The sequence below is a fragment of the Anastrepha ludens genome, chromosome 4 (assembly GCF_028408465.1).
Source record: "Anastrepha ludens isolate Willacy chromosome 4, idAnaLude1.1, whole genome shotgun sequence".
Classification (NCBI taxonomy): Eukaryota; Metazoa; Arthropoda; class Insecta; order Diptera; family Tephritidae; genus Anastrepha; species Anastrepha ludens.
Window position 1 is genome coordinate 118,124,576 of NC_071500.1, and position 107,415 is coordinate 118,231,990.

Consider the following 107,415-nt stretch of genomic DNA (forward strand, 5'->3'; position numbering starts at 1 on the left):
GTTCTACGTTGGCAGAAAATTTTCTTTATCATAAGCCGTAATTAATCCACGAAGTGACCATGTTCCTCAAACTTTCATTGTTACAATCAGCAGACTTTATGTCATGAGCAGTGAAATGATCACAATGGTACTAGTGCTGAACCAGAATGGTTTCCCTGCTGGGCAATAGTGCTCTATATTAGGGTGATCCCAAAAAAGGTACCTTAACACTTTCAATAAATAAATAGTTCATTGTTTTGACTGTAAATGTTTGGTATAATATCGTCCCCTTAGTATAACAATAGCCTATGTGCTCATAGGCTATTATTTTTTTATTGAATTTTTGGGTTCTCCATCGTCGATTTTATATGTGGTCAAAATTTTGTCAAATTCTAGTTCCACAAAGTGGGTCAAAACGTCAGTCAAAAAATAATAAATATTTACAGACATAACGAGATTTGAGTGAGAGCTACTTTCGACAAAAAGTTTGAAATTCATTTTCTCAAAACATCAAAAAATGTATAGGCTATTTTAATACTAAGGGGACGATATGTCCCGAACTTTTAGGATTTTAGTATTTGCTCAAGTAGGTTCCAATTTAATGATGTGTAAGCTATTAGCCCTGCTCTTTGTGCAGTTATCGATTTTTTTTGTATGAATAAATATATTAAGCTTATAGCCATCTAAGGCCTGTATTACATTCAAATTTAAATTTTTAGATATTTCCATAGACTCAGTATTTCCCACATTACTTAGATTTCAGCCTTGAGTTTTCGAGTCGAGAAAAAAAAGCTGCTAAAACGAAGTCGTTTTAATACTTTGGCGATTCTTTCACTGTTTTTTCATCACTATGAAGCTGATACTAATTCCAATATCAATTCCAATTATTTTTGATGTGAAACTTCTTTACGCGCGTCAGAGTATAATTTCAAGGCTTCGACACACGAGCTAGCGTTATGAAAAACCGTCACGAAATGTATAAGCCTACGGCATACAAGCTATTCTCTTTCTCCGCTTTGCGCGGTGCTTCGTAGTCGTTAGTAAAACAGCAGATAGCTAGGATCAGCTACAATACCATTAAATGTTAATAAAAGTATAAATGCAAAACGTACACATTTTCACACACTTATGATGGTCCTCAACGCGACGATCTGAAACCTCTCATATTAACTGGAGATTTCAATGTAAATTTTGCATCGGACACTTCCATGAAATTAATAGAATTTTTAGAACATTAACTGAATTTACAACTGAGTAATTACCGCTATATTTCAACAACAAAATCAGGAACAACGATAGATGCCGTATTTTCTCGCTATATCGTCACCATCGAGTCAAGAACATATCGTCCCCTTAGTATAATAATAGCCTATGTGCTCATAGGCTATTATTTTTTTATTGAATTTTTGGATTCTCCATCGTCGATTTTATATGTGGTCAAAATTTTATCAAATTCTAGTTCCACAAAGTGGGTCAAAACGTCAGTCAAAAAATAATAAATGTTTACAGACATAACGAGATTTGAGTGAGAGCTACTTTCGACAAAAAGTTTGAAATTCATTTTCTCAAAACATCAAAAAATTTATAGGCTATTTTAATACTAAGGGGACGATATGTATATATCCTATTTCAGTTACCACAAACCGATTGTATCCACTGCTGCTATTGCACTATCAATACGAAATGTACAGGCTATTGAATCACCGACTAATGTACAAATTTCAGAAATAAATGAATAATAATATTATCCACTTTTATTGTATATAATTTTATAAAAAATCATTTCAATCCTCATTAAAATATTTAAATTGAATCCAGAAATTAAGAACTTTCACTTCAAATATGCGCACATAGTGCGGCTGGCTTTTTTTTATTTCTCTAATGCTTTGTGATTAAAAAAGTCACTTTTTAGTTTCTTTTTCTGAGCAATTCAAATTTCTGATAAGTTTTTTTACAGAAATAAGTTTTTTATTTTTGTTTGTATTGTTTATTTTAAATGAAATATGTATATTTTTATTTTTGGGTATAAAATACACCTCTATATCAATAAAACTTGATTGCTCTTAATAACTGAAGTATCTTAAACTTTTCACTATTTACAACCTCCCTTGGGACAGCTTGGCTGCGTTGAGTTCGATTTGAGTATTTTTACCCGGTACAAATTAATCTCTGGTAGATAGGTGGAATGGTTGAAGTACCACTCTGGCACTCCCCAAGTAGCACTAAAGCGTCGTTTTGATACTATTATGAGACCTCCAACAGGCAGATATCTACAGCCAACCAGAGCTGTTCATGTAATGGAAAATATTGATGGGATTTAGGTTGGCGAATGCGCCAGGCTGTCGCTGAAAGGAGCACTCAGTGACCTTAATCGTCGAGCTGCCAAACCCGGACATTTACAGAGAAAGTGCTCAACGGTCTCTTCTCTAAGAGGTCCCCACAGCTTCTGAAATGGGGGTTAAATGGTCTACCTACAGGTATCGGCACTCGAAGTGTAACCAACTTCAGATCGCTCGCGCCGCTGATGCACGGGCATCGTGTATGTTAGTTGACTAAATGACAGTCCAGAGTATTGTTACAAGCGCGCGGAAGCATTTTGCCGAGAGTAAACGCTGGAAAATCACAACCAGCGATTGTTCGTGAGCTCAAGCACCATAAAGTAAATAAATTTTTTGTTCATCGCACCATTACTCGTTACAATGGTACTGGTAGCATCGCGATACGTCATGGAGGTGGTCATCAAAATACTACAACGTCACGAGACATGGTTCAAAAAGTGAAGAAACGACTTGAGCGAAATCCCCGAAGAAGTGCCAATCAAATGGCAAAAGAACTGAAAATATCTGACCGTAGCATGCGTGAAAAATGGTCTCCAAGTCAAGCCTTACAAGATCCGCTTGTGTATCGATCATCCAATGACCGGTAAACACATCTAGGGCCAAAGAGTTTTCGAAATAGCGCACGAAGAAATGGAGTTGCAGCTTTCCTGAGAATCATCTCTGGTAACACGTCCACATTTTTTTCGAAATTCGAGTAAAATAGTTTGAGATTGTTACTGAACCTCATAAATGACCGGACCAGTGTCAGAAAGCCTGTTATTATAATTCAAGCATAGCTAAGGAAGGCCTTAGTATATACCTGTTCCGAACCAAAAGCTAGTTTTCGAAAGACATAAAATTACTGGAAAAAACACTACTCACGCCAATTTCGCTATATTGGTGATTTGTTATTTGTTAGTTTGGCAAATGTATTTTGCTGACTTTTGGCCTTTTTAACTAATTTCTGTTAGTTCGGTAATGCTCTTTCACACCAGCTGACTCACTTGCAAACTAACTTCATTTAATTAAGAGGAAATTTGTACTTTTTTAGTCTTCATTTTATGATATTTTGAACTTAAACTTCGCGCCTGTCTATCAAATGCCAATTGTCGACTGATTGCTATTTTGCCAACAACTGAACAAACTGCCGAGCTTTCATAGGATTTACGAAAACAAAACAATGAAAGAATATCCGTATTTTATAATATTTCGAAATGTTACACGAAACGCGAGCCGCTTTGAACTACAACATGCGTAGGTTCTGTTTTTCGTGAAGATACTTCGATTTTTTAAATTTAGAGCCATCCTTATACGAGTACAGTTACTTTTAGCCACAATCGAACCTGTGGAATAATAAAACGAACTACTCAAAGCGAATAATATGAACAAAAAAGCTTTACTTTGCGTTTATTTGCGTTTGAATATGTTGCAATATGACGCTCGGAATAGCAATATTGGTATACACATACATACAAACCTATTCGAAGTAACGGGAAGGGTTCACACTGTTTGAGCCAATATACGAGTGCATATACAATGTGCAAGCGGAACAAAAAGAGAAAGGAAGAAAGAAATGCGCTGTTTATGTACATAGTGGAGCAATGGATACCTTTACAAAAAAAAGGCAGACAAAAAATGACAACCTCCGACGGCGTAATCATTAAAAGCAGCGATGCGCATTTAAGTGAAATCTGATTGAGGTAGCAAATAAGAGACGAAACACATACACATGCAAATATACCTTTATATATCGACGCACACATTGACGTTACATGAATGGACCAATAGAAAAGTGTTTATAAGGCGAAACCAAAAGAGCCCCGATTTGCGGGTAATTTATTATTAAAATGAAGTTGTTCGACCCTTCTACGTTCGCTGTTTTATAAAAAGCCTATTATTACGTTAATTATCTTTCATACCTAAATCAACGCACGATTATTTCTAAAAAGATTCAAAATTATTGCATTCATCCAGATCTTCTCAGTTAATATCTATTGTGAATGAAAAATAATCAAACTTAAAAAAAGAAGAACAAAAAAAAACTGAAAACAATCATTGTTAATATCTTGGAACAAAACGAGGCGAAAGTGCGGTCCTTCATGAATATAAAATATGAATTACAACCCAATAAATTGATTAATATCCCGCTAACAATTTTCCAGATTTCCCGTTCGCTTTCCTGAGATAGTATGAATGTAAAGCCAGTTTACACTAACACGCTCGAAATTGCAATAATTGTTCTGAAATTTAGGTGCAATTTGAAAAATAGCAATTCAATATTTTTTATTATCAGGGCAGCTAATATCCGTATTTGTTGCCTAGGGTCCATCTTTTACTGACAAAATTATCCAATAAACAAATTATAGGCCCGTCACAATGGGTCCGTTCCGAGCATTGCGGAATCGAATTTGACTGACAGCAAAATATAATATATGTATTTGAATCAATGGCGCCACATGCGTGCCGTACGCCATGCCTGAATGCACAAAAGCTGGACACTTTCTCCTTTTGACGTACGGAAAGTGCGACAAAATTGACAACTGCTGAAAGCAGAGCAATTTTATGTGTATCGAGCAAATTATTATTATTATAATTATAATTAATTATAATTTTCACAATTAAAATAGAATTTAAATTAATAGAGCCTGTTCAGAGCACCCTTTATTTTTCGACAAAAGCTCGAAAGGTATAGGAACAGGCTCGCGAAGGAGAAATCATGGAAAAATGTAGCGGCCGCCACAGGTGCGTCCAGTAAGTGGTTATTTTGAAAATTAAACATTATTTATAATTCCCTGATAATTTTAGTTAGATAGTGAAGGTGAAGGTGATAGGTCGTTGAAGGTCACTTCGCGGCCGATATGTCAAAGAAAGCAGCAAGGCACCTTCGGGAAGTGCAACGAAGGTGTTTGGTGGATGGCAGTATATGGAGTTTATGGCGTTTTCACGACGACATGTGGCGCCAGTGCGTTTAATAATTATTATAATAATAAAAATACATTATATTTGGTGTTATATCTACTATGTCTTTATATCAGGACATTTTGCAACACAAGCTTCGAAAGCAACACCCATTCGCGGGCGATCATTGAAGTTTACTCTGATGAAGGGTATGAGCATCGGCCATCCCTGGTTGAGTACTCGCCATCCATCCCGGAACACTTGCTATCGGAAATAATTCATCCGGAACAAGAAACAGCCTCCAGCACAACTACGAGCAGAAACAAAAGGAAAAGGGATGAGGAGCGTCTGGATACCTATATGATAAAGCATTCGGAATTCAAAATTCAAATTTTAAATTTAGTTTCGAGTGGTGGGCAAAATGTGTGAATTTGATTTGCCTTTTTATTTGTTTAACAATGGAATGTGAATGTACATATACATATGTACACTTCGTTCAATAATGTGTGCGACTAATTAATTAAAACACATTTTTTTTGCCAAAATTCGTTTTTATTCATCAACATAGTCCCCTTCTAGGGAGATACAATCATTACAACGCTTTTCCAATCTTTCGATACCGTCTTTGTAAAACGATTTTTCTTTGCCTTCAAAATAGGCCTCAGTTTCGGCGATTACTTCATCATTTGAGCCAAATCTCTTACCACGGAGCATCTTTTTGAGGTCTGCGAAGAGGCAGTAGTCGCTGGGGGCAAATCTGGAGAATACGGTGGATGGGGAAGCAATTCGAAGCCCAATTCGTTCAATTTTGCCGTTTTCATTGATTTGTGACACGGTGCATTGTCTTGGTGGAACAACACTTTTTTCTTCGCCATATGCGGCCGTTTCTTTGCGATTTCGTCTTTCAAGCGCTCCAATAACGCTATATAATAGTCGCTGTTGATGGTCTGCCCTTTCTGGAGATAGTCGATGAATATTATTCCATGCGCATCCCAAAATACAGACGCCATAATCTTGCCAGCCGACTGCTGCGTCTTTGGTCGCTTTGGGCGGCTTTCACCGGCTGCATGCCACTCAGCAGACTGCCGATTTGACTCTGGAGTGAAATGGTGGATCCATGTTTCATCCATTGTGATGTACCGACGCAAAAACTCCGACTTATTGCGCGTAAACATGTCCAAACAGCTCTTTGAATCATCGATTCCGGTATGATAGTGAAGTTTTTATTTTACTTTTTTCTTTAACATGTTTATATGAAATGTATAAATTAATGAATTGCTATTTTATGTTTTTGATCTCGTTATTTTTAAACAGCTTTTGAATTAAATTTATAATTAAAATATCGCATTGAAATGATAGTAGTCTTAAGTAAATAAATGAAAAAAATCAAATTTCAATTGAATATGAATAAGTTCGTTACGGTTTTACAACAGATGGCGTAACTTGATTATTATTCCATCGATCCACATTTCCAAACATTCATTGGAGAGCTACTGTCGTAAGGCACAAACGTCAGTATAAGTTTTTTATTTGAAGCGTAAACAACAATATTTTTACCACACTTGAAAATGTCGAATTTCGTGCCAAATAATGTGTTTTTGCGGGGAATTCTTCTTCATTATTTTAATATGAAGAAAAAAGCAGCCGAAAGTCATCGTATCTTGGTGGAAGTTTATGGTGAGCATGCTCTATCTGAGCGAACGTGCCAGAAGTGGTTTGCACGCTTTAAAAGTGGTGATTTTGGCTTGGAAGACGAAGAACGCGAGGGTGCGCCGCCAAAGTTCATGGATACCGAATTGGAGGAATTGCTCGATCAAGATCCGGCTCAAACGCAAGAAGAGGTTGCAAAAACTTTGGGAGTTGATCAATCAACCATTTCCAAACGTTTAAAAGCCATGGGAATGATCCGAAAGGTAGGCCATTGGGTGCCGTATGAATTGAAGCCAAGAGACGTTGAACGCCGTTTTATGGCATGCGAACAACTGCTTCAACGGCACAAAAGAAAGGGTTTTTTGCATCGAATTGTGACTGGCGATGAAAAGTGGGTCCATTACGACAATCCAAAACGTCGGGCAACGTATGGATACCCTGGCCATGCTTCAACATCGACGTCGGCGCAGAATATTCATGGCCTGAAGGTTATGCTGTGTATCTGGTGGGACCAGCTGGGTGTTGTGTATTATGAGCTACTGAAACCGAATGAAACGATTACGGGGGATGTCTACCGACGACAATTGATGCGTTTGAGCCGAGCACTGCGAGAAAAACGGCCGCAATACGCCGATAGACACGACAAAGTTATTTTGCAACATGACAATGCTCGGCCACATGTTGCACAAGTGGTCAAAACATACTTAGAAACGCTCAAATGGGATGTCCTACCCCACCCGCCGTATAGTCCAGACCTTGCGCCATCCGATTACTATCTCTTCCGATCGATGCAACATGGCCTGGCTGACCAGCACTTCCGTAATTACGATGAAGTCAAAAAATGGATCGATTCGTAGATTGCGGCAAAACCGACCGAATTTTTCACAAAGGGAATCCGTGAATTGCCAGAAAGATGGGAAAAAGTAGTAGTAAGCGATGGACAATATTTTGAATATTAAATTTGTAACCATTTTACGTCAATAAAGTTTGAAATTTCGAAAAAAAACCGCACGAACTTATTCATAGTCCTATTAAGTATTTAGTATTTTAAGATACAAATATGCTGTATGCATATGTTAAAAAAAATCCAGTCTTATGTTTCTAATTTTTTAGTCCAGTTTCAGTTTATTAATTGATATTGTATTGTTGTAATATCTTGTTCTAAAAGTTCAGCTTACTTCTAATTTATTTTGTGCCCCTACGAACTGGGTGGGATACAACGTATGCCGCCAATTCATCTCTAAAGAGTTTCGGGACGCAGTATTTGATGTTGTTCGTCTTGCATTTTGTAAAGGGGTCGACATTTCGCTTGGCCACAGCCCATTCGTCACAATGACGTCATCTTGGTCTGCGTATTCTAGTGGAAAATAACTTCCATCATGCATCTTCAGAAAATTATGAAGAAGCACGATAATGAGTCCTGGTAATCCGGGTTAATGCCGCCGTCTGTCAATGCTATAATATGCATACATGGTGGCGCAAAATTAATCATCCAATTTTATTTTTGAATAACTTTTTTACCAAATGAAAAAAAATTATATTGAGTGATGGAAATCTTTATTTTGACGTTTACGGGTTTTATATCTTAGCTGTTTGTATACTGGTTGTCTAGTTCACAAATATCAAATATAATTGATGTATGACGCCATTTTGTAAAAATTACAAATTTTCTGATTGAGTGGTTAATTTTCCGCCACCTTGTACAATAATTACTCTTGTATCCAATATCACATTTCTTTAGTGTAAGAGATACAGCCGTTGAAAAATACTTAATAACGATGCGTTAGCAACTTTCACGTTTTTATATACAAGTATTTGCTTGGTTCACATTTATTGAAATTTATCTATTTCTCTTGAACGGTTCGCATTGATTTTTGGCGTTTTAAAAGGAGCACTGATATTTTTGTGAGAAATATATTTAAGAACGATTCGGTCTTCGGTTTTCTGTTTTATATTCAAACTGATGGCAAGTAAAAAGTTAAGTATTTGAAGTATTCCTACAGCACTTTAGTTCAGTAATACGATAATGTAAACGATTCAATAATGTCGAAAGGAAAAAATTGTACCCCAGCTCTTCGAAAAGCAATCATAGAGTTGCAAAAGACCGGATTACCCTACAGTGATATTTCAATAGAATTAAACGATTAAAAAACGATGGGTTTTAATGCTTTCAAATATTTTTCTGAGTATAGAACAGCAGAAAACGTTCCCAGAAAAATAAAATAGCGAAAGACAACTAGATTGATAGGATGATCGTTAGATTGTTTTCATTCATTCAAACATTCTTCAAGAAATTTGTGTTCACCTGGAAAGCCCAATAACGAAAAGAACAGTTGCGCTTCGATTGGCAGAATCAGGGCTGCACGGTCGACTGGCACGGAAGAAGCCATTGGTAACAGCATTGCAACGACAACACTGAATTGAGTTTGCTCGAAAGCACATATCCTGGACTCAAAATCTGTGGTATTATATTTTATTCAGCAATGAAACGAAAATAAATAGATTTGGTCCAAAAGGTAGGAAGTAAGTGCGGCGGCCAAAACGTGCAGCATTCGACCACAAATTCGTCTCGCCAATCATAAAGCACAGAGGAGGCTCCGTAATGGTGCGGTCAAGTACGTTCAGATACTTCAAAATGTAATGCTACCTTGTGCGGAGGAGAATTTGCCGATGATTTGGAAAGTTCAACAAGACAATGCTCCCCAGCACACTTCTCGTGTGGCAATTTGATAACTGTTCTGTATCGGGCATCTGCGAGTGCCGATTTAAATCCAATAGAAAATCTTTGGAACGACGTAAAAAATCCACTAAGTATGCAGAGGATCACACATTTGGAACAGTTATTTGAAAAGGTCCAGGCAGCATGGGAATCCATTCCTGGTGAACTTTTCAGAAGTTTAATAATGTCAATGCAAAGGGGCTGTGCAGCAGTAACAAAGCAAAAAGTATTCAACAAAATATTAATGTATATTTTTCTTTTCGCCTGAATATTTTATGACTTGACTGTTTTCTTACTGCGTTCTTAAGTATTTCTTTCGAGAGAATTTCACATGTAGCTGAAGTAAAAAAATTATGTTTTTCTTAGACTGATAAAGATTGAAAACATTTTAAATTTATAAAATAAAACCTAATATGCAAAACATTTAAGTCATTTTATTGGGTATCGTTCTTAAGCCTTTTTCAATGGTTGTATATATATTTGCTCAATAAAGAACTCGGGCATATATAACATGCAGATTCAAATTCAAATTTATTTTTATATTATAAGCATGGGTAGACGCGTTGTCAATTAAAATGTCTGATGCAAAAAAAAATTCGTATGGAAGATAGCACAGATCCTGCTGTTGGACGAAATTGTTAGATGAGCTTTCTAGTGAAGAGGTTCAATAGGTGAAGCAGATGAAGATGAACTAGAGGAAGGAAAGTAGCGATCATCAAACAGACTCTGAACCAGAACTTTCTTCGGCTGAAGAAGAAGCTATTATAGAGCCAGAAGCCTTCGCAGAGAGAAAATCAGGTGACAATGAAGATGAAAAAAAGTTTTAAGACCGGACTTTATTCAAATGATTGATTGGAAGCTAATAACACCTCAAACTGAAGAACGGTCAACCATTCCAAACGTGTCAAATAAGTGCGGCGCCGAACCCGGCACTTACTTGGTTTAGAAGACCCCTTACCGTCTCCACAACCCGAGGTAAATTGTATTCGGCGATGCTATATTTGCTCAGGGATTCATAATAAATCCACCAGAAGAATTTGCCAAAAATGTAGTAAATATGCATGCAAAGAACATATGAGAGATGTGTGCCCCGCCTGTTTGGCAGAATAAAATATGCTCAATATTTCAACTATGTTTACTCTTTTGTATACCCTTATATTTTTTTACTTGTCAGTTTGTATTAGATATAAGTTTAGTTTATTATTATAAGAATGAATTTGATTGTTTTTTTTTTTATTAAACACTTTAATTTTGCAAACATATTAAAAACTTACCATTAAACAGCTCAAAAGAACATGAATTAACTGTTTTCATTTTCTTATAACGAAAGCTACAATAAGTAAAAAAAAGTAAGTGAAATATATTTTAAGCGTTTGAAATAATATAAATAAACATTTATCAGCAAAAAAAAAAAATTTTTTTTTATAAAATATTACAACAGAAATATAAGTTGGACTACGAACGTAGTCCACGCGCCTAACCGAGTGAGTAAAGTCCACGCGCCTAATGGTAGCCCTCCATGCGAAATGCGCGTGAGTTACATATACAAACACACATATGTACATACATTAAGAATGATCCAATTGACGAATTCATAGCAAAAATAGAGAAAAGATAATATTTTGAATGCTATTTATTTCAAGAATTGCAACCGTTTCAAAAATTAACGTTAAGAGGAAAAAAGAAAATAATAAATTTTAATAAATATTGTCAAATTCGCATTTATTGCATTTCCGTTCGAACGAACGAAACGCAATATTTTGGCAGGGTATTTATCGGCCACAATTCCAAGAATTGCAACCGTTTCAAAAATTAACTTGAAAAGAAAAGAAGAAATTGTAAAATTCGCATTTATTGCATTTCCGTTCCCATTACGAAAATGCAATGTTGAATTACCCTATAAAAGCACAAAATGTAAATAGTTTTAAGCAGTCTTGTTTCTCCGGTCAAATCGAATTTTAAAAGAAAAACCTTGAATGTTGTTTTTTTTATTGCAAAATAAGGAAACGACAACTTAAGTGGCGCAGTCGGTAGGATCCTTTTAAAAATTAAAAGATCCTGTAGTCGAAAATACGTTTTCAAGTTAATCTATGTATCCTGCACATTAAGTGAACAGGGCCAGAAAAAAACGCATAAAAGTGTATTCTAAAAGGCAGCAGCTATTCGATAAAAGACGACCAATGGAAGAACAAGCTCAAGCACCCACAGTAAATATGGCAGACGAACTAGCCAGAGAAGATGGCCAACTGGAACGCTTAAGAGTGGCTGGAACTACAACAGCAACTACAATTCCAACAACAACAACAACTCGAACCTCATCAGCTCGATGGAATCTACAAAAATGTGGCATATCTACCGGTATTTACGGGAAGTAGAGATATAACAATAAATTCGTTCCTGAGCAGCGTAGAATATTATTGTCCAATCTACAAGAGGAAAAACTAAAGAAGGAAGCTCCAAAGGCTATCTTTTACCGCAACATACAACGAGAAGCCAAAAATGTGATCATCAATATACAGCAACCTGTCAATTGGAAACTAATGGAAAGGACCTTGAAGCTGAAATACAGGCCGAACATGAAACCCCACCAGATTTACAGAAGAATTAATGAGCTCCGAGTTAATACGGTTAGTGAATTAGCTGTAGAGCTGCAGAATCTTAAGTATAAAAGTGATGAAATAAGTATCTATTATCGAGAGGATCAGTGCATAGACTTGTCTAATGTGGACTGTTTTTTTACCAATATAGCTAAGAAAATGACGCAGGGAACACTACTGGATAAAATATACTCGGAAAGGGAGTTAGGTACCATAATAGACATAATGATGAAAAGAAGATATGAAGATAGTTGTATTTATTAGGCAAGAGTTTAAAAAATTTCGGGGAAACAATTCCAGCACTTTTAAACAGGCAAATAAATACAATACAATAATCCGAACCCTAATTACAATACAAATCAGAATTATCAGAAGAAAGGCCAGGGCAATTTAAATTTTAGACTCAATAACAACTAGAATCACAACAATAAACCTATGAACAATTCAGGACAACATAGACAGAACAATAACTTCAATGGAAGGGTCAACAATTTCAACCGATTTTCTAATTCGTGTAACTTCCAAAGGTTCACAGAGGCAGGACACCCTGGACCAAATTCCAATCAAAATCGTTGGAATCATGCCAGGAAAAGCTTAGCTGAGCCCATGGAAGTACATAATATCCAAATGAACAGGCAAATGAAGTAAATTATAATGAAATTAATAAAATAAATAATAATAACCAAAAGACCGCCAAGTTAGGAAACCCTAGAACCAAAGGCAGCCAATATCGCTTGCCGCAACCTAGGCAAGAACAAAACGGATTTTTTGAACATAATCGTGAAGAAATAAACTATGATCAATTAGCAGGACACTCGGAACCAGACCTGTGTCACAGTAACACAGCTCTATCCCGACAAAGCCAGGATCAGTTTTTTTCAGAACGACGTCAGATTACCTACCCATCATAAAAATAACAATTAAAAATAAGAAGTACAACGCACTAATAGATACAGGTGCAAATATAAGTATAATTGATGAAGATAAAAAGGATTTGAGAAAACGCAATGAAAAGAGCCATTGGAATTTAGTACGATAAACATTACATTAAACAAGACATTATTAAATTCGTCATATGAATTCAAAAAAGCCCTAAGTTACAAAAAATTCAAAATCGACTTTTTAGTTGATTATCATGTACCGTATCATAATACATGTTCCTTTAAAATTTTATAATCCAACAACCAATAATGACGTTGGTATAAACAAAATTCGAAAAGCCCTAAGTGCAAGCGTAACAAATTGCCAACCACAACTGTAACTTACGCTTTTAGAGAAATAATAAACAACAAACACAAGAAGGCATAGCATGCCATGCCATTGTGTGTGTTCTTATTTATCAGTTACTGACGAAAAGTATTGACGATAAGGTTTTTTGCATCTCTGTATTAACAGTTAGTTTTTCTTTTGTATGTTTCTAAGAGGCTTTACTGAGTTGGAGTTAATGTAATTAAAACTAAAAATCTCTAAAAATGATTAACGAATGAAAAAAAACGGTGAATAAAACATATTTAAACTACAATAACCGAATGACCGGCAAAATTTATAAAGGTCTTAATAAGGGAATTTTGTGTGAAAAGAATCCTCGAAAAATGGGCTTAATTGTGAAAAAGCACATTGCGTCATTGCTGCCTATATGATGAAAATATAGGTCAAGAAATATTTGATGGATTTTGGAACATGGCATGGAAAGAAAAAAAGATTTATGTAATAAGTCAAGTAGAATTAGAAGAAAAAGCACGAAACCGTAACACATTTTCGAGGCGATCGCTATCTAATTGGATATTGGATATGCAATTGGATATTGCTCCGCCAAAAGGAACGTCGAAAAATGCTAAAAAATACGAAAAGCGCCTTAACTTTTTAAGGAAATGGTTAAACAGTATTCCAAAACTTGAACCCCATTACCGAAGACAATACAGTACAAAAAATTATTTACAAACAGATATTAAATCATACAACCAACTTTATAAACTTTATTGTGAAGAATGCGATGGGAATAATGACGATGAAATTTTACCAGTATCGTATCCAAAATTTATGCTTACCATAAAACAACAAAATATTTCATTCTTTAAACCAAGGAACGATATGTGTGATATGGTTTGTTATCAAAATAAAAAATATATAATAATAAATTGGATAATATCCATTATAATATATTATTATATTATAATCAATTTAATGCAAGAAATAAGCAAAATATTTTGAGAAAATTACCAAAAAGCAAACTTTCTATTTGAGTTACGCCCTTTTCGATTTCAGAAAAAACTAATTGTAGAAGGCGTAAGTTTCATATATCTGTAAGTAATATTTTTCCTTCAAATACTGATTCTTTTATGAAAAATAATCTTAACTTGAGAAAATATTAAAAAATTTTGCCTTATTTTTCATTTTAAAAGGTTTTTTGCTTCTCCTGTAAAATTTTTAAAATGTAACTTGATTTCATTTGACGATTTGAAGTATTGACAAACGCACCTTTAGAATTCAGTGTAGAGAAAAACGCGAAAATTAGTTGCAAAATGACCCAACTGAAAGGAAGAAGATATGATTTCATAATTGGGATTGATTTAATGAATTGTTTCAATACAATAATAGATTTAGTGGAAGGACAAATATCGTTTAATAATAAAAAAACTAGTTTTATAACAAATCCGTATAAAAACGTAAAAGTGCGTGCATTAGGAGCAGCTAACTTTGATTGGAACAGAATACAATTAGACCATTTAAATAAAGAAGAACATGACGAAATAGTGAAAGTGTTGAATAAATTCAAAGGACTATTCTTTAAAGAAGGTGATCAATTAACTAGTACAGTGGAAATACAACACGAAATTAAAACAGTGACAGATGAACAAATAAACTCCAAACTATATCGATACCCCCGCAACAGGAAATGGAAGGGAGGAGACAAATACAGGAAATGGAAGAGCAGGGAAATAAGAAAAAGTTGTTCAAGATATTCAAGCCCATTAATAATAGTACCCAAAAAAACTGACAATTCAGGAGAGAAAAAATATCGGTTAGTAATTGACTACAGAAAACTTAACGAAGTGACAATTGGCGACAAGTTCCCGTTACCAAATATAGATTCACTCTTAGATAAATTGGGAAGGGCGAAATACTTTACAACATTGGACCTCGCGAAAGGATACCATCAAATTTTGATAAGGGAACAAGATAGAAAAAACAGCTTTCGTGACACCTCATGGACTATATGAATTTATAACGATGCCGCTTGGGTTGAAAAATGCCCCGATTAGGTTTTCAAAGACTGATGAACGAAATACTACGTGATTTCATTAACAAAATGTTTGTAGTTTACCTAGATGACATTTTCATTTTCAGTACATCTCGGAATGAACATATAAAATTCATAACAGACATTTTCAGAGTTCTGAACCAGGCCAACTTAAAAGTACAGATTGACAAGTGCAATTTTTTGAAACGAGAGACAGAATTCTTAGGACACATATGAAGGACTAAAATCAAACCCTAATAAAATCAAAACGATTCAGGACTAAACTCTCCCGAAAACCGAAAAACAAATAAAATGTTTTCTGGGACTCACAGGGTATTATCGAAAATTCGTAACGAAAGTTGCTCAACCAATAACAAAGTATTTGAAGAAAGAAGTAAAAGTAAATATTAAAGACCCCACATATATAAAAGCTTTAGAAAAACTTAAACTACAATAATCTCACTTCCGATCTTGAAATATCCAAATTTTGAGAAACAATTCACGCTAACAACAGAAGCATCAAATTATGCGCTGGGCGCTGTTTTGTCCCAAGAAAGACACCCCATTTGTTTCGCAACAAGAACGCTAAACAATCATGAAAGGAATTATTCCGCCACCGACAAGGAATTTCTTGCCATATTGTGGAGTGTGCAGTATCTGCGACCTTATCTTTATGGAAGAAAATTCAAAATCCGCACCGATCACCAACCAATAAAATTCTTACATTCAAAATATAGAAGAAAAGACATGTTTCCAAGACGTCAAAGATGGTTACTCAAGCTAGGAGAATACGACTTTGAAATTGGGTATATAAAAGGGAAAGAAAATAGAGCGGCAGACTTCCTAAGTATACTTGAAAATGAGACGAAAGAAAAAAATTTGAAGAATACCGAACTCAACCTAAATCTAATACACAACGTTGAAGAAGATAGTGAGTCAATGGCAATCATTCATTTTGCGGATGAAAATCTTTTAGATCATTTTTACATAAAAGAAGAAATCGAAACAAATACCAAGCTCAAATAATACTAACCAATAATAAAACAGAGGAAGTAAAGATATTGATAGGGAAATATTTTTTTTTTTGGTATGGGAATAAGTTCCAGTCCTTTCTTAGCCAAAGTTACAAATTATTTCAACAATTAAATAATATACTTATGATATTATGTGAAGTGTGTATGTGCCATTGGACGCTACAACTTTACCCCATCTTTCAGGCAGCATACGGATTCCTCTGACGAAAAATTCGAGTTCTTTTGACTTGATCCATTCATTGAGCCAGTTTGCGATGCTCTCATAAGAAGTGAACCGCTCTCCAATAAGGGCTGACTGCATTTATCGGAACAGATGGTAATCCGAAGATGCAATGACTGGGGAATACGGCGGGTGTAACAAGATTTCCCAATTCAGTCCTTCTACATATTTCTGGACCGATTTAGCACTGTGTGGCCTGGCGTTGTCATGCAGAAAAAATCAGTATGTCATGTCTACCATCTTATTCCGGCCGCTTTTCTTTGAGAGCTCGATTCAAACGCATTACCGCATTAGCTGCAATCGGTAACGATCGCCAGTGATGGTTTCAGATGGTTTAAGGAGTTCATAATAGATAACACCCTTCTGATCACATCAGATGCATAACATAACCTTTGAAGTATGAATATTTTTTTCGCTGTCGTTTTTCGGGCCTGGTTCACCTGGCAGGCTCCAACTTTGCAGAAAACCTTTTCTTTCCTGCCGTTCAAGAAGAATCTCACACGTCACGGCTCTCGAGTTACCTGCTTTCTGGACCATTCCCATCGCGTGCAAACATTTATCAACGGTTAATCTGTCAACATCCAACTCTTTAGACATATCAGTTCGACATGCGTCTGCATCCCATAATTGTTGTAGGTGAGTATTTTCGAATTTTTTCGGTGCCCTTTCGCGATCTTTATCACTCACATCGAAATTGCCACTTTGGAAGCGTCGAAACCACTCTTTACAAGTTGTATTTGAAGGACCGTGATTACCGTAAATATTGATTAATCAATATACGACACATTTCAGATGCTCTTTTCTTTAAAAGGTAATAATGAAGCATGACTTCCCGAAAATAATGCTTTTTCGGGACGAACGTAGACATTTTTAACGTCAATTAAAAAAAGGATCTTTATGCTTTAAACGAATGTCAACTACTGCGATCGAGACCTCACCTTCAAATCACCAATATATTATTAGAGCGGACACAAAAATAGTATCAGCAGCGACACCTCTTTTACGAGGAAGAAACTTACTACCATACACAATAATTAAGGATGCATAGGAGTGTGAGATACCGAATTGGTTCTGCCTTTATTTTGAAGCTACATTCATACCATTTTATATGGAATAGCACAGCATTGTAATGACCACCTCAGCTTTGCTTCGGCTTCAACCAGTTGATGTATTTTTTCTACGACTGTAGTCTCTCGAATGTCCTTGAGTTTCTTAAGTTGGCGTGCTAGTGTAGACTAATTATTTAACGTAACCGCGTAGAAAATAATCGAGAAGTGTAAGTAGCATCATAGTGGCGATTGTCATTTAATGAAACTCTCTCGAGAGGACTCGAAGTTTAGAGTACTCCAAATTAATGATAATGAAGTGTTTAGTAGAGGTTATGTACTTAGAGGCTGTTTTATTAGGAGAGATTCCGACAGCCTGGAAGCTGATGTATGCAGGTGCTATTATTCGACTTTCCCAGCCACTGTCTAATATTATTAGCAGGTTTGGCTAAAATATCTTGAAAAAATCCACTTAACGGATTAGTGGCTTAAGAAATTTCAAAAACTATTTTTTCCCCACTTAATATGAAATAATAAACATGATATATCCAAAGGAATAAAGTGGGAAGAATTACTAAGTACACTGAATTTCTAAATGTGATTGATCTATAAATATATATGTATATAAGTATTTTGCTTTTATAGCTATTTACATGTACATACGTTTAAAGGGAAATATCACCCTTAAGGGGTTATACGCAGTTATGACTTTCAAAAAAATCGATTTTTTTATTGCATTTTTGTAATGTACATATATTCAAAAGTATACGCACGAAATTTTAAGTAGATCTAAGCAATACTTTCGGAGTTATACCTAAATATGTAGAGATGCCTCGGCACGTTTTAAGGTAAGTATTGAAACTTTAAACCTGTTTTTTTCAAAACGGCATTTTTCAAGTCGGTGTACACGATATCTCGAAAACGGCTTGTTTGATCGGTCAACCGTTTTAACTCAATCTTTAAAGATACATTTTCTAGTAATTAATCGTTCCTTTTGTAAATCTGATACTTATTTTCCATTTTATAATCAATTTACGGCCAAATTTTAACGTAAAAATCGAAATCATTTCTTTTAAGAGCTGCCATTTTGTGAAAATTCACTATTTTGATTAGCCGAACGATTATTTACTAGATAATCGAATATATTAACAAAATTTGTTTGGTTTTTTGATTTCAGATAATCCAATCCTGAGTTACGATGTACACCGTAAATCGTCTTTTTTTAAAGGAGGTTCCAGAAATCGCCTGCAGCGCGCTCTATAATCAACATTTTCATAAATAAAAAATTTTGTTACGTTCTTGAAGGATGCTTTTATATCCGCCAAAATTTTCAAATTAAAATATTCTGAAGTTTCTTCAGGATAAATCCTTGACAACCCGTTTTTTATTTGCTTCATAACTGCGTATAACCCCTTAACTCAAATTGCACGTGCAGTTTAATCAACTGGGCGTATTTAAAAACGTTTTCGATGAAGATAAACTATAGATCCACCCTTTTTTACATTACTAAGACATGAATAATAAATTATCTTTTTCAGAATTTTGATTTATTTAGTTGTCCCGCTGAAAAAATCTTGGCAAACTAGTTACGCTCTAACCCCTAACTACGTGACCTTACCCCTTAATGACTTTAGAGCAGAGCCCCAAATTAACAGTTAAGACAATTTCCAAAAATAAAAGTCGAGGCCAAATACTATTGTAGACAAAAAATGGCGATGTCCTCGAGGTCCCCACAACCTCCTCTATAAGATTCAATCTCGCTTTTTATTTTTGTTAATTTTTGGAAGAAAGCCCAATATACGAGGTGCATTCAAAAAATATGGTGAATTTTCAAATTTCGCGGGCTACGTACATTCGACTTTCGATTATTATTTTTTTTTGGGGACACGCATCTCGAAGATATGTTCACGGTTTTAGCAATAAAGTGTGCTTAGTTTGTTTGTGAGAGGAATAAACAAGTGTTTTGCGTGTTCGGCGATTTTCTGCTACTTCACATCTACGAGGTAAACGTTCTTTAACTTTTGGCATCTATCCAACTGCTTGGGATCTTTATAATGCTTGAATAACCATTTTAGTGGTATGGACTCATAGGAATATGACTCCATCGCGTTTTTGAGAAAGATAAGATAAACTTATCCATATTGCCATTTATTCTCACCATTAGGTCAACACCATTCCTAGAAAATAATTCCCAAACTTTCAAGTTACCCCCACAGTAGTTTACGGTCTTTGTTGTGTACTAGGGATTGAACTCTTGATTTTTTTACGACGAACCTTCAAGACCAATCATTTTGACTTTAGTTTCGTCCATACAACGTATTCTTTTCCAGAATTCTACATCTTCGCTTCTCTGGACAGTTGCGAAAGGCAGGCAAACTTGATAGTTTCTTTCGACAGTAGCATTTTTTTCTGCTGGCACGCCTATACAATTTATTTCCATTCAGACGTCTTCGCATAAGTCTTCTGGATATATTCCAGCTGTATTTCTCAATTATTTCTAGCGGTATCGTTGCGGAGGACTTAAAAGGGTCCCGCTTAATTTTCTCAACGAAGGCCTTGTGCTGCTGAATTGTAGTCATTCGCGTGGATGTCTTTCGAATTTTCTTCTTTTAAGAACTTTTTTTCTGCACTAATATATTTGATGACATTCGATACCATTTTAAGAAATCAACTCATTATTTTTGCAAGTTTTGTTTGTTCTTCTTTTCTTCTTCTTCTTTTCAAGTGAGCATTTCTCATTTTCATGCCCAATAACGCTTTTAAAGGAAATATTTATATTTGCAACTATAACAGACAAGAATTTACCAAAAAAATTAGATTTAATTGTCGTAACTAATAATTAAAATATAACTGCCTTTTTTCTCTGTCCATAGCTGTATGTATGCATGTATTCCAATTCCAAAATAGTAGCTTATCTGCAATCACAACAGATAGCCAAAAGATTCTCCACCCGACTCTCACTCTGCTCTCAGAGTACTGCTCAATAATCCGGCATGCACGAGCAATGGAGCAACATTTCTCGTTCTCTACGTACCGCCGCCGCAGATGAATCGTATTCCGGTGAGAGCGAAAAAATAATTGGTACGACGAGAAATGTCTGCTGCCGCAAAAAGCGAAGATGCTGCCTATAGATCTACGCTGCGATCGGGCGCAACGCGAGCCCGGAATCACTGCCGAGAGCTAAGGAAAAGAGAGTCGTATTATCAGACAAAAAAACAAGAGCCCGATGTACGAGAGTGCGTGGAGCTTGAGATGCTGGCCAATAGGAACAACGCCCGAAAGTTCTACTAGAAAGTTCGGTGGCTTACAGAAGGTTTTAAGACCGGGGCCTCTTCCTGTAACAACAAAGACGGCGATCTGGTGACTGGCATCCAGTGCATTCTTAAATTATGGAAGGGGACTTCTCGAACCTGTTAAATAGTGGCAGCTGCGCATATCACAGAGAATGTGAAGATCCCGATACTCCAATCGTTGACGACGGAACAGTCGGTCCGTTACCCGACCATGACGAGGTGAGAATAGCGATAAGGCGGCTAAAGAACAACAAAGCAGCGGGCACCGACGGACTGCCGGCTGAGCTATTCAAACATGGCGGCGAGGAGCTGGGAAGGTTCATGCATCAGCTTCTATGCAAAATACGGTCGGATGAAAGCATGCCTGGCAATTGGAATTTTAGTGTGCCCTGCCAAATCCATAAAAAGGGTGACCCTGCAATCTGTGCCAATTATCGCAAGATTAGGGTATATTCAGAAACGCATTATAATGCGCAACGTACTTTTGCAGTGTTGGCAATGCGTTCAGAAATGCAAATATGGCAGTACTGCAAATGCATCGCGTTCCAAAACGACATTTTTGTATCAAACGTCACGCATTATTTGCAGGAAAAATTGTAATACTGCCGCTGATTACGCTAATATGATGTCTGATGAAAAGTGAATATAAAACTAATTTTTTTAGCTTTTAATGCAAAGATATATTAAATATACGTTATTAAAACAATATTTTATTACATTTTTCTTGATTTTAGCGATTATCTAAGTACATCGGAAGTAAAGTTGCTTCTCAGAGTCCGACTGAGCATGGAAAGTGAATTTGCTTCAGGGAGGAGGAAAAAGAGTTTTGTGGAATAAGGTGGCGGAAGAAATAAAAAAAGTGAATAAAGATTTGAAAATAGACGGGCAAATCGCGCAGCGAAAATTTTCTAATTGTTTCAAAAAAGTTTTTTTTTTTTTTTTTTTTGAAAATTGGAAAAATAATGAATTACAATCACAATAAATTAAAAAGCATTAGCGACTAGGAAAAAAAGATTTATTTTTGGGATTTTTTTCGTTTTAATGAACATCTTACTATATGTGATCTTCTTTTTAGCTTTACACGTCTTTTTTTTCTTAAATTTAGCAAAAAACTATCACTTTTTACTTCAAATATATCGTCAACAACTAAACTCAATAATACTTCCATTTTAGTGTACAACGCGTTCATAAATGCAACAAATCTTTTTGCAAATCGTTAACAAATCTATCAATTGCATCAGTTGTCACATTGGCAGTATTGCCAGCGCTGCAATTACTGCGCATTTATAATGCGTTTCTCAATATACCCTTAGTCTTCAAAATATCGCCTTTAAGGTTCTAGTGAGTGTATTGAGTGAAAGGCTCAAACTCACCATTTTAGATTTCAATACTCAAATTGTTTTTGCACAGGTGGTTTTGTTGGTATATACTACCCGAAATTTAAAAAGACATTTTGAAAAAAAAGCTGTTGAAGGAGTCTCTTGCCCATGTTATTAAAAATTCATTTCGCATTTATTTGTCAAATTAAACAAAACAACAAAAAAATAAATATATGTTTGGGATACCGCACCACTTTATATGTACATACGTATATATATCCATATTTATGGGTCAAATACGCTTCCTTAATATAGAAATAAAACCAAACTTTTAAAAATGATTGCAAATTTTCAAACTAAAGCCAGTTCGAACGACTATGCCAGCGTGGCTCGCTTAGCCACAAAGTCGCGTGCTCCACCGCGTTCCTTATTCGTGAACCGCGCATAACTGCAAATGAAACAAATATTAATTATATACAGTACAGATCATTAAATAGAAGTCTACAGTTAGGCAGGTATGAAACTTACGTCTTTTGATATTTGGCTATATCCGATGCACTGAGCGATGGGCGTGTTGTGTTGAAAGCTTCGATTAGATGCTTCTGGCGCACTAAAATCCTGGACGGCAGTTTCTGTAAAAGCAAGGAAAGAGGCCAGCGTGGGCAACGTTTAGCTATTAAAACTTTGCTACTTTGCGAATTACCATTTATGTAAATCTCACACACCCACATAAACACATACTTGCATATTAGCGCTAACTTAACACTTCAACGCTATCCGACAACGACAACGAGACAATGAGGAAGTCTGAAGTCATGATGCGTAACGGTGTACAAATTATGGCAAGGTCAGGTGGACGAGGGTTCTTTCTCAATTTTACGTACAGGACATGATTATAAGGCATAAAGCAACTTGCAAGAAAAAAAAAATTCTACAACTAGTGATACTCCACCTAATCTGAAGTAGTTGGTAGTGATTAAAATTTCATCGAAAGTAAAGAATGTCGCCTTGATCCGAAAGTTCCTCGAACAACCATCAGCTAATTTGAATTCTGTTTGTTCCTTTGTTAGGTTGCCACATCTGTAATTAGTATTTCTACCAAAATGTTATCGCCATTATTTGTAAACTCCCGCCATCTTGAGTAAATCTACCCCTACCTCCGTTTTAAAAATGGATTTGAATTTGCAACAAGTTTGTAATAAATTTTGCGTTAAAAGTGGATTCAATGGTTTGAAAACTTTAGAAATGATTTTGGAAAATTGTTTTAGTAATGATAATCCAAAGAAAACAGACGTGTACGAGTGACATGAACGCTTCAGAAGAGATAATGAGTCTATCTAGGATGACGAAAGTAGTGACAGGCTGTCCACGTCGAAAACTGATAAAAGAAAAGTTGATCAATAACCACAAATTATTATGCCACGAAGATTTGCCAGAAGGTCAGACAGTTAATAAGGTCTACTATTGGGCGTTATGCAACCTTTAAGTGAAGCAATTGGCCAAAAAAAAGTATTTGTGAGAAAACAACTCGTGGATTTTGCCCCGTCGCACATTGCCATCATTATCCGTGTGCCACTATTTTTGACCGAGAATGAAACGATACCATCCAACAGTCATCGCATTGACCTGATATGGCTCACTGCAATTTTTTTTCTGTTTAATCGAGCCAAAAAAACACTATGGGAAACTACTTTCGCAATTTAACAACCGAAAGGAAGTAATGGAAAATCGAATACGGCTCTGATAGCTATACCGAAAATAGTGTTTCAAAAATGTTTCGGAAGCTGGATCAAACGCTGGAATAAGTGCGATGCAGTTTATGGGGGTGCTTTGAAGACGATAATATCACTTTAGAGGAATAGACTTGTATTTGGAATTTTCTGAATATATGCCGAGATCTTTTTGATAAGGGTGTTATATTATTTATAAGGTTTTTATTGGCCAAGCTTTTTCTTCAATATGTGGTGTTCCACTTATTGATGTGATCCTACAAATTAAGGGTCTTAAGGTTAGGTCAGAATAAACAGAAAACAAATACTTCTACTTGCATTTCCATCTCACACCATCTGCTGACTTCAGTTGAGTGGATGAGTAAAATATGGTTCTCGTATGATCGTTCCAGCAACTAACAAGGTCTTGAAGCGAAAATTTGCTCAAATCAAAAATTACCCGATCCATTGGCAAACATATACATACATATGTTCGATTTGACGCCTTTACACTTTTCCAATTTTTTATATGTCATAATTCCATGCTAATAAGCAATAGACGTTAACCTCTAGCGCTGGAAATACGTACTTGTTATCTACTCCAGACTGGCAATAACACCTGCTGAATTAACTGTGAAAAAGCATGTTGTTTATTTTGAAAAGCAAAACAAATTAATAACACGGTGTGACAAAAAAAAAAAAATTAAATATACTTTTATGGAGACCTAGCACAACTTGTAGGTATAGTAAAACTAAGAAACATGGTATAGGAGAAATTTCCAATACACCCCCAAAATCTCATTTTATGGCCATAAAACCGTTTTTCAGTAGGTTGATGTGAACAATCACTCCTAACTTCGCCAATTTCCATCCGATTTCGAATTTGTTTTTTTAGTTCGAAAGAACAAAAACAAGCCTTTTTGACAGTGTGTTGACATTTTTTCTGAAATGACAACTGACGAGACGGTAGACGGAAGTATTTGGATTTTTTTTATTTTTTCTCTATTTTTTCAACTTTGACATAATTTTTACGATATTATCCGATATTGAGGATTTTTTTTAGTACACTGCTGTTATAGTAAATTTAATTTTGCGTCAAATGAGCTATATTTGACTGTAATTGAATTAAAGTTAAAAGAGTTGTGAGAGTTATAAGATTTTATTTTTTTTTTTTACTAATTTGGTATGTAGGTATAGCTTACGCTAAATGGGAATAAGGACGTGTTTTGATGCGTTATTATAGATACGTAATATTGATTGGAGTGTATATGTATACATAAGAGTACACTGTACTGCATACAACAGAACTGGTTAGAACTTACGAAAATATCTGACATATTATAGCACATTTTTTTTCAATGGAAATATGAAAAAGCTCCCAAGTGTACCAAAGTTCACGCTGTACATTGATTAACAAAAGAAGTTTGTTATTATAATTTAACCTTATTAAAACGTCAAAGTTTTATTGTTTGTTTCATTGAAATTCAAGAGATATAAATCAAAACGTTGCCAGAAAAGTCGAATTTCTCAATATTCTCCGATGATGTGGCATCATCAGCCTTATCATAAACCAGATGATTGTTATTTTTGTAAAACGGACGTAAACGGTCATCATTATAAAACTCGAAAGCACATAAAGTATGCTGATGTTGCAACTGCTAAGAACCCCGTAGTCTTGGACGATATGATTGACTCAACTGCAAGTCATGAACTGAAAAAAGTTCAACTCATTGCTGATGATGACCAAACTGATAACAATAAACCTGATGATGAAGAGTACTTTCCGTCTGGTTCTAAGTCTTCAGAACGACACATTGTATCAAATTCCGACTTTCAGGATCTTTCTCGTGATTTACTTCTATCGGGAAGACAATCTGAAACGCTCGCTTCTCGATTTAAACAATGGAATTTAGTTGATGACGACTTAAGATGAGTGATGATGATCGAATTTCTTACAGAGAAGTATTCAAAACTGATGAAGAGAATGACAAATCTACCGTACCATACTAAACTCCAATGCATTTTTAAATTTTGGAACCAGTTCCGCACCGTACCGTACCGTACCATACCGTACAGTGATGCACTGCACAATACTCCAATAAATATTATGTGTTTATAATGACACTTGTTATCATTTTCATGCTTCGAAACGCATACCAAATCTTGTAGTAGAAAAAGAGAAAAAATCTTAAAACCCACACAACTCTATTAATTTTAATTCAATTACAGTCAAATATAGCTCATTCGACGCAAAATTAAATTTACTATAACAGCAGTGTACTAAAAAAAATCCTCAATATCGGATAATATCGTAAAAATTATGTCAAAGTTGAAAAAATAGAGAAAAAATAAAAAAATTCCAAATACTTCCGTCTACAGTCTCGTCAGTTGTCATTTCAGAAAAATTGTCAACACACTGTCAAAAAGGCTTGTTTTTGTTCTTTCGAACTAAAAAAACAAATTCGAAATCGGATGGAAATTGGCGAAGTTAGGAGTGATTGTTCACATCAACCTACTGAAAAACGGTTTTATGGCCATAAAATGAGATTTTGGGGGTGTATTGGAAATTTCTCCTATACCATGTTTCTTAGTTTTACTATACCTACAAGTTGTACTAGGTCTCTATAAAAGTATATTTTCACTGTCGCACAGTGTAATTCTAAGAAATATAGTCAAATGTTTAGCGTGAAAGCTTCTCTTTCGAATGGAGTTCCTTTCGCTTCTGTAAACAAAATAGTATAGCCGTAGTTTCCGTTCGCGGTAGAGCAGTTTATTTATTTCTTTTCGTCAGAAAAATATAAGTATAATAAAAGAAAAATACTTCATAAGAAACTTGGAAAAAAGCAGTTACTGAAATTTATAATTTATTGGAAGAAGTTTATGGTAATAATTGTTTAACGCGTTGAGTGATCGCGTTGCTTTACCACGCCAAAAATAAATACATACCCGCCTGTAAGTATGCAGTAAGTTGCGTTTTTGTTTATCATTTCATTTGTCGAGCAGATCACTGCATCTCTAAAAGGGCTTAAAAAGGGTAAATTTAATGCGTACACTGCGTTCATGCTCTGTCTCATCAAGCTCTTTTACTAAGAATGAATCCACAAGTCACCGAGCCACAAGGTTCAATAAATTTATCCAAAGGTGTTTAGCCGTACAACACGGAAGTATGCTAACAGAAACCTTTGAGCTATAAAGCTCGAATAAATAACTTCTTAATAGGCCCGCCACGAAATAATCCGTTGGGTACGTTGTGGCGGCAACGAGTTCGACTGGCGGCCGAATTGGTTGTCTGTATTTGTAGAGAGAGAGAGAGACAATCGGGCACTCACCCAGAATCTCAGGCATCACTCCCGGTATCCTCATCATTTATTCCCGCTATTCATATTTATTATTTTCAATAATAATAGCATTTATAAAATTTATATTTCCTTAAATTTAACTCGGGTTTGAAAGTTTTGGAATAATTTTACTTGTTTACATCTGATGATTGTCGACGCACACGAGAACATGAGTTACCCATCTTTACGTTTGGCTTTGGCGTTGACGTTGCAAAACTTTGGCTATATGAACGTCTTCATGTAATTGTCGAAGTGCGGCCTATACCAACTTAGCGCGAAATTTGTGTGAAGGTATTTAGCCTGAACTTCAAGAAATAATGAAGAAAAAAGACACGAATTGTGGAAAGACAGAGAAAAGACGAATTGTGCATACAACTTCTAACATCATTTCGTTATTTAATAGCCACACCTCATATTCGTGAACATGTTCTGACATTTTCTAACAACAGTCTTTCAGCAGCATCTCCCCGCACGCATAAATGGCTATAAACGGCGCAACTAGAAACTCTATTTATAAAAATGATCTTTACTTTAGAAACCTCCATGTAAAAGATCGATAAAATACAAAGTTGGGACAGGTGCAATGGCAAATCACTGAGTGCATTTCTATCATGCAAGAGCTTCTGATGATCTTTATGTTAGACCGCCTATACCTACACTCACCAAAGCCAAATAAGTGTTGGAGATACTAAATTGACGCTCTACAACCCTGCTTAGTAAGGAGCCACGCTAGCTGCGAAATGTTTCTAAAAAATATCAGTAACTACTCAGACGGGTAATCTATATTTTGGTGTCAATATTGAACAAATTTAAAAAGCTAATATACAATTCTTTCCATGTTCAAATATTATAATCTTGCCATGACCACTTTTGATGGCTCACCGCTATAGCATTTACAACTGGACGTTGAAGATCTTATACGAACTTAGTACTCAAATGGCACTTTATTATAATCTCATAATGAAACAATTAGCTTAACTAGTCGTAGAATGGCTCAAGGCTCACAATAAATACAAATCTCAAAATTAAGCATTTTGAATGAGTGAATCATGTACGTCAATATAAATCTAGTTCATTTCTAGTTTTTGGTTGCTTTGGAGTTTAGAGTATCTCGTTAGGTAAAATAAATAAAATACTTCTGAAAATATCTTTCAAAATAAAGCTTAAAAAGTACACAAACATTTATAGTCTTAATAAAGTTGCCTAATTCTTTCTTAACTGTAAAAATATGTTTTGAATAGACTTAAATTACAACTAAAACTAATTTCGTACTCTAAACACGATTTTTCTTAAAGTCTAACTGGTAATATAAATTTAGATCAAATCAGCTAACATGCGTAGGGTTAAGTCTTTTTCGCTTAAGTATAAAATTTGAATGAGGTTATTTGATTCTATTAACAAAACTAGGTTGTATTAGTATGTTTAAGCCTTACTTTGCTTTACACATTTTGTATAATTCATAAATGCTATTATCTAATTAAATTTGTATGTGTATTGATAGCGCAACGGGGACGTTTCTTGAAATGTCTCCGGTTCGGATTCATCATCACTCGATGATGGTGGTGTCTCGAGCATTGGCATAGATAGATCTAAATACTCTTCATTTGTGGCGTGGTTTGACGCCAGCTGAAGAATTTTATCTAAATTCTCAACAATCTCACCAAATGTCGGCCGTATGTTGGCGTCAAAATGCCAACACTGCCGCATTAGCATGTAAATATTAAGTGAACACCGTGCCGGCTTCTCCATCCGCTGACCAGTAATTAGGTAGCTGTAGAGCTCCTCCGCAGACATTATATTAGGATATGGCTGCTCTCCAAAGGTCATAATCTCCCACAGTAATACACCATAGGACCATACGTCCGATTGCGAGTCGTAAAACTTTTCTTGTAGCGACTCAGGCGCCATCCACTTGATGGGTAAACGACCGTTGGTGTTCTTCCTATAATAGTCTGTGTCTTGTATGTCGCGCGCCAGCCCAAAATCGGCAATCTTCATAACATAGTCATCGCTCACTAGAACATTGCGAGCCGCCAAGTCGCGATGGATGCACTATGAGAATATTAAAGAAATTAAACATAGAATTATTTTTTAGACGGTTAATATAACCAACAAATAAAATAACTTACCCTACGCGAAGCAAGGTATTCCATTCCACGAGCAATTTGAAATGCAAATGAAACCAAATTCTTCTCTGTTAGCTGTGGCATATCTTCCAGGCAGTCACTGCTGCGCTGTAAACTGGGACTACCCACAAACAATGGTCTATTCTTTTTCAGAAAGTCTTTTAAATTGCCATGAGGCGCAAATTCGACGATTACCCAAAGCGGTCCACTCTGCGTACAACAACCCAACAAATTAATGATGTTAATATGCTTTCCGATCATTTTCATTACTTCCATTTCTCTTACTAAACTCGCCATGTCCGCATCAGTATGCTCTTCTTTTACCATTTTCACCGCAACTATGCTCGAAGAATTATTGGCAGTGCGTGGCAAATTGCACGCTTCTGCCATAACTACACGTCCGAAAGCGCCTTCGCCCAAAGTCGAGCCTAGGTTTAGTTGTGTACGCGGTATCTCCCAGTTGGAGTCAAGCGGAAATTCATATTCATTAAAAGCTTGCGAAGGATCCAAGGTAGAGGCTTGAAAGGTAGTACGTTGTTTTTCAATTTTGATCACAGGCATTTGCAGATCGGAGGAGTTATTCTCGGAAGAAGACGGTTTGTAGATAATAACTTTTTTCGTCCATTGGTGAACTGTCTCGATGCGATGCTTCAGCAATTTCTCATGTTTCAGCTTACGCAATACGTAAATTATGAAGATGGAACCGAAAAGGAACAGCAACACAATCACTATTGCCGCCACAGTCATCCAGACAGGATGCGCGCGCCACAGCATATATACTTCGCGACTTGGCAATTTGTCAACCACGTGCAAGTAAGCACTCGCCATTGACTCGCCCAAGTTACTCGCTGCTACACAAGTGTACCAGCCTTCGTCCGCGTGTGTAACATTTTTCAACCGGAGAACGTTCGGTTTGTCTGGTTCGCCGGAAAGTTTTATGAAATCTTTTGCTGATGGCTGATAAGCGTTGACGTTTGAATTAGCAAACATGCGCTCCAATTTGTCTATGCTTTCATTTGCCCGATTGTAACGTACCCAGAATATATGCGGCTCCAGGTCCGATACGACGCGGCACTCAAAGTATGCGCTGCTATTGGTTAAAACAGTTTGATTTTGTGGAAATTTGTCACTGTGAATAGGACGAGAACGTAAACGGTCCATTATAGTCAGCTTTGTGGAATGATCTATGCAACCCAGCTTATTACAAACCGTGCACTTGTAGACGCCCGAGTCCTCGGCAATAACTTCGTCCATTTGCATCGACCATTTTTTGTAAGTGACTTTACCTATATGGCGCATAATCTCAGTGAAATTTTTGTCACCAGTGCTGCGCGTCCATGTTACGTTTGGCATCGGATTGCCATTGGCAGGACAAAGCAATTGTATTGTGGAACCTGCTGGTTTGTGCAGGGTTTGAATGAGTTTGTCCGCTTTTTTGAAACGTGGCGCACTCTCTTCTATTGCCTCTGATTCATCATTAGTATCAGCACCATCTTTCCCATCCACATCCACATCAATAACCGTTGCAAGCTTATCGTGATCCTTTTCCGGGGTTAATCCACTTAAGCTTTCCGATGAATGAGCAGTGCGCTTATCTAGAATTATGGTTTTACTTTTAGGTGTTGCGGTAGTACCTTTTGGTTCTACTACTTGCAAATAAGCTGTGGCCATTGTTTTGCCACCATCATTCGTCACAATACAAGTATAAAAGCCTTCATCTTCCGAACTCGCTTGCATTATATTTAAAATCTCTGGTTTTTCTGCATTCGTTGGCAATTCAATTATATTCGAATTGTTCGCAAAGTTCAAATTCGGTTCCTCTTTGTTGAGGCTGTTTTTATGCTTGATCCAACGAATTCGCACTGCGGTCGGGGACTCAACTTGGCACTCGAACCGCGAGCTACTATTCTTTATAACCGTTTGATTAGTTGGTGTATTATTCACAATGACTGGCTTTTCCGAGTGTAGCTGACCGATAATAGTCAATTTTATACTATGCTCAATAGTACCGAATTTATTACTGATTTTACATGTATAGCTGCCCGAGTCTGCTGTGGTCAGCTTCTCAATAAAAAGTGACCATTTTTTTAGCCTAAAACGCAATGGGGTTAGATCCATTCTTGTGTTATTGTGCCACCAAGTGATGATTGGTAATGGATTGCCCAACGAGGGGCAGCTCAATTGCGCAAAGCTCCCAAGTGCTTGTTCTAGGCTATCTGTAAGTTTGAATCGTTGCTGAAAATGTGGTGGACCAGGATTAGGCAGATGCACAATTTTTAAAGCCGTGTTGTTGCTACCTTTCGAGAAGTTTAGTTGGGGCTCCTCTTCGATGATTTCCTCCGTCGAATCAACATCACCTCGATCCAAGCGCAGTCGAGCTTCTGCTTCGTCTTCAATCTTACTAAAATCAGCTATGTCTTCTTCGGCATCGGTTGGGCGACTAGGTAGTTCAGGTTCAACCACTTTCAATGCGACACTAACGTACTTTGGGCCTAATGGCACTTGTTCCGCCTGGCAACTGTACACTCCCGCATCTTTCCGTTGAACTTCCTTCAACACCAGGAGACGGTTAGCGCTCAGGAACTCATCTTCCTTGTACCACTTAATGGGCCCTTTAAGCAAGCACGTCAAACGTACGTCTGTATTCGGCGCAAGCACACTTTTGGTGAGTATAACACTCGGGCTTAGGGTGATATTGACCACTTGAGGGGGTCGTAAGTTAGGTGCCTGACTGTTACCCAAACTTCTGGCCAGCGACAAATTGGGCGGGTAGATACAGAAAATCATCAAAAGCAAATTAAGCTGGCCGTAATGAAATGATTTCAGTTTGATTTTTGTCATCTTTGTAGAGCGTTTGGAATGGAAATGTTGCGATGATTAATAGAAAAGCTTATAACCTGAGCTTCAAGGTTACTTTGAATTGCGGCCGACCAATGCGAATGCTGATTTCCTTTGGTATTTGCTTTTCACTACAAATAAAAAATCGGGACCAATAATTTGCGCTTTCCACGCTACGGCTTCTCAGGTTGTACGCGCTTTTAGTTAGCTCTTAATAATTAAAATTCATATTGAACCCAAGGGGATTTGCAATCACTCGTAAGTTGATGACAGTTTTTATAGCTGCATAAATACATTGCATTGTTACTAAATATTAAAATGTCAGCGTTGGTTTTGTTCTTATTGTTTTAGTGGCGTGCGTTCAGGACCATTGTCTGCACATACTGTCTATCACTGTATTCTTGCCTCGAAGTCTAAATCCACTATTTCTTCGATGTATATGTTTTATCACCACTGCTTGATCACTGATTTATTTACATACGCGTGTATATACTAGAATATATAAGTACGCTTTAAGTAGCAGAAAGACAGAAGCCAACCGATAGGAAGTTAGCAGGCAGGCTGTAGAGAGCGCGATAAGGAAAAATTGAAAATAAAAAAACGATGTGCATTGATTTCATAATGAGTTTTCTCTAAATGTTTTTATTTTATTTTCATTTTTGCCTTTGCTTGCTTGTTTCAATCACTTTGTTGGCCAGCACTCGCGCGACGCGTCACCTAACTTGGCTTACAGCAATGCTCTCCGCGAACGTACCGAATATTGTGCGGCCGCGTGGACGGATGATCGCAACTCAGGCGATATATGTATTGTATTTGAATGCGCAAATCGAATCGCCCGTTTGAAGAAGTTGCATGTACTTAATCGTATAGGAATGTTTTGCAGCTTACGCGTCGGCTTATGTTATTTTAATTCACATAGAGAAAACAGCAACAACCGCACACACAGCAACAAAAATATGATGAATGCTACTAAAGTAATAGTTATAAATGCAAAATTTGTTCAGCTCTCCTAACGCTTTAACGGCTTTATGTATACGCTTAAGTGAAAAACATTCTTATAATACCTAGCAAGAAAAAGCTAATGAAAAAAAATAATTATCGCAAAGCCTCAAAAATATTTTTAAACCCTTCTTCCTCGCACTTTAGGACTGTGAAAATAAAAAAAAAACATGGGTCTTGTATGAAAATATTTATAATACTAGTCACGAAATATTTTTGAAAAGGTGTACATTCAGTCAAACGCAAACGCCTTGTGAGACAGTGCGTTATCATGGTGCAATATCCATGAGTTTTTTCCACAAATTGGGCCGTTTCCTACGCGCATTCTCTCTCAAACGTCGCGTAACTTCCAAATAATATTCTTTATTTACCGAAGAACTATTTGGAATGAATTCCCAGTGCACAACACCAGTATCATGACTTTCACTTTTGACCGACTTTGAAGTGGTTTTTTGGGTTTCGACTCATGTGGATAGCGCCATTCAGCCGCCTGTTGACTGGTTTGCATGTCAAACTCTTATACCCATGTCTCATCACCTGTTATGATGCGCTGGCTAAACGTTAGGACCGAATTCAAAACGTCGTTTCGCTCAAAACGTAAAATTTGAGACAAATTCTTTGTTCGATATTTTTAACCATAGTGAAAATCGCAGAGCACACCTGAGGTTGACTGATATAATTAAATGCCAAAAACAAACTAATTGACAGATCACGCTCGAACTCTGCGACACTATAGGGAACAGTTGTACCAACATTCCAGTAAAAAAAAATTAGATATATGTGTAACGCGCGCTTTTTAAATGAACAATTCCCGATATTTTTTGACAGAATGTACTTCCCACTTTTTAATTTGGAGTTAGGACTTGCTCTCGACTACCATTCGGTAGGCCCAGGTGCGAAGCCCATTGTGGACATAAAACATCAAACTATAGGGCCGCCGTCCATTCAGGAATGTGTAGGTTCGAACCTCCATTCATGGAACACCAAAATGATAGGAATAGCAGTCGCCTATCGGCGAGTATTTTCCCCGAGTGTATTTCTGCCATGAAAAAGCTCCTCATAAAAAAATATTGGCGGTTCGGAGTCGGCTTGAAACTGTAGGTACCTCCATTTGTGGAACAACATCAAGGTGCACACTACAAATCGGAGGCCAAACACTTAATAGTACGGAGTTTGTTGCCCTATATATAATGAGACGTATCTCATTGAGCTATATTTTTAACCGAGTTTTTGTCCAATTTGCTGTACTTTTTCCAAAATACTTTTGCTGAAGAAAAATCCACCAAAAGAAGTGTACCGATATTTCGAAACATAGTCTGGCAGAGAAACTTTTGATTGTGCAAATCGCTGTTTAGAATCGAGAGGGCTATGTCTCAAATAAATTGCTTATGCAGAAACAATTTTTTCGGTTTTGCTTATATTCTTTGAAATAAATGAACACAACTTGCATTGAATGGACGGAAACCGAGACATAAGCATTTCTTAACAGATGATGGTATAGCTTTTTTTGTTTTTGTTTTTTTGTTCAAAGATCTATCCATGTAAAGAGACTTTCAAAAGACGTGCCTAGATGTTGTGTAAAAATTTTGATTCCTTCAGGCTTCACAATTTTTATCCAAAATGTGGCTCTTAATAATTAACGATTTTTTTTTATTGCATTTTTGTAATGTACATATATTCAAAAGTATGCGCACGAAATTTGAAGTAGATCTAAGCAATACTTTCGGAGTTATACCTAAATATGTAGAGATGCCTCGGCACGTTTTAAGGTAGGTATTGAAACTTTAAACCTGTTTTTTTCAAAACGGCATTTTTCAAGTCGGTGTACACGATATCTCGAAAATGGCTTGTTTGATCGGTCAACCGTTTTAACTCAATCTTTAAAGATACATTTTCTAGTAATTAATCGTTCCTTTTGTAAATCTGATACTTATTTTCCATTTTATAATCAATTTACGGCCAAATTTTAACGTAAAAATCGAAATCATTTCTTTTAAAAGCTGCCATTTTGTGAAAATTCACTATTTTGATTAGCCGAACGATTATTTACTAGATAATCTAATATATTAACAAAATTTGTTTGGTTTTTTGATTTCAGATAATCCAATCCTGAGTTACGATGTACACCGTAAATTGTCTTTTTTTAAAGGAGGTTCCAGAAATCGCCTGCAGCGCGCTCTATAATCAACATTTTCATAAATAAAAAATTTTGTTACGTTCTTGAAGGATGCTTTTATAACCGCCAAAAATTGTCAAATTAAAATATTCTGAAGTTTCTTCAGGATAAATCCTTGACAACCCGTCTTTTATTTGCTTCATAACTGCGTATAACCCCTTAAAATTCGACAAACAGTCGATTAATGAAAGCTTAATTGTTGAAAAGGTCGAGATATCGTCTCGTTTGTTCGAGCCAGTCATTTTGCTATCCTCGACAGAACTAGTTTCTTGAAATTTTTTCAGTAACCTTTGAATTGTCGACCCAATTAGATGATTATTTCCACTAAGGAAATCACAAATTTTGTTATGTATAAAAGATCAACAATTTTCAAAATAAGTTTCAATAATTTGATGCGTTGTTTTATCGTATAAAATTGTATAAGTATCATACATCTGATTTCTTGACAAAAATAAAATAGCCCAAAAAAAAAGATGCAGTCTAGGAATTATTCACTGCTGACATCTAGGCGTCACTTTTGAAAGACCCTTTACATATCATTCATTTGCAACAGGAATGTCATAATCTAAAGAAATATTTAAAAATGCATGGCGTATCAATTAAAAGTATTTCACTAGAGGAAAATATGTCTTTACTTTTACTTAGGGAGACAAAGTAAATTTAAAATTTTGAGTGATATGCTTCAAATATGCCAAATTAACTTTATTTACGAAATCATTGGTAGTTGCAAATTTCGCCTAAGCTCGCAATGGAAAACGAAGCTATGCTTTTTGAAATACGTCACTTTTGTATCGAAGAGGTCACAACACTACAGTTCTCGAGGATAAAGAAATGTACGCTAAGGGCGAGGAAAATCGAAAATGACTCGGTGCAACTCATAAAAATTTAGTAATGGAGACTCAGTTAAATTAACTTTAAGAAATCAAAACCTCAAAAAATGGCAAATTCCAAAATTTTTGTTTGCTAGTTATGTAATATTTACGTGTGTACATGTACATATGTGTGCATGCACATATTTTGATTATTTTTTATTAATTTCGAGTTTTCCTGTACTGATTTGTATAGGGTTTTTCAGTAAGAGCGCTTCAACTTTTGAACTTTTTTGAATAAAACACAAACGGTTTGACTTTTTTAACTAATTTTTTTTTTATTATCGAGTTTGAACATATACATTTAAGTATGAAATTCGATTTCTTTTGCATGACCACCGCGTGCACGTTTTACGAAGTCCAATCGTTGAACCCAATTTTCGACCACTCTTTTGCATAAATCGGCCGAAATTCCAGCAATTTCGCGTTCAATATTGGCTCTGAGCTCACAAATCGTCGCCGGCTTGTTACTGTAGACCAATGACTTCACATAACCCCAAAACGGGACGGCTTGTTAAATGGACCGTAAAATGGCCGTAATGCTCTTAAAGTAGCAGCAACAGAACGATTATTTTCATAAAAAATTTGCACGATTTGCAATCGTTGCTCAAATGTGTAGCGTTCCATGATGAAATGTATACTAATGAAGTTTACAAATGACAAGCGAAAAATATTGCGTCGTTCGCCCTCCCTATCGGAAAAAAGTTGAAGCGCACCTATTGAAAACCCCTATATTTTTGTAGAAATTGATTTTTCATACGGTAATTTCTTAAGGGGGGAAGCTGGTCTAGAATTTTGAAAAAATCGAAAAAATTTTTTTTGTCTTAAAAGGTGCTTTAGGATCTTAGAAATAATATACCAAATGAGGGATGCCAGCAAAAATGTCTAAATGCCCAAATTTTTCATTCGACGGCAGTGCCTCGCAGGTATGCCCCGAACGCTACTTACAACTTTAAACGCGTTTTTCTCGAAATCACTTTTTTTAAACTGGCCGAAGGCATAACTCGAACAAATCTTTACCGATTCTTACGAAATTTTGACAATACATTCGAAATACCTTTTTCCGGAGACGTACGTAGGATTTTTTATTTATATTACATAGTTTTTTTTTTAAAAAAACAATTTTATGTCGTTCTTTATAGTGAAAATTGTAACTTTTTGTTCAAACGTGCACCATTTCGCGAAAAAACAAAATATCGAAAAAATCCTACGTACGTCTCTTTCTGTTGTTATATAGAAACTAAAAAAATTTTATTTTTTGATCCAGGACAAAAATTAAGGAGTTTACGTCTTCGGCAATGGACCCACTAGAAAAAAAGGCGCCTTAGGAGAACTGCTGGACAGCGGCCATTTTGAAATTAATTCAGACGAAAAATTTTGTATTTGTACCATGAAAGCTATATTATTAAACCTATTTCACAGATTTTCGATTGATTCCTTTGTTGAGTCAAAATAAATTCATAAAATATGCCCATTTTTTGCGCTCTAGACCAGCTTCCCCCCTTAAGCATTAAATGGCAAGTTTTTATATTCTATATGCTACTCCTCGCACAATGCAACACATAAAATGTGGACTAAGGTTTGACTTCAGCTATGGGTCAAAAATGGTAAAAAAAGAGGAAAAATAGGATTTTCTCGAAATTTGCTACTACATTCTGAAAACAGAAAATCGAAATTCCAAATGGTTTATATAGCCAGAAGCAACATTCATTTTTTTTTTAAAACAAGCACCTGAAATCAATTTCTAGATACACCATTCATGAAACAATAAAATTTCTTGTGATACCAAACCTGAAACTTCTAAGTGGGATTTCGCTCACTTCGATAAGTTTTTTCGGAAACTGCAGTCAAAACTTGGTTAACATTCGAAGACCTCGAAAATGCTGCACTGCGCTATAATGGGATAATGTTTGTAGCTTTGGAAGATGAAAAAATAAGGTGGCAACTCTTCTTAAAAATATTCATAATCCGCACGGGAATTCTAGGAATTCTATGTTTTATTTTATTTTTAAATAATTTAAAGAAAGCAGTAATATCTATCAGTGTGGCTTCAGACCTGGAAAGTCTACCATAGACCAAATATTCACAATACGCCAAATCTTGGAAAAGACCCATGAAAGGAGAATCGACACACACCATCTTTTCGTCGACTTCAAAGCTGCATTCGACAGTACGGAAAGGAGTTACCTGTATGCCGCGATGTCTGAATTTGGTATCCCCGCAAAACTAATACGGCTATGTAAGATGACGTTGCTCAACACCAGCAGCGCCGTCAGAATTGGGAAGGACCTCTCCGAGCCGTTTGATACCAAACGAGGTTTCAGACAGGGTGACTCGCTGTCGTGTGACTTCTTTAACCTGATGTTGGAGAGCATCGTACGAGCCGCAGAACTTAATCGCTCAGGCACAATTTTTTATAAGAGCGTACAATTGCTGGCGTACGCCGATGATATTGACATCATCGGCCTTAACAACCGTGCTGTTAGTTCTGCCTTCTCCAAACTGGATAAAGAGGCAAAGCGAATGGGTTTGGTGGTGAACGAGGACAAAACGAAGTACCTCCTGTCTTCAAACAAACAGTCGGCGCACTCGCGTATCGGCACCCACGTCACTGTTGACAGTTATAATTTTGAGGTTGTAAAAGACTTCGTGTATTTAGGAACCAGCATTAACACCGATAACAATGTCAGCCTTGAAATCCAACGTAGAATCTCTCTTGCCAACAAGTGCTACTTTGGACTAAGTAGGCAATTGAGCAGTAAAGTCCTCTCTCGTCGAACAAAACTAACACTCTACAAGACTCTCATCATGCCCGTCCTAACGTATGGCGCAGAAGCTTGGACGATGACAACATCCGATGAAGCGACGCTTGGAGTGTTCGAGAGAAAGATTCTGCGTAAGATTTTTGGACCTTTGCACGTTGGCAACGGCGAATATCGTAGACGATGGAACGATGAGCTGTATGAGCTTTACGACGACATAGACATAGCGCAGCGAATAAAGATCCAGCGGCTTCGTTGGCTGGGTCATGTCGTCCGAATGGATACAAACGCTCCGGCTTTGAAAGTATTCGATGCGGTACCAGCTGGTGGTAGCAGAGGAAGAGGGCGGCCTCCTCTGCGTTGGAAAGATCAGGTGGAGAGGGACTTGGCTTCACTTGGAGTGTCCAATTGGCGCCGGTTAGCACGAGAAAGAAACGACTGGCGCGCTTTGTTAATCTCGGCCAAAATCGCGTAAGCGGTTATCGCGCCAATTAAGAAGAAGAAGAAGTAATATCTTCAGGGGTAAACCTTCTCACACAAAGCTTTTTTACAATTATATTTTATTCTTTTAACTAATTAATTAAGTACCACATTGCTAGTGAATATTATTTCGCGAAAATATTCAAGAATATTTCTGAACTCACGCTCTCATTATATCAACCCAATTTTGAAGCACTTTTTTGGTTTCGAATTACATTTCCGCAGTGGCGTGAAAAATATTGTCTTTGACGGCCTAACTTGTTTCGGATTGTCGACATAATATTGATCTTTAATGGCACCCTATAAAACAAGTAGGGCGTTAAGCTCGCAATTCCATGGAGGCCAACGAACATAAGCAAAACTATAAGCGAACTTAGCGAGATATCAATTTATGGACGACTTTTATATGTGGCATGTTGCGAGAACTGGCTAAAACAAGAGCTCGCGCACTCGTTGTTTTCAATGGTCTTCCAAATAAATGGCAATAATTTCACAGCTGAACTAAAATGCATACAGAGATGAGATATGGAATACGACATTTATGTTGTAGAACTCTCCTCAGGCTAATTTGGTTAGTTTATTTAAGGAAGATTTCATGAAACGCATACAATTTTGGTACAGCTTAGAATCCTTATTATATAAACAGTCGCGGAAGGTCACGCTTAGCGGGAATTAAAACACCGGCACCGATTGGAACCAGTTTTAGCAGCACCCCTTTCTTTAAGGAAAACCTCATATAAAGTAGGTTCGAATTAAAATATTCGGAATCGGACAAATTAATATTGAGCCAGGTTTCGATAAGCGCAAATATATCATAGGTTGCCTGAGAGCTCAACAATCGCCCGTCAGCAGTTTTGGTTCGCATAATAGAGATATTTTTAAAATTCTAATACACTTACTTATGGGATTTAATATTTTCACGATTTTTGCAAGGCACTAAGTTTTTTGGTTGGGAAGATCGTCGTTTGGAAACAATTTAAAAGGACGAAATTTCACATCAGCAGGCCAGTTACAGGAATCTGCGGTGAATTAATGTTCTCGGGTTTAGGCGTATTTTCATGGCATTTCTTAAACATTCTTCCTCATAAATTTGCGTACCCAATGCTGAGTTAAGGCATTATATCAACCCAAATTTCTTTTTACAATTTGCAATATGTCACCAACACAAAAAATCCACTTTGGAAGTAGCTTTTCAATATTTCGAAACGTGGCTCAAGCTAAAACTGGTCCATTCCGAGCAGCACAAATATGAGACTGAGTTTCTCACACTTTTTTGAGCGCCAAATAGCAGTCAGCGCCAAAATAATATGTGATTTCAAAATAAACCACCCAGATTGCTGACCCTGTATTTGGAGGTTAATCCATTAGGAATTCATTACAGATACTCTGGCCTCAAACGAATGCATAGTTGGTTGCAAAAGTTCCCAATTGAGAAACTAGTAAAATAATATTTCAGTTGTCCTACAAGGCATATTCTACAATGGCATTAATTTTACTACAATAATTTGCCTCAGTCCAATTTTCTCTAACTTTTTACTTTTATGGTGGTACACGCATACCTATACAATATATACGTACATATGCAAGTATAATTGGACTGTATGCCATTTATAGTAGTGGTGTTGTTGTTGTTGCTTTGCCTTTTTGACATATTTGTTGCCAACGATTTGATGGTAATTCGATAGGCGGCAGTCACAGGGACAACAATTTCCAGTGTTTATGAATACTTTTTATATTCAGATGAGATTGTTGAGCGCTTACCATTAAAAGCTCTCAAACGGTTAATGAAAACTGTTTTCTATTATAAATTCGCATTAAGTATAATTGCTTTAGTGTTTTTTCTCTACCAAAATTTGCACTCGCCTCCATAACTTACAAGCAGCTGAGAATGTGCCTATGTACTCGTACATCTGCATATGGGCATCGTTTCTAAGGTGTGCGCTATGTTGTGTTGGTTTCGATATTCGATATTCAAGGTATGTAACTACATGCACACAAGTAGTTACACATACATATGTATGTCGCAAGCGAATGTACCTAATTCACATTGACAGGCGCACAAGCGTACTTCAATCACTTCCACTTGGCGTTTCTTCAAGAATTTTCACTTGGAACCTATTTGGAGAACCACAAAAGTCATTTGAAATTTTGGTGGAAAGTGTTAATGGTGATTGGTATTTTTTTCACTCTTTCTTAACTTTTTCATTTGTTTTGTTCCTTTTCGAGTTAAGAAATCTAAACACATCTTTTTTGGCGCTAACATTTTACATTCTGTAATTCACTTCCTATTACATTTGCCTCTTACGTTGCTCTACATATTCAGTTTGAAATATCGGATAAGTTCCCAGTACATACATACATAAAATATTATAATTATTAAAAAATTATCTTTAAAAACTAGTTTTGTTGAAATATTTACACGTATGTAAATCTTAATATTTTTTAAAATATTTTGGCGAAGGCCTTAAAATATAATATAATAGGTTTAATCATTCGGGTCGAAACCCCCGCACCTTTTATTTTTTGGTGGGGCAACCTAATGTATGTACATGTGCCCATATGTTACAAAAAACTAGAAAGTATTACATATATAAATTATTGGCGCTTACACCCTGTATTGGGTGTTTGGTCGCACAAATGGAGCCACCTACAGTTTAACAGCAGATGGTTATTTATGAGGAGGTTTTTCATGACAGGAATACACTTGGAGGTTTGCGAAAAGAGATCGCTATTAAAAACACGTTTACTATCATTTGGTGTTACACGGCACGGAGATTCGAACCCACTCACTTCCGAATGATAGTCATGGCTACGGCGGCCGCGTGTGTAACAGTGATCCACCCTGGACGACCCTTCAGAACTTAGTCAATATTCACTACATTTCATCCAAAAGAAACTCATTTTATTTTGAAAAACAAAAAAAAACTTTTGGATTGGATAACTTCGTAAACATTTTATGGAAATTGAAGCAATGAAATCGGAAAATCGCAAATGCTTTTAAATGTAGTCTCGTCTGTTTTCATTTCAAGAATATAAACAAATAACATTTTCGAATAAAAACTTTTAAAATATTCACATAAACCAGAGAATCCAGAAACGGTGTTTGACAACAAAATTAAACTTTGGGGGTTTATAGGGAACTTCACCCATAGCATTGATTTCTCCAAGACAGTGGCAGCAGTTTTATGTTTTTTGTCACACAGTGCCGAAAACCAGCATCACATAAGAGAGTCCAATAACCGGCTATGTCAGAACATTCAAAGGCACTGGCAATGATTCCAAAGCAAGGCAATTGGATGCTGTGTGACTTTAGGCCCCAAGCGAGAAAATCTTGTCGCAAGACCAAGACATCTATAAAATCAATTTGAGTTGCGGAAATCAATAAATGTTTGAAATTATTTTTACACTTTCACTGCTCTAAGAAAACGCCCACACATTTTGAGGAGTAAACTCGTAATTTTCACTGAATATTTCAATTTCTTGAAAATCTGGCGATTGCTCCAAATGCTATGTTGGTTTTGTTCATTCATAACGTTGAGCCATGCTGCTTTCTATGGGGTCTCACCTTTCAGTCTTTAAAACATCAATCCATGATTTTAGTAATTTCATGAGCTACAAATTTTAGCCTAAGCAGTTTTTTATTTTGTTATCGCTTCGAACTATTAACAAAACCCATTTCTATACTTCTCCCATATCCTTTAAAAACCTGCTTCCAAATGAGAAATTTGTCTGCTTAAATAATTAAATTAAGAGTAGGTACATAATAAAAAAAATTGTTTCTTTCGTCATTGATTTATTCATATTCATTCATTGTTGCCGTTTGTGGCGGGTGCTGTTGTTATTGGATCACGTACGGAGTTTAATAAGTTTTAACTTTCTTAACACGCATTAAAATATATGCTCTTTGTGGTCGTACATTTTTTATTTTTGCAAAAAGTCGTAAATCTTCGGCAAGCACATTTTATTGCCAATTCGGACATGCACTGAGGCACTTCCAAAAAAGCGCGCAATATGAAAAGATCGTAAAATGTACTAACAACCGTCAATAATTTTAGAGGATTATGCTGATACGCAAAACAACGAATCAATCGATTTTAGCCGCTTCCGCAAACTGTTTCCGCTTCACGAACGCGTACCACACGCGCTGAGAAAGAGAGCGCCACTGCATTAACTATGCATACACATACATATGTACGTACGTGTGTGCATAAGAACTATGGATTTACACACCCGCACCAAAAACAAAACAAAAAAACTTTCAACACCAATTCACACGATCATTTGAACACTTGAATCGAAACTGCGTCTACCCGTAGCCAATGTTGAAACTCAACTGATCACACTAAATGGATATAGCCTCATGATCGTACAAACAACGACGACAAAACTTTGATATTCGTATAAATCCATTGTTGGAACCAAAAACAAAACATTAATCGCAGAACAAAAACAAAAGAAAAGTGCAACACAACAGTAGTAACCGAAAAAATAACGAGCGTGTGTTGGCAGCATAAAGCACTTGTTAACGACAATAGCAACAAAACGATAATAGCAGCGGCGGTTATATGGTGACGCTATTGGTTGTAATTCATTACCACTACTACTAAAAGGAAATTCATCCTATACCAATGCATGCTAAGGTATTTATGAATGTGTTTGTGCGCTCCCGTGTAATCCTTACGAGGCTCTTACTGCGAGCATAAGAGTATATCTGATTACATAAATATTTTACATAGATGTTCATGTTGCGGATTACTTAAATACGCGCGGGTGAATCGAAACTTTGTTTCTCCATAATTACTGACTACGAAACATAATCAAAACATTGTTTGTTCTTTTTCTGTTAGCACCTTTTTATTTAAGTGGCAATATACCTGCTTTGTAGCGATTTCTGCCAAATTAAAGTGTTTTCTTTTACGGACGAACTGAACAAATCAATGTGAAACAACATCGTTCCCACGACAGTCGGTTCTACGTTACCGGAATGACTCGGATTTGTGTATATGCTACTGCAACAAACTAAGTCCTTTTTATTTTGCCTATGTATGCCCTAGAGAGTAATTATCATTCCATATTTGGTAAATCTTTCACCGCACCAGCCGTTTTCTTCTTCTTCTTTATTTGCAATTCATATCACCGAATACTGACGAAAACGCAGAATATGTGATTTCTTATTGCGACCGCTTCAAAGTGGAACGAGCTATTCTGGAACATGCCCTGGGTCATCAACCATTCCCCCAGCACCCTCATATGAGATATGCGCGCAACCAGCAGTAAGTGGTAGGCAGCTCAAACGTTCGCAGATAAGATCATGACGCGACTCCGCAATATTGATTGGGAGCGCAAGGTGCAGTAGCAGCAGCAGAGAAGGCAGACGTTTTCTGACGAACCGACGACAAACACAGAGTTTTGAGTGAAACACTCACTACAATATCGCACAGAAGACAAGACGGTAGTGCGTTAATATAACACTATTGCAACTTTTCCGATGTCTCCTTTACTTTAGAACCACCTATGAATACAGTGGGAGTAAGGCGTATAGCCTTCATATGCCTGCAGGAGAGGAACCTGGGCATACGTACTTGTTGTGACTTCAGACATAAGCGCGGCTCTACCCAGATGTTATACTTTTATGGTCTCCCAGGGTAGATTTAGCCGAGGTGGGAGGATTGTTATAGTATTAGTGGGAGCGTGCCACAACCTTTTAGATGTTTCTGACATATTTATTAAGACCCTCTACTAACCATTAGTTGAAGGAGATTATACTTATAATTTCGGTATACATGGCTCAGGTTGGCTGTTTTCCACGTTTTATGCATCTTAGAAGCTCTCGTTCGCTATTAACTCTTCGATAATTCACAGCTGGGGATACGGTCGGTCCACAAAATTTTCTTTAGTAGTTTTCTTACACGATTCATATCAGAAACTTTCAAGTTTTCATGCCATACAACAAAACTGACAAAACATAACATCTCATTAAAACGTATTTTTAGATTTAAATTCAAATTGTGGTTTCGTAGAACACTGCTGTATTTATAAAAAGCAGCTCTAGCTGCATTTATTTTCCATTGATTCAACGCCTTTATCATTAATTAAGCGGCAAAAGTTTATAAATTTATTAACCCGTTCGGCATGTTATTACTTGGCAATGTGAGATCATTGTGGACATTACTACGACTGATCGACATGAATTTTGTCTTGTTTATATTTATTTTTAAATCATATATTTGGCATTGTCCTGTCACACTATCAACCAATCTTTGGAGTCCATCTATGCCTCCCGATATTGCAGTTGTGCCATCGGCGTATCTCATAGTGTTTATCTTCGCAAATAGCTTCTGAGGAGAAATGGGTACATCATTCGAATTTTCTCCGTCAATAATAATATGTGTGGTTCGATTCCAATATAAGTTTTATATCACTTGTATATGTATAGGGTTATTCAATAGGTGCGCTACAACTTTTTACCGATAGGGAGGGCGAACGACGCAATATTTTTTATTTTTCGCTTGTCATTTGTAAACTTCATTAGTATACATTTCATCATGGAACGCTACACACTTGAGCAACGATTACAAATCGTGCAAATTTTTTATGAAAATAATCGTTCTGTTGCTGCTACTTTAAGAGCATTACGGCCATTTTACGGTCTATTTAACAAGCCGTCCCGTTTTGGGGTTATGTGAAGTCATTGGTCTACAGTAACACGCCGGCGACGATTTGTGAGCTCAGAGCCAATATTGAACGCGAAATTGCTGGAATTTCGGCCGATTTATGCAAAAGAGTGGCCGAAAATTGGGTTCAATGATTGGACTTCGTAAAACTTGCACGCGGTGGTCATGCAAAAGAAATCGAATTTCATACTTAAATGTATATGTTCAAACTCGATAATAAAAAAAAATTAGTTAAAAAAGTCAAAACGTTTGTGTTTTATTTAAAAAAGTTCAAAAGTTAAAGCGCTCTTACTGAAAACCCCTATATATTTTTCTCCAAGATTTAATGACCTCAGATTGTTGAAGAGCTTTTCATGCTGCACATTATCAAACGCCTTTTCGTAATCAATAAAGCATAGGAAGTCTCTTTGCACATCCATAGAATTTTCTACTAGCACATGAACACAAAACAATGCCTCTCTTGCACTCATGCCATTTCTGAAGCCCAATTGTGATTCTCCCGTTACTTCTTCACAATTTGTATATGTAATAAGTAATAGTAATAAATGTTAACTGAAGAGTTGCACTGGAAGTAGAATGTTGTCATCATCAATTAGTTTTAAGATTTCAGATTTTCTTTATTTCATGATGTTGAGAACAAAGTTTATTTCGTCTTTACTTTTCGGGGTTCTGGATAGCGTTTGCGGTTGCGGCAATTCACTTGCTCTGTTTCTCAAATCATCTGTGTCAGAGACTGCGTCATTGTTAACAAGAAAATAATAATTCTTCTCCGCTGTAGGAGAATAGGCCTGAATTATGTTGATATTAGGTGGATTGGCATTGATTTTTAGTAAGAGCCGTGAGTTTTGGAATAGACTTATTTTCTCAAATGAAAGGAAATTCTAAATTTTTGGTATAAAAACCCGCAAGATTGTGTTGTTCCCAACACTCGATAATCAAAACTTGGTGTCTACGGTAAAGCATGGTGGTGAAGTTGCGATGGTATTGGGGTGTATGGTAAACTCGGGTGTTGGTATTATGTAGTTTATTGAATCGACAATGAAAAAATAGCCTTTGCAAAGGCTATCCGCTTAAGCCGATTTGCTCTTGAAATGAAGGGCTTTTTTCGTGTGGCTCTGCCGTGAAATCCAACGTTTTTAAGTATTTTTCGTACTGTATCCGAACTTATCTGCTTATGGAATTTTTCTTCTATGCTTTCCCACTATTTTGTTTGCTTGATAATTAATAATTTCATTATCTGATTGTTAATAACTGCCTTTTCGCGATTTCCCAACGATTCATTCCATTTTTCCAGCTACTAACGACTATTTTTCTTTGGCTAATATCTATCTTCTTTCTTTTTTCATCCATAGTTAAACCAAATATCTTTCTTCTACCAATGATTTATTTTAAATTTTATTTTTATCGCGGCTACTAATCAAATGCTAAAAAAATAAAAAACTGACTTTTTTTCTTATTTTTCTGCTCAACTTATTGAGTGTATCGCTACTTTAATCCCGTTAACTCCCAAAGCCGCAGCTAAAATTCCGCGAAATTTACGAAAACACTCTTCGAATGATTGCCTTTAAAATTATTAAAAGGAATTTGCTGCTAATTTTTAGATTAATATATTTTTTAATTTAATTTTTTAAAACAAAGTATCTGAGAAGTATTCCCCTATACGCCATCTAGGAATGCGTCCGCTAAAGGTTGTATTTTCTTCTGAGGGGCCTTAAAAAATATAATTATTTCCGGATGTATTTTTCAGAACAATTGCTGTTTGGAACGTGACCACATTGAAGATGAAACATTAATAAACGATTTTTTTATATACTTCGTATAACTTCATATTAATGCTTTGCTTGTCTATTATTATTATCTAAATTATATTTGTATTATACCCAATATATATATGGGTAGTTACCACCATTAGCTATAATGACGCACATCTACGAGTCATATATACATATATATAATTGGCGCGTACATCCAGATATACACTCGAAGGTTTGCCATTGCCTGCCGAGGGGCGACCGCTATTAGAAAAAACTATTTCTTTATTTTGGGGTTTCATCGAAACTCGAACCTACGTTCTCTCTGAATTCCAAATGGTAGTCACGCACCAACCCACTCGGCTAGGGCGGGCGCCCGGGTCATACTTTATTTCTGCACAAGTTGTGGAGGATATCTTTTTGGCGGTCCCTATTTGTTTTTCCTTGAGTTTTGGCTTAACTGTTACCCAAAAATTTTAATAGGATTGGCATCAGGCGACTGTGAAGGTCAATCCAACACGTCAATACCATTTTACTGTTTCTACCCTACGCACTTTCGACTTCGTTTCTTCAGATCGTTACCATTTTTTAAATGCAAGTTGGCTAGTTCTTCCGAACATCTTCGTAACTGACGGTAATACTCGTAATACTTTTTCGTAAATTTTATTCACCAAAACAACTTTCAAATTGGCGGTTATTTATATTTGTAATGGCAGCCTCAAACGTTAACTTTAACTGGATGCTTAACAGTTCGTTGAAGTTGGCGATTATCAGCAGTGCACCAGGATCGACGTATGTAACTATTCGCCCAAAAGGAAGATTCATTCGTGAATGTTACGTTTACTCAATTCGGTTCTGAATTTGCCTTAGGCCTTTCAAATCTTTTTTTAATGTTTTTTTCATTTTGCTCTGCAACTTGAGGGCTTCTGCACGTAAACACCTCGAATCGTGTCTTTGGATACATTAACACCACTTTTTCTTAAAACTACTTGAGCTTCACGCAACGATAAGTTCGGCTTTGTCACAAATAAGTCAATCATCTTCCGATCTTGCTTTGGAGAGGTATTTTGTTTTGAGCCTCGTACGGGAAAGTCGCCAACGTTTTTAACTTACACCCTTGCACTCATTTGTTTATGAACGTCTTAGACTTCTTCAAATATTTTGCTGTAGGTGCACGTAACATTTTTAGACCTTTAAGGTGCTTAAAATCGTTTTTCATACGCGGGACTCACTTTGTAGAAACAACGTACGCTTTCTAAATTTCTAACAAAACTACCAAATGGCACTATAGGTATTGTGAAAAGGATACGCCGATTTAGCATTTAATTTTTTTTATAACGGATCTTTACTATTTTGCGCTCACGCCGTATGTATATCAAAATAACCAATATAAATCTACGCTGTTTATATGTTTTTATATTTATTTTTAAACTAGCAAACCCGGTCCCCTTCGCTGGGCACACTAAAATATAATAGATATGGTTTAGAACAGAAAATATATGGTTTTCATATTATTTATTTCTTTATTCTTTATTCAAGCGCTTTGGCATAAACAATATTTTTTGTTTTTCTTTTTGTTTTTTAGTAAATATAAAATATAAATTGGAGGATGGTCCCATGTGTAGAAGTCCACGCAAGTGGGGAAAGTTACTGATCGCCATTCACTTGGGAGTGGCCAGGACGATTCTTCTACATATGGTTCAAGCAGCTCACAACGTCCGGGATTAGCCCACGTATCCTCTGGTTAGCTTCCGAACACCCGTTCGGGAGTGAGCTAACGTGAGAAGGCGAAGCATTCCAGGATAGCTGGTTGTGCGCTGGGTTTGGGACCCGCCACTTAAAAATCCCCCCCAATGAAAAGAAGTACAAAGCCTCGGATGAGAACTGCCTTTACTGATGACGACCCCTGCAAACGAAATAAGGAATATGATTTGAGGGCATGCACCTGGAATGTCCGGTCCCTTAATGGGGAAGGTGCCTCTGCCCGGCTGGTTGATGTCCTCGTGAGAGTAAAGGCTGACATCACTGCCATCCAAGAGATGCGATGGACGGGGCAAGGTAAGAAAAACATAGGACCTTGCGACGTCTACTACAGCTGCCATGCAAAGGAGCGCAAATTCGGTGTCGGATTTGTTGTGGGAGAGAGACTTCGTCGCCAAGTACTGTCGTTCACTCCGGTGGACGAGCGTCTCGCAATAATCCGCATCAAAGCGCGTTTTTTTAACATCTCGCTAATTTGCGCCCACGCCCCGACGGAAGAGAAGGACGATACGACCAAAGATTCCTTCTATGAGCGCTTGGAACGTTCCTATGAGCGCTGCCCCCGCCACGACATAAAAATCGTGCTTGGCAAGGAGGGAATTTTTGGTCCCACAGTCGGAAAATTCAGCCTGCACAACGAAACATCCGGTAACGGACAGAGGCTGATCGACTTCGCCGGGGCCCGAAACATGGTTGTCTGCAGCACCAGATTCCAGCATAAGAAGATACACCAAGCTACCTGGCTGTCTCCTGATCGAAAAACGCGAAACCAGATCGATCATGTTGTGATAGATGGAAGACACGCTTCTAGTGTATTAGATGTACGTACGATCCGAGGAGCCAACATCGACTCGGATCATTACCTTGTTGCAGCCAAACTGCGCACCCGCCTCTGTGCAGCAAAAAACGTACATTTACCTACGCAAAGAATGTTCGACATCGAAAAGCTGCAATCACAACAGACAGCCAGAAGATTCGCCACTCGACTCTCACTCCTGCTCTCCGAAAGCCCTGCCCAACAAACCGGCATGCGCGAGCAATGGAGCAACATTTCTCGTTCCCTACGTCCCGCCGCCGAAGAAGAAATCGGATTCCGGCGAGCCCGAAAAAACAATTGGTACGACGAGGAATGTCATGCTGCCGCAGAAAGAAAAGATGCCGCCTATAGAGCCACGCTGCGATCGGGCGCAACGCGAGCCATGTGGGATCGCTACAGAGAGCTGAAAAAGGAAGAGAGACGTATTATCCGACAGAAGAAACGAGAGGCCGAAATACGTGAGTGCGAGGAGCTTGAGATGCTGGGCAATAGGAACAACGCCCGAAAATTCTACCAGAAAGTTCGGCGGCTTACAGAAGGTTTTAAGACCGGGGCGTTTTCCTGTAAGAACAAAGACGGCGATCTGGTGACTGACGTACGGAGCAATCTTAAATTATGGAGGGAACACTTCTCGAACCTGTTAAACAATGACAGCTGCGCATGTCATAGAGAATGTGAAGATCCCGATACCCCAATCGACGACGACGGAATTGTAGTTCCGTTACCCGACCATGACGAGGTGAGAATAGCAATATCACGGCTAAAGAACAACAAAGCCGCGGGCGCCGACGGACTGCCGGCTGAGCTATTCAAACATGGCGGCGAGGAGCTGGTAAGGTGCATGCATCAGCTCCTATGCAAAATATGGTCGGATGAAAGCATGCCTGCCGATTGGAATTTAAGTGTGCTCTGCCCAATCCATAAGAAGGGCGATCCTGCAATTTGTGCCAATTACCGCGGGATTAGTCTTCTAAATATCGCCTATAAGGTTCTAGCGAGCGTATTGTGTGAAAGGCTGAAGCCCACCGTCAACCAACTGATTGGACCTTATCAGTGTGGCTTCAGACCTGGAAAGTCCACCATCGACCAAATATTCACAATACGCCAAATCTTGGAAAAGACCCATGAAAGGAGAATCGACACACACCATCTTTTCGTCGACTTCAAAGCTGCATTCGACAGTACGGAAAGGAGTTACCTGTATGCCGCGATGTCTGAATTTGGTATCCCCGCAAAACTAATACGGCTATGTAAGATGACGTTGCTCAACACCAGCAGCGCCGTCAGAATTGGGAAGGACCTCTCCGAGCCGTTTGATACCAAACGAGGTTTCAGACAGGGTGACTCGCTGTCGTGTGACTTCTTTAACCTGATGTTGGAGAGCATCGTACGAGCCGCAGAACTTAATCGCTCAGGCACAATATTTTATAAGAGCGTACAATTGTTGGCGTATGCCGATGATACTGACATCATTGGCCTTAACAACCGCGTTGTTAGTTCTGCCTTCTCCAAACTGGATAAAGAGGCAAAGCGAATGGGTCTGGTGGTGAACGAGGACAAAACGAAGTACCTCCTGTCTTCAAACAAACAGTCGGCGCACTCGCGTATCGGCACCCACGTCACTGTAGACAGTTATAATTTTGAGGTTGTAAAAGACTTCGTCTATTTAGGAACCAGCATTAACACCGATAACAATGTCAGCCTTGAAATCCAACGTAGAATCTCTCTTGCCAACAAGTGCTATTTTGGACTAAGTAGGCAACTGAGTAGTAAGGTCCTCTCTCGACGAACAAAACTAACACTCTACAAGACTCTCATCATGCCCGTCCTAACGTATGGCGCAGAAGCGTGGACGATGACAACATCCGATGAAGCGACGCTTGGAGTGTTCGAGAGAAAGATTCTGCGTAAGATTTATGGACCTTTGCACGTTGGCAACGGCGAATATCGCAGACGATGGAACGATGAGCTGTATGAGCTTTTCGACGACATAGACATAGCGCAGCGAATAAAGATCCAGCGGCTTCGTTGGCTGGGTCATGTCGTCCGAATGGATACAAACGCTCCGGCTTTGAAAGTATTCGATGCGGTACCAGCTGGTGGTAACAGAGGAAGGGGAAGGCCTCCTCTGCGTTGGAAAGATCAGGTGGAGAAGGACTTGGCTTCACTTGGTGTGTCCAATTGGCGCCGGTTAGCACAAGAAAGAAACGACTGGCGCGCTTTGTTAAACACGGCCAAAATCGCGTAAGCGGTTATCGCGCCAATTAAGAAGAAGAAGAAAATATAAATTGAAAATCAGGAAAAAAGAAGATTGTTTTTAAATTTCAAATCAACGCATATGAATAACTAAGAAACAATCGTCTTTTTTCCTGATCATCCATGAATTTTTCGTTTCAATTTATATGTTTTATTAAGCATAGGAGCTTTTTTAACCAGTATCCATTTATATTTTTCAAAAAAAAACGAAAAAAATTTTTTTTTCCACGAACACATAATTTCATTCGGATTTCACATTAAATTCTCAAATTTCGTAAGAAGTTATTCACTGTTCCAAAATCCATTCCAAAAAAATTCACAAACAATTTTTACATATTGCACTTACGTTTTTTCCTTATGGCATCCAAATCAGAAAGAAATATTGACACATTGTAACTCACACTGTCAATTTGACAGTTCAGTTCCGCCCCAAGCGATAAAAAAGTAAGCGACATTATGGCTGGTTCAAAAGAACGCTGTACCCGTTGCCAGTGCTCCGAATTACAACCAAACTTTACGAAACCCATTTTCAATACTTACTTAACAATGTGCGTAAGTTTGGTTTAATTCGGTGCAAAGACACGGCGGGTCCACGTTTTGGCATATATTTCGAGACCCTAGTCATCAATAGCTATGAAAATTACCCCGTATTAAAGCACTTATCAACAGCTTTCATTTGATACCCATATTGTACATACACAACCGAAGGTTACCCGGGTCTACGTTTTGACCTATATCTCGAGACCCCAGTCACGGAGCGGCATGAAAAATACTCTGTACTAAAGCATTCACCAACAGCTTCAATTTGATATCCATATTGTACAAACACATTCTAGGGTCCACGTTTCGGTCTCTATCTCGAGACCCTAGTCACGGAGCGGCATGAAAAATACTCTGGACTAAAGCATTCACCAACAGCTTCCATTTGATACCCATATTGTACATACACATCCGAAGGTTACCCGGGTCCACGTTTTGACCTATATCTCGAGCCCTATTTCCAAAATAAAATATAATCCATGTTACTCGTGGATGATGTAGCTTTCGAATGGTGAAAGAATTTTTAAAATCGGTCCAGTAGTTTTTGAGCCTATTCATTACAAACAAACAAACAAACAAACAAAGTTTTCCTCTTTATAATATTAGTATAGATTAATATGTGACGTACATTTACGCACACATACATATTTAAGAAAAAACAAATGTATTACCACCTATATGAAAATATTATTTATAAAGATTTGGCTTCAGAACGAACAGGTACGAATTCACCCCGGCAACTTTCGTGTTATTAACTAAGCCGTACACATATCCAGGGACAAAAATAAGCATATCTTGCAAAACATATTATTACGATACATCATTGATTATTGCATACGTACGTATGTATGCATTTACTGTGCTATTGGTAATATCGGTCAGTCCATAAGTTCGTGCGTTCTTTAAAGGTGGTTTTAAAATTAATAAAAAAGATGTTTAAAGTATTTATTAATCAAAAATATATTTTCCTTCATTATTTACTACGTCTTCCCAACGTTTAGGCAAATTTTTAATTCCCTGCTCCAAAAATTGTTGTCCTTAGAGCCAAAATACGCTTCGATATCCCTTTTTATAGCTTCTTTTGAGGAGTAGTTCTTGTTCCTCAAATGGGATTGAATTCCACGGAAAAGGTGATAATCACAAGGTGCAATACCCGGAGAGTATGGTGGATGCGGCATTAGCTCACATCCGAGCTCGTTCAGCTTGCCTAATGTTTGCCTTGCGGTATGAGGTCTTGCGTTGTCGTGGTGAAACAAAACTTTGTGTTTATTCACTAAAGACGGTCGATTTTTGTTAAGTGCCTCATTCAGGTTTGATAGCTCATGGGAATAATAATCAGCAGTTATCGTCTGGTTTGGTTCCAGAAGTTCATAATAAACACTACCGGCCATATCCCACCAAATAGATAGGAGAATCTTCTTGGGGTGAAGGCCATCTCTAGGGGCGGTTCTGGTGTTTCATCTTTATCTAACCATTGGCGTTTGCGAACAGGATTATTGTAAAGGACAGATTTTTCATCACCAGCAACGATACGGTTCAAAAAACTTTCATTTTCAAGCCGTTGCAGCAGCTGAGAACACACATTCACTCTCTGCTGAAGGTTGGCGACGGAAAGTTCCATTCGATAAATTTATCATATCGACTGTCAAATTTGGCTTAGCTTCCACGAGTTCGAGCAAGGCGTCGGAGTTAAAGACTTCAGGACGACCAGCGCGCGGGGCATCCTCCACGACGCAGTCACCACTTCGGAATTTTGAAAAACACTTTTGCGCAGTCCTTACACTCACGCTATTTTCTCCGCGTACAGTGTTTATTTCTGCAGCAGCAGTTGTTGCATTTTTACCACTTTTATAAAAAAAAATACAAAATATGCCTCTTATACGCGTTCGAAGATTCCATTTTATTTTTTAACAACACGTGCTTCTATCCGCGATTAAAATCACTTTTTGAATGCACAATATATCAAAGAAAATATAAATAGTTCCGTTATATTTCGCGAATAGTTAAAATCGTACAAATGTGAAATTATGGGTAAAATACGCACGAACTTATGGACTGACCTGATATTTTTAGATATGAGTACGTACCTACAGCTGGGGTCAAAATAAAACCAGTAAAGCAAGCAAGGCAACATTTTTTCAAAAAGTCATTACGAGTATTTATTTTATAAATAGGATTAAAGCATTGCATACATTACATACATTACTTATACGTACAATTTAGAAGGTTTTGTTTTCAAGAAATATTTATATAAATACGCCCTTCTTTGAGGTGCTGTTCAATTTCAAAGAAACACGCCCTGATTCACTGATTCGTTGGAAACAAGTACTGATTTGAAGAAAATAACTTCCTTTAGTTCAGAAACGATTACCCCGGTATAAAGGGGCGTGTCGTCTGACATATAGACTGAAATGTGCAAACCAATACTTAACACTTGGGCTGAAAAGTCCCGGGCCTAACACATAGATGGCATTAGTTTAATTGGATTCACCTCTTTTTCAGTTAGTACTAACCTTAAAAACACCGCTGTTAAAATTTCATGATATTCCATTCCTTACTTCGTAAGTTATTGTGCTAAGAGTGATGCTACTTTTATTATTTTCAAAACATTGGATCAAAAAGAATTTCATATTTTAATTTTATCCTGGTTCTTGATTGGAAAAAATATCGTTCAAGCGAAACAACGGCTTCAAAAGTGTTGTGTACACTCCGCTCCATCAGAAACAACAATAAAATTATGGTTTGCTGGCATCAAACGTGGTCGTAGGGACACCGATGAGGCAGTAACACCAGAAAACATCGAAAAATCCACTAAATCGTTTTGAATGATCGAATAGTGAAGTAGTGTGAGTTAGCTGACACCGAAAAGATATCAAAAGAACGTGTTGGGTTTATACGCAGGGGCATTTGACTATGAGAAAGTGAGTGCCGCGACTCCTGGTTGAAATTTCGCTCGAATGAAGAGGTTATCGCTGACACTGAGGCCCATTTTGAGGTGAAAGATAAATCGTTCTACAGAAGAGGTATTGAAATGTTAGAGCGGTGCTGGAATGTTTGCGTTGCTCTGGATGGAAATTACATTGATGAACAAAGCTAATTTTGAACAAAAAAAGCCTGATTTCTTTGTTAGGCCCATGTGTTACATATTTCATAGTTGTGATATAGTCTTTCTGACTGCTATTATTTTCGCCACAGTTGTACATATAAATATGTTTAGGTAGATATGAACCTGCGTGCAATTTATTTACTTTTTTATTTGACTTGAGTTTGCTATCACTATTTCTTTTGTCTTATTAATGCTTACTGTCAACTTCGGCTTACATACAAATATTTTTACATACATACATATGTATATATTTGGTTGTATTGATTTCCTTCGTTTGCTATTCGTCTTAATTTATGCGCATGCGCGTGCGCAACAAGCACAAGTGCAGGCTAAATAATCGCCGGTTACAAGTATACATAAGCACTCGACTTATCATAGGTGGTGTTTATAAAGTCGAAGGTGGAATAAATAGTCAAGAATTCTTCAACAATTCTCGTAGCACATCTGTTTTGCTAACTGACCGGCAACTGCTGTAACTGAATTTACATAGTCGTAGTATTTACGTTTATACTTCTGCTTCTTCAATTCTACAATAAAACGCTCAGATTCCCGGTGACATTTTTATTACGTACATTGGCTTTCCATTCCGAATGTTTTCGTTGTTACTTTGTTTTTGCGCGCCCGACCTCACAACCACGAGTATGCAGGTAAGTATACATACATAGTATGTATGTATCTTTAAACGTTACGTGTATGTATATTTGGATGTATACAGCGCTATGTGTAAGCGATTATCGAATATCAATTGGGAAATATCCGTTACGTGACCTGTGCATATCATACTTTTGTTCGATCGGTACGGTATGTGTACAAGAATATTGTATACGGATTATAGCACTGCACTATTTTATCATTAGAGCCATCATTTTTTCATTATAGGCTTTGTTGAAAATTCAGTATAAGATCTAGAATATGCGGTCTTAAGGTACGGCATTATGCGTTTACATTTCCCCTGGTAAGGAGATATGTATGTACGTACGGTTGGGGACAAAACAATAGGGTCACTAATTTCATTTCAATTTTTTATTTTTTTAGCAACATTGCATGGGTACTGGGCAATGAGAACTGCAGGCAAATTAATAATTGATATCACAATCTCGAAAACTCTGAAGTAGGTAGGTGAAATGGTTGAAGTACTAGACTTACACTGCCCAAATAGTACTAAGATGCCGATTTGATACCATTATGACACCTTCAACGGCCAAATAGCTAGAGCCAACCAAAGCTCTTGATGCAACGGTAAAGGTTAATGGAATTTAGGTTGAAGCACTACCCCAGACTGTCGAAGAAAGGAGCACTCAGTGACCTCAATCGTCTGGCTGCGAAGCTCGAACATTTACAGAGAAAGTGCTCAACATTCTCCTTCTCTGAGAGGTCCCCATACGCTTTTCTACATGAGTGCTGATCGTCCAATGACCATTAAGCACATCTACGAGTTTGGAAGTCGGTTGGCGTGGAGTCAACAGGATTATATGCGTCCTGTACTACGGACGTAGGATTTTCGAAATAGCTCATGAAGAAATGGAGATCCATCTTTTCTGTGCTTTCCTGAGAAACAAGTTGTCTAATTCGCGTTCAACAAAGGTCATAGGGATGCCGATGACCGGATGGGAGACCTCTAACGCCAATTCAGCGGGCCCCTTCCTGGCAAGCTCATCAGCAATTTCATTCCCCTCTGTGTACCTATGTTCTGGAACCCAGATCAGAGAAATGTTACCTGCACACCCAAGAGATTTGATCTCCACCTTACAGGAGTTGACTAGTTTGGATCTGCACCATGACGTCGTCACAGCCTTAATCGCGGCTTGACTATCAGAAAAAATGTTGATATCTCACTATCTACCTACGCATTTTGCATACCAGCAGTATCGCCTGAAAAACACTAGCAGTATTCGGCAGTTTTAAGGAAGTTGATAAGTTGGCTGATTTAGAGAAAATTCCTACTCGATACCATCTTCGAGCCGTCAGGGAAGTCATAGGTAACACCCTCTGTACAGATTTTCCCCTCGTTCCAATCCTGCCTACTTGGGAAGATTGCCCAGGCACGAACCTCAAACTCCAGTTTGCGGATAGAGAGATCTGTCCGAAGTTCAGAGAAATACGATGTTAACTGCGCAAAAATGCTACCATGTTCCTTGAGAGATTACCTCCAGAGTCTAACTGCTTTTAATCTGATTGCACTTTGAACAGCGATGGAAATAGCGTTAAGGTCGATGGGAAGTAAGTGTAAACGGCATTAAGGGCAGCACTAGGACAAGTTCTGCATGCACCGGTGATGCCAATACAAGCAGTTCTTTGCACCCTCCCTAGTCAGCAACACTTAAAACAAACTTAAATATAAATGTATTCTTATATTCGTAGTTAAATGTGAGTATTTTTGCTGCCCTTTATTGATTGGGAAATGTCTTTAAAATGGATATACCAATAGGACAACGCCCCAAACATACCTCAGCTTTGGCGAAAAAAATGGTGTTTCTACAACAGAGCTAAACCATCTCGACATAAATCCTATAGTGAATTTGTGAAAAGGAACGCATCGGACCAATAAAGCGCAAAAATAAAGACTGGAAGCGATGAAGAATGCCCTGCACTCCATGCCGCAGAAGACGTGTCAGGATTTTGTGGAATCTATGTCAAATCGGTGCATGATCTTAATAGATAACAAAGAATATTTTCCTTTGAGGACATCTTATTTTATCTCTAATTGTTGTCTGAGATCGATCAGTGAAATATTGGGCTTAAGAGCAATTTCTTACGCAAAGTTCACTTTTACAAGACATATTAATTATATAATTTCGAAATCGCATGCTATATTAGCGCTTGTAAGACGCAAAGTACAGAATTTACAAGTCCTTATACTCTTAAACTGCTCTACACATCATTTGTTCGTTCTAAAGTGGAATATGCACCCTTCATCTGGAGACCTTATTATGTGTGTCACATAGCTCGGATTGAACGTATCCAAACCGTTTTCACTGGCTTTGCTCTACGTTCTCTTCGTTTTCATAACCCCATATTATTCCAGATGCCTGCTTATCAATTTGAAGTTTTTGCCGTCTCGGCGATATATTTTGTTATTTATATATTTGGATATTATTCAAAGTGTTGTGGAATGCAACTCCCTTCTGGAGTGAATCTGTGAGTGTATGAACTCTGATGAAGATCAATACTATTTACAAATTTATTGTGATTGACTTTGCCTCTTTTAATTACGCTTTAATTAAACATCTTCATTATGCCTATAAATAATTTCATTTAATACGTTTCATTATATTTATATCTTATGGATTTAGATTTTTATTGTTTTATTTGTTAAAACCTCTGTAATAGTCTGTACGACTACTTCATAAATAAATATTAATTTAAAATATACGTATTTTTCGGTTTTATAATATTTTCTTGTTTTGAACTTATTTTTTGTGTGCAATGAAATTTTTACGCCGCCGTAGCCGAATGGGTTGGCGCGTGATCACCATTCGGAATTCACAGAGAGATCGTTGGTTCGAATCTCGGTGAAAGCAAAATTAATAAAAACATTTTTCGAATAGCGGTCGCCCCTCGGCAGGCAATGGCAAACCTCCGAGTGTATTTCTGCCATGAAAAAGCTCCTCATAAAAATATCTGCCGTTCGGAGTCGGCTTGAAACTGTAGGTCCCTCCATTTGTAGAACAACATCAACACGCACACCACAAATAGGAGGAGGAGCTCGGCCAAGCACCTAACAGAAGTGTACGCGCCAATTATTTATTTATTTTTTTAGGTACTTTAACTCTTATAGGTTTGCCGACTTTTTTGAACTTTTTTTCAAATAAAGGGTGATCAGATGGGAGGTACTTTTTCCAAAGACTTGCACCTCAACAACGTTTACAAATCGTTCAATTGTATTACGAAAATCGACGCTCTATGCAAAGTGTTCCTCACGCGCTCAGGCCAACTTATGGTGTACAAAACTGTCCTACCGAAGGCACTATTCGCCAAACCATCGGTAAAATTGAGAATAATTTTACATTATTTAAATAATACTCGATCACGTACAGCCCGAAGTGAAGACGATATAGCGGATGTAAATGAGAGTTAGGCCGAACACCCGGAAGAATCGATTCGGCGCCGATCTTGGGCGATTTTACGCAAAGATCTTGATTTGAAAGCGTATAAAATACAGGTAGTTCAAGATTTGATACCGACCGATCTTCCAAAGCGTCATAATTTTGATCGTTGGACTCTTGAAAAACTCGCCGAAGATCCGCATTTTGGGACCCGAATTTTGTTCAGCGATGACGCCCATTTTTGGCTTAATGGCTACAATATAAGCAATGGTCAATAAGCAAAATTGCCGTATTTGGGCTGAAGAGCAAGAATAGCAATTACATCCATTAGAACAACCGTTTTGGAGGAGGAATCATCGGCCCATATTTATTCAAAGACTAGGCTGGCGCCAATGTAACAGTGAATAGCGAACGCCATTGCGCCGTGATAAACGACTTTCTGATGCCGGACATTGAAGCCCGTAATCTCCACAACATTTAGTTCCTACAAGACGACACCACTTGCCATACGGTTCGTTAAACAATGGATTTACTGCGCCGTCGTTTTGGTGAACAATTTATTTTTCGCCTCGGCCAGAGAATTTGTTTGTGGGATTATGTAAAGGCTAAATGCTTTGTGGATAAATCAGCTTCGATTGAGGCACTGGAAGCCAACGTTACTAAAGTTATTCACAAGATACCGACCGAAGTTTTTCAAACCTCTAAAGTGATCACCCTTTATTTCGTTTAGGTATCACTCAAAGTATACAACAAAATAAAATTTTGTATTGAAGAAACAACAACGCCCTTTTCTTCTTAAGTCTCTATTATTTTGTCCACAACTGTACATACATGCATACATACACACACATCTACATACATATATTGCTCATATTTCTCGACGATTATATAAATGTGCAATTTACATTCAAGCAAATATCCTTTTGTCCGTTGACAAATCATTTTTCAAAACTACTTGGAATATCTATTTTCCTTGCGCTCGTTCAAAATTTAATACGAAGTGCTCTTCACGCGTATGAATTTTTGTAAGTTTGTGTTGCATTTGTGTCTATTCATTATCAAAATTTCCGCGCACGTATTTTTAATTTTACCGAGATGTTTATGACGGTCCCAAGATCCTGCATACTTTATTTGCATGTATGTAATGCCTTCATATGTAGTTTGTGTGTCTGTTGTTGGTGTGTGAATATTATTTTTCTATTGGATACTTAATTCACTTTTCTCATTGTTGTTGGCTACTTTAAACGTTGGCACAGTGGTTTACTTATTTTATTTGAGTATATCTTGGGAATAGATGCAAAAAATGCATCAGCGACAAATAATTCGAGTTCGGAATAACTGTTCGAGCTCAACTCGCAAAACCTATTGAGAAAGCTATTTTCGGGGTTCTATTCTACATACTCGATTTTTTTAGTTGTTTAAATAAACATTTTACGAAAAATTTACATTATTGAATGTTACGAGTACTCGACCACGTGCAGCCCGAAGTGAAGACGATATTGCGGCTGTAAATGAGAGTTTTACCGAACAGCCGAACTCTTGAAAAACTCGCCGAAGATCCACATTTTGGGACCTGAATTTTGTTCAGCGATGAGACCTATTTTTGGTTTAATGGCTATAATAATACGCAATGATCAATATAGGAAATTGCTGTATTTGGGCTGAAGAGAAACCGGAAACCATATAAGAAAAAGAATGTAATCTTTATAATCAACCGTTTGATATGGCCTATGAGCTGGAGGTATCATCGGCCCATATTTCTTCAAAGACGAGGCTGGCACCAATGTAACAGTGAATAGCAAACGCTATCGTGCCATGATAAACGACTTTTCCATGCCGGAAATTGAAGCCCATGATCTAGGCCATAATTTACTATATATCCGACCGAGGACTGTCACTTCAGCAGAGTACGGAGAGTACGTACATGTATGTGGAATGTTTTTGCTGCTGCAACAACAAATCAGCCCAGTATTAAAAGCATTTATGAATTGGACATGAAATATTTAGTTGCATAAAGCCTTTAAAATACATAAACACACAAACGCACAAACCGAAGCTTTTTAATTTAGCCTACTTTCTATTTTTCTACAATTTTAATTTTGGCCACTGTTCCAATGCACATACATATCTGCGTTTCTTGCCATAGTAATAGTCGTTTGGCCTTTACAGCGTTTTCTTGTAAAAATCGTATGCGCAGCTAATGTTGCACGTGGTGTTGTTGCAGTTATGATTATTTTAATATGCCAAGCACAAACACTGCTTGCATAAATTGATAGTTCCTCACTTCTCTTCCACTGCTTTAATCGCTTGTTTATACGCACGTGTGTATGAATGTGTGGATGTTCATGTGCATGAGTTCAGGGGATGAAAAATGTTTATGCTTTACCTTTTAAAGGGCAAGTGTTTCCGTTATGGATGTCATACATAAACTACAACTTCCGTTAGAATATGCCGCAGTGAATCCGAACAAAATTTAGAATCTGTATTGGATTCGTAAAACTAAAAAACGAAACTTTCTACGAAACGAAAGTACTTTCCCAAGGTTATGTTAGAGCCGCATTAATTTCAATAATAGCATCCATTCGCTTCATGTGTATATTTAAGTACATAAATAATAATATCTTTACGCCCATCATTTTACTCACCGCAGGCCCATATTGTGATAACGCCTCCTTCACTGATATCATGTTAGCCGAAGTCAGAAGACTCTGTATATCAGCACCTGTGTAGTTTTGTGTACGCGATGCGAAGTACTCGAAATCAACAGAGTCATCTAGATTCAGCGACGCTGACAACGCTTCAAAGATGCGCACTCGCGCCGTAGCGTCAGGCAGAGAGCATTCGACTAATCGATCAATTCGTCCTGAGCGCAGTAACGCCGGATCTAATAGCTCTGGTCGAGAAGTGGCCGCAATTACGACAACGCCTTGCAAACTCTCCACACCGTCTAGCTCCGTCAACAGTTGATTCACTACTCGATCCGTAACACCTGTTGAATCATGACCACGTTTTGGTGCTAGGCTATCGAATTCGTCAAAAAACAACACACAAGGCTTTGCGCTGCGAGCACTAGAAACATTTGTAATAGTATCATATTTAGTACACAAAAGATAAAATTGTATATAAAATATTAATTAAACAATTAATTATTAAAAATATTAATTAAAAAATTAATTATATAAAATATTAATTAAAATAATAAGTAAAAATATTGTCGGGATTTTTATTGAAGTTCTCGAAAATAAGCGTATAAATATAAGAGCACGTCTTTAAATTAATAAAATAAAAATTTTTAATTTACAAATCACCCCATATCTATCGGCTATATTTATTTTACTTTAAATTTCGAAAAAACGGTGGCCACCGTATCCGAAGGTGTTGGGGCGTGACTATCATTCGATAGTGTAGGGGTTAGAGAATCCCAGGCATAAAACACGAGTGGGAAGCCACCGAGTGTATTTGTGCTATCAAAATGCTCCTCAAAAAACCGTTAGCAGGTGTCATAAAACTGTAGGTCCCTCCATTTGTGGAAAAAACATCAAGACACATACCACAAATAAGAGGAGATGCTCAGCCAAACATCAAATAAAAGTTGCAAGCGTCTATCATATATACAGGGTGGCTGATGAATTTTGCTACATTAAGAAACTCAAATAACTTTTTTTTTAGTGTATGGAATTCATTTATTTTTTTTCAAGTTGAAGGTCATTAAATTTTATTAAATGTAGCTTAACTAGTTTTAAAAATAATTGAATTTAAAAGCCCCCCATGCTCGTTGACACAAGTGCGGCATCTTAGTAAAAAGTTGTTCATTGCTGTTTTGAGAGTTGCGACAGGAATAGCCGCAATTGTTACCCGAATGGATTGTTTCAGTTCATCCAAATTTGTTGGCTTTGTTTTATAAACTTCTTGTTTACATAAACCCCACAAGAAAAAGTCAGGTGCAGTAAGGTCAGGCGACCTGGGTGGCCAACGAAATTCGGAGTTTCTTGAAATCAGTTTATTGGGAAATTTTCGTCGCAACTCTGTCATAACAGTCTGGGCTATGTGAGACGTTGCCCCATCTTGCTGAAACCACACAGAGTTGAAAGGAATTCTCTTTCGGTGTAGTTCTGGATAGAAAAATTCTTTCAGCATTTTCAAATAACGGTCTCCAGTAACCGTAACGGTGTGACCATTTTCTTCAAAAAAAATAAGGCCCGACAATACAGCGTGAAGAAACCGCACACCACACTGTCACGCGAAGAGGATGCAATTCCGTCTCGTGGAGTATCTGTGGGTTAGAAGTACTCCATATTCGACAATTTTGTTTGTTCACATTGCCGTTTAAATCGAAATGGGCCTCATCAGACATGAAAAGGCAGTTTAACATGTTTTGGTCTTCTCCACCATTTGCAGGACCTTCTGGCAAAATTCCAAGCGAATCGGCAAGTCTGCTGCATTCAGTTTGTTAACCATTTGAATTTTGTAGGGAAATAAGTCTAAATCTTTGTGCATTATTGTTTGCAAATACTGTCGGCTGACCAAGTTGAGCAGATAAGCTTCTTGTTGAAACCCTTGGATTGCTTTGTATAGCTGCAGCTACAGCAGCGATCGTTTCCTCCGTTCGAACTGGTGGGTTTCAATGATAAGGCTTTCTTGCGACTGTTCCTTGCTCAGCAAAATTATTCACCAGTCTCATTATGGTCCATCTGCTCGGGGGATCGCCGCCAAACATCCGCCTGTACTCTCTCTGTACCAAAACTACGGACTCCAGTGCGTGATAGCGGCGGACTATCCAAATTCTTGTTTGCGTGTCCCAGTTATCCATTTTAATAAATTTTAAAGATCAATCTGCAAATTAAAACAAAAATGGAACAGATAACTTAAAAAGAAAAAAAGTTATTCAATTTTTTTTTGGTAGCGGCTTTCATCAGCCACCCTGTATATATATAAGGGGTTGTCCAATAACAGGTGTTGCAGGTGAATGGATTGCGATTTTTTATGGCCGTAATTGGGTGGTATTGATCTGGACAACGTTTATTTTCAACAAGACGGCGCTACGTGCCATACAAGCAACGAAACCATTACTCTTTTACGGGAAAGGTTTTTGGACGCGTTATCTCTCGAAGAGGTGATCACAATTGGCCACCGAGATCTTGTGATTTAACACCTTGTGACTTTTTTCTTTGGAAAGAGGTCTACGCAACAGCGCAGGGTCGATTCAAGACCTCAAAGATGGTATTCGTGAGGCTATCGAGGACATAGGGCAGCCACTTTGCAAGACGGTTATGGAAAATTTCATGAATATCAAAATAACACCTCTTATTAAAAAACCATTTATATACTTAGTGCCATAAGTGTAGCCTCTTAAATTAATCTAAAGGCCTTTTAAATAAAAATTATTCTTACTAAAAAAAAGCGTCCTAACGACACAAAAATTGTGACGCGCGTACACTTTTGACACTCGTCTGAGTGCTTCTGTAGAGTATCACAATGGACGAATTCGACTCTTTGTCCATTTGGGCTATTACATGAGCAGCCATTTATCCAATCCTAATCTATTCTACTACGTATTACCAAAGATAAGTACCCTTGGAATCGGTGGCGACGCATTGCGGTGATAATTTTTCATCGCCAGCATGACTACTACGATAGGGAACAACGAAGATGATGAATTTGAGGGTATTATGAGCTGACCGTAAGAAAATCTTTGACAAATAGTATTCAAAAATAGAAGCAGCGTAGAATAATGACACTTAAAAATAAATAAATAACACTGTGTTAAAAAAAAAAAATTAAATATGCTTTTATGGAGACCTAGCACAACTTGTGGCTATAGAAAACCAAAAAAAACTGGTATAAGAGAAATTTCCAATACACTCCCAAAATCTCATTTTATGGCCAAAAACCCGTTTTTCAGCAGGTTGATGTGAACAATCACTCCTAACTTCGCCAATTTCCATCCGACTTCGAATTTTTCGAATGTGAACTTTCGTACACTTGGGATCTTTTTCATATTTCCATTGAAAAAAAAAGTGATATAGGCCCCTATTATGAGTTGGATTCGATCTTCGATATTCGATGGTTGTCGAACATCGAAAATCGAATGTGAATTTGGTATTATGAGTGGTGCAGCCCTGTCGAAATTTTCGTTGTATACCGAATTTAGAGTCGAATGCAATTTTGCTTTCGATTGTGTAGCGTATTGTGGGAAAACTTGTTAAACTGTAAGTTGTTTGCGATTATTTATGGTTTTATAGTAACCAAATAATAAATATATACTAATTGTGTTAATTTTATGCAGGTCGAAAGTCGTGAGTACCAAACAGCAATTAGAAAGGCTAGTTTCATTAATGGAAGAGAATCCACAATTCGCAAAAGGGATTTGCACCAAAGTTCAAGCAGCAAAAAAAATGGGAGGAATTTACAACGGAGCTGAATTGCTTGGGACCACCAGTTAGAATGGCAGCAAAATGGATTAAGGTTAATAATGGTTTTTTTTGTGATGTTTATAGAAATACATTTTTATTTCCCCTTTGGCAGGTATGGGCTGAAATACGTAGAGGAACTGAAATACATATTTTTTTCGAATGACGAATAATTGAATAAAGAAAATTTATAACAAAAATAAAACAGAAACTGTGGCGTAAAGGTTTCTATTTAATACTTTTTAGATTTTTCTATAATATTCTAAGAATTTCATTTCTTATGCTGTATTTGCTATAAAAATGTGGTTTTCTTTGTTGCAGATCAGCCTCTGTACTACTAAATTGTATCCATCTTTGGCAAATATAATTCTCCAGGACATCTATTATTTCCGATAGCACAACAGACACACTGGGTTGAGCAAGTCCTAGCATACCTCATTACCAATACTCAATTGGTACGATCCCTAAGCATAAAATCGCAGAACTGTGGCTAGCTTTAAAATATTTGGATTTGGCTCGGGTGCACTGCTGCAACTGGTTTTCTGTACTGGACAGTAGGTTCATAAACGCCTCTTTACATAATCTAAAGTTCTTTAAAAATTTGTAAGGAAATTTTTGTAATATTAAGTACGTCAACACATTTTGAAAATTCTAAACGTACTCAGTGGAAGCCATTTCTAGGGGGTTGGATGCGCCCCTCAAATGTTTTCTACTTCTAGCTAGTTCCACTAATCTTTCATCGTCCGATAAATCGTCCAACCAAAACTCCGTTGTACTCATTTTCACAAAAAATACTTTTTTTAACTTTTAAAAATGTTGTTAGCAAAGAATTTCAACACAATCGGTTTTTATTTTATTTTGATTTGCTGTATCAGCTGAGAAAAAATTAATTATTGTAAATGCGTCGAGCGATCGAAATTCACAATGGTCCTATTCTTCAACGAATGAGCACCATAATACCAAATGAAAATTCGTTCGATCAGCACTTTCGACTACAGTCGAAGATCGAATGTTGCTCATAATAAGGGCCATAATATGTCAGATATTTTCGTAAGTAATAAACGTATCTATAATAACGCATCAAAACACGTCCTTATTCCCATTTAGCGTAAGTTATACCTACATACCAAATTAATAAAAAAAAAAAAAAAATCTTAAACCCCACACAATTCTATTAATTACAGTCAAATATAGCTCATTTTACACAAAATTAAATTTACTATAACAGTAGTGTACTAAAAAAAATCCTCAATTTCGGATAATATCAACCTACTGAAAAACGGTTTTATGGTCATAAAATGAGATTTTGGGGGTGTATTGGAAATTTCTCCTATACCATTTTTCTTAATTTTACTATACCTACAAGTTGTACTAGGTCTCCATAAAAGTATAAAATCACTGTCGCACAGTGTCATATACGCCCTTTAGGGTGTTTGGCCGAGCTCCTCCTGCTATTTGTGGTGTGCGTATTGATGCTGTTGCACAAATGGAGGGACCTACAGTTGTAAGCCGATTTAGAGCGGCAAATGTATTTTATGAGGAGTTTTTTATGGCAGAAATACACTCGGAGATTTGCCATTGCCGTAATTAGAAAAAAACGTTTTCTATCATTTTGGTGTTTCATGCACAGAGAATCGAACCTACATACTTCCAAATGGTAGTCTCGCACCAATTTCGATATTATGGATCCTACAATAAGCCCAACAGTTATCTTGAACTACATAAATTACGGGAGATCTATGAGTTAAACTTTAATTTGCAAGCAGTTATTAACTAAACAAAATTACCGATTGAATAAATTACGGACATTCTCTTCGCTTTGCCCAATATATTTAGCTAACAACTCAGGGCCCTTAACGGATATTGTACGCAAATTCCATGAGCTTGCAATTTTCGATACAAGGAACGTTTTACCAGTACCTGGTGGGCCATATAAAAGCACGCCCGCTTGATTGCGTAGCGGTGAATTTTGGAAAATGCTTGGAAACTGTAGAAGAAATGTATTACACAAAAGTATTACAAATTTTCGATTGTAAAAATGCAAAAGTATTACTTACTCTTGAAGGCCACATTAAAACCTCCTCCAATACCGAAACAACTTGTTCCAAACCAGGCACTTCTTCGACAGACAATTCCTCAAGATTGTCGTCATCGTTGACCTTTTGGTGATTTTCAATACCTTGGAGGCAATACGAGTTCGTGCTCGCTAATGAATCGATTAAAAGCTCATTCGTTAAAATAGGATGTGTTTTATCTGAAAATACGTGGATATATCATCCATAACAAGTCATCGTCGAAATAATTTTAAATCAACCTACTTATTCTATATGCATAGAATATTGCACGCTCAACGAACTGCACTAAGTCTCCTTTAGTGTAGCCTTCGGTCAAGTTTGCAAACTTTCGCAAATCTAATTTTTCCGATTCAATGTGACTGCACAGTTCTTTAAGTATCACTTCCCTCGCTTCGTGTTCTAAATTAGGCAGTTTGGTTACATTCTGGAAAAGATGGCGTCCACGCGGTGAATATAGACGTTTATTCAGTGCTTGGAGTTCATTAACTGTCGCAACCACCGTAATCGGATTGGTGCTGGTGTATTGCACAATCAACTGGTGCACCGTATCAGCAATTCGGTTGTAGTATTCGCCATCTTGCGTTGCTTGATCGCCCGTAGAATGAGCCAGCACATCGAGATTCTCCAACACAACAATAGAAGGTGCATTTTGTAAACAGGTGGTGAATATACTACGCAAGTCTTTTTGTATCGATTCAGCCTGAAAAAAAAAACTTATAATTTGCATATGGAAGTCAAACTAAGGAATCCAAACCTTTCTTCCTTTACTCCGTGAACAGTAGAATATATCAAAAAAGCAAAAATAAGGCTTCTTCACCAATTCATTCAATACCCGTTCTACTAACACAGTTTTACCAGTACCGGACGCACCTATGAAATTATAAATTTTACTTGGTGGTAACTTGTGGTTGTAGCTGCTTACTAAGCCCTACTTATAGAGGTAAAAACATCAGTCGTCAGGCAGGAGCATTACAGAATTTGTTTCGACGGTACCAAAGGAAGAAGAGGTGTATGAGCAGGTTTAAGAGCATGTGAAGAGCTGGTTAGTGTCATACGGGGTACATTCATTACTTAAAAGATGATTCTTGAGGTCAGGCACAATAACTCAATATGATAGACATCCTGTTATAATGGGTAGTCGGGTTAGATAGGGGCCATACAGCGGACCAAATTTTACTCAAGCCAGAGGCTAAATAGAAGATTTTCAAGTGCAACCAGGTCATCTAGAAACTAGTTATGGAATCTCCAAATGAATATGCTTTAAGTCATCCCGGGATTGCCCTGACAAAGGTGATCACGCTCGTTTTGCTACATCACCTGGGAAATAAGGGCGGATTTTCTAGCGGTCCAGCTACTACTCTGTCGTGACGGCGGTGTGTAGCAACCTGGGAGTGGCGATCGTTTACAGGGATTCGAACGGTAAGAAGGCTTAAGGGAATGAAAGAGACGAAGCTCCGTGCGAGTGTGTAGGTCCTGAAGGATGGTGGAGAGCGCACAATTATTGTATCATATTACCACCATTGTTGTAATGATTGGACCTAACCGAAGTAGAAATTGGATGTAGCCTTCTCTAGCAGTTGCAACAGGTATACACTTTGGATACGGCGTTGTGCTCATTGCCAGCCTGGATCGAAAGTATGAAAAGCAACCCCACTGCTTGGTGCTGCTCCAATGACGATGGACGGAAGATGGGGTTAACCGAAACAAACAGGGTTGGATCGCTGACGTGACTGCCCTTATATGCTTACCTGCTATTAGAACATTCCCCTGCCTGAGTACTGCATTCTTTGAATCCAAGCACAAATTCATTTTCAACTCTTCAACTAAATTGGCAACAATTTTATCAAATGCCGGCAGTTTTATCAAATCTTTAACACTCAATGTGGATTCTATTTTCGGTTGTACTTCAATTATCTCATCGACTTTACGAACTAAATCTGCTGCATAGATTTTTGACTCTTTTAAAAATTGCGAGTCTATAACACAATATCGAAAATGTTCAGGTAAAATGCCAACAGTCACAATCAGATCCTCCTCCAAACGTACAACCTCGTCTTGATTCAAAAGCATGGGCGATTTATTCGTTTTCTCAATAACATAACGTTTGAAGGCGTTCTCAATAATCTTGTAATGGGTCTTCTTTTGCGCATATAACTCTATTTTCTCCACAAAATTAACAACTGAGGCTTTGGGTTTTAGTACAACCTTCTCCATTTCCTTCAAATTCAATTTCTGCATGAGATTCAAATTCACTTGAATGCTGGTGTGCGCGGTGCGGGGAAGCTCATCATCTGCCAGCACACGTACTTTCACATAGTATTCATGTTCACTAGGCGTCTTCATGTGATAGACTTTATCCAATTCCAAAAACTCAGGCCAGTTACTTTTACTGAGGAATACATCAGAAATTTGTGAATTTTCTCGCCATTCACCGCTAACTGCTCGGAACTCGAATATGTGGGTACTTTCTCGACGCAAGTCTTTCTTCAACCGTACAATTTTGTCGTTACGGCTTATTTTCGCTAACGACTCCGAACGTGTTAGCTTGTTAATATTTTTCTCCGTAGTAGAACGGGCCAAGTAAGTCTCGCCATTTGTATCAGCTTGATTACGAATCTGAGCGGAGGTACGACAACGGACTAATTCTCTTGAGTGATTCATGCTTGGCTCACTGGTATCCGAAGAAGTATCGTTGCTGCTTCCATTAGTAATGTCTTTGTACAGGTTTGGTGCTATAACCAGTTCTGTGTTGTGGTCAATCCGGCCATATGAAACAATTGGACGCAAACGATCTGTAAACATTTTTGAAATGTATTTTCATGACTACTTGGAAATTCGAAGAGTTTAACTTACCTACTGTTAAGGCCACTTGCATCGATTTGTTTATCCATACTATAAGAATTTGTGTAGAATTAACAATTCGAGTTTGTTCAAGGACACTATTTGATATTTTTTCACCGCTAAGTTCCTATAAAAGGTAAAAATATACTTATTGAAATATTGTAAGGCATTTGAACCTATTGAATAATCGATATAAATAACTGTGGTTTGATATATGCCGGATATGGCAGATATTCCAACAATATTTCTGCTTTGTATTATCATTTTAAGTTCTCAAGCTCTTAATAAAACACCCGATACAAGGCGGCGCAAAATTATAAATCTTCCGATAGGATAATTAATTTTGTATGCATAAATAGAAAAATAAAATAAGCAAAATTAAAATTAAAACTTTATATTTAGAAAAACCTTGATTGAGCTTGTATTAAAGAAGTATAATAATAGAAGATAGCAGGTAAACATATTTAACATCGGTAAAACATATAGTATTTTTTATAAAAACAAGGTACGCTGTGGCTGCTGCAGTTGCCGAGTTCAATACACACTGGGGACATGGCACATGAAATGATAGAAAATTTTACTTCTAATGGTAAACTTGTAGCGGGTTAAACTCCTACCTATCCAGCATCGACGCCCAATACCCAATAGCATCGTGCCTCCCACCTATTTTCCCTCCTATCTCCTATCCACCCTCCTAAACCAACTCACCTAACACCGCTTTCCCACTGTACCCAATCCATCGAAACAGTATGTTTACTGGGCCAGCTAACGAGCTGAATTAGACGATGACGATCCGCACTTACAGAACTTAATGAACTTCTACAACAACCACATCCGCATTTCGAAGGCTACTTTAAAATGTTTGCCTCTCCATTGTAAGCAACTAACAAAGGATATACACTAATTACACTTACATATGCCCGTACATATATTTATAGTTATGCTTTTTTATTTCTGAGCTAACAAAACTTACTCTTACATACATATGTATGTACATTTGTGAAATTATTTCATTAAGATAATCTTTAACGGCAAATATTCATGTGAACAATTTGATTTATCGAAAAGATGTCTAAATATAAAAAACACTTTCTTTTAAAAGGAGCATGAAAATATGTGGCCGCAAATAAACTTATGGGCTAATGACAAGTGGTTTCTTAATACACTTAAACACCAAAATAAATGAAATGCTAAAATTACAAATCCCTTAATATTTTAAGAACTGAACAGCTTGCATTGAACATATAAAGACGAGCGTGTACGTGTATATGTGTGTGATTAGTGTATTCACCCTGAAATTTTCGGAAAATCTATTAAAATAACGAATAAAATTCATTCATAAATGCTTTCTGTGAACTAATGCGATTGCGGTCAACCTGCACGCTGATACGAAAAAAAGATAAATGTGTGGCATCTTTTCGCGCTGCACTATAAATAACTTTTACTCACAATTATTTCCCAGTCCTTGGCCGACACCGGTGTAACGAAAACGTTCCTCAATGTCAAGACGTCAGCGATGAGAGAACACTTCACCAAATCATTCTCACTCAGGCCTGATAAATATAAAAATACAATATTTATTATTAGAAAGATGAAACACCTATTAAGCTTTTATATTTTGGAACGTCATTTCAGTTTTCACTGAGGAAAATTTTGAACGAAATGTAAATTTTTTAGTTCAGTATCAATCACTTTTTGAGATACATATGTACACATATAAGTATAGTGCTAGGCATTCAAATTGAAATGTGACGTGCCTATTTACTCCTCATTTAATTGCAACACTTTAATGCCCGGGCGCACTGCAGTTAGAGTGACTGTTTTTGACTGGATATACATAAATCCGTGTCATTTCGGTAACCTAGAACCGACTATATCTGCCTGACCGTGTGCTCGATAACTCGAGCAAAAATTAATATGTCGGGTGTGTTTTTTAGAGCTTGAGAACATAAAATTATTTTTTTATTATAATATGGTATATAATTTCATAGTATTTGGTATAATTTTTTGAATGTTCGCTGCGACTACGAGACTTTTACTTTTTCTAATAAATGTGGACTTATGGCGTCAAAATATTGCAATAAATCGATTGTTAGGCGTGCTGTATGGCAAGTTGCGCTGTCTTGTTGGAACCAAATGTTATCGTTGTTTAGCTGATTCATTTTTGGAAACAAAAATCTAGTCTGCATGGCTTGATAGCGCTCGCCATTCACTGGAACGACAGCTCCTTCTAGATCGTTTATTCTATCGTTATACAATTCATCTTGACTTGTCAAAGCTACCTGAATAGAAATCTGAACACAGTTTGGCACTCTCAACTGTCAAGCATAGTTAGCAATACCGGTAGTTCCTATACAGCTAAAAAAAGCACCCGATATTTCGAAGAAACTTGGTACACATATTACTTTCCGGGGTAGGTTGGTATTGAATTTTGGGTAAAGACGTGTATCTCGATAAAAACTATAATAAAACTATTAATAAAACTCGCCCAAACTTGCTGCACTTATTGTGCTCGATCCCATTATTGAGATTGGACAGCACTCTACGGATTATAGATAATCAAACGGCTAGATTTCTATTCCTAGTAGGCCTAGTGCCTAGGCCAAAAAAGCAAATTTACATATTTCTGATTTCTATGTCAAAATGAAATTATTTTTCCATAAGAATTAATATAGTTACTATATATCTGGTCATGGACTGTGACTCCAGCAGCATTCCCCAAAACATTTATAGGGAATGTTTATGATCGTAAAACAACATGCAATTTTTCTTCTACCGCAGATTGATTTTTTTATAGGATCGTCAATGTAGATAATTCAGTATATTTATTTATAAGCGATTCAATAAATTAATTTCATCACTGAATCATAAATTTATTTATTACTTTAAGCACAAAATAATTTTGGCGGCAAATACATATATTATACAACAACAACAATTATACACCATTTCATATTTTTGAAGCGCTTACTATTTTCATTTCAATTCAAACAATCCTAGATGAAAATAAATAGAGTGCATCTAAACAGGATTCAGTAAATATTTTCAATTAGATAAATTAATGTAGTCTGAATTTTGACTTTTATGTACTTTTATTTGTAGCAATATATGTATGTACACACATATGTAAATACTTTTAGTTTTAGTATTTTTCGGCAGTTGTTCTATGCGAATTGAAGCAGTTTTTTTATTATTAATATAAATATTCCGCATTGTCATTATTTACAAATTTAAATTAACAGTTGTATTTGTTGTAAATTCACTCTAGGCGCACATATTTACCTAATAGTTAATACGAAATTACCGCAGCCTAAATAAAACTATTTGTTGGCATTTTTTGGCAGCGTGTTCAATAGACATTTGATAGGTACAAGGCTGCACTAAAAGTATCTCCCTATTTGAATACACTTGATTTGTACATTTCACAGATGACAGTTACGAAATTAATTGTTTCGAAATGTAAAGGTATCGGCTGCCAGAATGTGGACACATTGTTTCAATGTTCAACTTGAATTCTGGGGCAAATATCCGAGCCTGTGAAATCTACGACTCATGAAACGAGCAAGATTTCCGATCTCACTAAAAAATTAACATGCCTAACGTATATCCTATAATGACAAAAATTCACGCACAATACTAATCGCCTCTTCATATTTATCCTCAAAGCAATTCATTTAGCACCATTTTCCCTAGGGCTTACCCCGTAAAAACAATACGTTTCTTAAGGTTGCCGTGAGTTGTCTTTAATGGTAATGCAAAATAATGAATGAAACTGAACTTGTATTACCTCTAGTGACGAACATCTATCACATAGCATTTTCGAAATGTGAAAATAATAAATTAATTGCTTCAAATAAACACATGCATGCATGCTGGTAAAATGATAAGATTTTTAAATTATGTTTGCAAATTGCAATCAGAGCAAAACAAAATAGGATGATACTTTTTGCATCACCTTGTAGTATAATGAGCAATCAGTGATAAATTAGACTATTTTAAATCGTTATTTTTTAAATTGATTACCGATTTCTTTCGCCACTCTGGCATTGATCCCAATTTCGGTGTCTTTGACTGCGCCCGCATGTGGCGCCCATGATGCGTAGTGTGTGTGCCCGTTGTACTGTAAACTTAAGCAGCCAGTGTCCTAAACCATCAAGTTGTCAGCGTTGCGATAATAAAGCGTGTGAAAGGAAGGAAAATTTATTTTTAACTTTTGACATAACAGGGTAATAAAAAGATTGACGACATAAGTTTGTTACTACAAAGAAGTAGTCATCTTATCTCTCTATATAAATCTCCTCAAGCATCGATGCTTTCGAACACCAGCATGATCACTGTTGTTCACTTTTGTACTCACATATGTTGATACAACACCGTAATAGTTCTCAGGCAGTAAAAGAAAATTACTCTTAGTTGGGCGGAATACCACCTTAAAAGTACGTTTAAACATTTCACTTTATCTCGATTCCTTTACCATAAATAGCTTGTACATAATTTGGCTAAGGCCTGCAATTTCATTGACAGCGTACACTACAATTTTTATTCACATTATCAAATGGAAGAGGTTTTAATAATTCGCGTAATATTTCGCTGCAAATAAAAAAAATTACACAGAATTGGCGCATTAAACCAAATCTACAAATATACTGCCCATTTATCGCAATTTGAACTTTTGTACTTTGAAGTATTTCATTCCCTTATTTCGGTCTTCGTTCTCGTTAATGCGCTGCCAGATCGTGGGGAATAGACTAAAAAACAACAAAATAATTGTAAACTACTAACAAATTGTTTGCATTTTAAAAACGAAGCTGGCCTTACCTTTTTAGAAAAGATTTGTATTGTTCCTAGATTCGTTAGCTCCATGAATGCATTATGTAAAATCTTTTCTCACAATTACCTTAATACCTTTGCATTGGCTAAAATTACAAATTGTTAACAAAATAATTTCAGTCAAATGTATAAAATCTGACAGTGCCAAAACTGCAATAAATACCTACAAAAAAAATTGTGGCGATGTTGGTAGTCACGCACGCCGTCCATATCTCTGCAGCATTATATAACTATTATAAGCGCTGAATAAATCGCATATCAGAACAGCATTATGTTAAATATTTAATGGAATAAAATTTTAGTCCGTTATCAGATTACTGCTTCATTTGAATCCTTGCACTGTTACGCATTATTATTCCAGCATTTGAAGAATAATTTTATATTCAAACCTTCTTGCAATATATTGTTTTAAGATAAAAATATAACTCCTTTATTAATATATTTTTATGATCAAATTAACAGAATAATTACAGAATAATCACATATAAGTAGATGATCTACTCCATCATGCTTAACTCTCAATCCGTAATTAAAAAGCGAGATTTCCCATACAACATGTCTCTCCCAAAAACTGAGATTATAAAATAATCCTAGATAATAACCATACCATAAACGTGTGCCCCCTTATTACTTATATTAAAATGTAATATCGAATATCGAATGCGTATTGCTGCCATAATTTTTTGAAACCTTAGTAAACGTCGCTTACGGACAATTAAATTAGCTATTCCTTCTCCTTGTATTTTCTTCATATCGTTAATAATAATTAAACAAACCATAAACTACAAAATATTCCACCACGGCAATTTCTATAAAGAAAAACCTTTCACAACAGTATTGATAGCTGATTGTCAATTTTGCAGATAATCTTTCATATGTGAACGGGAAGATTAATTTTATGATTTTAATGCATGTGTGAACGTACTTTAACGTATCAAATTTTAAACATTTCAAAAATACATTTTATATACTCTGAGTCTCCCTATGTGGAGTTTTAAATTTGGCATTAATACCAATATGGCAGGGCTGTCTGAAATCTGTGTGAATGACCGAGTCACAACAAAAACGAAGATAATCTTTGTTTTATTTGTTTTGCTCCCACAGTTCATAATTTAACCTCCAGTGCTGCCAGAAAAAATTCCCAATAAATTATGAAAGAGCTTTTTGTATTATTTTTGTTATAATTAATCAAAATATTACATAATTATAAATATTTACCTTCTACATTGTTATAATTCCTCACAATCCTCTCATTTTTTGTGCATATGCTGATAGAGCTCCATGCTGCCTCCGATGACAAATGGGTTTGAAAATAAATTAATTCAATGAATAATTAATTGCTATTGGAAAATTGGATTGGACCAATTAATGAAGGCTAATTTCCTTGCAGTAGTAATTTTGCAAAATCTTATATTCCGAATGGTTTTGTTGACACCTAATTAATATCAGCTTAATTCAACTCCAAATTTTGTTTTTCAAACGCGTAACTTTATGTATTTGAAATATAGTAAAACTTAGCTTAAGTTAAAACTTTGACTATTAAGTGCTTTAATCACTTAAGTACTGTCAATCAACCACTACCCTAAACATATTATCCTCTATCCCTATATTTGCGATATTATTTATTAAAGTATGTGTAGAGGAAATGAGATGAGGTCAATTTTAATAAATACATTAAAAAAAAAAATTGTTTAAAATTGGGGGTGGATGGGTGCCGTACAGAAAATGGGCTGGTTAAGTGCACGGCAGCTACTGGGTAAAATAGGTCAGACAGAAGCAATTCTAAGTTATTTTTGCAAGAAACTCCGATAAAAAAGGCGAAAATACTGACGAATATTAAGACGAGATAAAGCCTCCCATGGGTCTAATAGCAGGAGATAAAAACTGATATCAAAGTTACGTTCCACGTACGTGTTCTAGAAGTTGCAATGCTGGCATATGATGGCCAGGTCCAAAACACAATACAGTATCCGTTGGAGCATACGAGAATACCAGGCGAAGATGTAGCGCCTACAACCGCGATGGAAGTAGTTCTCCAGTTAATCCCGCTACTGCTTCCTAGATCCCCAATATGGGGAAGCAGAAATACAAAGCAAAGTGCGTGATTACATTTAGCATGGTAAATGTCACAATCGATCTTTGTCCCCTTCTCGTTTCAAGTTGCAGTGTGCGGCATCCTCTGGATAAGCTAGGGACATCCGTCCGTAGTGAACTAAAAAATAACTCCAATGAAAGATCCAAATAAGCTGACATCGTCGCACTCCAGGAAATGCGATGGACTGGGCAGGTATGCTCTAAAAAGCCTTCCTGTTACATTTACTACAGCTGCCATAAAACGAAGCACGAATTCGGAGTAGGTTTTGCGGTTGGGCGGAGACTTCGCCACCTTTTCTCCCAGTTGAAGCCCGTGAACGAAAGACTTTCCTTACTCCGGGTAAAAGTTAAACTACACAACCAGAACCGAATTTGCGTGCACGCAAGCACACTTCTACGAAAGCTTGGAAGTCCCCTACGACCACTACCCCCGCCAAGATATCAAAATCGTACTTGGCGATTTTAATGCCAGAGAGGGCAAGGAAGGTGTTTTTGACTCAACCATCGGAAAATTTAGCCTTCACCACGAAACCACTGGCAACGGTATGAGGCTGATCGACTTCACTGTGGCGCGGAACATGGTAGTAAGTAGCATCAGATGCCAGCATCGAGACTACCTGGCGACGCGTGCCACGATGGAGCGATATCACAAGAAACGGGATGTGGAAAGACGTGAGCTCGAAGTGCTTGAAATCCTGGGCGACAGGAACATGGCCCGAAAGTTGTATCAAAATGTCAAGCGCCAGACCAAAGGTTTTAAGACCGGCCCAAAAATGAAGCATCGATCTGGTGACGGATGACCAAGGCACTCTTAGGTTATGGAGGAATCACTTCTCCCAGTTGCTTAAGAGTGGATGTAGCAGCGTAGACGGGGAAGTAGATACCGATACCCCAGTCGCTGACGATGGAATCATCGTGCCCCCACCCGACCTATATGAAGTGCGAACATCTATTAGGTGACTCAAAAACAATAAAGCCGCTGGAACAGCCGGAGCTATACAAAGCTAGAGGTGTGGAGCTGACAAACCGCATGCATTAACTCCTTTGCAGGATATGGTCGGATGAGAGCATGTCAAGCGAATAGAACCTGAGTTTGCTGTGTCCAATACATAAGAAGGGTGATCCTGTAACCTGCGCAAATTACCGCGGGATAAGCCTGCTTAACATCGCATACAAGGCTCTGTCGAACATATTGTGTGAGAGAATGAAGCCCATCGTCAACAAACTGATTGGACCCTATTAGTGCGCCTTCAGACCTGGTAGGCCCACCATAGGCCAAATCTTCACAATGCGCCAAATCCTGGATAAAACCAATAAAAAACAACTCGACACGCACCACCTCTTCATCGATTTCAAAGCCGCCTTTGATAGCCCGGATAGAAATCACTTCTATGCCACTATGCCTGAGTTTGGTATCCCCATAAAACTAATACCAGTGTGTAAGATGACGCTGCGCACTACCACAAGCTCCGTCAGAATCGGAAATAACCTCTCCGAACCGTTCGATGCCAAGCGAGGTTTCAGACAAGACGATTCTCTATTTTGTGACTTTTTCAACCTCTTGCTGGAAAAAATCCTTCCCGCTGCCGAGCTAAACCACACTGGTACTATCTTTCATAAGAGTACCATGCTACTATCATATGCCGACGACATCGACATTATCGGCGAAACCAACCGCGTTGTATGCTCGGCAACTCCAGTTTAAAAAGAGAGGCGAGCAATGTGGCTCTTGCGGTGAATGAGGGTAAAACAAAGTACCTGCTGGGAGTCTTCGCATCTTGGACGGAGACTTCGCCACCTCAGCCAGTGTTGACAACCAACAATTTGAAGTTGTGAAGGACTTTGTCTACCTTGGGATCAGTATTAATAACAGAAATGACGTTAACCTGGAGATCAAGTAACGAGTACCGCGTACGGTGGAAGGGAAGGAAGGCGTGGAAGAGGAAGACCATATCTCTGTTGGAAAGAGCAAGTGATGCAGGACCTTGGATTCGGCCAAAACCGACACACGGTTGTAGCGCCACTTAAGTAAGCAAGTAAGAGAAAGTTTTGGCAAAGGAAAAGTGATCAAATCTAAGGACACGGAATAGTTGGGCTTATCCTACTGCCCAGAGAAAACATCATTAAGGACATAATATTTGAGAAGAGGCTTAAGATTGAGGCGGACAAATTTGAGCACACCTTGAAAGGAAGCTCCAAGAGTGTACCCTGCACTGGTATATAGATGACTCGAAAAAAACGAAGCACTGGGATTTATGGTCCCCAACAAATCCGTCTGGGCCGATGGATAGTTTTCCTAGCAGAAGTGTCTTCCAAACGTGAGTGTAAGTCATCTGTGAACTCCGGAATGAGCGAATTTCCATTCTGAGTGACAGTCAAGCTGTACTTCAAGGCTTTTTCCTCATTTGAGATGAAGTCTTCACTAGTCCTGGAGTGCAATGAGAAATTAAATTTACTAGAGCGCACAATCATATTCGGCTTATATGGACCCGAAAATAAAGCAGTGGCTGGAACAGCTTCGGCCTCGTTACTAATACGACCCGAGCACTTCTCTTTGTTAAAACAACTTGTTTCCTACCCTCCCTCCAGGTTTGGAGAATACGCAGAAAAAGAGCCACTCGAACGTTTTTAAAGTACGGTTTGTGATTAAAAGTATACGCTCTGTTCCCACGCCTAGTTCCTTATTAAACTCAGGATAGATCTCGATTGGATTGAGCGTATGTATCTTTCTTCTGGCTGCGGTTGGCCAAGATGTCTCCACCTTCTCCGCGCTATAGCACTGCGTTCCAGGAGAAGGGGCATTGGAGTCTCCTGAGATTGGTCACAGAGACGCCAACAGTCAGTAGAACAAATCCCCTAAAATTCAGTTATTGCCCCAGCAACTCCTGAAACGCCAACGTATTTTTGCGATTAAATACAACTTAGAAAAACTTCATTAGCCTTTTGACCTGCCCAATTATTTTTATCACTGGACAATTTTATGTAATAACTATGTTTTTGACATCGATACAATGTTTTTAGCTTCTTCATTAACGCTTTGGGGACCAGCGTCGGCATATATCTGCCCAAATTAGTTCGTAGCTGCAAGGCTCGCGACCTTCGTCGTTCTGAGCGATAAGATTCCCATAGGTGTAGTAAAAGAGTAACGTTTTCTTTCAAAGACATTAGGGTCCATTAGCGATGAAGTCTTATCTTCCTTATAACGAAAACTTACGATGTGAGACGACGGTAGTCAGAACTAATTTCTGTTCTTCGATTCAGTCTCTCACTGTCACTGCCAGAGGAATCAGCAAGCTTTTTATGTATTTTATATTTTATCCTACGCACGATGGCTAAGCGATCTAGCGATGATACGTTAGATAGTGACAGTTCTGATGAATATAACTTTGATAAGACGGAAGATGACGGCATTACTTCGTCAATTGGAAGTGAAATCCGTACAATAAGGAATCCCCTCAGGCATTTCAACTTTAGCATTGATAGCAGTTTGTTTATAATTATTTTTTGATTTTATGAAATTTGTTTCTTGTGTTAAATAAAGCCGTCGATTTTTAATAACGTCCAATGCATTTATTTTCTTTACTGCGCACACGAGCGGCCCCGTCCCCAAAGTATCAGGTCAGTCCATAAGTTCGGGCGCATTAACCCATAATTTCACTTTTGTTCGATTTTTGCATACAAAAACTTATTCGCGGAATATAACGGAACTATTCATATTTTCTTTGATATATTGTGCATTCAAGAAGTGATTTTAATCGCGGATAGAAGCACGTGTTGTTAAAAAATAAAATGGAATTTTCGAACGCGTATAAGAGGCATATTTTGTATTTTTTGTATAAAAGTGGTAAAAATGAAACAACCGCTGCTACAGAAATAAACACTGTTCACGGAGAGGATACGGTGAGTGTAAGGACTGCGCAAAAGTGGTTTTTAAAATTCCGAAGTGGTAACTGCGACGTGGAGGATGCCCCTCGCACTGGTCGTCCTGAAGTCTTTAACTCCGACGCCTTGCTCGAACTCTTGGAAGCTGAGACAAATTTGATAGTCGATATGAAGCTCAGAGGTTAAATTCATCGCAAGGAACAGTTCACAGGCACTTACTTCAGTTGTGAAAGGTTTCAAAGCTGGGTTCCAAAAATGGGTTCCGCATAGACTTTCCGTCGCCAACCTTCAGCAGAGAGTGAATGTGTGTTCTCAGCTGCTGCAACGGCTTGAAAATGAAAGTTTTTTGAACCGTATCGTTGCTGGGGATGAAAAATCTGTCCTTTACAATAATCCTGTTCGCAAACGCCAATGGTTAGATAAAGATGAAACACCAAAACCGCCCCTAGAGATGGCCTTCACCCCAAGAAGATTCTCCTCTCTATTTGGTGGTATATGGCCGGTAGTGTTTATTATGAACTTCTGGAACCAAACCAGACGATAACTGCTGATTATTACTCCCATCAGCTATCGAACCGTCTTTATTGAATAGACACAAAGTTTTGTTTCACCACGGCAACGAAATACCTCATACCGCAAGGCAAACATTAGGCAAGCTGAACGAGCTCGGATGTGAGCTAATGCCGCACCCACCATACTCTCCGGATATTGCACCATGTGATTATCACCTTTTCCGTGGACTTCAATTCCATATGAGTAACAAGAACTACTCCTCAAAAGAAGCTATAAAAAGGGATATCGAAGCGTATTTTGGCTCCAAGGACAAACAATTTTTTGAGCAGGGAGTTAAACATTTACCTAAACGTTGGGAAGACATTGTAAATAATGAGGGATAATATATTATTGATTAATAAATACTTTAGACATCTTTTTTATTAATTTTAAAACCACCTTTAAAAACGCACGAACTTATGGACTGACTTGATATATTATAATTGTTTGTAAAAGCGAAACGAAATTTAATGAAATTGAAATTACTCATTGAAAAAATTAAAAAAAAAATTATTTACTTTTATTTGTAATCTAAGTATTTTTAATTGGGATTGAAATAGCTCGGTATGACTTTTATGAAAGAGCATGTAAGGAATACATTCTATACAGAATTTTATATAAGGGGGTATAAAACGACTGACTTTCGAATACTCAAATAAAACTGTATTTAAGAGCTTACCTTTTAGTAAATATGTCCGACAACCTAAAATTCAATCGAGTAAATAAGTTATAGCTTAGTTGGCCTTTAACTATTTAAATTTTTAAAAGAACAAAGGTTAGGCTAGGTTAGCCAGGCTTCTTATCTAAGACAAGAAACTCGGTATTACTTTAAGTGCAGGACATTCACAGAGGAGGTGGTGTACCGACTCAATTTCTTCTTCATCTTCACAGCTTGTGCAGAGGTGAGGTACACCCTTTCTACTGGCTAAGGTGCCAATAGTGCAGCGACCCATTATAATACCTGTGAGGACACTGGTATTTGATCAGTTGAATCCAAACAGACATTTTGTCCTTTTAAGATTCAGTTTTGGCCAGAGGGCTTCGGAGATCCTATTTCTATTGGATTCCGCTCAAATCAATCGTAGTGAAAATTCGTTTAGCGGAATGCTTATGTCCTCTTTCATTTCCCTCCACTCCAGAGCGGTCAGGGACCCAAAAAAGTGTGGTGTTGTGTTGTTGAATAAGCGAACGCGACCTTTTGCATTCTTTAACACATCTTGAATTGATGGGCGCTGAGGCCAAAGCCTTGATCGCTACTTGACTATCCACAAAAATGATAAGGTTTGCCGGAGATAAGTAAGCCCATTAGTCTTATCCTTTTTGGTGTTTTGTCTATAGCGTAGATCTCAGCTTGAAAGACGTCACACCGGCTTAGGAGTCTAAAGAAGCAATTTAAGGATAATTGTTCCGGGTGCACTCTCGATCCAGTGTCATTGTCCATCTTTAAGCCGTCGGTATAAATATGATGACCACTATCATCTGATTTGACTCTGTTGTGTCAAAAGAACAAAGGAAAGGTTCGAAATATTTATGTAGCACATTTCGGAGTATTAAAAACATTACGCTTAAAAATTTTTAGTTTTAGATAACAAAGGTTCTGCCAAAGTTCTTAAAGTTAGAACCGCTAAAGTCAGATAAATTTGTCAGAAAAAGGTAAGGATGAAAGGTAGAATATTTTAAGAACCTTTTACTTTACTTAATACAAGCGAACAACTTGACTAGCATTAGCATGGTTTCATCCTTGCAGACACCTGCTTCAGCCAGAGCCGCCTCTTAGGCACGTCAGGAGACACCTTTTAAACTATGCCGATGAGATCCAGGACAAAACTGACAGAAATCTACTGGATCAGACAGTATTCAGACACTCAATAAACGACATTCACCGGGAGATCTTCACCATCTTCTTAAGCTCCCACCCTGCAAATGCCGTAATCGGAGACCTACCACCACCTATTGCAGATGAAGAGGTCCAGATTCCCCGTGAGACACGCGTAACACTGGGGCAACTACGTTCTGAATATTGTAGCAGGTTAAACTCCTACTTATTCAGAATTGACCCCGACATACCAAACATATGTCCGGCATGTGAAGATACCCCGCTCGACACTAACCACCTTTTCACATGCCCTCTAAAACCTACTCATCTAACTCCCCTCTCCCTCTGGACCCAACCCGTCGAAACAGCATGTTTCCTGGGCCTACCTTTAGGTGAGCCAGACGAAGACGACCGGTGATATACCCTACGCTGACGGGGCTTCTTTTACTGTTAAAACAACAACTCGCATTACCATATCGTATATTGCTTTGTACTGCAGGGAAAATGTTGACTTGCATGGTGATCCTTTGTAATAACCCCGAAATCCTAAAAAAACAAAAATAGTATTTATTCGATAAATTCGTAGAAGATGAAAGTCTTAATGGACTATTTTTTATGCTTCATTTTATTAATTTTATACGGTTGGAAAATACGATTTTTAGAGACTTCTCGACTTTGGTGACACCTGTGGACCTTTGTTTTTTTCTTTCCAAAAATATTCTAATGCCATCAATGTGAGTATGTATGCTGCTAATATGAGTAAAATCGAAAAGTAAATAGAAATTTAAGATATGTTTGGGCTCAGTTCCACCCTACGATACTATGAATAGGATTTTCTTTTTAATGTCCTCCAGACAACGAGTTTTTCAATCATTTTTTGCGAAAAACTGAGAGTAATTATTATCTTAAAAGAAATTACATATTAATATTCATACTGGAAATTAAATTAAAAAAATGGCGGCGCTACGTGGCACCTTTAATTTGAGCCGTGGAATGTACAGCCTCTTGTAATAAACTGAAATCAACCTGCAACTTTCTATTAAGTTTAAAACATTGAAAATATATTCTTTAGATTGTAAAAGAATTTTTAGGGCAAACAAAAAAAATGGAAAACTTGAAAGAGCTGGAACAGCTGCCTCCTTAAAATATCGAATGCAATGTCATCTTGCGGATACAAATAAACTTGCAACGGCTTCTGAGTCTATAGGCCACATTCACACAGGCCAAGCACAAATGGGCTCATCACATTTTTCCCCGAACGAATATTTTTCTTCTATGTACACCTATTTTCTTGCTTAGCTCAATTCTGCCCCTTACGTAAGACATTTTAAATTGTATTATAATTCAAAGTGAGTGAATAATAAATAATATTGAAGGTCCGCGTATCAAACTTCATCAATTTCATAATATGAATTTATTTCGCATGCAGTCAATTATTATTACGCTTCGCCTCAAATATAAACTGAATTATAGTAAACGTTTAGAATTGCCGGTGTTTGTATACATTTTTTATAAAAAAAAACAAAAAAATTTCTTCACGTTTCCCTTCTCATAACAATTATTGCATATTGGCAATCACATACCTACAGTATAGTATTAAAAAATATATCATTGTTCCTTCGTGGAATACTTGAATACCAGGTTATTTGCACTCACTTGTGATCTACTCTACCATTGAGTCAAAATCTCTTTTTCAATATGTACATGCGTGTAAATGCTGGTACGAATCTGCTTCTGCTCAAGTTCGGTAATGTACATATGTACATACATATAAAGAGTTTGCAAATAAGAGGTGTTATTTTGATATTCAAAGAAAAATGTTACTTTTTAATATAAATGAGCGGATGTCTATTTCATTATAAAGAGGAAGGTATGCCGTTAATAGTAGAAAATAATATCAGGCAAATGACCACCACGACCACGCTTACCGACCGGCATGTGAAGGTACCCCGCACGACACTAACCACCTCTTCACATGCCCCCTTAAACCGACTCATCTAACCCCCCTCTCCCTCTGGACCCAACCTGTCGAAACAGCATGTTTCCTGGGCCTACCCCTAGATGAGCTAGACGAAGACGAACGATGATGTGGCTACACTGACAGGGCTACCTATGCTGTTAACAACAACAACAACCACGCTTACAGGACAATATCCTTTTCATGAAATTTTCCATAACCGAATTTCAAAGTGGCTGCCCTTTATCCTCGATAACCTCACGAATTCCAACTTTGAGGTCTTGAGTCAACCCTGGGTAGTTGGCGTAGACCTTCTCTTTCACGTGGCCCCAAAGAAAAAAGTCAATTGTGCCCAATTGTGATCACCTCTTCGAGAGATAACACGTCCCGGAAACTTTTTCCGTAAAAGATCAATGGTTTCGTTGCTTGTGTGACACGTAGCGCCGTCTTGTTGAAAATAAACGTTGTCCAGATCAATACCATCCAATTCCGGCCATAAAAACCTTCAATCATCAATAATCAAATCAAAATAACACCTGTTATTGGAAAACCCTTTATATGTATAATAGTTTCGAATTTATTACAAACATATCTGTGGGCTTTCGACAAAATAACGATTGAATCTTAAAATTTTTTGTTTTATGATAGATCTGGTCTTAAATTAAAACGTTTAAAATTTTATTTGAATATTCGTATGAAGTTTTATCAATAGCTTTGAATAAGTAAAAATTAGTTGTTTTATTAAAACACAATTTAATTGTTGCTGTTGTTGCAGCAGTTTACTGCTTAATAGTTGGTTGATTAGTCGTTTTTAGTTGTTTGTCGAACGTCCACAGCTATGTGCATACCACACTTTGTGACTTCATACATTTTCTTACCACCACTCTGTAAATTTATTTTGAAAAATTAAAGATTTTCATTTAAACGTATAAAATTTATTATTAGAATGCATATTTATCTAATAATTTACAAGTTATATTATATTTAAAAGAGATAATTTAATCATTGTCAGTTTTCCACTTTTCACGCGCTTCAACCTTAGCTTCAGGTACAAGAGAGCTCTTAACTCCGCCCAAGATGTTGGTTGTAGCCTGAGTGGCCAAAACTGCAGGGCAAACAACCAGTTGTGGTATTTGCCTCATTACAGCACCTACGGCTCCGGTATAACCTTTCTGATCATGCTCTGCCACAGCGGTTTCTATGAGAGTTGCCGCAGAATCATTTATCCCCTCCTTTACTATCAGGTACGCATTTGTCACACCTTCCCTCATATCTTTTGGCCTTTGTGCTCGTTTCTTTTTATCCCTACGATGCGTACGGACTCTTCCAATCGAGGGTCCAGAAGACACCATGTCAAAAGCAGTCTCAGCTGTGAATTGTAAAAGTTGGATCACACGCGATGTTATTTCTAGCGCAGCAAGTGCAGTTCTAGCTGTGAAACTTTGTGCGCCAAGCTGAAGTCCTCTTATTATGCGACCATCCCTTTGATATTGCTCAATTGGTAAACGGAATAAATCAATAACACCTTGTATAAATTGTACAAAAGTGTACGTTGGCCCAACACCCTTTAAAATTTTTGGTAGTTGATTTCTTTTAATATCTTTCAACCACTCCTTACATAAATATGTTACTAACTTTTCAATGCCCAGAAAGCCGCGACGGTGAATAATTTTCTTTAAACGAATTTCGGAGCATTGCAATTGACCTAAGCCCATCAGTAGCCCTGTAATTGGACCCCGTGATAGCTCAACTCGACGACCGTGATAGTCAAAACGTATTGGCACATCTGGACCAAATACTACTTCGCGGAAGTAAATTGGCGCAGACTTATCTTTGGCTTCTGTTGGGTCCAATGACTTACCCGCTACTTCATTTTCAAGTAAATCAAGATTTGTCGATATTAGTTTTCTAACTTGTACCTCGTCATCCATCTCAGGCACCTCGACATCCATTATTGGCTCTTGAATTTCCGAAGGCGAATTATTGTCCGTATATTGTGTTTCCTTCATATCACTTCCCATATTGGTGAAAAAATCCGCCAGGAAAATAAGAGTGTCTTGATCGATATGAAGCCGCATTGGCAGTAATGATATCCGAAGTGAACATTCTTCAGCAGCACTAAGCTTAGGATTTGGTCGAACATGTAGAGCCTTTACAACGACCATTTGTTGTGGAGTTTTATGTGATGAAGTCTTGGTGTGGGGATGGTATAAGAACTTATTAATTTCGGACGATTGCAAGCGGTCCCTAATTTCAATATCATGTATAACTAAAACTTGTCGCGAAGCTTGGGCTGTATAGCTTGGGTAGATTTCGTGCGAAAGACGAACTTTTGTAAGTTGAATCTCGACAATGACTTCATGGTTACGCTGAATCCCGCCAACTGATTTCCATGAGATATCTTTCGGTTTTTTCCCTCCACGAACAAATTTATCTCCTTTTGAATATGAGACGCCGTACTTATAGGCATCAGACATGCGCAAGTGACTTACTTCACTTTTTGAACAATCATCCTCTTGAGTGGATGCAAAATCCTTGCCACCATACATATGCCAAGTGAATGTCATTTCGCAAAGTGTGTAGCGTGAAACAGGTATAGGAAAATCTTCCGGAGCTTTAAGTAGATCATGTTTATCGGAAGGTGGACAAAAATGATTGTCTACGATTCGCAACGGATCATCACACATTTTCAGTTCCCTAAACCCGCATTTCGATAGGCGCTGTCGCTCGTTTTCTGAAATTACACAATATTCGTCCTCGTGTGCTTTACGTCGCTGCATATTATATATTTGTTCCATATTTACATCGCCCAAATCTGATTTTACTTGTGGCAGTACTTCTATTTTAGGTTCAGCCGGGGTATATGATGTCGTCATTACGTGGTGCTCAAAATTAAGAATTTCGCACATCTCGTTACTTGCTCCGTATTCAATGTCTGATGCGTTAGATTGTTGTTCATCTGGGAAATAGTAGGGTTCAACGTCATGGACTGAAAAACGTACGCTTTTCGAAGTTGAAGGCGAATCACTTATTGTAACGGTTTCACGAAGAGCTTCCGCCATCATCAAATTCACTCTTTCCTGTTGCCATTGTTGTTGAGATACACGTTGGTCATCTGTCGAAAATGATTCACTTTTCTCAATTTCAGACTCCTGGGATATGGTGCTTGTCGCATTTTGACCCGATTCAACGGAGTCCCCATCATTGGCTAAATGTTCGATAAGTTGTGCTAAAGCTTTTCCGGAATCGCAACAAGTCCTTAAATGAGCATCGTGCACCGAGCATCTCAAGTCGAATTTGGGATGTTTCTCCGAAGAGTTTTCATTCAGCCGTAATGAAATATCGAAAAATCCGATGTCAAGCAAGGGAACCAAGTACTTTGAATCAATTAATAACTTTTCATTTTTTGGTTGCTGTATTTTTTCTTCTTTATAAGGTGCGATAGATAATATGAATTCTTCAATTATAAATCGGAGATTACAGCCAGCTACTGCAGATATTACATTACTGCTAATTGTGAAAGCACCCAATTCCACAACAGCTCTATAATCAAAATTGGTTGGCCTATAGTCGATTGCACAGTTCCACAGATGTAATTGCATTTCCGTGATTATACCGAATGGTGTGTAACCCTCTATTGGGTAGTCGATAACATCAAAAAAGTCAATAAGCTGGTGTAGCCAAAATTGGTTGGGTATCAGAGAGTGGTAACGCAGCGTTGCTTGTTGAATGCCGGTCGTGACCCTTAACCGTTTTATTCTCTGGTCCGTTACACGTTTTGTTTCAACCACCAAAGAAAGCATTTCCCTCTCCTTCATTGTGGGTTGATTTGACTTTGACAGGCCTTCTGGAGTTTTATATAAAGTTTTTCGCATATACCAATCATTTTCGTTAGAGGCAGATGTAGACAGTGTTGAGGACATTTGAGGTATTAGTCCACAATGATCCATTTCGAGATCTCTTAATTCAAGGCATAAATAGCAAAGGTTTTTATTATCATTATAACCACTGACAGAAAATATTTTAAGCTCTTCCAGCTTAATATTAATTTTACCCAAATCTTCAGGCTTAATTTGTGTTTCTGTGTCACGTATAGGCACAAATAATACAACCGAAGCATTTTCTATTGAAATTTCTATAGACAAATTGCTCTTTTGAATATCAGGCTCCTCTTGCTGCATGTCTTGTGATCTGTTAGAATCATGTACGGAAAAATATATGCTTTCAGTCATTGACATATCTTTAAGATTAATGTTGAGACTTCCGTTCGAATCGCTTTCCTCGGAATCAGATAAACCGCATTCATTGAAATTTCTCAATCTGGGTGATGTAGCCGATATATTGTATAAGCTTTGTTTATTTTCAGTGTTGTTCAAACTGCTTGAATTGAAAATAGGTGAACTGGGTTCCCACATCAAAAGATCAGAGTTGAACCGATTATATATAACCTCGTACATTTGCTTGGATATCAACACGACTACTGCGTTGGGTATATTTACTTGAACCTGAATTTTTGACGTTCGCATTGTAGCGTTGCAGAATTCCCTTAATTCTTCTGTTTCGCCTGGTAGCAAAATAGTCTCCGACTCTGTATTGTCTTGTTTATTATGTAAGGTGTCGCTTTCTCTACATACACGTTTGGAACTAAATGGCAGTCTATCTCCACGCCCCGTCCTGCTGTACAAATGTTCATCCAAGCAACTATTTTTTAACTTTATCCAATAATATTTATCTGGAATTGTGACACTAATTCTAACATAATCCAAAACTTTTGATTGAGTTCTGCCGGAGTTAGTTTTTAATATCCAGATTTTATTTTCTACGTTTTTCTCGACATAATATACATTTACTTCATTTGAAAGTAGCTCAACCACACCGGAAACAAAAGATAGACGCACGTAATCAAGGGAAATTAATAAATAATCGGTACGGATATTTTGTTGCCACCAAGGAACACGATTTGGGTCGTGAATCGGTCGCGCGTCAAATATTGGAAAACGTAATTTCACCAGCAAAGACGCTGAAGTCAAATTTATAGTGATTGTAGATTTTGGCGCTTCCTGTTGCTTCAGATAGCAGGAGGGCGTACTAAATGAAGAGAATGCAGCAAAAGGAGAAGGCCCCAAAATTGCACTTAACCGGTCGTAAATGGAAATATCCAATTCTAATTCACCCTTCTGCAATGTAATGTCGACAATTTTTGAATTGGCATCCGATTTAATGTTTACAGCTATATCAGCACCAGTGAAACTGTCAGTTCGATCGAAAGTGATTAATTCAGAGGGTTTCTCATTCAAAACCTCAAATAAATCCACTCTCTGTGCAATTAGAGTAAATTTGGACAATAGCGCTTGTCTGATTCGATGCTGCCTTCCTTCGGAAACTATGGGTGACACACGTAGAAATATATGATTTTTCCCCTCCGTTATCTTAGCTGAGTCCACTTTGTTATCAGCCATTTTTTGCAAATTTTCAAAAAATTTATTGGCAAACCCAATCATGTTTTGCTCGCTGGTTATGTTTAGAGGAGTCTGATTGCTGGTAGAACTTTCAACTAAAATATCTTCTATTAAAATTATAGAAACAAATGAGCATACTTTGAGTGAAAAATTTAAAATTTCTCCCGAATATTCCAAACTTGATGTTTTACGTTGCAGCTTCGACAAACCAGTTATCGTAGTGCTGGAACTAATTGAACTGCTGGGCGGGGAATATGCTCTCGGCAAATCTCTCAAGCGATCAAGGCGTATATGTTGTAATGTGTCTCTGTTGGATGCAGCTGTTTCACAATCCATCCAATTTCCTAGTTCTACCTTCTCATCCTTCGTTTGGTACATGTCATTATCATTAGGAAAATTTATTCCAATGTTGTCTTCTTCTTGGACATCACAACTGTCATCCTGAAAGGCGTCTATAAGTTTTAAAATAAGGTGTATTTGCCTGGGAGTGATGAGACTAAAAACTGCACCCATTTCCGTGTTAATGACAACTTTAGGTCCATTGATATTTTCTGATTGTTTCATTTTAATCCGCACATTTAAATGATCCTTAATTTCGAGAATGGGTATAGCAGCAGATTTAAACATTTCTTCGTTGCTGTAACACGAATATCCATCGACTTTCTTCTCTTCTGTGCATACACGCAACCCGCTTATACTAATATTGTGTTTAGCAAACATTGGCAGGAAATATATATTTTCGTCCGACTCCTTTGGGTTATTTGGCGTTGTTGAATGCGAATTTGGATTGTCATCGTGACAGCCCTCCATATATTCTTTTGAATACCTTTCACAACCTGTCTCATTTTCATATATTAGTTTTTTTATTTCAAAGCATAGTGATATAGCTTTCGAGTTATCTGACGATAAATATTCCAAACGGAATATAGTATTTGTGAACGAAGCTTTAATGCGGTTCAATATGTTGTCGATGGTTTCAGCAAACTTTTCAAGGCCAGGAATGGACTTGGTGTCTATTTCTGAAGCATCTTCATTTTCTTCGTCTTTCTGCATCATACACTCTTCCGCCAGCTGCATAGAATTGCTTGCTGATGACCACATTGATTCCAACATAGATGTTCCAATATTTCGCCTTTGCACAGGCCTTACAGATATATCAGCGTCTGAAATCTCAATATAACTACTGTTCGACATTAAAGCATTCCATGGCACAGTCACAGTAAGAAGGCCAATATGGCCTCTGATAACTTCCACAGACCATCCTTGGCTTTCAAATAACTTATTTAATGCATCGACATTTAATGATACGTTTTCCACTGTAGCTTTACCATTATAAAGGTCCACTTTAAGCTGCTCCAAGTTGAGATTTTCTTCTAAAAATTGGCCCAAATAACGTTGTAAAAGATATCTACAAGTTTTAGTTTTGATGGTGGTCCACACGTTATACCACGCCATCCTGTTAACTCGGTTGCTGAAAAACTAAATTTAATTTTCACAAGGCTTTGTTACTTTACGCTTATGCGTCAAAAAACTCCGTTTCAGTAAATATTTGCTTAACATCAGATATAGTGTTGCCCAACGTAAATAAACCAACAGCCATACGAAACCTGAGTTGTGTTCGTTTTTTCTGGTAATAAAAATAAACGGTTAATGGGGACAAAATATACAAGCTCCCGTTGCATCAAATGTGACTTTAGAGAATTGTGCGCTTGGAGGTCATAGAAAATTAGCTGCTTTTTAAAGTGTGAGTACTCCTATTGTTTCCAATTAAACTATTATTGTAAAACAACGAGAACATACCAAGAAAACATACATAGAGTGTGTATATCAAATGAGTTGAATCCCACATCTAATATCAGATCTAACTTAGTTCGGTTATGTTAGAAAATAACTTATTTTTATATATTATTTATAATATTTTACCTAACATTTACTGATAGTTTACATAAATTTATTGCTATGCCTCATGGGAGAACTTCAATCGTTTGACAGCACTTTTCAGAAAAATTAGAACTTGCTACCTCAAAGCTACCACTTTGCTAATAATTATTCAAGCCTATAATAATTGGAGTCAGGTCATGTAGATTTACTTTTCAAAATAGTTTACAAAGAAATGGAAATGGATTCTTAAGAACAATTTTTCTGCTACTCATACGAGTAAGCAAAAAATGTCTACAGCAAAATGTTTAGTCAAAGTAATTTCCTTGCTTTGTCTAACCACACCCTTAGCCACAACTGTTGTTTGAGCTGTTTTTATTACAAGAAAAAACGAACGCTTTGATATTTAAGTGATTTTAGGAGTCTGGCAACTATGTCTGACTATCCAGCTGAGATGCGAATTTGGGCATAGATACAATAATTATCCAGTTGTTTATTTTGTTTACCTTTCGCATCTTAGATTTCTCATATGATGCCAGATGCCGATAAAAATAAATGTACCGAAACTAATTTAATTTTTATTGTATTAGTTTGTTACGAAAAAAATATTGTCGAAATCCGTCGGCCATAGCCCTAAACTAGAACGATTAGTTTTATAAGAATATTTTACAATTTTTTGTTTTATACAATAACAAAAAAACAGGAAATAAAATGTACCATTTTGAAAGCATGGCAAATATCATAGTTTAATGTAATACAAATGTAATAATACATATATTTGTATGTACATCAACATACTATAATATAGCCAGCACACGCGGGGATCTCGTGCATTTTGCATGTATGTTTTCACTTACATATGTATGTATGCATGCACATATTTTACTGCACACATTATACAGAGCCATGTACACACATACATACATATACATTCGTTTTTAGTCAAGGTATTAACCTAGGCCTTTTAAATAGTCCTTTGGTTTAAATACACGACCATTTACACGTAGAAGAACATATTTTGCAAAATTTCCGTAACAAAAACAACTTTTTCTATTTATACATACAATGCATACACATTTTTGTAAAATATGCATCGGTGCAGGCAAATGTTTCTTGAATGTCTTAGATAAATAGTTTGATAAAGATTGCCGTAGTTAAAGGTTCTTTCAATTTGTGCCTGCTGTAGTTAGTTACAATTTCTTTCAGCCGAGTCTGTTTTGGTCGAGCATAATTCTAAAGAATTAACATTTGTCTAACCTGGCATGCCTTGCTGTGTCGCTAACTACAGTTTTACACGGTCACGGTCAGGTAATTGGCCTTTTAATTTCCAACACACTCACACTATGGCAAATTTGCCACCAGCTTAAATAAGAATTTTTTTCAATGAGCGAGGCGATTATGCTTTAAATTTTAACGGCTGAGAGCGAGAATGATGATGACTATTTATGTACATCCATACATGCATGTACATGCATGTATTAAAAAAACTTATATCACTTAGTAATTTGGTTGCATGATATGATATCCAAAAACTAACAGTTTTCGAGATACTCCATTTTAAAGATAATTAAAAAAAAATATTTTTTTGCTTGTAAGTTCACTTTTTACAAATGTTAGTTCAAGTATTCGATTTTTTTTGTTTTTAGCGAAAGGATATGTATGTATGTATAGTATGTCAATTAATAAAAATCATCAATAAAGTTTGAACCTCACATCATTAAAAAAATTGTATACAAACTATTCTGAAAATTATTTTAAAAACTAATATAGTACGACTTTTTAGCTATCCATAGAGTCAGTTATAGAATCGATCTAAACGGCCGAAGCCGATTCTTTGGTCGGTGCTGATGCCGATTAATCGGTCGGACTCTAGCTCTGTTACTGTATAACCTACCAAATAAGTTTTCTAGCTTTAAAACATTATCGACAATTTAGTAGTTAACTTTTGATTGTATACAAAAATTTCTCATAATTTGTATATCATTTTTTACGGTTTTAATGTACATCATCCTTTTTAATGGAAATTATCCTTCACTCGATGCGATATCCATATGATTTAAAACACCTGTACTCGGCACTTGATCGCGCAAGAGAATGAATTCCAACAATGCCAAAGGATGATAGGCGAACTATCCCATTCAGGATAGGATTACATTAAAACCTGCGTTTAGACATTTTACACTGAATTTGAGTTAATGCGCAGATAAAAGAATCAATTGTGACTGTGAAAAAGCTGCCGAAATATCGCTTGGGTTTTTTATTTTTATTTCAATCTTTACGAGTTTCAAGGCACTATCAACTGAGATTACGAGTTATAAAGCGCTTTTGCAGAACCAAAAGCAAATGTAACGGTTTACTAATATAATATATTTCATCTATTACGCGAATAATGAATACGAGTTATGGAGCACTTTTGACAGACACAAACGACCAGGCCAAAATTAACGAAGCTGTTCAGCCAGTACAAATAAGTGCAAGCCGAAGGCCCTGGTAGCTAGTGCTGTAATATTATTAGTGTAATAATTATTAATTAGTTGTTACTCTTTCAAATAAATAAATAAATAAAAATAAAGTGAGGTACCGAGGGGAACATATTATACATAAATTTTGCACGAGTTATGCTAGTGATCGAACTTTATTTTGAATTATTTATTTTTTTAACGTACAAGACTAATAATACGTTCACTATGCATTAATCTATACTATAAACGTGAATGTCTGTACGTTGTCCGCGCATCACTACGAAACGACGCTTTTTTCTGAAAAATGAATCCATAATTAATAATATCTAACAAACATTTTATTAGAATTATGTTTACAGACCTGTTTTCTTTGCCGGCATTCATTTCATTAGGTTTTATTTTGATGTTTCTCCTTACATTCGTAATAATAATTATCGATAACACAGATAACGAAGCTAAGCAATTAATATCATATTTACAAGCACACAACCGCACTGTTCCAATGGATGACTGGAGCATCATTAAATCGGAGGCTCCGCAAAAGAACAGTGTGTCCTTCCTTCTCCAAATCTCGGAGGAGAGTATTGAGCCACAGGAAAAAGTGGACAACAAACTTCGGTTTGACGTTAGGGGCATGCAGCTTGACGCCTCTAAAAACGACCAATAAGTATGGGTCTCAAGGTTGTCCAGATCAATCTGCAGCACTCCAGGACTGCAACGGACAACCTAACCGTTCTCCTAACGGAGGAGGACGTAGACATCGCACTGATACAGGAACCCAGAGTGCGGAGCGCTGAGGTAAGCGGGCTCTCTCTCAAAAACTACAACTTGTACTATAGGCGGTCCCAGGGTGACCCCAGGGCATGTATTGTGTGACGGTCATCGAAATGGAGGCTGCTGAGGGCGTTAGAATTGTCTCCATCTATATGGCACACGATCAACCAGGACCGCCTGACGAATTTATCATTAATACTAACCTAACAGTATGTAATAGGGGTAATACTCCGACTTTCACGTTTCCAAGCACGGAAAGCTTTAGAGGATAGGCGGTAGTAATAGATATAACATTACTGTCTGAAAATACTTCCGTGAGGGTAGAAAATTGGAGGGTCTCAAGCAAAAAGTCTTTTTCGGACCACAGCTGGATCCTCTATCACCTGGATCTTGAGGTAGATCCACCCTTACCATATCGAAACCCACTTAGAACAAATTGGAAACGGTTCAAAAATGCAGTAGGGAACAGGATAGGAAGGATTCCGATCCATCAAATCACTCTCACAGAAAACATTGAGAGTAGGGTCATAACACTGGAGGAGACATTTAGCAGGGCCTACAAAACGTCATGTCCAATTAAATATAGCAAAAAATCCTATCCTCCTTGGTGGAGCAATGAGCTCTCAAAATTAAGGGACGAAGCCAGATGAAATTTCAATCTCAGCTACTCAACAGGTAATTGGCAGTTGCATAGAGAAAGTCGGAGACAATACCTGAAGGCAATCAGGGCCGCCAAGAAAGAGAGCTGGAGAGATTTCTGTTATTCTATCGAATCTACCAGAGATTCTGCGAGACTTAGTCGTATTTTGTCCAAAGATCATTCAATGGCTTCTTGGGTCAAGAGGCCAGATGGTACTTGGACTTCTACGGCAGAAGAGGCTCAAGAACTTCTTTTAAATACTCATTTTCCGGGATGTAGTGATGCTGAGAGAATCCGGCGGAGCCGATATGACCCACAGTATCTTGTCGGTGTAATAGTTACAATAGAGAAGGTTGCATGGGCAATCAAATCATTCTCACCTTTCAAATCTCCAGGCTCTGATGGGATCTTTCCTAAGATGTTACAGGAAACTCTTGATAGTATTCTACCATCGCTAATGGAAGTTTTGAAAGCGAGTCTAAACCTAGGTTATATTCCAAACAGCTGGAAACTTTTTAGAGTCGTCTTCATACCAAAGGCAGGTGGAAGAGGACATGAATCAGCGAAGGACTTTGGGCCAATCAGTCTGTCGTCCTTCCTTCTAAAAACTTTTGAACGGCTTTTAGATATGCACATTAGAAGTTCGCTGGAGAGTTCAATCAACTGCACAACATGCTTACCTCAAAGGCAAATCGACGGAGACAGCGCTCCACGAGGTAATCCGATCAATAGAGGGGTCTCTAGTAAACAAGCAGTATACCATGGTAGCTTTTCTAGACATAGAAGGCGCGTTTAATAACGTTAGCCTGATGCTATCCAAAGGGCGTTAATAGACTTAGGGGTGGAAAATTGTATCAGCATTTGGATCATCTCTATGCTAGAAACCAGGATCATCAAAGCTAACATGGATAATATCTACATAACTAAGAGAGTCCATAGGGGTACTCCACAGGGGGGAGTGTTATCTCCACATCTTTGGTTATGTGTGATTAGCAAAATATTATTAAAACTTAATAGAAGTGGGGTAACAGCGGTGGCGTACGCTGATGATGTGGAGCTAATGGCGTCAGGACTATGTCCTAATACGATCAGTGGGATAATTCAAAGAGCCTTAGGCGAGCTTAATTCTTGGGCAACAGGCTGTGGTCTAAGTTTAAACACACGTAAAACAGAACTTATGCTCTTTGCCACCAGATATAAGGTACCAATCTTTACCCTAGCAAATATTAACGGACAAACCCTCTCACTTTCAGCCAGTGCAAAGCACTTAGGGGTAATTTTGGACTCCAAACTTCGCTGGAAATTAAACGTCGAAGAACGGGTAAGGAAAGCTGAAATTGCTTTATATGCCTGTAAACGTATGCTTGAAAGAATATGGGGTCTTCAACCTAAGCATACATTATGGTTGTATAAGGCGGTTATACGACCAATTTTATCTTATGGTTCGGTAGTTTGGTGGAAAGCTCTAGGGAGAGATTACAATACCAAATTACTCGGCAGAATACAAAGATCAGTCTGTGCAATAACGGTCGGTGCAATCAGATCATGTCCTAGGGAGGCTCTCAACGCACTGACACACGCTATTCCAATAGACCTGCAAATTAGGAAGACGGCAACCATGAGTGCATTTAGGTTAAACGAAGCGGGTCGCTCGAAAGAAAAAGCTTATGGTCATGCCAGTATACTATTGCGACAAACTCAGTTACCTCGGTGAGGACCACATCGTCCCGACGGTAAAATTCAATAGGAATTTTGCCACTCTCTTTCTATCTAAGGAGGAATGGAATAAGGGATTCTCATTAAACAACTTCTACACTACTGTCTATACAGATGGTTCTAAAACGGATTGTGGTGTTGGAGCTGGTATATATTCTCATTGACTTAAAATTGAAAAATCTGTGCGTCTTCCCAATGGCTGCAGTGTCTTCCAGGCGGAAGTACTGGCAATTGGGGAAGCTTGTAGGTTACTAATCGCAGATTTCTCTTTCAAGGGCAATGTCGCTATTCTTTCGGATAGCCAAGCTGCAATCCAGGCACTGGATTCAGCTACAGCAACCTCTATGGTGGTGGAATAAAGTAGGAATAGCCCTTCCACCTTGAGCGAAAACCATAATGTTACCTTAATCTGGGTCCCGTGACAAAAAAGAAGATGAACTGGCAAGACGGGGATCTAAATTACCGTCGGATCGCGGATTGTAGATGGAGAGGCCAGACGAAATGTAAAATCAGCAGAACGTTATGGCCCACCTAAAACCTCAAACAATCGTCAATATTGTTAAACATGATGACTTGGAGACTAACGACAGTTATAACTGGCTTTTGGTCTGTCGGAGAACAAGCCACCAAAATGGGCATCCCTCACAACATATACTGTCACAGTTGTAAGCAACCGGAGAAAAAGAAAAAAATCTTCCATTTCATCTGCGATTGCCCTGCCCTATGGAAGAACAGAATGTTAACACTGGGCAAACCGCTGTTCGAGAGTCTCGAACAACTGTCTGGCTTAGATGTCAACAACCTAAAACCGCACAGACTGGATATAGTCATGCCTTAAATAACTGATAATCAAGTTGGTAACGAGGATGTGGCAACAAAATGGTGCGGAAGCGCTAGTATCAGACAAACCAACCAACACAGAAAACAGGGTCGTATGTCAAAAGTATCGTTATTATCTATGATTATTTTATAAAATCAGATTTTGAGAGAGAAATTTTGTAGGATTATTTTATAATCTCAGATTTCTCTACATTTTAATTACGGATTTTGAGTTAAGCGCGGAAAAGTAGATCATCTACAATACAATATTTTCCGAAGATCATGTAGAAGATCTATTTGTTATTATTACTGTCCACAAAACAATGGTCCCTTACTGGCAGGATTGGCTGCCTACTAATTAAAATAATTGTAATATTAAACCTATTGGAGGAGACGAACCCAAATACGAAATATTATTTAATTCAGAAAGAGTTATCATTGAAGGAGCATTTTTAGAGTAATTTGGACTGGTCTTTCCCACATAAAATAAAGTTACAAGTCGAAAGTTTGAAATGTAATGAGTTGTGATATTAATTACAAAAGTGCATAGTAGAACGACAGTTTTATCAAGGCTTCAAAACTAAAAAGTTGACAACGTGATTCATAAGAAGGCAGGAGTTAAGTGAAATTGAATGAAAAAAAGACTTTTCGACGCTATATATTCCATTGATATTGCATGCATGATAAGCTCTCCAGATAAAGGAAGCATAATATAATTTTGATCTGACTAAGGTTATATAAAGAACTTTTAACGTAGGTAGGCAGGTAGATGGAAATGGCAGTTGGTCTGTAGACCAACTCACTTAAACCGTTGCTGATTCATTGCGATACGCAATTAGCTACGCCTCGCTAACCCATTTTGTTTTAAGCGCAAACCCATTGATCTGGCCGACAATTATGTCCCTAAGGTCAGGTATCTAAACCTAGTGACAGAGAAGGTGTCTAACGGATTCATCCTCCTCCTCATTCTTGCAGCTTCTGCAATAGTCGAAGGCAGGTACATGCAATCTTTGAGCAAGTCGACATATGGGACACTGGCCTGTTGTTAAGGCAAATAACATAGAAATTTTTTTTTTTACCGATTAAGTGGCGCCTTTGAACGACTAGCGTCAAATTTGGCCAAATTCTTCTTGTAGCATAACATGTCAGACTATCAACCCATCTCGTGTTGGCTGAAGGGACAATGCTACTTGCACCACGCAGCTTGTAGCTTCACAATTTCCATATCAAGAAGGGAACGAGTGGTATTGCCCTCCTTCGCTAATTTGTCTGCTTTACAATTCTCTGGTAAGTAACTATGCCCTGACACCCATATCAAATGGATGCGGAAATATTCCGCCATCTGGTTAAGAGACGCCCGGTATTTACAAGCAATAATGGAATTTGAGAGAACCTCACCAAGAGATTTAGTCGACGCTAGGCGGTCAGAATAAATATGGATTTCTCTAAAGGTAGTCACATTTTTATCTAACCAGATAGCTGCCTCATTAATGGCTAGAGTTTCAGTATATAGTTATGTATATATTGCTACAACAACAACAACCCTGTATTTGCGGTCTTGTTTACATATGTACATATGTGCTTTTGCACGAAATTCAGGTCCGTCGGAACGAGTCTGGCTGTAACGCGTCTCATACCCAAAACATCAGCCATAATGTGTTGTGCCGTTCCATATGAAATGCCAAGTTCACTAGAAATCTCTCTGAAGCTGGTATGACGATTTTAAAGCACGACTTCACTTCACTTTCATTTTCGAGGACTTTCGGAACGAGGCAAATCTTCCACCACTGTACGACAACTTTTAAAGTCTTTATAGTACCCGTATGCTTTGTTCTTGATAGAGCAGATTCGCCAATGGCGTTATAGAGTATGTATGTATGGCGACCATAGAGTATGTATGTTTATTTGACGTGCTTACTATGTAACATATTTCATTGTTCAACTATAAAGTACATCAAATCAGCGCCACAACACCATTGAAAAAGTTCTGCTGTCGCTCCTAGTTCTTCTTGGATGACTCTGCTCTAGCACGTTTTGCGTTCGAGCTACTAGGTTTGTTATATGCAATGAGATCTGCTCTCATCGGTCTTCGGTATAGGAGTATATAGCTCTTCTTAATAAGAAATTTGTGCACCAATAGCTTCTCCATCCGACTCGAATATACGTATATGTAATCATCATCGCTTTGAATCACGGTAGCGGTTTCGTCGGTTATAAAATTAATATAAAAAAATAAGGGTATTTTAATTACCTTTGCACTCGCATATTTTCAAGTGGTTATTCAGTTGTCCAGATAATATTATTCTCTAAACCCAAGAGTGGAATTTTGACATTTAAATAAGTTTTCTTACATTTACACTTCCGCCAAGTAGGTAAAGTTGCATGAAAAATATTTGCTTGGAAGAATAAGTTCGATGACTTGGTGAATGACATCTAGAGGCATGCTAAATTATGGAGGGAACATTTCTTCACTCTGCTGAGTGATAACAACTGCGTTGCATGACAACCGAACGATGACTGAATTACGGTTGTGTTAATCGCTTCATGCTGCTGATGGAGCTCATCAAGTGGTTGTTATCAATACTTGTTATACCAGGAGGTGTAGCATAGAAGTGAGAGCCAAGATAGCTAAATATTAGCCCACCGAAAGCAGGGTAGCTAAGGAGGTGCTGATATAAGTCCACTTTATCCTCCATACAGCTGACACAAAAAAGACTCGAAGTAATGTAGGGTCTGAAGGCATGCATACCTAGCGAACAATATCAAATAAGCGCACCCACAAAATTCGAGAGCTCAGGTTTTGCTAACCTTAGAAGCTTGCTCAGGCGCCTCCGATCTACTCGTGGCCAGAATCATCTCGCGGCCTTACAAGTTACGCAAATCCCATCTTTCCAATAGCAGGCCACAGGTAATTAAGAGGATCACAAAACCATGGATTAGACCTAGGCACTTCACCTTGTCAGAAAGCACTAACGGAGCGCTCCTTATTGAGAGGAGTTCAGTTCTGAGTATTTTATAGATATTTCCTCATGAATAGTGCGAGCTCTTAGTTAACCAATCTTCCCAGCCCCTCTCCGACAACCCAGAAGAATAGTAAGAAAACACCGGCTTGCGGAATGCCCCTACTCACCTATAGATAAACTTGACAAGGTGGGTTCCAACCGCAATTTATTCAGAATTAGTGTTTGCCTCCGGGAAGACATTATTAAAAGTGCCTTAATGTCGAACAAGGTGTCCACTGCAGGTATGTGCAGGTCAATCATTTTCACAAGGGCATGAAAACAACCCTCATAGCTCTCCACAACCTTGGTATATAACGCCTGGCTATGCAGCTTGTACTTATATGGCAGAGGTTAGCTAACGACACGACACCTCCGCAGATTTCTGTGCAGGTATGATGCCATTTGCGATTTGAAGTGTTTAAAAGAGCCCATTACCCAAGCTGGGTGGCGCTTATCTAGCAAGCAGCTACGAATGCAAAAAGCAGCACCATAGAAGTTAAATTAAAAGAAAACGCATTTTTTTAATATGCCAAATTAGCGTTCTAACAAAGACGAAAGAAGAGGATTGCAGGGGTCTCCGAGTATGTACCTAGTTCGACCTTTTAGTGTGTAGCCATCGATCTCATTAACTCTTTTACTACCTATTAAAACAAGAGTTTTGATTTCCACATAACATAAAATTAAATAAATAACCAACAATAATTAACAAGTTTTCACTATCTCGCTCTTCGAGTTCGTTTTGATCTATAAGAATGTAAGAAAGTAAGTGAGGTTATATGCACGTGCATATATCTTCTTCTACTTCGTGATTGGTGCGATAACCGCTTATGTGATTTTGGCCGAGTTTAACAAAGCGCGCCAGTCATTTCTCTCTCTTGCTAATCGGCGCCAGTTGGATCATTCCAACGCAGAGGAGGCCTTCCTCTTCCTCTTGTCATCGTCCAATCTTTTGCGCCATAGGTTAGGGCGGGCATGATGAGAGCCTTATATAGTGTGGGTTTTATTCGTCGAGAGAGGACTTTACTACTCAATTGCCTGCTTAGTTCACCGTAGCACTTATTGGCAAGAGAGATTCTCCGTTGGATTTCAAGGCTGGTATTATTATTGGTGTTAATGCTGGCTTCTAGATAATCAAAGTCTCTTACAACCTTGAAATCATAACTTTTAACAGTGAAGTGGGTGACGATACGCGAGTGCGTTGACTGTTTGTTTGAGGTACGGTACACTAGGCAGTGCTAGTTTATCGGACTATGTACACTGCTACAACAACAACAGCAACATTGGTAGATACATAAGCAAGGATTCAAATGCCTAGCGAAACCCATGCAAGAAATGTGCAACCACCCTATTAAAAAAAAATTCTTGTCTGTGTAATAATCAAAGGCATACAATATTTCTATGATTTCAAGAGTTATGTATTTTAATATTTATAGTCACTGCGCTTTGATTGAGATTACAAGGACTTGCTTTCGATTAATGATTAATGTTATGTGTCATAATGCAGCAAATATTTTTTAACAAATTATATTTCTTGTAACAAAATCAATGCAAGTATAAAACTATGAATATCATTTAAAAGGCTATTCTAATTTAAGGCCTTAGCACTAACCTGTAATTAATATTAAATTAGGTTTTACGTGTTTTCTTAATTTTACTTTTCAAAGCAGATATGCATTATATTATTCACTACACAAAAAAATTATGAAAAAAATCAAACGATTTTGAAAAAACACAAATTTATATTAATGTCACCTAAGAAGCTCATAAACTAGTAAATTCGAACTCAGATATTAGCCCAAGGCTCTGATTTATGCTAAAATTATTAATGCTAATTATTTAGTATTTTTCAACATAATACATCCTACTTGAATTGTGCATGTATAAGTAATAGTTTCATACTTTGATAGCTTTATGTATGTATTGGTAGATAGATTCCTTTGCATTATCGTGTACATATGTACTACAAATGTGTGTATGTTTATGTTTATAAAAACATTATAAAAAGCTTATCTATTTACAATAAAGTACTACAAATGCATTCAATATTCGTTCATTTATATGTAAGTATCTGCCATGCTCCTTTCTCGCACGAGTTGACCCATTTATTGGGGTTAGCAAAATGCAATTTTAATTGAGATACGTATGCGGCATACACATACATACACATATATATAAGTATGTGCGTATGTATATACGGATATCACCTATGCCCTTTTGTATGTATATGTAGGTATGTATGTGTATTATTATTATTATTTTGTTTTTGCAAATAGTCTGTTAAAAATTGCAAATGCACAATATTATTGATTTATGATAAAATATGTTAAAAAATCTTTTTTAAAACTGCTACCAGTATATCAATGTATTTTTATAAATTTATTTTGAGTCTATTATCTCGTGATCGTATCTCTATGCACCCCACTACATTTATGCATTTGTTTAGTTGTTTTTGTGCTGACTTGTTTTCATATTCATTTGCTCTCTTAATCAATTGCAAAATATATAAATGCGCTTGAATATTAGTAAAATCAAATTATATATATTAATAAACGAGGTTAGAAACTCAGGCGGAAGTTAATAAAAATAAATTAGATATACAATCAAATTTCCATAGCTCGAACCCAATGAAAATGTGAGACTTCGAATTAAAGAAAGATAGATTTTAAATAATGACACATTTACTAATTCGTAGTCAAGTTCATTCCACGTACTAATCAGAAATTAGTGACTGAAAACCTACTTTCCCTTTGATGTTTTCAGTAAAAAAAGATTCTTATTAGTTGAAAGCCTTAAAGCGATCATCAGTGGCAGTGTTATTCGTGTGCAAATATAGAAAACAAGTGTAAAATAAAATGAAGAAAAAACTAAAAAAACTCCTGAAGCAATCTATCGGGTGTTTTTTTAAAAGCTTGAAAACTTTAAATGATAATACAAAACAGAAATATTATTCGAATGATTTTTTTTATCATAATCTGGTAGGTAATTTCATGGCATTTATTTTTTAGAATATTATATTCGGCACATGTCTGCCGTGGCTACGAATTACATGGTTTATTCGATCAGGATCCACAAAGAATAATTAACACGTTCCCTGTCCCAATACAAAAATGCAAAATTGACCGACAAGTCCAACAGGGTTTTTTGAATAATTTGTTTTTTTGTAGTCATAGGATAGCTTTAGTAATAATAATTAAAAAAAAAAAACGGATGTAGGGTATTTCTACCTAAAACACATATGGTCCATGAGCGTAGAGGGACATTTTTGCTTCTGCACGTTCATGAAACACATGTGGTTCATATACCCCCTGACGCACATATGGCTCAGGAACGTATCAGTGCTTATCAGGCGCACGTTTACTGAACCATATGTGGCTCAGCGGACAGGGAACGTGTTAATAAGGTTCTTGTTTCGCGCACTGGTTTCTCAAAGGTCCTCTAAGGCTTAAGTGAGTTGGCTGTTGTTGTTATTGTTGTAGCAGCATAAACATTCCCCGTGCATATACGAGGAATGCTGCTGAAGTGACAGTCCTTGGCCGGATATAAATCCGACTACCACCATAACCTAACCTAACCTAAGCCAAGATCCTCTCTAACACTTCGCGCTATGAATTTCGCGAGATTTATTTATTTATTTTTTTTTTTTTTC

At 37.4% G+C, this 107,415-nt stretch overlaps 3 protein-coding genes across 4 annotated transcripts; all 3 read right to left on the reverse strand.

Annotated features, from left to right (window-relative positions):
• Positions 1-22,469: 22,469 nt before the first annotated feature.
• LOC128860827 (peroxisomal ATPase PEX1) lies at positions 22,470-76,572 on the reverse strand. Its single transcript, XM_054098588.1, has 12 exons — positions 76,246-76,572; positions 75,912-76,032; positions 73,338-73,441; positions 71,901-72,015; positions 70,796-71,839; positions 69,802-69,917; positions 69,291-69,747; positions 69,030-69,226; positions 68,760-68,959; positions 63,208-63,631; positions 22,843-22,946; positions 22,470-22,762 (listed from the first exon to the last, which is right to left on the reverse strand). Exons 1-12 carry the CDS (start codon positions 76,336-76,338, stop codon positions 22,690-22,692), a joined length of 3,048 nt encoding a protein of 1,015 aa, XP_053954563.1. The 5' UTR covers positions 76,339-76,572; the 3' UTR covers positions 22,470-22,689.
• Positions 27,724-43,951, reverse strand: LOC128860826 (fibroblast growth factor receptor homolog 1). 2 transcript variants are annotated; one of them, XM_054098587.1, is made up of 4 exons: positions 43,842-43,951; positions 29,773-32,886; positions 29,491-29,697; positions 27,724-29,413 (listed from the first exon to the last, which is right to left on the reverse strand). In XM_054098587.1, exons 2-4 carry the CDS (start codon positions 32,326-32,328, stop codon positions 28,835-28,837), a joined length of 3,342 nt encoding a protein of 1,113 aa, XP_053954562.1. In that variant the 5' UTR covers positions 32,329-32,886; positions 43,842-43,951; the 3' UTR covers positions 27,724-28,834. The 2 variants fall into 2 exon arrangements, with proteins under 2 accessions (XP_053954562.1, XP_053954561.1); XM_054098586.1 differs by having other exon boundaries at positions 29,491-32,886.
• An 11,104-nt stretch (positions 76,573-87,676) lies between the features above and the next one.
• On the reverse strand, positions 87,677-94,039 carry LOC128860828 (autophagy-related protein 2 homolog A). Its single transcript, XM_054098589.1, has one exon. It carries the CDS (start codon positions 93,931-93,933, stop codon positions 88,018-88,020), a length of 5,916 nt encoding a protein of 1,971 aa, XP_053954564.1. The 5' UTR covers positions 93,934-94,039; the 3' UTR covers positions 87,677-88,017.
• Positions 94,040-107,415: the final 13,376 nt, after the last annotated feature.

Bases quoted from the DNA above. Each gene is read 5' to 3' on its own strand.
- LOC128860826 (XM_054098586.1), bottom strand. From the start codon at position 32,328: ATGACAAAAATCAAACTGAAATCATTTCATTACGGCCAGCTTAATTTG. The intron at 29,414-29,490 runs GTAAGTTATTTT...ATATTCTCATAG, and splicing joins AATACCTTGCTTCGCGTAGG to TGCATCCATCGCGACTTGGC.
- LOC128860827 (XM_054098588.1), bottom strand. From the start codon at position 76,338: ATGTTTAAACGTACTTTTAAGGTGGTATTCCGCCCAACTAAGAGTAAT. The intron at 63,632-68,759 runs GTAATTTTGTTT...AAATGTTTCTAG, and splicing joins GTCCGTAATTTATTCAATCG to TGCTCGCAGCGCAAAGCCTT. The intron at 22,947-63,207 runs GTGAGTAAAATG...TTGCTTTTACAG, and splicing joins TATCACAATATGGGCCTGCG to AAACTGCCGTCCAGGATTTT.
- LOC128860828 (XM_054098589.1), bottom strand. From the start codon at position 93,933: ATGGCGTGGTATAACGTGTGGACCACCATCAAAACTAAAACTTGTAGA.